The sequence below is a fragment of the Pogoniulus pusillus genome, chromosome 39 (assembly GCF_015220805.1).
Source record: "Pogoniulus pusillus isolate bPogPus1 chromosome 39, bPogPus1.pri, whole genome shotgun sequence".
Classification (NCBI taxonomy): Eukaryota; Metazoa; Chordata; class Aves; order Piciformes; family Lybiidae; genus Pogoniulus; species Pogoniulus pusillus.
This window is the reverse complement of record NC_087302.1, coordinates 3,291,225-3,396,431: the sequence shown is the minus strand read 5'-3', so window position 1 is coordinate 3,396,431 and position 105,207 is coordinate 3,291,225. Positions and strand designations below refer to the sequence as shown.

The 105,207-nt window shown below is 57.2% G+C and overlaps 4 protein-coding genes and 2 non-coding genes across 8 annotated transcripts; 4 read left to right on the top strand and 2 right to left on the bottom strand.

Annotated features, from left to right (window-relative positions):
• Window positions 1-9,869: 9,869 nt before the first annotated feature.
• On the bottom strand, window positions 9,870-42,774 carry MDM4 (MDM4 regulator of p53). Of its 2 annotated transcripts, none has more exons than XM_064173558.1 (11): window positions 42,597-42,774; window positions 30,996-31,102; window positions 26,604-26,678; window positions 24,234-24,367; window positions 23,308-23,357; window positions 18,432-18,493; window positions 17,546-17,645; window positions 16,788-16,948; window positions 15,507-15,641; window positions 13,151-13,231; window positions 9,870-11,951 (listed from the first exon to the last, which is right to left on the bottom strand). In XM_064173558.1, exons 2-11 carry the CDS (start codon window positions 31,068-31,070, stop codon window positions 11,397-11,399), a joined length of 1,428 nt encoding a protein of 475 aa, XP_064029628.1. In that variant the 5' UTR covers window positions 31,071-31,102; window positions 42,597-42,774; the 3' UTR covers window positions 9,870-11,396. The 2 variants fall into 2 exon arrangements, with proteins under 2 accessions (XP_064029628.1, XP_064029629.1); XM_064173559.1 differs by lacking the exon at window positions 42,597-42,774 and adding an exon at window positions 36,033-36,319.
• On the top strand, window positions 41,222-42,694 carry LOC135191344 (basic proline-rich protein-like). Its single transcript, XM_064173565.1, has one exon. It carries the CDS (start codon window positions 41,222-41,224, stop codon window positions 42,692-42,694), a length of 1,473 nt encoding a protein of 490 aa, XP_064029635.1.
• Window positions 42,775-44,072: 1,298 nt separating the features above from the next.
• On the top strand, window positions 44,073-44,145 carry TRNAK-UUU (transfer RNA lysine (anticodon UUU)). Its single transcript has one exon. It is a non-coding gene; the product is annotated as a tRNA-Lys (tRNA).
• A 179-nt stretch (window positions 44,146-44,324) lies between these two features.
• Window positions 44,325-44,397, bottom strand: TRNAK-UUU (transfer RNA lysine (anticodon UUU)). The gene has a single exon. It is a non-coding gene; the product is annotated as a tRNA-Lys (tRNA).
• Window positions 44,398-46,400: 2,003 nt separating this feature from the next.
• On the top strand, window positions 46,401-85,966 carry PIK3C2B (phosphatidylinositol-4-phosphate 3-kinase catalytic subunit type 2 beta). 2 transcript variants are annotated; one of them, XM_064173500.1, is made up of 33 exons: window positions 46,401-46,450; window positions 55,666-56,650; window positions 60,324-60,424; window positions 60,578-60,732; window positions 60,869-60,989; window positions 63,944-64,055; window positions 64,163-64,242; window positions 64,323-64,386; window positions 65,853-65,999; window positions 66,807-66,840; window positions 67,213-67,408; window positions 70,594-70,716; window positions 71,589-71,756; window positions 71,927-72,038; window positions 72,147-72,289; window positions 73,743-73,931; window positions 74,716-74,809; window positions 75,068-75,162; window positions 75,242-75,422; window positions 76,514-76,621; window positions 76,712-76,804; window positions 76,929-77,058; window positions 78,196-78,332; window positions 79,174-79,343; window positions 79,944-80,100; window positions 82,767-82,876; window positions 82,960-83,161; window positions 83,281-83,405; window positions 83,480-83,597; window positions 83,784-83,865; window positions 83,980-84,086; window positions 84,175-84,303; window positions 84,998-85,966. In XM_064173500.1, the coding sequence occupies exons 2-33, from the start codon at window positions 55,736-55,738 to the stop codon at window positions 85,184-85,186; spliced, it is 4,887 nt and encodes a 1,628-aa protein (XP_064029570.1). In that variant the 5' UTR covers window positions 46,401-46,450; window positions 55,666-55,735; the 3' UTR covers window positions 85,187-85,966. The 2 variants fall into 2 exon arrangements, with proteins under 2 accessions (XP_064029570.1, XP_064029571.1); XM_064173501.1 differs by lacking the exon at window positions 46,401-46,450 and adding an exon at window positions 54,213-54,227.
• A 1,153-nt stretch (window positions 85,967-87,119) lies between these two features.
• Window positions 87,120-97,072, top strand: PPP1R15B (protein phosphatase 1 regulatory subunit 15B). The gene is made up of 2 exons (XM_064173660.1): window positions 87,120-88,910; window positions 93,940-97,072. Exons 1-2 carry the CDS (start codon window positions 87,360-87,362, stop codon window positions 94,150-94,152), a joined length of 1,764 nt encoding a protein of 587 aa, XP_064029730.1. The 5' UTR covers window positions 87,120-87,359; the 3' UTR covers window positions 94,153-97,072.
• Window positions 97,073-105,207: the final 8,135 nt, after the last annotated feature.

The window sequence follows — 105,207 nt, the reverse complement described above, 5'->3', positions numbered from 1 at the left end:
ATGGAGCAAAGCTGGAGATGGGGAGATTCAGGCTGGATGTTAGGAAGAAGTTGTTCAGCATGAGGGTGCTGAGAGGCTGGAATGAGTTGCCCAGGGAGGTGATGGAAGCCTCATCCCTGGAGGTGTTTGAGGCCAGGCTGGCTGAGGCTGTGTGCAGCCTGCTCTAGTGTGAGGTGTCCCTGGGCATGGCAGGGGGGTTGGAACTGGCTGATCCTTGTGGCCCCTTCCATCCCTGACTGATTCTGTGATTCTATTTAATCCTGCTCATCCCAAGGCTATGCCCAGGCTGAGCCTCAACCAAACCTGCACCACCTGCCCCCTACCCCTGCAAAAATAAACCCAGCTCCAATTGCCAGACAAAGCAAGGACCAAGCCTCTTCCAGGCTGGAAATCAGCAGGTGTAGAGAACAAAGAAAACTCCTTTGGATTGCTGCTTTTGTGGCTGCTGCCTCCATGCTGGGCTGGGAGGTGAAGGTTCAGCTGCTGCCTGAGTTGCCTGCTCACATCCCGAAGGGATGCTGGCAAAGCAGAGATTAAAATGCAAGATAGAGCCAATTAATTTGCTTTCCTTTGAAAGCAGAAGGATCTGAGGAGCTCTGTCTGCTGCATTCAGCCACCCACAGCAGGGCTTGCTGGTTCTGCACCCAGTGGCCCCCAGGCTCCCCATTAAGGTTGGTGGCTAAATCCTCCCTGCTCACAACACCCCCAAAGCAGGAGCTGTGTCCCCTCTCTTGCTCTGAGCTGGGAGCAGTGCAGGTGCCTCAGACACTCAGCCACCAGCTTTGCCTGGGCACAAAGTGCTGCAGGAGTCATTCCCTGTGCCCAAGCCTGGATGGGGCACATGGAGCTGGAGCAGCTGTGGGGCAGGTCCAACCCAGCACTGGCCTCTGCCATCCAGGGGTATAAGGTCCTAACACAGAGTGGGTTTGGTTGACAAAGCCCTTCAAGCTCATCCAGTCCAACCATTGCCTAACCTTGCCAGGGCTGGGGCTAAGCCATGGCCCTCAGCACCACAGCTCTGCAGGGATGGGCATTCAACCCTGGGCAGCCTGTGCCAGGCTGTGACAACCCTTTCAGTCAGGAAGTTTCTTCTAACGTCCAACCTAAACCTGAGGCCATTTTCTCTTGTCCTATCACTTGAGATCTGGGAGCAGAGCCCAACCCCCACCTGGCTCCAGCCTCCTTTCAGGGAGCTGTAGAGAGCAATGAGCTCTGCCCTCAGCCTCCTCTTCTCCACACTGAACACCCTCAGCTCCCTCTCCCCAGCCCTGTCCTCCAGACCCTTCCCCAGCATCGTTGCCTTTCTCTGGACCTGCTCCAGCCCCTCAGTGCTCTTGGCCTGACATGAATTAGAGCAGCTGCAGATTTACCAGGGCTTGGGATGGGAGCTTGCAGCTTATCCTCTGCCTGGGGGCTGGATTCTGCACCTGGGGAGGCTTTGCTGGGTTTATTTTGGGGGTGCCAGGAAGGGAGGATGAGGTACAGCAAGATCTGATTGCATCTCCAGCTCCCTTTGAGGAGGGGGAGCAGAGCCTGGGTGCTGAGGCAGATTGGGCTCACCCTGTTGGGGTCTCAGCCCAGAGAGTGAGGATGTGGAAAGGGGCAGAGCTGCTTCAGAAAGGGGAGGGGGGGAAGCAACCTCTGCTTCAGGGTGCTCTGGACTAGAGGGATCCTTCATCTGCCCCTCACCAAAAGGCATGGCAAGAGCCAGGGCAACCCAAAAGAGAAAGAAGAGGTCGTTTGGGTGTTTGAAGCAGCAGAGCTAACCAAGCACTGAAGCAGCAGCAGCAGCAGCAGCAGGGAGCAGTCTCCACTGCCCAGCACCAGGCAGGGATGCAGCTCTCCAAAAGATGCTCTTGGCAAGAGGCTCAAAGCTTTGACTGTCACCAGCACCTGACATCCCTGCTGGCTGCTTCCAGCTGAGCTCAGGGGCTGCTGGAGGGCCTGGTGGGGCAGGATCAGTGAGCAGGGGGTGACCTTCAGCACCTCTCAGTCTTCCCTCTCCAACCATCTGGGATGCTGAGGGCTGGGTGGGGAAAAGCTTCTCCGATCAGGCCTCACCTGCCAGGCACTGGTTCCTACCCCATAAAGCACTCTCCTTGGGCTGCTCAGCAAGTTTGAGTTCTCCCTTTTCTGGAGGCTTTTTTTGTTACCTCATGTCTGCTTCACCTGCCCTCTACCCCTGCTCCTCCTCCTCCTCCTCTTCCTCAGCGCAAACAGCATCGTGGATCTCATATGCAACTGAGCTTCTCCTGACACAGCCAAGTGAGAACATTGTGTGCCAGGCTCTATTTTAAGCACCTAATAAACCTGACTTTTGGAGTGGCTCCATCACTGTGTCCCTTCTTTCTCTGAGCCCTTGCACCCACCCAGGCCCACCCCTCCCACCCTCCTCGCCAAGCTGTGCCCTTCTCAGCACCCATCCCGGGGCGTGCTGGGGCTGCCTGCCTGCACCAAGGGTTGTCAGGCTCCTGGAGGAGAGTGACAGGAAGGGATTTAGGAGGTCAGTTAGAGAATCCAAGCAAACTTCTCCTCCTTTTCCTCCTTCTCCTCCTCCTCCTCCTTCTCCTCCTCCTCCTCAACCACTAGACCTCCCTGGGTGATGCCAGCCCTGCCATCCCCATGCATGATGCCAGCAGGCTGAAGCAGGTGGAGCCTTCCAAGCCTTGAGGAAACTCTGCCAATCTCCAGGGGAAGCAGCTCCACCTTCTAAATGCTTCAGCACTTCTCCCCCTCCTTCCTTCACCACTCATTTACAAGTGGGGAAACAGAGGCAGGGAATGACTCAGTGCTTTATGGTCTCCTGTGCCTTCCAAGCATGTGTTTGGGTCAGGAGATAAAAACTTTCTTTGCCCTTCCCATCCAAAAGTCACCAAAGAGAGGAAGATGGAGTCCAGGAGGAGAAATGATTGCAGCTCATTTGTTTCCCCATTGCCTTTCCCAGCCTCTCAGAGCTGCTGCAGCAGCTCCTGCCCCCTGCCAGAGCAGCCCAGCTGGCCCCAGGAAATTAATTCAGCTGCCTTCAAGTGGGCAATTGAGGCTAAAAATCAGGCTGATGGAAAGCAGCAGGGCAGGAGAGGTGGCACAAGGTCAGTGTGGCTAGAAAAGTGCTGACCACTGCCTGTTTTCACAGCTCTGCCTGGCTGCTCCCAGCTCTCCCTTTCCCTCTCTGCTGGACAGCATTTTGGGAAGCTCAGCTCCTTTCCATGCATTCCTCTTCCCTTGGCCAGACCATCTGCAGGGATCCTCTTGACTTTGGCATTTAAAGAGGACCAGGTTGGACAGGACCTTAAGGAACCTGCTCTAGTGGGAGATGTCCCTGCCCATGGCAGAGGATTGGAACTGGCTGAGCTTTGAGCTCCCTTCCAACCTAACCCATTCCATTATTGATGATCTGGAGCAGGGGATTGAGTCCAGCATCAGTGTGCAGATGGCACCAAGCTAGCAGCAGGTGTGGAGCTGTTGGATGGTAGCAGAGCCCTGCAGAGGGACCTGGCCAGGCTGCATGGGTGGGCAGAGGCCAAGGGGATGAGACTGAACAAGGCCAAGGGCAGGGTTCTGCACTTTGGCCACAACAACCCCAAGCAGCACTACAGGCTGGGGCCAGAGTGGCTGAGAGCAGGCAGGCAGAGAGGGAGCTGGGGGTGGTGGGAGAGAGGAGCTGCAGAGGAGGCAGCAGTGCCCAGGTGGGCAGCAGAGCCAATGGCATCCTGGGCTGGCTCAGGAGCAGTGTGGGCAGCAGGACAAGGGAGGTTCTTGTGCCCCTGTGCTCAGCACTGCTCAGGCCACACCTGCAGTGCTGTGTCCAGTTCTGGGCTCCTCCATTGCAGAGAGCTGTTGAGGTGCTGGAAGGTGTTTGGAGAAGGGCAGCAAGGCTGGGGAGGGGCCTGGAGCACAGCCCTGTGAGGAGAGGCTGAGGGAGCTGGGGGGGTGCAGCCTGCAGCAGAGGAGGCTCAGGGCAGAGCTCATTGCTGCCTGCAGCTGCCTGCAGGGAGGCTGTAGCCAGGTGGGGTTGGGCTCTGCTGCCAGGCAAGCAGCAACAGAAAAAGGGGACACAGCCTGAAGTTGTGCCAGGGCAGGTCTAGGCTGGATGTTGTTAGGAAGTTGTTGTCAGAGAGAGTGATTGGCACTGGAATGGGCTGCCCAGGGAGGTGGTGGAGTGGCTGTGGCTGGAGGTGTTGCAGCCAAGCCTGGCTGGGGCACTTAGTGCCATGGTGTGGTTGGCTGGGCAGGGCTGGGTGCTAGGTTGTGCTGGAGGAGCTTGGAGCTCTCTTCCAACCTGCTTCATTCTATGACTCCATGAACTGCTGTGCAGCTCCTGCCTGCTGCTTTACTTCCTCTTCATGCCCCTGCCTGCTTCCCTCTCACCTTTCTCTCTGAGTTTTGAGGTCACAGACTGAACTTCCCTGATTAAATCTCCAGCTGGCATTAAAGATTGATGAGCTCACTGAAGGTAAGCAACAAAAAGTTCATTACTCCTAATGGCCCAGGCCTTGCTCACGTGGAGGGGAAGATGCTCAGAGCAGGAATTACCCCCAGCAACCTTCCCAAGAAAATACTGAGCTGCAAAAATGAGCTGCTTGCATCATAAATATTCCAGTAGAGCTCTGAGAAAGCCTCATCTCTACTCATCCTGCACTCAGCTGCCCTTAAGGATGGGCACAACCCTGAGGAAGTCTCAATCTCTGCTCACTCTGCACTCAGCTGCTCTTGAGAATGGGCACAACCCTGAGGAAGTCTCATCTCTGCTCACTCTGCACTCAGCTGCCCTTAAGGATGGGCACAACCCTGAGAGTCTCATCTCTGCTCACTCTGCACTCAGCTGCCCTTAAGGATGGGCACAACCCTGAGAGTCTCATCTCTGCTCGCTCTGCACTCAGCTGCCCTTAGGGATGGGCACAACTCTGAGAGTCTCATCTCTGCTCACTCTGTACTCAGCTGCCCTTAAGGATGGGCACAACCCTGAGAGTCTCATCTCTGCTCACTCTGCACTCAGCTGCCCTTAGGGATGGGCACCAACCCTGCCTGCCCACCTCTTCCAGCCCAGAGCTGTGGTGGGAGTGATGCCCAGGACCAGAGCTGTCCCTTAACCCATTCCAAAGATCCCCCAGCAGGAAAGAGGAGCTGGAAAACCCTTCCAGAACCCTACATGGACCTATCCTGCTCCTCAGATCCTGCTGCTCTCAGGCTCAGCCTCCCAGGGGTGCAGCCAGGCTGGGCAGGGTGGGTGCTGATGTGGTTTACAGCTCCCTGCTGGTGTCTCCTGCTGCCCTGTGACAAGGAAGCACTGAAACCAGTGTGTGGTCTGTCCCCCACCCTGGTTAGCTTTCTGTTGGCCTTGCAGAAGTGCTGATGCCCACCTTGTAAATCTTTAATTGAGAGGAGAAGGGAACTGGGAGGCTTCACCAGGAGAGAGGACTCAGTTAATATTTAATCTGGGTGCAGTAATTACACAAACAAGGTTATGGGGAAGGGGGAGGGGAGGTGGGGTGGAGAAGATGGGGAGAAGACAGCTGAAAGTGGCACCTATGGAACATTAGATGCAGAGAAAGTCACTGAGGAGATGAATAAAATATCCCCCTGCAGCAAGAGGAGGACTCAGCAGCTCCTGCCTGCCTGCAGGCAGCTCAGCACGGTGTGGGGCAGCACTGGGATGCAGCTGGGGCAGGCACTGGCTTTCTGTCCTGGCATCCATGGTTTGCCCAAGGTTGAGCTTGGAATCCTGCAGAGGGGGTGAGCCAAAAAAACTGAAGAGCTTGGGAAACTCGAGGAGGTTGGCAGCTGAGGGTTAGCTCAGCCCTTTGCACAGCCTGGGGGAGCTGAGTGGGGCTGTGCCCAGAGAATCCCAGACAGGATTGGGTGGGGAAGGACCTCAGAAGTTCATCTGGTCCAGCAGGGATGTCCCCAGGTGGAGCAGCTTGCTCAGAGCCCCAGATCATGGAATCAAAGAATCAAGCAGGTTAGAAGAGATCTCCAAACTCCTCCAGCCCCAGGTGAACCTGAGCAGGATTATTTTCCCTGTGAGGGTGGCAGAGCCTGGCACAGGCTGCCCAGGGGGACTGTGGAGCCTCCCTCTCTGGAGAGATTCAAACCCACCTGGCTGTGTTCCTGTGTGATCTGCTCTGGGTGATGCTGCTCTGCAGGGGGGTTGGACTGGATCAGAGAATCACAGAATCAGGCAGGTTGGAAGAGAGCTCCAAGCTCAGCCAGCCCAACCTAGCACCCAGCCCTGCCCAACCAACCAGACCATGGCACTCAGTGCCCCAGCCAGGCTTGGCTGCAACACCTCCAGCCACAGCCACTCCACCACCTCCCTGGGCAGCCCATTCCAGTGCCAATCACTCTCTCTGACAACAACTTCCTCCTCACATCCAGCCTCAACCTGCCCTGGCACAGCCTGAGAAGGGACCTCCAAAGCATATCCAACCCAAGCCCTGCCAGAGCAGCAGCACCCAGAGCAGATCACACAGAACACAGCGAGGTGGGGGTTGGTTATTTCCAGAGGGAGACTCCACAGCCCCCCTGGGCAGCCTGTGCCAGGCTCTGCCACCCTCACAGGGGAAAAATTCCTCCTCATCTTTCCATGGAGCTTCCTCTGCCTCAGCTTCCACCACTGCCCCTTGTGCTGGCATTGGGCATCCCCCAGCAGAGCCTGGCCCCAGCCTCTGCCACTCACCTGCACATCTTTAGAGCCATTGCTGAGGTCACCTCTCAGCTGCTCTGCTCCAAGCTCCCAGCCCCAGCTCCCTCAGGCTCTGCTCCTAACAGAGCTGTTCCATTCCCTGCAGCATCTCTGTGGCTCTGTGCTGGACTCTCTCCAGCAGTTCTGTGTCCCTCTTGAACTCGGGGGCCCAGAACTGGACACAGCACTCCAGATGTGGCCTCAGCTGGGTCAGCCTGTTCAAGACAAGAAGTTGAGGCATAGGAGTTTCCGAGTGAACCTGAGGAGGATTTTTCTTGCCCTGTGAGGGTGCCAGAGCCTGGCACAGGCTGCCCAGGGGGGGCTGTGGAGTCTCCCTCTCTGGAGATATTCAATCCCCCACCTGGCTGTGTTCTGTGTGATCTGCTCTGGGTGCTGCTGCTCTGGCAGGGGTTGAACTGGATATGCTTTGAAGGTCCCTTCCAGCCCTGACACTCTGTGATTCCAGGGTTCTGTCACCTTCACAGTGAAAAAAAATCCTCCTCATGCAATTTCCTTTGCCTTTAAGGTCCCTTCCAACCCAACCTACTCCACGGATCTATGGCAGAGAAGCTGCCCTGAGGCACAGGGGAGCCAGCGCCGAGCACCAGAACCTGCCCCAGCATCTCCTCCTCTCCCTCTCCTCTTCCCTGGCTCAGATGATCAACAGCAAAGCGTTTATGGAGTTGGATTCTCAGCTAGGGAAGGTTCCTTTCATCATTTTAAAGACCTCCCTCCACGTTTTTACTGCTAGGCACCAGCAGAAGCCCCAAATTCTGCCGACAAGGGCCAGAGGCAAGGCAGAGATCTCAGGGACGAGGCAGAGTTTTGCTTCCTCCCAGCGGAGAAGCAAAGCAGGAGGGGCTGGGTGGCAGTGGGGGCTGCCACCCTCTCTGCTGATGGCAACCACATCACAGCAGCTGGCTGAGGCATCCTTCCTGGTGGTAGTGACTTGAAAGAGAACAAGGTCTGCAAAGCAGAACAACAAGAGCTGCAGCTTGTAAAGCTGTTCCCACGCTCACAGCTCTCTGCAAACATTTCCATGCCTCTTAAAAGCATCCCACTAAATCCTGCCGCTAAATCACCCCACCCCCACCTTCCTCCTCCTCCTCCTCCTCCTCCTCCTCCTCCTCCTCCTGGCTTCCCCTCAGCCAAGAGGATGCTGCAGGACAGGGCTGTGCTGGCGAGGTGCAAGTGTTCAGTGGCATCAAGGCTCTGCTCTGTGTTTGATGCCAGCAGCAGTGAGAAAGCAGCTAAGGGAAACTCAAACGCAGCCTTCCCCCACCCCCAGCCATGGCACTGCTGCTTCTTGCTGCAACCTGTTTGTGCCAGCTGTAAAGGTCAGGGTTGGCCAGCTGGAGGGGATGAGAGGTGCCAGGGATGCTGCTGGCATCCTGCTCCAGGCTGTGTGCATGGCTGATGGATGCCCTCTAGTGAGAGGCTTGCTTGGGAGCTCCAGCCCTGACAGCAGCTGGAGGAGGATTGAGTTGCCTCTTGGCACAGCCACTCAGCACCATCCCCTCTGCAGGCACAGCCACTCAGCACCATCCCCTCCGCAGGGACAGCCACTCAGCACCATCCCCTCCGCAGGGACAGCCACTCAGCACCATCCCCTCCGCAGGGACAGCCACTCAGCACCAGCCTCTCTGCAGGGACAGCCACTCAGCACCATCCCCTCTGCAGGGACAGCCACTCAGCACCATCCCCTCTGCAGGGACAGCCACTCAGCACCATCCCCTCCGCAGGGACAGCCACTCAGCACCAGCCTCTCTGCAGGGACAGCCACTCAGCATCATCCCCTCTGCAGGGACAGCCACTCAGCACCATCCCCTCTGCAGGGACAGCCACTCAGCATCATCCCCTCTGCAGGGACAGCCACTCAGCACCATCCCCTCTGCAGGCAGAGCCACTCAGCACCAGCCCCTCTGCAGGCAGAGCCACTCAGCACCAGCCCCTCTGCAGGGTCAGCTTCTCAGCAGCAGAGAGGACCTATGTGGCACACAGAAGGATGGAGCAGCCCCTGGCAGGCTGCATTATGGTTTTCATCACAGCAATAAATAGGGAGCAGAGGCAGAAAGTTGAAAGCTGCCTGTGGAAACACCCCCAGCAGCCTGCAGAAGCAATAAGCACTCTGGGGAGCTGCTCCAGAGCCTGTTGGTAATTCATGGTTCAATTCCAAAGCTTGGTAGCAGCTTTGTTGAGGCTACAGTGGCTGGCAGAGGAGGGACACTGAGAGCTGAAGGAAAGGTTGATGTGCTGTGTGAGTCAGGAGTCACAGAGTCGTGGAGAAAGAGACACTTAAAGTGGCTCTGGGGGAGGAAAAGTGACCTGAGCACCATCAGAGAGCTCACACACGAGTGGGTTGGTGCTACAGAGGGTCACAATGTGCTGCATGGCACCACACAGCTGTGAGCCCTGTGGTTTCCACACCGTTTAAAGGAAGCAGCTGCTGGTTTGGGGAGGGCTAAGTGGTACCAAAACTTGGCTGGAAAGCAGAAGGCTCTGGGTTAAATGAAACCTCCAGGTGGTGACACTGGTGCCAGGGAGGCTTCAGAGCAGGGGTTTTGAGGGGGCCCCTCTTGAATTGAGGGGCCCAGAACTGGACACAGTACTCAAGGTGTGGCCTTACCAGTGCTGAGTACAGGGGAAGAATAACCTCCCTTGTCCTACTGGCCACACTGCTCCTCATGCAGGCCAGGATGCCATTGGCTCTCTTGGCCACCTGGGCTGAGGAAGATGTGAACACACTCTAGGACATCACCTCAGAGCCTTTCAAACACCCAAGTTCCAGCTGAGTTTTTAACAGCAAGCATGGCCCAGCTCTGCAGAACAACCTAAATGCTTTGAGATCTGAAATTCAATCACAGGGCAAGGAAAGCAGTGGAGGACATCAAAACTAACACCAAGCACAGTGCACAGATTAATCAGCAGCAATCAGGGCTTTAGAGGAATGATCCTTTCCCTCCTCAGATCCTGTCTTTAAATCCACTGCACACACTGAAGTGTGAACCATCTTCTGCCTGGCCTGGCCTGATGAGATGAGGCAGGTAAGAGCTGTGAGAACATCCCCAAAGATGCACAGGAGTTGCTCTGATTCAATCCAGCTGCTGAGCTGATGTTGAGAAGGCACCAGCAAAGCTATGCAAGACAGCATGAGGGGGAAAAGGAAACCACTAGGAAAGGTAAAAGCTCCAACAACAAAGTCTTTTAACACCCAACAGGTTGCTTTTGCCATCTGCTGTGTGACCAGAGATAGCCACAGAGGAAAAGGTTGGCAGGAGCTGATTGGGGGTCTGGGAGCCAAAAGATCTTCACTTCATTGAACAAACCCACATTAAACAACAACAGCAACCACCCAGAAATCAGACAGCAGATTCCCTGCATCCCACTGCCCTCAGGAGAACTGATCCTTGGATCAGGCTTCTCTATTTGCCTTCCACTCAGTCTTTGTTTTCTCCCCCACCCCCCCCAACCCTCCTATCTCTCATCTCAAGATGCAGATTCCTCCCTTAGGAGGCATTGCACAGGGTTGAACTGGCAGGAGAAGACCACTCCAGCAGCCAAAAGTTCCTTTCCAAAAGGTTTCTTTTTTTTTCTCCTCTTCAAGGAGCAGTTGTCAGAACAGAGAATTCTGCTGGCAGCACCAAAGCTGAGAGCAGAAGACTCAGACAATTCCAAAGCTGCAGCAACAGAGAGCAACCTGCTGCTGGTCACTCCCTGCTCCCTCCAGGAGACACCCACCAGTGAATGCTGCTTCAGTTAACACAGAGGAGCCCTCACAGTGAATGCACAGCACCCCTGAATGCAGAGCACCCCTCAGAGTGAGTGCAGAGCACCCCTGAACGCAGAGCACCCCTCAGTGTGAGTGCAGAGCACCCCTCAGTGTGAGTGCAGAGCACCCCTCAGTGTGAATGCACAGCACCCCTGAATCCAGAGCACCCCTCAGTGTGAGCGCAGAGCACCCCTGAATGCAGACCACCCCTCAGTGTGAGTGCAGAGCACCCCTCACAGTGAATGCACAGCACCCCTGAATGCAGAGCACCCCTCAGAGTGAATGCACAGCACCCCTCAGAGTGAATGCACAGCACCCCTGAATGCAGAGCACCCCTGAGAGTGAATGCACAGCACCCCTCAGAGTGAATGCACAGCACCCCTGAATGCAGAGCATCCCTCACAGTGAGTGCAGAGCACCCCTCAGTGTGAGTGCAGAGCACCCCTCAGTGTGAGTGCAGAGCACCCCTGAATACACAGCACCCCTCAGTGAGTGCAGAGCACCCCTGAATGCACAGCACCCCTCAGAGTGAGTGCACAGCACCCCTCAGAGTGAATGCAGAGCACCCCTAAGAGTGAGTGCAGAGCACCCCTCAGTGTGAGTGCACAGCACCCTTCAGAGTGAGTGCACAGCACCCCTCAGAGTGAGTGCAGAGCACCCCTCAGTGTGAGTGCACAGCACCCTTCAGAGTGAATGCACAGCACCCCTCAGAGTGAGTGCAGAGCACCCCTCAGAGTGAGTGCACAGCACCCCTCAGAGTGAGTGCACAGCACCCTTCAGAGTGAGTGCACAGCACCCCTCAGAGTGAGTGCAGAGCATCCCTCCCTGGTCCTGGGACAGATCTGAACCTTCATTCCCTTTGGTATTCCCTGCCTGGGCTCTGCAGTCAGGGTCTGTGCGAGTGCAAGAAACAGCTGAGGTGCAGAGAGGCCTGGAGGGGCACAGCTACCCCATAAAGATCCTGATCACCAACTCGATCTCCTTCCTGCACACCGGGCACGGAGACCTCTTCTTCTTCAGCATCTTGGCACACCTGAAGCAGGCCACGAGGTGAGCAGTCCTGCCGTGGACAATGTTCCCATCCCTCGGTCTGTGCTGGCACAAGAAGCAAGGATTGAGTAACGTTTTGATGCTCTCTAAAGACTGCATCTCCTCCTCCTTTTTGTGCAGCAAGGCCTCCTCCTTGCTCTCACAGCCTCCTGCCAAGTCCAACGACTCCAGAGAGCTGCAGGCACCCACGCGGGATTTAGTCTCTACCACGTACAGGTCCTTGGGTTGGCCAACTGGAGCTGAAATCGTCCTTCTGCAGTCTGGGACATCAATGCCTTCATCGTCATCCTCCTCAGTTTTCTTTTGCATAGCATCAATGTCAGAGAGAGAAAGGGAATGAGGCAGCCTGGGACAGTCTGAGTACCAGTCCTTGCGCAGGGCCCAGCAGCGGTAGCAGTACCTTTTGCCTGGGGAGTTGAACTTCTTGCACTTGGTGCACTGCCAGCAGTCCTGGGGGCCAGAGAGAGGAGCACATGTGAGCTGTGGTGGTGTATCACACAGTGTCAGGGGCTGGAAGGGACCTGCAAAGCTCAGCCAGTCTAAGCCCCCTGCCAGAACAGCAGCACCCAGAGCAGGTCACACAGAACACAGCCAGGTGGGGGTTCAACATCTCCAGGGAAGGAGACTCCACAGCCCCCCTGGGCAGCCTGTGCCAGGCTCTGCCACCCTCACAGGCAAAAAATTCCTCCTCATGTTCCCATGGAACTTCCTCTGCCTCAGCTTCCACCACTGCCCCTTGTGCTGGCATTGGGCAACCCCCAGCAGAGCCTGGCCCCAGCCTCTGCCACTCACCTGCACATCTTTATAGCCATTGCTGAGGTCACCTCTCAGCTGCTCTGCTCCAAGCTCCCAGCCCCAGCTCCCTCAGGCTCTGCTCCTAACAGAGCTGTTCCATTCCCTGCAGCATCTCTCTGGCTCTGTGCTGGCATTGGGCATCCCCCAGCAGAGCCTTGTTAAGCTGCAACCTCCTGTGCTGCAGCTTCCATCCATTGCTGCTTGTCCTATCCTAGGCAGCAGTGAGCAGAGCTCTTAAGTGGATTTTCTTCTCATGTCAAAGGCAGTGACAGCTTCAGAGCTGCTCTGGACACTCTGCACTCAAAGGAACCTTGATCTTGGCACAGAAATTTCTACTAAAGAAGGGCTTGGTTTGGGGTTTTTAGTTTTTGGAGTGTGGGCAGCTCACCTCAGTGACTGCAAAGGACTTGCTTTAGATTCCTGAATCTAAAGGACTGGACTCCAAATTTCCTTTCAGAGGACAATGTGCAATTAACCTGATTAAGACATGCATGGATATTGTCAGTACTAACTTCACATTGTGCTGCCCATGCTGGATACTGAGGACTCCATCAGAGGGACTATTGACAAGGGCTTGTAATGAGAGGAGGAGGAATGGGTTTGAAGTGGCAGAGGGGAGATTGAAAGTGGATGTTAGGAAGAAGCTGTTGGCAGTGAGACACTGGCAGAGGTTGAGGGTGGTGAGACCCTGGCACAGGTCAGCTCTCTCCACCTGCTGCCCACATCTGCATTCTCTCACACTGCCAACAGAAGTGGCTGCAACCATGAAGTTCCAGGACTTTTCTCTAGCTGGCAGAGACACTTGGGTGCCTTTGGACCGGGTGGGTCAGAGCAGTGATGGGCTCAGGTCCTACCTCAGAAGCAGCTTCTGTGTCTGTGTCATCACTCAGGCACTGAGAATCCTCCAGGTCATGCCAACAGGCTTCCTCAGGCACCTGGGGAGAGTGGAAGCATTAGAGGGGCAGAAGAATGTTGACTGATGATGTGCCTGGCACTGGGCATCAAAAGTGAATGCCCAGATAACTGCCCCATGGCAATGAAGCCACCCCTGGAAGTGAATCAAAAGCCACTTTTGTGTCCTGTCTTCCAGTACTGTGGCAACTGCTGCTGGGCTGCCTGCAAGTTTTGTCTGCCTGTGGTCAGCTCAGACCTCTCTCTGCTGCACACAAGAACCACACAAACAACACAGACACATCTGAGGGCTCCTGCTCTTTTGCCAGGGAAGAAATCCTGACCTCAGCCTTATGGGCACAGAGTTGATTTGTTACCCCATGCCAAATCTTGCTGCCAGACTGCATCCAGAGCCAGGCCAGGCTGTCTTACAGTGACCTCCACCACAATGGGAAGTGAGATTTTCTTTACCCGTCACTAATTCATTCACAGGATCACAGAATGGGTTGGGTTGGAAAGGATCTTGAAGATTATCCAGCTCCAATCCCCCTGCCATGGGCAGGGACAGCTCCCACAAGCCCACACTGCTCAAGGCCTCATCCAACCTGGCTTTGGACACCTCCCTGGGCAACCTGTGTCAGTGCCTCACCACCCTCCTTGTCATATTCTGTGCTTCTGAGCTCCACAACCTCCCTGGGCAACCTGTGCCAGTGCCTCACCATCCTCCTTGTCATGTTCTGTGCTTCTGAGCTCCACAACTTCCCTGGGCAACCTGTGCCAGTGCCTCACCACCCTCCTTGTCATGTTCTGTGCTTCTGAGCTCTACAACTTCCCTGGGCAACCTGTGCCAGTGCCTCACCATCCTCCTTGTCATGTTCTGTGCTTCTGAGCTCTACAACTTCCCTGGGCAACCTGTGTCAGTGCCTCACCATCCTCCTTGTCATGTTCTGTGCTTCTGAGCTCTACAACTTCCCTGGGCAACCTGTGCCAGTGCCTCACCATCCTCCTTGTCATGTTCTGTGCTTCTGAGCTCTACAACTTCCCTGGGCAACCTGTGCCAGTGCCTCACCACCCTCCTTGTCATGTTCTGTGCTTCTGAGCTCTACAACCTCCCTGGGCAACCTGTGCCAGTGCCTCACCATCCTCCTTGTCAAGATTTTCTTCCTTATCTCCAGTCTAAATCTCCTCTCCTTAAGTCCTGCAGATGGTGGCTGTAGAAATACAGGACAGCTGCTGCTGGAATTTCAGTTGGTGTCAGGAGGGGGGACAGGCTCTGCTCACTGCTCCCTGGCACAGGACAAGCAGCAGTGGATGGAAGCTGCAGCACAGGAGGTTGCAGCTCAGCACAAGAGGCAACTTCTTGCCTGGAAGGGTCCCAGAGCCCTGGCACAGGCTGCCCAGAGAGGTTGTGGAGTTTCCTTGTGTGGAGCCTTTCCAGGCCTGTCTGGATGTGTTGCTGTGTGCCCTGAGCTGGATTGTGTGGTCCTGCTCTGGCAGGGGGGTTGGGCTCAATGATCTCTTTGGGTCCCTTCCCTGGTATCCTGTGAGCCTGTGAACAAGAGGACACAGCCTCAAGCTGTACCAGGGCAGGTTCAGGGTGGATGTTGGGAAGAAATCTTCATACAAAGAGACTGGATAACCAAATCTTACTTGCAAGACACATTTGTGGCAGTTAACCAGCATGAAGCTAAGCCCAGGTGCTTGGTGGGAGAAGAGGAGCAAGAGCATGGTTGGAGAGGAGAAGGCTCAGGGCAGAGCTCATTGCTGTCTGCAGCTACCTGAAGGGAGGTTGTGGCCAGGTGGGGTTGGGCTCTGCTGTCAGGCAGCCAGGGACAGAAGATGGGGACACAGCCTCAAGTTGTGCCAGGGCAGGTCCAGGGTGGATGTTAGGAGGAAGCTGCTGGCAGAGAGAGTGACTGGCATTGGAATGGGCTGCCCAGGGAGGTGATGGAGTGGCCGTGGCTGGAGGAGGCTGCATGAGGCACTCAGTGCCATGGGTTAGGTGATTAGAAGGCGTTAGGTGAGAGGTTGGACTCAATGACCTGAAAGGTCTTTTCCAACCTGTTTAATTCTGTGATTCTGTTGTGTCATTACTTTCATGCCTTCATTAGAGTCATTTCACCCCAAGCCCAGCAGCCTGACCTCACAGGGAAGCTCTCACCCCATGCACAGAATGCTGAGAGCCTTCCCACGACCCAGCTGTGGCTCTTGGAGAGTGGTCTCAGATCCAGCTCCTCCAGGAGAGCAAACTCCAGCAGGCCCAGCCTGTGGAACACTCTCACACACACACAAACCCCCTTTGGCTGCTTGGAAAGCTACCTTTTTGTCACCTTCTTTCACTTCCTCACAGTCAACAGCTTCCACCTTGACTGCAGCACTGCTCTGCTCTGCTGGGCACTCGTTGAGGAACCAAAGATCATCAGTAGTATCTGAAACAATGGCAGTGTCTATGTCCTGTTGGAAGAGAGATGGGAGAAAGCACTCAGCTCAGCAGCAGGACTTGCAGCACCCACAGTCATCACCTCTGCCTTCTCCTCACTCACTAACAGCCTTCTCCAGGCACCCCTGGGAGAGGGAAAGGAGCAGCTCCCACCAGGTCACCCCTCTGCCAAGCAGCTTGTTCCCCCTGCTCGCTGATCACTGTGCTGCAGCCACCTCGTAACAGCTTCCAAGGCAGCAAAGACACAGCTCCTGAACCACAACCAAGGCTCTGGAGTGCAGCAGGACCCCCAAGGGCTGAGCACAGCCTTTAGTGAGCAGCAGGTTTGGCTAAGAGCATCACAGGGCAACCAACCACCTGATGGGAAAGGCTGGGAGATTGAAGACATAAGGGAAGAGAGGCTGAAAATCTTGGAGTGGGGAGGTGGAAAGATGAAAAGACAAAAGGATGAGGAGGGAGAGAGAAAGGGAGGGAGAGAGAAAGGGAGGGAGAGAGAAAGGGAGGGAGAGAGAAAGGGAGGGAGAGAGAAAGGGAGGGAGAGAGAAAGGGAGGGAGAGAGAAAGTGAGGGAGAGAGAAAGGGAGGGAGAGAGAAAGGGAGGGAGAGAGAAAGGGAGGGAGAGAGAAAGGGAGGGAGAGAGAAAGGGAGGGAGAGAGAAAGGGAGGGAGAGAGAAAGGGAGGGAGAGAGAAAGGGAGGGAGAGAGAAAGGGAGGGAGAGAGAAAGGGAGGGAGAGAGAAAGGGAGGGAGAGAGAAAGGGAGGGAGAGAGAAAGGGAGGGAGAGAGAAAGGGAGGGAGAGAGAAAGGGAGGGAGAGAGAAAGGGAGGGAGAGAGAAAGGGAGGGAGAGAGAAAGGGAGGGAGAGAGAAAGGGAGGGAGAGAGAAAGGGAGGGAGAGAGAAAGGGAGGGAGAGAGAAAGGGAGGGAGAGAGAAAGGGAGGGAGAGAGAAAGGGAGGGAGAGAGAAAGGGAGGGAGAGAGAAAGGGAGGGAGAGAGAAAGGGAGGGAGAGAGAAAGGGAGGGAGAGAGAAAGGGAGGGAGAGAGAAAGGGAGGGAGAGAGAAAGGGAGGGAGGGAGAGAGAAAGGGGGAGAGGATTTGATTTGCTTGGAAAGGCAGAAGAGGAGAGGAAGAGAAGCCAGCACAGCTGTGCGAGGTGGCCACGCACCTGGTTGGTCTGGATGTCTGTGGATCCATTACTTCTGGACTTGTAATTGCTTCTGAGGTTGCCTAAAAACCACCAGGGCAGTCCAGCCACATCCCACTCCTCAAACACCAGGTCCAGCTTAGGCTTCTTGCTTTTAGAGAGGTTTTCTAGCAAGTCTTTGTCTGTAAGAGCCAAGCAGAGCCCAAGTCAGCGCTGGAGGGACCAGCAGAGGCAAAACCTGGCTCCAGCTGACTTGAGGAACCTTTCTTGCTCTGACAGCCACTTGCTGCTGAGGGAGCTGGGGGGGTGCAGCCTGGAGAGGAGAAGGCTCCAGGAGGACCTTAGAGCTGCCTGCCAGAGCCTGAAGGAATCCTGCAGGAAGGCTCCAGAGAGACCTTCCTTGAGGGTATCTGAGCCAGACCAAGGGGGAATAGTTTGAAACTGAGGCAGAGCAGGGTTAGACTGGAGCTGAGGAAGAAGCTCTCCAGTATGAGGGTGGTGAGAGTCTGGCACAGGCTGCCCAGGGAGGCTGTGGCTGCTTTCTGCCTGGCAATGTTCAAGGCCAGGCTGGAAGAGGCCTTGAGCAGCTGAGTCTGGTTGAGAGGTGTCCCTGGGCATGGCAGGAGGTTGGAGCAGATGAGCTCTGAGGTCCCTTCCAGCCTGAGCCATTCTGTGATTCTATGCTTCTGCTGATGCAGAGCTCAACTTGGCCCAGTGGGGAAGGGACAGAGGAGCTGAGCTTGTGGCCATTGTGTGAGCACAGGAGAGCTGCCACTCACCTTCACAACGCTCACAGTTTTGCTCTGAGGTAGACAAAGCAGCAGCAGTGCTCTCCCCCTCCATGATCCCAGCCATGGAACCTCCTTCTTGCTGGCTAAACTGCATGGAGGAAGGAAAAGAAACAACCCAGATGTTAGTCCAGCAGAGCTTACAGGGACAAGGGGATGTAGCACTTCCAGTCCCAGTCTCCAGCTGCAGTCCAAGAGCAAGAAGTTAGGAAGAGAAACAAAAAAGGTTCTGAGCAAAACCTGCAGCCTGTTAACCCTTGAAGGCCTCTAAGGCACCTGTGAGCAGCACAAACAACACACCTGCAACCTAGGAAAAACCTTAAGGCTGGCAGAAATCCAAACACTTCCCATTTCTGATGGCAGCAATGCTGTGAGATTCCTGACCCCCCTCCCCCTAAAAAACACCTCCCAGCTCAGGCAACCTCAACCCCCAAAAGCACCAAGTTGGAAGAAGGGCAAAGATTTTTCCTAGGTTTCAGGCTCCACCTGCAAGCTTCTGAAAACAAATCCTGCTCCAAGACAACAAAAATATCCTTTCAGAAAGCTTCAGGGCTTGGCAATTCCTACTGAGAGAGAATGAAGGGGTTGGGAGAGGGATGGGAAGGAAAAGAGAAGGAAAACTCCAGAGCAGGCTGGAGGAACTGAGGACCAGAAGTGCTACAGCCCAGACCAACGCGCTCAGAGACTGGTACTCTGTTAGGAGGAGGAGAACAGAGAAGGGTCACTCTGTCCCTGCTCTGTGGACTCCCAAGAACTTTACAGGAGGGTTGAGGACCTGGCAGCCAAGCAGCACAAAGTTCTGGCAGTCCACCATGCACAGGTACAGAGAAGGGGCACTCTGTACAAGAAAAGAAACCACCAGGCAGTGGGGGTTTACCTTCAGCTGGTCTTGGCTTGGCCTATCGACGCTCTGCTCCTTTGGGAGAGTCTCTGCAGCATCTAGATGGCAGGTAAAAGAAGAGAAAAAACCTTCCCTGGTAGTAACCATTCTCACAACACAGAGGGCTCTTCAGCAAGCAACCCACCAGCCAGGCTTGGCAGACCTCTAAGGTGTCCCTAGTTGGAGGCTTCCCCCTCACGGGAAAGGCAAGAAGGTGATGGAGAGGAGTGAATGCTGGGGGAGATTCCCATTGGAATCCAGAAGAGAAGCTGGCACTGTGCAGCATGCTTTAGAGGGAGGGGTGCCTGTCAGTGCCAGGTTGGGGTTGGAACTAGATGGGTCTTCAAGATCACTTCCAACTCAAAGCAATCTATGGGTCTGATCTGGAATCGCCTCCTGAGGGATGCAGCAGATTCCCCTGCGCTGCTCAGCTTGAAGGCTCAGCTGGACAGGCTGCTGGGACAGCTCAGGTCAGCTCCACCAGCACCTGGAAAGGTTGGACCAGATGTTCCTGCAGCTCCAAGCACAGCTGCAGGCTGGGTGGGGAATGGCTGAGAGCAGCCCTGAGGAACAGCCCCTGGGGGTCTGGGCTGATGAAAAGCTCCCCAGGAGCCTGCAGTGTGAGTGCAGCCCAGACACAACCCTGTGCTGGGCTGCAGCAAGAGCAGTGTGGGCACAGGGCAAGGGAGGGGATTCTGCCCCTTGGCTCTGCTCTCCTCAGACCCCACCTGCAGTCCTGGGGGCAGTTCTGCAGCCCCCAGCACAAGCAGGACATGGAAGTGTTGGAGCCAGTGCAGAGGAGGCCACCAAGATGCTGAGAGGGCTGCAGCAGCTCTGCTGTGAGCACAGGCTGAGAGCGTTGGGGCTGTGCAGGCTGGAGAGGAGAAGGCTTGGAGGAGACCTTGGAGTGGCCTTGCAGGATCTGAAGGGGGCTACAGGAGGGCTGGGGAGGGACTAATGACAAGGTCTGGGAATGAGAGGAGGAGGAGGAATGGGTTTGAAGGGGCAGAGGAGAGATTGAAAGTGGATGTTAGGAAGAAGTTGTTTGCAGTGAGGGTGGTGAGAGACTGGCACAGGTTGCCCAGGGAGGTTGTGGAGCACAGAAGCACAGAATGTGATCAAAGATCTTCTGTGCTCCACAACCTCCCTGGAGGTGTTCAAGGCCAGGTCAGATGAGTCCTTGAGCAACCTGTTCTAGTGGGAGGTGTCCCTGCCTATGGCAGAGAGATTGGAACTGGATGATCTTGAAGGTCTCTTCCAACCCAAAGCATTCTGTGATTCTGTGATCCATAAATCCCTCAGGACTCTCTTTCAGGAGACAGGAAAAGAAGCATTCCTGAAGGATATGAGCATGAAGAGCAAGGACTGGCCCAAAGAAAGGGAAATTCCCTGCCCAGCAAGCAGCTCCTTAGGTAACTGTGTCCACATCCACAACACAGCTGAACCCAGGTGATGATGTTGGCCCCAAGAGTCAATTAAAAGGGCATCCCAAAGAGCAAACCCAAGCAAGTTGAAAGAGATCTTCCTGCACACCAGGACTTGGCAGGGAACAGAAGATGCCAAGGATGGCTCCTGCCTGCTCCCCTTGCAATTCACCAAAGCAATTCCACACCAGGCAAGCCAGAACAGTCCTGACTGGCACCACAGGGCATGGCACTGGGGGGAAGACAACCAAAACTGCTGCTACAGGCTAAAAAGTGAACCACTTCTTGCCCACTTCATGGGGCATAAAATGTATCAAACCACAAGCCCACACATTCCCAGGGCTCTATCCCATATTCCCTGCCTTCTGTGCAGGAGTTCAGCTTTCCTTTCAGCTTTTCCATCACCCTGCAGCTCCTGCAGTCATTATTTAATGCCTGAAGGACAAGTGAAGCCAAGTGACTCATCCAGAACTGCAGAGGGCCTGGAAGAGGGGAGGATTTAACCCCTTCTAACACTGACAGTAAAGCAAAGCAGCCTCAAAGAGCCTGATGGAAAAGACATTTCACATCTTGGATGGTTTCCCTTTTGGAAGGCCACCACAGACTATCCAAAACATCCTTCAAGTGAGGTGTTCAGTTTGCCTGAGGGACACTGGAGAGTGCAAGGGGAGCCAAGTGAGGACACCAGCTGATAAAAAGCCCTCTGGAAGAGCTCAGGCTTGATTAGAAAGATGTCCTGCAGTCACTTTGACTTCTCTAAGTGTACTTAAAAGAAGTGCCTGAGACAATCTGCACAATGCTGTGCTGATAAGCACTGCCTGGGTTAATGAACACCAGCAGCTACCACACAACCTGACACATGTAGACCTCTCAAAGCCCTCTGGCTCTTCAGTCCTGTACCCAGGTCTGGGCAGTCCTAGATAGAAACTCAGGCTGGGGGGTTCTGAGGCTGAGAGCAGCCCTGAAGAGAAGGACTTGGGGGTGCTGGTGGGGGAGAAGCTGGAAAGGAGCCAGCAATGGGCACTGGCAGCACAGAAGGGCAGCACCAAGCTGGGCTACATCCAAAGCAGTGTGGATGGAGAGAGGGGATCCTGCCCCTCTGCTCTGATGAGGCCTCACCTGCAGGTCTGCAGCCAGCTCTGGAGCCCTCCACACAGGAAGGACATGGACCTGATGGACAGGGTCCAGAGGACATCAAAATGCTCAAGGGGATGCAGCAGCTCTGCTACAAGGACAGGCTGAGGGAGCTGAGGTTGCTCACCCTGGAGAAGAGAAGGCTCCAGGGAGACCTTAGAGCTGCCTTCCAGTCCCTGAAGGGGGCTACAGGAGGGCTGCAGAGGGACTGCTCCCAAAGGCCTGCAGGGACAGGACCAGGGCCAATGCTCTGAACTGAGAGCAGAGCAGACTGAGCTTGGATGTGAGGAACAAGTTCTGCACCAGGAGGGTGCTGGAGCATTGCAGCAGGTTGCTCAGGGAGATGGTTGAGACTCCATCCTTAGAGAGATAGCCAAGCTCAGGCTGAAGAAGGCTGTGAGCAAGCTGCTCTAGTGGAGGATGTCCCTGCTGAGTGCAGGGGCTTGGACTGGCTGAGCTTTGGAGGTCCCTTCCAACCTAAACCATTCTGGGATCCCTATGGATTTACTGAAGGTCTGCTCTGGTCTGCCAAGCTTGGTTGGTTTCCTAGGCACAGTCACAGACAAGCAGCCAGGGGTGGCAGGACCCAGAGATCAGCTCCTGGCAGGATCAGCACTTCCTGGGGCAGCCTGAAGGGCTTACACCAGGGCAGGCAGGTTGGAGCAGATGATCTCTAAGGTCCTTTCCAACCTAAGCCATTCAGGGACTCTGTGACTGGCCCAGCCACACACACACACACACAGCCATGGGCACACAGCTCATCCAAGGGCAGCAGAGGAGAGGGTGGCTGCCTGGGATCCTTTGCTCTCCATGGGCACTGCCATAGGGAAGAGGCCAGGGGAATCAGCAGCCAGGGGAACAGCACTCACACAGTTACTCTGCAGGCAGTGTCTTCAGAGGAGACTCCAATCAGGTAAAGAAAAGAGGAGGGGAACCTCAGAGGCACCCAAACATGGCTCAGAGCAGAGGACAAAGCACTTCGAGGTTGTGTCTTCTCAGTTTCTACCTTTGCAGAAGCTCTCATCTGGGTGTGCAAAAGGAGGCTAAGCCTTTAGGAGGAGCTAAGGCCTCAAGCTGCACCAGGGGAGGTTTAGGATGGAGATTAGGAGCAATTTCTCTCCTGCAAGTGCTCAGGGATTGGCACAGGCTGCCCAGGGAGGTGTTGAAGAAACCTGTGGCCATGGCAGCTGGGGTCATGGTTTGGTGGCCACAGTGGGGTTGGGTTGATGGTTGGACCTGATGATCTTAGAGGCCTTTTGCAACCTCAGTGACTCTGTGAACTACACAAGTCCAGCTCAAGAACCCACAGCTCTCCAGGTGCAGCTCCCTCATGGTTTGCTTCCAGCTCCACCAGGAGGGGATGGTTCTAATCAAATGAAGCTCCTCAGCTGGCCTAGGGGAAGTGGCTGAAGGGAGCCAGGAGCTGGGCTTGGTTTAAGGATAAATGTTAATATCTGTCTGAAGGACTCCCAGTGGAGATTGATTTGCTTTGGTTTGAGTTGCCTCATGAGCTGGGCATGCTAAGAGTGACCTTTAAAGGTTCAAGTGTTTGATTAAAGTCCAGACCTCTGTGACTGCAGCACTTTGGTGCCTGCTCTCAGGATTATGAGAGTGAGAAGCCACAGCATGGCATGAGGCTCTCTGGGGAGACCTCAGAGCAGCTTTCCAGTACCTGAAGGCATCCTACAGGAAGGCTGCAAAGAGACTTCTCATGAGGCTGTCTAAAGACAGGCCAAGGGAGAAGGGTTTGAAGCTGAAGGAGAGCAGGGTTAGACTGGAGCTGAGGCAGTTCTTCAGTAGGAGGGTGGTGAGAGTGGAACAGGCTGTGTCTGCCTCCTGCCTGGGGGTGTCCAAAGCCAGGCTGGATGAGGCCTTGAGCAGCTGAATCTGGTTAAGAGCTGTCCCTGCCCACGGCAGGGTGGTCAGAAATGATTTCTGAGGTCCCTGAGCCATTCCAGGCTTCTATGAAACTGAGAAATCAGTGATGCTCTGGATGGGGTCCTACAGCCACACACTGCTTTGTTCCTCCACAGCACTCAGCCCTGGCAGGCTGCCTCCAGCCACTCTGTGTCTGCTGCTCCAGGGTTTGGCCAGGGTTGGGTTACAGGCAGCCACAAGACTTAACACAATGAACTCATTTCAAATCACAGCTCCTGATGGTGGACAAAGACAGAGGAAATGCAGATGGCTCCAAAGAGATCTCAGCAGCAGTTTGATGCAGCTTCAGAACACAGTTCTCTTTCCTCAGGCTCAGTACTTACCTCCTTACATCAACACTACATTGAATAGACCTGCCCACACTGTGCCAAACCTACCTGTCAGGGCAGCAGAAGTCAGGTTCCTTTTCAACATGTCATAGACTGGGCTGTGGGAAAGAAAGCAGGAGGTGAGGACACTCAGAACGTCACAGCAGCAGCCTTTAATCAGGGACAGAACTCAGCAGAGTCACAGAATGGGTTGGGTTGGAAGAGATCTTAAAAGCTCAGCCAGTTCCAACCCCCCTGCCATGGGCAGGGACATCTCTCACCAGGACAGGTTGCTCAAGGCCTCATCCAACCTGGCCTGGAACACCTGGAAGCATCCACAACAGAATCAACCAGGTTGGAAAAGAGCTCTGAGATCATCCAGTCCAACCTAGCACTAAGCCTTCTAATGAACTAACCCCTGGCACTAAGTGCCTCAGGCAGCCTCCTCTTCAACACCTCCAGGCATGGGGACTCCACCACCTCCCTGAGCAGCCCATTCCAGTGCCAATCACTCTCTCACAACAACTTCCTAACAACATCCAGCCTAGACCTGCCCTGGCACACCTTGAGGCTGTGTCCCCTTCTTCTGGCCCTGGCTGCCTGGCAGCAGAGCCCAACCCCACCTGGCTACAGCCTCCCTGCAGGCAGCAATGAGCTCTGCCCTGAGCCTCCTCTGCTGCAGGCTGCACCCCCCCAGCTCCCTCAGCCTCTCCTCACAGGGCTGTGCTCCAGGCCCCTCCCCAGCCTTGCTGCCCTTCTCCAAACACCTTCCAGCACCTCAACAGCTCTCTGCAATGGAGGAGCCCAGACCTGGACACAGCACTCCAGGGGTGGCCTGAGCAGTGCTGAGCACAGGGGCACAAGAACCTCCCTTGTCCTGCTGCCCACACTGCTCCTGAGCCAGCCCAGGATGCCATTGGCTCCAGGATGCCAAAGCCTCCTGTCTCAGCCCCCTCTACACAACAGAAGACACAACGGAGGAGATTTTGCCCTACCTTGGATCTTTGACAGAGAAGCTCTCCAGCCCCAGCAGATCTCCCAGCTGATCTCCTCCACAGTGGACCATGTGCTGCTGCCTTTTGTCATACAGCTGCCTCACCATGATGTACTGGCCTAGGTAATGCATGACCTGAGGAGACACAACCAGAGAATCAGTCACAGGGGCTGGAAGGGACCTCCACAGCTCAGCCAGTCCAAGCCCTGCCAGAGCAGCAGCACCCAGAGCAGGTCACACAGGAACACAGCCAGGTGGGGTTTGAACATCTCCAGGGAAGGAGACTCCACAGCCCCCCTGGGCAGCCTGTGCCAGGCTCTGCCACCCTCACAGGCAAAAAATTCCTCCTCATGTTCCCATGGAGCTTCCTCTGCCTCAGCTTCCACCACTGCCCCTTGTGCTGGCATTGGGCATCCCCCAGCAGAGCCTGGCCCCAGCCTCTGCCACTCACCTTTGCATCTTTATCAGCACTGCTGAGGTCACCTCTCAGCTGCTCTGCTCCAAGCTCCCAGCCCCAGCTCCCTCAGGCTCTGCTCCTAACAGAGCTGTTCCATTCCCTGCAGCATCTCTGTGGCTCTGTGCTGGACTCTCTCCAGCAGTTCTGTGTCTCCCTTAAACTGAGGGGCCCAGAACTGATCACAGTTCTGCAGATGTGGCCTCACTAGGACAGAATACAGGGGCAGGAGAACCTCTCTTGACCACAGCCTTTCTAACCCACCCCAGGATGGCACTGGCCCTGCTGGCCACCAGAGCACATTGCTGGCTCATGCTCACCCTCCTATCAACTACAACCCCCAAGCATTAGCCACACCTGCACCAAGCACACCAAGCACACCTGCACCAAGCACCCTGGACACTGCCTTCTCTTCATGGCTTTTGTCCCCTGCTGCCCCTGTGCAGTGGGAGATAAGCAGCAGCTGCTTTTGAGCCACCTCTGCAACTTGGTGGGTGCCTCCCAGGCAAGAGTTGTGGCCTCACCCTCCCTGTCTGTGCTCCACAACCACCCTGGCCAACCTGTGCCAGTGCCTCCTCACCCTCCCTGTCTGTGCTCCACAACCTTCCTGGCCAACCTGTGCCAGAGTCTCCTCACCCTCCCTCTCTGTGCTCCACAACCTCCTTGGCCAACCTGTGCCAGTGCCTCCTCATCCTCCCTCTCTGTGCTCCACAACCTCCTTGGCCAACCTGTGCCAGTGCCTCCCCATCCTCCCTCTCTGTGCTCCACAACCTCCCTGGCCAACCTGTGCCAGAGTCTCCTTACCCTCCCTGGCCAACCTGTGCCAGTCCTCCTCCTCCTCCCTGTCTGTGATCCACAACCTCCCCGGCCAACCTGTGCCAGTGCCTCCTCACCCTCCCTGTCAAGAATCCCTTCCTAATCTCCACTTCCAATCTGCCTTCCTCAACCTTCAATCCATTGCCTCTCATCATATCCCAGGAGCCAGTCTGCAGGGTGCAGGAACAAGAGCAGCAGCTCCACAAAGCAGGCTGGAAAGGAAACATCCTCTTCAAGCTGGAGGACACTGCCAGCTAGAGTCAGGAATCCAAAGTGCAAGAGGAGGAAGCAAAGTGCATTGAACACAGCAAAACGCAGGTTCCACCTCCCATTACCCACCCAAAGGAGTCCCTTGGAAGGGCAGGGTCACCAAAACGTGGCTAAGAGTAGTCCACTCACTATGGCCAAACCAGGATGGTGATGTCTACATGCAGCCAGCAATGGAAACTGAGCTCTCTCCATTCCAACCATGCAAAGCTGGTTTCATGGAACCATGGAATGGTTTAGGTTGGAAGGGAGCTCAAAGCTCAGCTGGTTCCAACCCTTCTGCCATAGGCAGGGACAGCTCCCACTAGAACAGGTTGCTCAAGGACTCATCCAGCCTGGTCCTGAACACCTCCAGGGAGGTTGTGGAGCACAGAAGCACCCAATGTGATCAAAGATCACATTGGGTGCTTCTGTGCTCCACAACCTCCCTGGGAAACCTGTGCCAGAGTCTCACCACCCTCAACCTGTGCCAGAGTCTCACCACCCTCAACCTGTGCCAATCTCTCACCACCCTCACTGTAAACAACTTCTTCTCAATCTCCCCTCTCCTGCTGTTCAGGACCAGGCTGGATGACTCCCTGAGCAACCTGTTCTAGTGGGAGGTGTCCCTGCCATAGGCAGGGAAGTTAGAACTGGATGATGAGCTTTGAGCTCCCTCTTCCAACCTAAACCATTCTATGATATCCCAACAGCTCCAGGGCAACCTACCCCCAGTTTGAAGAGCTTCAGAGGCTACAAAAAGGAGTAGGCAGCTTTGTCCTTATCCCATCAAGTGCCCTCTCCTCAAAGCAGCCAGGGACAGGCACAGCTTCAGTGCCCAAGAACTTAGCTCACCTCTTTCAGAGTGAAGGTTTCACCTTGGGCACCTGCAGCTTGCAAAATCTTCAGCAGTGGCTGTTTGGGTCGCAGCTGAAACACAAAGCACAAGAGGTCAGAGAGCCATGGGGGCACAGAATGGGTTGGGGTGGAAGAGATCTTCAAGACCATTCAGTCCCAACCCCCAACTGCCATAGGCAGGGACACTTCTCACCAGCACAAGTTGCTCCAGGGCCTCATCCAACCTGGCCTGGAACACTTCCAGGGTGGGGGAAATCCACAACAGAATCAACCAGGTTGGAAAAGAGCTCTGAAATCATCAAGTCCAACCTAGCACTAAGCCTTCTAATGAACTAACCCCTGGCACTGAGTGCCTCAAGCAGCCTCCTCTTCAACACCTCCAGGCATGGGGACTCCACCACCTCCCTGGGCAGCCCATTCCAGTGCCAATCACTCTCTCTGACAACAACTTCCTAACAACATCCAGCCTAGACCTGTCCTGGCACAGCTTGAGGCTGTGTCCCCTTCTTCTGGCCCTGGCTGCCTGGCAGCAGAGCCCAACCCCACCTGCCCACTGCCCTGCCACTGCCCTGCCACTCAACCTGGGAGGCCAGGCTGGAATCTCAGAGCCTTGCTGTGGAATCACAGAATCAAGCAGGTTGGGCTCTGCTGCCAGGCAGCCAGCAACAGAAGAAGGGGACACAGCCTCAAGCTGTGCCAGGGCAGGTTGAGGCTGGCTGTGAGGAGGAAGTTGTTGTCAGAGAGAGTGATTGGCATTGGAATGGGCTGCCCAGGGAGGTGGTGGAGTGGCTGTGGCTGGAGGTGTTGCAGCCAAGCCTGGCTGGGGCACTTAGTGCCATGGTCTGGTTGGTTGGGCAGGGCTGGGTGCTAGGTTGGGCTGGAGGAGCTTGGAGCTCTCAGCCAACCTGCTTGATTCTATGACTCTGCCCCTTGCTGTCTGAGCCTGTGCCAGAGCAGCAGAGCAAAGATATTGTCCACACTTGTTCAGCAACTCAGAGGGGCAGGGAGGAGCTTCCTGCCACGTTTAACAAAGAGGAGGCATCCCAGAGGCATTCCCGAGTGCATTGGCATCCTCCTAGGAATTGCTCCCATTCCTGTGGAGTAGCTGCAGTGTAGGGGGAGGGGAGAGAAGCAGCTATTTAAAACTCGGGTTGCTGTTTTATATAGCATCATCTGCCTCATCTGCTGCTCAGAGCTGCTTCAGGCTGTGGGTGAAACCTAAACTCAGGGCTGGTGGAGCAGCTGGCACTGCTCCCAGGCTGCTTTCTAGTTTCTGTCAGTCAAGAGTTTTGGCTGAGAGACTCAAATAAAAGCAGGTTCTGATCCTTGGTGTTCTATTAACCACACCTCAGCCTTCAGTGCAGCTTGAAGTGCTTTGTGCCTGGCTCAGGATCCTGATGTCCTGCCTGGGAATCTGTGCAGAGCAGAGCAGACTCTGTTTATCCCCTGGAAATTCAGGCTGGCTGCTCTGGAAGCAGAGGCACTGCCCCTAAGGGCATGACTCAGGCTGTCTGCTTTGAATCACTTGCCTGGGGACTCCACTGTTGTGCTCAGCACTGCTCAGGCCACCCCTTGAATGCTGTGTCCAGTTCTGGGCTCCTCCACTGCAGAGAGATGTTGAGGAGCTGGAAGGTGTTTGGAGAAGGGCAGCAAGGCTGGGGAAGGGCCTGGAGCACAGCCCTGTGAGGAGAGGCTGAGGGAGCTGGGGGGGTGCAGCCTGCAGCAGAGGAGGCTCAGGGCAGAGCTCATTGCTGCCTGCAGCTGCCTGCAGGGAGGCTGTAGCCAGGTGGGGTTGGGCTCTGCTGCCAGGCAATTGGGAAGCAAGGATATGGTGGGAAGCAAGAACAGGATGGGAAGCTGGAACAGAGTTGGAAGCTAGAACAGGATTGGCAGCAAGGACAGGGTGAGAAGTAAGGCCAGGGTTGGAAGCCAGCAACAGAAGAAGGGGACACAGCCTCAAGCTGTGCCAGGGCAGGTCTAGGCTGGATGTGAGGAGGAAGTTCCTGGCAGAGAGAGTGATTGGCACTGGAATGGGCTGCCCAGGGAGGTGGTGGAGTGGCTGTGGCTGGAGGTGTTGAAGCCAAGCCTGGCTGGGGCACTTAGTGCCATGGTCTGGTTAGTTGGGCAGGGCTGGGTGCTAGGCTGGGCTGGCTGAGCTTGGAGCTCTCTTCCAACCTGCTTGATTCAATGAACTCCAGCCCAGCTTCAAACCTTCTCCTCAGCCTTTTTTTTTTCCCCCTTCATCAAAAGCTCAGCACAGCTCCAGGACATGCTTGCATCAGCAGCTGGCTTTAAGAAGATGATTTTCTCTCTCTGCATCCTTTCATCTAATGACCACTCTCCATAATAGGATTTTGAAGCAACTTGTCCAGCTCCTCCTTGATTAAAGAAGCAACCAACTTAGCTTGATCACTTTTAAATGGGGAAGCCTTAGCTCCACCACTCAGCATTCCATGAAGTGTTTACTGCAGGCTGCCTGGGCCACCCACTGTTGACAATCAATATTTTGCTGCTAATATCAGAGCCTATTTATTATTGTTGCTGCTGTTTGTTTCATGCAGAGTGGATGGAATAAACAAGCAGCTCCCTCAAGCCTCCTCAGGACTTGGCTACAGTTCAAAGCTTCTAAATGAAGCTCTTTCAACTTGCTAGGGACTTTAATTCCACTCCTGTCACAGCTTCTTCATCTTCTGGAGATGGTTTCTCTGTTGTGGAGGTGTTTCCTTGGTGGGGTTGTGGAGGTGTTTCCTTGGTGGGGTTGTGGAGGTGCTTGCTTGGTGGGGCTCTGGAGGTGCTTCCTTGGTGGGGCTCTGGAGGTGCTTCCTTGGTGGGGCTCTGGAGGTGCTACCTTGGTGGAGCTCTGGAGGTGCTTCCTTGTTGGTCTTCTGGAGGTGCTACCTTGGTGGGGCTCTGGAGGTGCCTCCTTGGTGGTCTTCTGGAGGTGCTACCTTGGTGGGGCTCTGGAGGTGCCTCCTTGGTGGTCTTCTGGAGGTGCCACCTTGGTGGGGCTCTGGAGGTGCCTCCTTGGTGGTCTTCTGGAGGTGCCTCCTTGGTGGGGCTCTGGAGGTGCTTCCTTGGTGGGGCTCTGGAGGTGCTTCCTTGGTGGGGCTCTGGAGGTGCTTCCTTGGTGGGGCTCTGGAGGTGCTTCCTTGGTGGGGCTCTGGAGGTGCTTTTTTGTCATGGAGATTTTTTTTGTTGTTGTTGGCTTTGGAGTTTTGTTTTTTTCTTCTTTCATCACAAATTGGTTCTGGAAGCTTTGATGTGATTGCCTTGGAGAGACTGTGCTGTAATCAGGACACTGCTCCATCACTAAGTGGACCTGATGGTGCAGGTCCAGAGGAAAGTGGAGAGGAGCCAGCAGTGGGCACTGGCAGCACAGAAGGGCAGCACCAAGCTGGGCTGCATCCAAAGCAGTGTGGCTGGAGATGGAGAGAGGGGATCCTGCCCCTCTGCTCTGATGAGGCCTCACCTGCAGGTCTGCAGCCAGCTCTGGAGCCCTCCACACAGGAAGGACATGGACCTGATGGACAGGGTCCAGAGGACATCAAAATGCTCAGGGGGATGCAGCAGCTCTGCTACAAGGACAGGCTGAGGGAGCTGAGGTTGCTCAGCCTGGAGAAGAGAAGGCTCCAGGCAGACCTTAGAGCTGCCTTCCAGTCCCTGAAGGGAGCTACAGGAGGGCTGCAGAGGGACTGCTCCCAAAGGCCTGCAGGGACAGGACCAGGGCCAATGCTCTGAACTGAGAGCAGAGCAGATTGAACTTGGATGTGAGGAACAAGTTCTGCACCAGGAGGGTGCTGGAGCACTGCAGCAGGTTGCTCAGCGAGGTGGCTGAGGCTCCATCCCTGCAGAGATAGCCAAGCTCAGGCTGAAGAAGGCTGTGAGCAAGCTGCTCTAGTGGAGGATGTCCCTGCTGAGTGCAGGGGCTTGGACTGGCTGAGCTTTGGAGGTCCCTTCCAATCCACCCCACCCCTCTCTGGGATTCTATTTGATGTCCCAGACCAGATTTGTGCTGCTGCTGTTTGCCATTGGCCTTCTGGGCTGCCAGTGCCTATCACTGGTTCATGGCCAACTTCTCACCCACCAGCACCACCAAGTCCTTCTCTGCATGGCTGCTCTCAACCTCATCACCCCCTGGCTGGACTGGCAGCAAGGATTGCTCTTTGCCCTTCCTTTACAGCCAGTTTGAACTGCTTTATCCCTTCCTTCCCCTTTAAAATGCTCATAAATCACTGATCTGATAGGTGAAAGCCTCAGGATGAAAGCCCTGCTCAATTAGGCTAAATTCTTTTTGACTCAAATGTACTCAGGAGAGCTTTGATTTGATGGAAGAAATCACAGTTTTGAAGAGGAGAAAAAGCAGCAGGGACAAGTGGGAGAGATAATTACCTGGTTCCCTTGTCCAAGAGTGAGTCTGCAGGCACTGTCTGCTGCTGGATGCTGGGCTGAGCTTGGAGATGTCATCGTGGCAGTGATGAGCTGTTCACAGCACAAAGCTAGAAACAAGGAGGGTTATGAGCAGTTAAGAGGAGAAATCTGCTCTTGGCTTCAACCACTTCCACTTCTTTTAGTTTGAAGAAGAGGAGGCTGAAGGGAGACCTCATTGCTCTCTACAGCTCTCAGGCTTCCAAAGCCTGGAGAGGTGAAATGTCCCAGACTTAGAGAATGGTTGGAGTTGGAAGGGACCTTAAAGATCTTAAAGTCTACAACTACCTGAAGGGACAGTGTGGAGAGGCTGCAGCTGGGCTCCTCTCACCAGGAATGAGAGACAGAATGAGGGGGAATGGCCTCAAGCTGAGGCTGGGGAGGTTTGGACTGGACATTAGGGAAAAGCTTTTCCTGGAGAGAGTGGTCAGGGATTGGAATGAGCTGCCCAGGGAGGTGCTGGAGTCAGCCAGCCTGGCTGTGTTTCAGGGTGGTTTGGATGTGGTGCTTAGGGAGATGGTTTAAGGTGAACCTTGCAGAGTAGGGTTCTAGGTTGGACTTGGTGATCCTGAGAGGCAAGCTGAAGGGTTCTGTGGTTCTGTGATAAGGAGGTGATGCTGAGGACAGGACTCAGATGTCAGCCCTGAGCCTGCTGCAGTGAGTCCACAGACACAGCAGGAGTTCCCATGCCTGGAGGTGTTTAAGAGGAGGCTGCATGAGGCACTTAGTGCCATGGTTTGGTTGATTAGAAGGTGTTGGGTGCTAGGTTGGGCTGGATGATCTCAAAGGTGTTTTCCATCTTGGTTGACTCTGATTCTCCAGTATGAGGGTGGTGAGACTCTGGAACAGGCTGACCAGGGAGGCTGTGGCTGCCTCCTGCCCCAGAGTGTTCCAAGGCCAGGTTAGATGAGTCCTTGAGCAGCTGAGTCTAGCTGAGAGGTGTCCCTGCCCATGGGGGGGAGGTTGGAGCTCTGAAGTCCCTTCCTATCTAAGCCACTCTACAGTGAAATCTTCCAAGTCTGAGGTGGGGAAGTAGAAGCTGAGTCACAAAACCACCACGAGAGAATCACAGAATCATCCAGGCTGGAAAAGCCTCTCAGGATCACCAAGTCCAACTTAGAACCCTCCTCTGCAAAGATTTCACCTTAAGAAACCTTCCTAAAGCAGCAAACCCCTGACTGCCCCAAAGGCACAGCCAGAGCTGATGGAACAGCAGCTGGTGAAGGTGCTCAGCAGAGCCAGGAGCTGAAAAGCTTGCTTAAAAGCTGCTGCAACCTTCTAAAGACCCAAAACTGCACAGTTTGATGAGCAGGACTGGGTTGAGCAGGTGAAAACTACCCCTTCCTGGAAAGGAACAAAAGGGGAAACCCTGCAGCTATTTGAATGTCAACCCCAAAGGGTTTCAGTATCCACCCAAAGAGCACAGCCTGGATGCCAGGTTGATGTGCAGTGACTCACAGCACAACCCACCTCAAGCTGCCCCAGACAGCAGGCTTGAAAACCTCTCATTACAAAGAAAGGAAGGTGTTAATTAGCCACTGAAAGGAAAATTAACTTGAGCTGGATGAAGGAATTCAAATCTTGAGCTCTTTTGGCTCAGCACTCCGAGAAAAGGCAGCTCAGGGCAGACCACCTCAATCTCTACAGCTCCCTGGAAGGAGGCTGGAGTGAGAGAGGTCTCTTGGAGGCTGGAGTGAGGGTTTGGTCACTTGGAGGCTGCAGGGAGGGAGGGTTTGGTCTCAAGGAGGCTGCAGTGAGGGTTTGGTCTCTTGGACGCTGGAGTGAGGAAGGGTTTGGTCTCTGGAAGGAGGCTGCAGTGAGGGTTTGGTCTCTGGAAGGAGGCTGCAGGGAGGGAGGGTTTGGTCTCTGGAAGGAGGCTGCAGGGAGGGAGGGTTTGGTCTCTTGGAGGCTGCAGTGAGGGAGCGTTTGGTCTCTTCCAGCTAACAAGCACCAAGAGGAGAGGAAATGGCCTCAAGTTGTGGCAGGGAAGGCTTAGGTTGGATAACAGGGAAAGTTTCTTCACTTAACAAAGTGGTTAAGCCCTGGAACAGGCTGCCCAGGGAAGTGGTGGGACCACTGTGCTCAGGTAGGACCCCTGTGCTCAGAGGCATTCAAAGAATGTGGTGCTGAGGGGGCACAGATTGCCAAGGACCCTCAATGGGCATCCTGTCCAACCCCCCTGCAGTCAGCAAGGACACCTCCAACTAGATCAGGCTGCCCAGGGCCACAGCAAGTCTGATCTTGGATGTCTCCAGGGAGGGTTTAGTGGTGAACTTGGCAGTGTGGGGTTAATGCTTTGGGATTCAGTCTTGGAAGGGATTTTTTTTACCCCAACCTTATTGATTCTATGACCTCTAAAAAGAGTTCTGTGCTCCTAACCTCAGCTACAATAAACCTCCACACTGCAGTGTGGATCTGATTGTGCTGCAGGCAAGAGGGACATGGAGCTGCTGGAGGGGGTCCAGAGGATGGCATGAAGATGATCAGAGGGATGGAGAACCTCTGTTATGGGGACAGGTTGGGAGCATTGGGGCTGTAAAGCTCCAAGAGAAGGCTCCAAGAGTACCTGGAGGCTCCTCAGAGTACCTGAAAAGGGCTACAAGAGAGCTGGGGAGGGACTTTGGACAAAGAGGAGCACCTGAAAGGGGCTACAAGAGAGCTGGGGAGGGACTTTGGACAAAGAGGAGCACCTGAAAGGGGCTACAAGAGAGCTGGGGAGGGACTTTGGACAAAAAGGAGCACCTGAAAGGGGCTACAAGAGAGCTGGGGAGGGACTTTGGACAAAGAGGAGCACCTGAAAGGGGCTACAAGAGAGCTGGGGAGGGACTGTGGACAAAGAGGAGCACCTGAAAGGGGCTACAAGAGAGCTGGGGAGGGACTGTGGACAAAGAGGAGCACCTGAAAGGGGCTACAAGAGAGCTGGGGAGGGACTGTGGACAAAGAGGAGCACCTGAAAGGGACTACAAGAGGGCTGGGGAGGGACTTTGGACAAAGACATGGAGTGATAGGATGAGAAGGAGAGGATTGAAGCTGGAAGAGAGGAGATTTAGACTGGAGATGAGGAAGCAGGTAGGGATAGGACTGGGGGGGATGGAACACAGCTGGAAATGGGGAGATTCAGACTGCATGTTAGGAAGAAGTTCTTCAGCATGAGGGTGCTGAGAGGCTGGAAGGGGTTGCCCAGGGAGGTGGTGAAAGCTTCATCCCTGGAGATGTTTAAGGCCAGGCTGGCTGAGGCTGTGTGCAGCCTGCTCTAGGGTAGGGTGTCCCTGGGCATGGCAGGGGGGTTGGAACTGGCTGCTCCTTGTGGTCCCTTCCAACCCTGACTGCTCTACAAGGAATTCTTTGCAGTGAGGGTGGTGGGACACTGCCACAGGCTGCTCAGGGAAGCTGTCCCCTCTCTAGTGGTGTTCAAGGCCAGGCTGGATGAGCCCTTGAGCAACCTGAGCTGGTGTGAGGTGTCTCTGCCCACGAGAGAGGGGTTGGAACTGGCTGATCTTTGAAGTCCCTTCCAACTCATCCCATTCTCTGAATGCCTCTGACAAAAACACCCAACCCCTATTAACTGCCAAGAGCAGAGCAGGAGATGAACTAAAGTCTGCCTCTTGCATCTGCCTACAGAGATGCAACTCTGGGCAAGCATTTTTTTTGTTGTTGTTGTGTGAAATCTGGCAGAAGTCCCAACCTGTAACCCACACAGTGGTTAAAATTAAGACCTGAAGCTCCAAAAAAACCCAACCCAAAACCCACAATCGAACATAACAAAGCAGCAAACAGACAGCAAAATTCCAAGCAATGTCTTAAATCCTTTCACTTATCTTCCAGATAAGACTCAACGACTCTGTTAGGACTTCCCAGCAGTCAGAATGAAGACTCAAAGACTCTGTTAGGACTCCCAGCAGTCAGAATGAAGACTCAAAGACTCTGTTAGGACTTCCCAGCAGTCAGAGTGAACATCAAACCAAGTAACCAGAGCTATGCACCAAACATTTCAGATGCAGACAACCCAAAGCTGAACCTCAGGGAAGGCAAAAAAAAACCCCCCAGGCTGAGTTTGAGCATCAATTCAAGTTACTACTAACACAGCATCAGAGGGGTTGGAAAGGACCTTTGGAGATCATCCAGTCCAAGCCTCTGCCAAGGGTAAGATCACCCAGGGCAGATCATGCAGGGACATGTCCAGGCAGGTTTGGAAGCTCTCCAGAATAGGAGACTCCACAACTTCTCTGAGCAGCCTGCTCCAGGGCTCCAGCACCCTCACACCAAAGAATTTTCTCCTCCCTGTTGAGGTGCAACCTCCTGGGCCCAGCTTGCACCCATTGCTCCTTGTCACAGAACCAACCAGGTTGGAAAAGACCTCTAAGACCATGGAGTCCAACCCTATCATCTAACCCTTCTAATTAACTAACCCATGGCACTAAGTATCTCAGTGCCTCCTATCGCTGGGCACCATCAAACAGAGCCTGGCACCTTCACCTTAACACCCACCCCTCAGATAGTTACAGGCACTGAGAACATCCCCTCACAGCCTTCTCCTCTCCAAATTAAGCAGCCTCATTTTCCCCTTGCTGATGCCTTAAGCAGCCTCATTTTCCCCTTGCTGATGCCTCAAGCAGCCTCACTTTCCCCTTGCTGATGCCTTAAGCAGCCTCATTTTCCCCTTGCTGATCCCTCAAGCAGCCTCATTTTCCCCTTGCTGATGCCTCAAGCAGCCTCACTTTCCCCTTGCTGATGCCTTAAGCAGCCTCATTTTCCCCTTGCTGATGCCTCAAGCAGCCTCAGTTTCCCCTTGCTGATGCCTCAAGCAGCCTCACTTTCCCCTTGCTGATGCCTTAAGCAGCCTCACTTTCCCCTTGCTGATGCCTCAAGCAGCCTCAGTCTCCCCTTGCCAATGCCAAGCCCCAGTTTCCCCTCCGTGATGCCAGGCACGCTGCCCACGGGCCCCTTTCCACCCCCGAAGCTGAGCTGTGCTTTGCAGCAGCTGCAGACAAACTCACCCACCTTGGACTTCTCTGCTCTAGCAGCAGGACTCGACCAGCTGCCTCCCAAGCTCTTGCCAAGAGGCTGTTGTGCAGCAGGCTCGGGGTGGGGGTGAAACCTCCCCCTGGGGCTGTGCCCTGCCTGGCTGAGCTCCTGGTCCTGCTGCTGGTGCTCTGAGTGGCTCGTTCAAAAACTGCTCCCGGGCTCCAGCTGAGCTGAGTCAGGCAGGGGAGTAGCTGAGCACATCCCAGGCTGATAAAGAGCCTGAGCTGGTGTGAAAAACAGCCCCAGTGGGAGCAAGCCCTGGATGGCCTCTCCACCCTGCATTCCTGGGAAGGGACTCTGCCACCTCTGCCAACCCAGGAGCATTTTAACCGTTTCAGCTCTGCTCTGCTCAGAGCCAGGCAAGGAGGGCAATGCCTTGCCCCCAGTCTCGACAGAAAGTTGTACTTCTGTTGGCAATATCAACTTCCTTTAACCAGCAACGAGCCCCAGGCTGCCAGGATGCCATCCCCCCCCAAGCATGCCAGCTCTCAAACACCTCCAGGGTGCAGGCACCCTCCAGTATCTAAAGGCAACCAAGAGTCCTGCCAAGACAAAAATCTCCCTCAGCCTCCCAGAAACACAACTGTGGAAGTTCCCAGAGCAGCTCCTTGCTCAGCCATTCCCCTCTGGCTCTCTTTTCCCCACCTGTTCATAGGATGAAGCAGGTTGGAAGAGAACTCCAAGCTCCTCCAGCCCAACCTAGCACCCAGCCCTGCCCAACCAACCAGACCATGACACTAAGTGCCCCACTCAGGCTTTGCTTAAACACCTGCCACGGGCAGTCTGGGCTGCATCCAAAGCAGCGTGGGCAGAGATGGAGAGAGAGGAGCCTGCCCCTCTGCTTTGCTCTGCTCTGGGGAGACCTCAGCTGCAAAGCTGGGGCCAGCTGTGGAGCCCCCAACACACAGTATGGACCTGGAGCTGATGGAGAGAGCTCAGAGGAGGCCCTGAAGATCATAGAATCAGAGAATGAAGCAGGCTGGAAGAGAGCTCCAAGCTCAGCCAGCCCAACCTAGCACCCAGCCCTGCCCAACCAACCACACCATGGCACTAAGTGCCCCAGCCAGGCTTGGCTGCAACACCTCCAGCCACAGCCACTCCACCACCTCCCTGGGCAGCCCATTCCAGTGCCAATCACTCTCTCCTAACATCCAGCCTAGACCTGCCCTGGCACAGCTTCAGGCTGTGTCCCCTTCTTCTGTCCCTAAGTGCCTGGCAGCAGAGCCCAACCCCACCTGGCCACAGCCTCCGGTCAGGCAGCTGCAGGCAGTAATGAGCTCTGCCCTGAGCCTCCTCCATGCTGAGTTTCTTTACCTCAGAATCCTGGAAGGGTCTCAACTACCTTGCAGCCAGCTGAAAAGGAAGCTCCAGACAATTTGCTGCTGCTTCAGAGCTCCACGTGCAAAGAAAATGAGACTGGAAGAAGAGAGCAAGGACTGGGAGGAAGCCATGAATCATAAGAGAGTCATGAACTGGTTGGGGTTTTTCCACTTGATCACTCTATATGGTCATGCACACCACAGGAACAAGTCATCTGCTCATTTTTTTTTGGGGGGGGGGACACACAGGACTAAAAGCTTCTTCTGAAGAGACCTAGACCCCACTTTTGGATGCTTGAGGGCAGACCTGAACAGGCCCAGGCAAAGCATGAGCGTAGGGAGCATGGACTGCTTGTGATAGTGGAGGCTGACAAGTTGGAGCTGAACTTCTCACTCAAGGGCAGGTTTTGGTTTAAAGTCTCCTCTCAAGGAAGAAGATTAAAAACAAGCAGCAGCTTCTAACTGCTGTGCCAAGTGAAAACCCAGCAGGGAGCATAAAACAGATGTCTGCTGTGTCTGTGGACTCAGTGCAGCAGGCTCAGGGCTGACATCTGAGTCCTGTCCTCAGCATCACCTCCTTATCACAGAACCCTCCAGCTTGCCTCTCAGGATCACCAAGTCCAACCTAGAACCCTACTCTGCAAGGTTCACCTTAAACCATCTCCCTAAGCACCACTTCCAAACCACCCTGAAACACAGCCAGGCTGGCTGACTCCAGCACCTCCCTGGGCAGCTCATTCCAGTCCCTGACCACTCTCTCCAGGAAAAGCTTTTCCCTAATGTCCAGTCCAAACCTCCCCAGCCTCAGCTTGAGGCCATTCCCCCTCATTCTGCCTCTCATTCCTGGTGAGAGGAGCCCAGCTGCAGCCTCTCCACAGTGTCCCTTCAGGTAGTTGTAGACTTTAAGATCTTTAAGGTCCCTTCCAACTCAAGCCATTCTCTAAGTCTGGGACATTTCACCTCTCAAGGCTTTGGAAGCCTGAGAGCTGTAGAGAGCAATGAGGTCTCCCTTCAGCCTCTTCTTCTTCAAACTAAAAGAAGTGGAATGGGCTGAAGCAAAGAGCAGTTTTCTCCTCTTAACTGCTCATAACCACAGAACCCTCCAGCTTGCCTCTCAGGATCACCAAGTCCAACCTAGAACCCTACTCTACAAGACTCACCTTAAACCATCTCCCTAAGCACCACATCCAAACCACCCTGAAACACAGCCAGGCTGGCTGGCTCCAGCACCTCCCTGGGCAGCTCATTCCACTCCCTGACCACTCTCTCCAGGGAAAAAAACCTTTCCCTATATCCACTATAAACCTGGAATTTGCTTTATTAAAGCAAAATGAATCCCCACACCTGCAGTCTCAGGTGGAATCTCTTGGAGAGGAGCAGGCTTTAAACAAGCTTTAAAGGGAAGGCTTTAAACAAGCCCTAATCTGACAGCTGAGAGCTAATCAGGTCTGTTCCTTATCAGTGTGAAGCCCTGGGAGCATTCACACCTGCCAGCACCTCCTGCCCAGCCACCTCCTCACCTGGCTTGTGCCACATACACCACCCTGGCAACAGGAAGCTGCATCCCCAGCTCCAGCAATGCCAGCTGCACCTTTTCTCTGGGCCACACACTTCACCTGGTTGGCATCACTGAGCTGCCAACAAGCTCACACAGGTCCTCTGGGAGCTGCAGGATGCCAGCCAAGGCAGCAGCAAAGCTCCAACCTCCCAGCAAGTGCTGCCTTGCCACGGTGCTACTCTGAGACCTTGCCAGAGTGGAGTGGTCATTTAGAAGCTCCTGGCTGGGAGGTGGCAGCAAGAAGAGAGGAAATTGGACTGGGAGTGATAGGGTTTGACACATTTCCCACTTTACAGGCTGCCTGACATGCAGTTTTTTGCTGTCCTGCACTCAGTGGAGTGCTCTAATTGGCTGCTCTGGCATCGATTTGGCATTGAAGCAGTGGGGGGGAAAAAAGAAATAGGCTCTGCTAGGAAAAGTGTCCAGAGAAAAGCCCAAAGTCAGAGAATCACAGCATGGTTTGGGTGGGAAGGGACCTGCAAAGGTCAGCCAGTCTGAGCCCTCCTAGGGCAGGTTGCTCAGAGCCTTCTCCAGCCTGACCCTGAGCATCTGGCTAAGCTGTCAGCCCATGGCTTGGATGGCAACACTCTGTGCTGGGTTAGGAACTGGCTGGAAGGCCAGACCCAGAGAGTGGTGGTGAATGGTGCCACATCCAGCTGGCAGCTGGCACTAGTGGTGTCCCTCAGGGATCTGTGCTGGGCTCCAACCTCTTTAACATCTTCATAGATGAGCTGGATGAGGGCATGGAGTCAGTCATCAGCAAGTGTGCAGATGACACCAAGCTGGGGGCAGATGTGGCTGGGTTGGAGGGCAGAAGGGCTCTGCAGCAGGACCTTGACCCCCTGGACAGATGGGCAGAGTCTAAGGGGATGGCTTCAATAGCTCCAAGTGCAGGGTGCTGCACTTTGGCCACAGCAACCCCATGCAGAGATACAGGCTGGGGTCAGAGTGGCTGAGAGCAGCCAGACAGAGAGGGATCTGGGGGTGCTGATTGATACCCACCTGAACATGAGCCAGCAGTGTGCCCAGGTGGCCAAGAGAGCCAGTGGCATCCTGGCCTGCATCAGGAATGGTGTGGCCAGCAGGAGCAGGGAGGTCATTCTGCCCCTGGACTCTGCACTGCTCAGACCACACCTTGAGTGCTGTGTTCAGTTCTGGGCCCCCCAGTTTAGGAGGGACATTGAGATGCTTGAGCGTGTCCAGAGAAGGGCAACGAGGCTGGGGAGAGGCCTTGAGCACAGCCCTACGAGGAGAGGCTGAGGGAGCTGAGATTGGTTAGCCTGGAGAAGAGGAGGCTCAGGGCAGACCTCATTGCTGTCTACAACTACCTGAGGGGAGGTTGTGGCCAGGAGGAGGTTGCTCTCTTCTCTCAGGTGGCCAGCACCAGAACGAGAGGACACAGCCTCAGGCTGTGCCAGGGGAGATTTAGGCTGGAGGTGAGGAGAAAGTTCTTCCCTGAGAGAGTCATTGGACACTGGAATGGGCTGCCCGGGGAGGTGGTGGAGTCGCCGTCCCTGGAGCTGTTCAAGGCAGGACTGGACGTGGCACTTGGTGCCATGGTCTGGCCTTGAGCTCTGTGCTAAAGGGTTGGGCTTGATGATCTGTGAGGTCTCTTCCAACCCTGATGATACTGTGAAATACTGTGAAATCTCTAGGGTGCTGGAGGCCCTGAGATGATGCTACTGAAGCATGGCTCATGCTTTTGACACTTGGTTTAGTCCTCTTTATTCCTGCCCATAAAGACAGCCTGAAAGCATTTCTGCTTGGAAGTTCAGACACAGGCTGCTGCTCTGGCTGCCCAACGCACACCACCCCCTGCTCAGCACCGGTGAGACCACAGCTTGAGTACTGCCTTCAGTTTTGGGTTCCTCGCTCCAAGAAGGACATTGAGAGGCTGGAGCAGGACCAGAGAAGGGCAACGAAGCTGGGGAAGGGTCTGCAGAAGAGGGCTGGGGAGGAGCAGCTGCGGGAGCTGGGGGTGCTCAGCCTGAAAAGGAGGCTGAGGGCAGAGCTCATCGCTCTCGGCAGCTCCCTGAAAGGAGGCTGCAGCCAGGTGGGGGTTGGGGCTCTGCTCCCACCGAACAAGCGGCGGGACAAGACGAAATGACCTCAGGTCGCAGCAGGGGAGGTTTAGGTTGGGTATCAGAAGAAACTTCTTGGCTGGAAGAGTTCTCAAGCACTGGCCCAGGCTGCCCAGGGTTAAATCCTCACCTCCGGAGGCGTTTCAAAGCCGCAGAGGGCCGCGGCTTAGCCCCAGCCCGGGCGGACTTAGAGAGTGGTTGGACTGGATGAGCCCAAAGGGCTTTGCCAGCCACGGCTCTACGAGCCTGTCCCCTCCCGGTGCCGTGGGTGTGGGTGCCGCTCTCCCAAGCACCCACTCCCCTGGGCACAGGTCTCGGCTTTCTGCGCCCCCGCTCAGCCCTGCACCCCCGGATCTTCACCGCACCTCGCCCCGAAGCTTCACTGCCGCCTTCCCCCGGTCCCCGCCGCCCTCCCTGCTCCCCCAGCTCAGCCTGCCGGGTCCCAGCTCACCCTGCCGGGTCCTGCAGCACCGCCGAGCCCCCAGCTCACCCTGCCGGGTCCCAGCTCACCCTGCTGGGTCCCGCAGCACTCCCGAGCCCCCAGCTCACCCTGCCGGGTCCCAGCTCACCCTGCCGGGTCCTGCAGCACCCCCGAGCTCCCAGCTCACCCTGCCGGGTCCCGCAGCACCCCCGAGCCCCCAGCTCACCCTGCCGGGTCCTGCAGCACCCCCGAGCCTCCAGCTCAGCCTGCCGGGTCCCGCAGCACCCCCGAGCCCCCAGCTCACCCTGCCGGGTCCCGCAGCACCCCCGAGCCCCCAGCTCCCCCTGCCGGGTCCCAGCTCACCCTGCCGGGTCCCGCAGCACCCCCGAGCCCCCAGCTCACCCTGCCGGGTCCCGCAGCACCCCCGAGCCCCCAGCTCACCCTGCCGGGTCCCAGCTCACCCTGCCGGGTCCCAGCTCACCCTGCCGGGTCCCGCAGCACCCCCGAGCCTCCAGCTCAGCCTGCCGGGTCCTGCAGCACCGCCGAGCCCCCAGCTCACCCTGCCGGGTCCCAGCTCACCCTGCTGGGTCCCGCAGCACTCCCGAGCCCCCAGCTCACCCTGCCGGGTCCCAGCTCACCCTGCCGGGTCCTGCAGCACCCCCGAGCTCCCAGCTCACCCTGCCGGGTCCCGCAGCACCCCCGAGCCCCCAGCTCACCCTGCCGGGTCCTGCAGCACCCCCGAGCCTCCAGCTCAGCCTGCCGGGTCCCGCAGCACCCCCGAGCCCCCAGCTCACCCTGCCGGGTCCCGCAGCACCCCCGAGCCCCCAGCTCACCCTGCCGGGTCCCAGCTCACCCTGCCGGGTCCCGCAGCACCCCCGAGCCCCCCGCTCACCCTGCCGGGTCCCGCAGCACCCCCGAGCCCCCAGCTCACCCTGCCGGGTCCCAGCTCACCCTGCCGGGTCCCAGCTCACCCTGCCGGGTCCCGCAGCACCCCCGAGCCCCCAGCTCACCCTGCCGGGTCCCAGCTCACCCTGCCGGGTCCCAGCTCACCCTGCCGGGTCCCGCAGCACCCCCGAGCCCCCAGCTCACCCTGCCGGGTCCCGCTGCACCCCCGAGCCCCCAGCTCACCCTGCCGGGTCCCGCAGCACCCCCGAGCCTCACCCTACAGCTGCTCCATGGGCCCCGCGGGTCGCCCTGCAGGCCGGGGGCGGGGGACGCGACCCCCTAGCTCCCCCGAGGGCTGCTCTCCACCATCTTAGCGGGGGTCCGGGCCGCCGCTTCCCCTCGCAGGCAACATGGCTGCGGGGGTGGCTTCCGCGGAGGCGCCGCGACTGGCGGAGCTGCACCATAGAGCGCCACGGAAGCGGCTGCTAGAGAGGACGAGAGCCCCGGAGCGGCGAGCGCGTCCGCCCCAGCCGCAGTGGAGGACCGAGCTGCAGGAAGGAGCGCGTAACCCCCGCGCCCGCCCGCTCCGAACCCCCCAGCTCCGTGCAACCCCTGCGAGCTCAGTGCAGAGTGTGCGGTCCGGTGCAACCCCTGCGAGCTCTGTGCAGAGTGTCCGGTCCTGTGCAACCCCTGCGAGCTCAGCGCAGAGTGTCCGGTCCTGTGCAACCCCTACACGCTCTGTGCAGAGTGTCCGGTCCGGTGCAACCCCTACGCGCTCTGTGCAGAGTGTCCGGTCCTGTGCAACCCCTGCGAGCTCAGTGCAGAGTGCCCGGTCCTGTGCAACCCCTGCGAGCTCAGTGCAGAGTGTCCGGTCCATTGCAACCCCTGCGAGCTCAGTGCAGAGTGTCCGGTCCAGTGCAACCCCTGCGAGCTCTGTGCAGTGTCCGGTCCAGTGCAACCCCTGCGATCTCTGTGCAGAGTGTCCGGTGCAGTGCAACCCCTGCGAGCTCAGTGCAGAGTGTCCGGTCCATTGCAACCCCTGCGAGCTCAGTGCAGAGTGTCCGGTCCATTGCAACCCCTGCGAGCTCTGTGCAGAGTGTCCGGTGCAGTGCAACCCCTGCGAGCTCAGTGCAGAGTGCCCGGACCGGTGCAACCCCTGCGAGCTCAGCGCAGAGTGCCCGGACCGGTGCAACCCCTACGAGCTCAGTTCAGAGTGCCCGGTCCAGTGCAACCCCTACGCGCTCAGCGCAAAGTGTGCAGTCTGGTGCAAACCCTGCGATCTCTGTGCAGAGTGTCCGGTCCGGTGCAACCCCTACGAGCTCAGTGCAGAGTGCCCGGTCCAGTGCAAACCCTACACACTCAGCGCAGAGTGCGCGGTCCGGTGCAACCCCTACGCACTCAGTGCAGAGTGCGCGGTCCAGTGGAAACTCCCCAGCCCAATGCAACCCCTACGAGCTCAGCGCAAAGTGCGCGGTCCGATGCAACCCGCTGCGGGCTCGGTGAAAATCCTCCCAGCCGGGTGCAAACCCTTACAGACCCGATGCAAACTCTCCACGCCGGAACTGCGCAATAAGGTACAGATCTGCGCCCCTCTCCGTCAGCCCTCCCGTAGGTCCGTGTCGTCAGCCCAGCTGTGCCCCCGGTTCCATAGAAGGACCCCTCCTTATCTCCATCGGCTGGGTAAAAGCCCCCAGCGTCCCCACCAACGCAGAGGTGCGCTCAAAATGACAGCCTGGGAAACGCTGAGCAAGAGCCCGGATAGCTCAGTCGGTAGAGCATCAGACTTTTAATCTGAGGGTCCAGGGTTCAAGTCCCTGTTCGGGCGGTTGAGTTTTTTCTTTCTTTTCCTCTCCTATTTTTTTTCTTTCTCTTCTTTATTTCCCTGCCAATGTTGTCCAGGAGCACAGCAGAGACCTCCCGACGGGAGAAATCGCTCCCGCGTGGGTGTGCAACGGGAGAAGGAAAAAAAATAAAGGCGGGAGAGAGGGAAAACAAAAAGCGGTTCGCCCGAACAGGGACTTGAACCCTGGACCCTCAGATTAAAAGTCTGATGCTCTACCGACTGAGCTATCCGGGCTCTGGTTTCGGTGGTGGCACTGCCTCCTCATCACTCTACCCGCCCACTGCGCTGCTGTTTGTATTTTTCTGTCTGTCCCACACTGCTTGCATTCCGCTCTCTGCACCTCACTACCCTCACCCTCCTACTTGCCCTCTCTTCCCCCTAACCTCCCGCTGCCCACTCCTTTCTGCACCCCCCTGCTTGTACCTCCCTCTCTGCAACCCACTGCCCTCTTCCCCCTACCCTCCTGATGCCCACTCCTTTCTGCACCCCCCTGCTTGTATCTCCCTCTCTGCAACCCACTGCCCTCTGCCCCCTACCCTCCTGATGCCCACTCCTTTCTGCACCCCCCTGCTTGTACCTCCCTCTCTGCAACCCACTGCCCTCAACTTCCTACCTGCCCCCTCTCCTTTCTATTCTCCTGCCTGTACCCTCCTACCTGATCCTTTCTGCCTGCACCTCATTGTCCTCCACTTCCCCACAGCCACTCAGTGGCCATTGCCCAGTCTGGGATATTGAGGAATTGATTCTGTGTGGAATGGGGGTCAGGAGAGTCCTGCAGAGGAAGGACCCGCAGCAGGTACCCTTTGGGGGTACCTCTGCCTCTTCTCCCCCACAGCAATGCAAAATGCAACTGGGAAAGTAGTACTGTAGAACCCTGGGATGTTTCAAAGGGAGTTAAGCGAGAGGCAAAGAGGAGGAGGACAGGGAATGTTCCATCCCTGGATAAAGGTTACAGGGAAGGGTGTTTCATTAGTGAGATTTCTCCTGCAGCCCCCCTTGCAGCCCATCCCCAGCCTGTGTGTGATGACTCCCATCAGCCGGTGGATGCAGCCCATGGGATCCTGCAGGAGAAGGTGGTGCCAACTGGGATCGTTTTCCCATCAGAGTCTGGTGGGTGATGGGACCTGAGGGTGCCCAACCACACCGGGAGACCCCACCCCAAGTCCTTACATCCCCCTGCACAGTGTGGTGAGCCCTGCAACAACCTCCATCCTTTCATCTCCTCTGGGATCTCCAGGGAGGTCAGGGTAACAAACCCAAACCACAGGCTGTGACCCGCAGCCCTCTCCGTGTGGCTTGTGGCTCCCCAGTGTGGCACTGGGATTGCAGAGGTGGGTGTTACCCGCCGGAGAGAGCCTGCCAGGACCAGCTGCCAGGAGAACTAAATCACAGCCCCTGCTGCGATGGCCCCAGCACATCTGTCACCCACCCTGTCCTTGTGCTGCTGCCCCTGCTCTCCCCCAAGCCTCAGGGCTGGCTGCTACAGGCAGGAGCTGGTCCCTACCAAGCTGGAGGGGGATGGTCTGGAGACCAGTATGAACGCTCCAGCCCCAGTGGGGTAGCTCTAGGGTGTCTCAGCACTGTCCTGCACCTCCCCGGAGGGCTACAGAGGAGCACCTGCAGTAGCCCAGTGGGAAGCAGCAGGAGATGGGTGCTGATGGGGACCTCAGGGGTGACCCCCAGGTGGGGGTGCAGCGTTTTGGGGAAGTGGAGGGGGCTGACAAAAGGAGTAGAAGGAGCTCATTGCCCACCCATCATCGAGTGGGGCAGTGTCTCCGAATGATAAAAGAGATGAGGGAAGCATCCTGGGGAATCCGGGCAGGAAAAGTGGCATCATCCCGTGGACACGGAGGGAGATGCTGTGGGACCATTCTGGGACCACGAGGAGAAGCTTAGAAGCATCCCGGAGTTTCCCAGCGGCATCCCAGGACCGTGGAAGAAGAAGCTGGGAGCATCCCTACGCCACGAAATGGGAAGCGGGGAGTCACCGGGAACCCACCGGGATCCGTCCTCGCCTCGTCCTCCCCCCCGCCCCCCCCCCCCCCCCCCCTCCCATCCCCGAGCATCCTCCCGCTTCCCCGGGCTCCGTGCAATGCGAAAGGCCGCCGGGAGATGGCCCCGCTCCGCGCTGAGCTCCTCCATTGTCCGCCGTCGCCGTGCTCCCTCCCTTCCTCCGTCCCTCCTCCATCCCTCCTCCTCCTCCTCCCGCCGCCGCCGCGGCGCGGCCCCGCCGCCGCCGCCGCCCGCCCGGCCCCCGCCCGGCCCCGCCGCAGCCCGCTCGGAGCAGGTAGGGCTAAGCCCCCCGGGAGGGGGTGGGTGGGAATGGTTTGGGTTTGGGAGGTGGGATGGGGTAAGCAGGTTGGGTCTGCAATAAGCAGCTCGTTTCGGGGCGGGGGGGGTGGGGGGGTTGTGGTTTTCCCTTCCCTTAAAAAATAAGGAGTCGATCCTAGATCCAGAAAGAATTCCAGCGCCTGGGAAATGTGGGAGCTCCACTCGGGGCGGGGGGGCGGGGGGGTGTATGTGTGTGGGGAGGGGGTGCGGCGAATTTTTTTCAGCCCAGTCTGGTGGTTTTCCACCCCCACCCCCCCAAAAAAAACCTCCCGGGGGGAAGAGGAAGGGGGGCGGAGAGGGATCCCAGCTGCTGCACCACCACCCCCCCCTCCCAGGGCTGGGAATGGGCTTGGGAAATGCACTCTAGGGGCTGAGGATTGGGGAGCTGCGGGGTGGGGGTGCGGGGGGCAGGGAAAGTTGGGCGATTTTTGTGCGCGGAACAATGAAACGGGGAGCGTCGCGGTGCAAAGTTGCGAAGTGAAGTGGTGAGGGTGGGGGTGCTGCTCCTTCCCAGCATCTCAGACACCCCCCCCGCCCCGCTACCCTCTCCCGGAGCTGAGATAGGGATGGAGATAGGGACTGGGATAGGGATGGGAACGGAGACAGGGATGAAGACAGAGAGAGGGATAGGGATGAAGACAGAGAGAAGGATGGGGATGAAGACAGAGAGAGGGATGGGCATGAAGACAGAGAGAAGGATGGGCATGAAGACAGAGAGAAGGATGGGGATGAAGACAGAGAGAAGGATGGGCATGAAGACAGAGAGAAGGATGGGGATGAAGACAGAGAGAAGGATGGGGATGAAGACAGAGAGAAGGATGGGCATGAAGACAGAGAGAGGGATGGGCATGAAGACAGAGAGAAGGATGGGCATGAGGACAGGGATGGAGACAGAAATGGGTACAGGGACGAGGATAAACGTAGGGATGGATACAAGGGGGGATGTCCTTGATAGGGGGACAGGGATAGGGATGGGAACAGGAAGAGGGATGAAGGTAGGGCTAGGCACGGCGACAAGGATAGGGGTGGTGGTGACAAGGATAGGGACGGTGGTGGCAAGGATGGGAGCAGGAACAGGCCAGCGCTTGTGCAGCTGAGAAGGGGCAGCTTGTCCCACCAAAGGCAGGGCGCAGGCGTGGGCTCAGTGTCCAGTGCATGGGGCCAGGAAGGAGCTGTGGGGGTGCTGGATGCGCTGCGGTGCTCCTGCAGCACAGTGCTGTGGCTCCTGAGCCTGCAGAAAGGCTCCTGGGTGTGCTTCAGCAGCGAGCTCCGGAGGCACAGGAGCTGTTACCCCGAGCAGAGCAGCTCTGTTGACTCGGCCACAGCTGTGTCTGGGAGGCCAAGCACGAGTGTCGCTGCTCGCAGGCTGTGGGCTGGGGTGAGCTACCACCAGCAGTGCTCAGAACAATCCATTTCTTCTCCTGCCGAAGCAGGAGGGATGAGTTAGTGGAGAGCTGTGGGACAGAGGGAAACCTGCCTGGCAAATGGGGCAACCCAGCTCTCCCGGGCTAACCGCCCCGACCGGGTACCTGCCCCACCTCACCTCCTAAACACAGTGGAATGAGGCTGGGGAGGAGATGCACGCTGCTGCCAGGAGCTGCAGGGAGCTGCCTTTCCAGCCCAGCAGCCATGCAGCCTTCCTTGCATGCTGCTATGCAAGTAGCTCTGTGTGTGTGTGTGAGCATTGCCTGGATGCGTGCTGAGGATGGGGGTGAAGCTGAGGCACAGTGAGGATGGGGGTGAAGCTGAGGCACAGTGAGGATGGGAGTGAAGCTGAGGCACACTGAAGATGGGACTGAAGCTTGATGCACACTGAGGATGGGGGTGAAGCTTCATGCACAGTGAAGATGGGGGTGAAGCTTCATGCACAGTGAGGATGGGACTGAAGCTTGATGCACACTGAGGATGGGGATGAAGGTGATGTATACTGAGGATGGGGGTGAAGCTTGATGCACACTGAGGATAGGGGTGAAGCTGAGGCACACTGAGGATGGGAGTGAAGCTTGATGCACACTGAGGATGGGTAGAATGGGGGTGAAGCTAATCCACACTGATGATGGAGGTGGAGCTGATGCACACTGGGGATGAGGGTGAAGCTAATCCACACTGAGGATGGGAGTGAAGCTGATGCACGGTGAAGATGGGAGTGAAGCTTGATGCACACTGAGGATGGGGATGAAGGTGATGTATACTGAGGATGAGGATGAAGCTTGATGCACACTGAGGATGAGGGTGAAGCTAATCCACGCTGAGGATGGGGGTGAAGCTTGATGCACACTGAGGATGGGGATGAAGGTGATGTATACTGAGGATGAGGATGAAGCCTGATGCACACTGAGGATGAGGGTGAAGCTAATCCACGCTGAGGATGGGGGTGCAGGGCAGGAAGGTGTGTGTGAGGTCGAGGTGCTGCTGATGTTGGGGGTGCTGTGGTCCTGAGCTGTATGGAGAAGGATCGCAGAGGCTGTAGTAGCAGCAGCATCCACAGCCCTGTCTCAGGGAGGTGTTTCCTTGCCTGTGGGATGCTCACGTGTCCGTGGTGCTTCCTTGGACTGTGGCTCTCTCTCACCACGTCTAAACCCCGTGGGCAGAGCAGCTGAAGGAGTCAGTCCCACCTAACGGGGTGCTGTGGGCAGAAGGGTGCACCCCGGGTGCTGCATGGCCTCTGTGCACCCTCTCCTCGGTTCAGCTGTAGGAGCAGCTGGGTCTGGGGGATCCCCGTGGCAGCAGGGAACAGCCCTGTGCAGTGTGTGGCGTGGGGACAGCTGCAGTCACAGCAGGATCCGTCGGGTACATTGAGAAGAGTGTGGCCAGGAGGTCAAGGGAGGATCTCCTCCCCCCTCTGCTCTGCCCTACTGAGGCCACAGCTGGAGTACTGGGGTCCAGTCCTGGGATCCTTGGTTTGAGAGAGGCAGGGAGCACTGGGGAGAGTCCAGCAGAGGCTCCAGAGAGGCTGAGGGGTCCTGGAGCAGCTCTGTGAGAGCCCTGAGGCTGTGGAGCCTGGAGAAGAGCAGCTCCAGAGGGGATCTGATCAAGAGCTAAAGGGTGAGGGGAAAGAGGATAGGGCCAGACTCTTGTCAGTGGTGCCCACAGACAGGGCAAGGGGCAGAGGGCACAAACTGGAACCCAGAAGGTTTCACTGGAGTTTAAGGTGTGAGGATGCTGGAGGCCTGCAGCAGGCTGCCCAGAGAGGTTGTGGAGTCTCCTCTGGAGAGCTTCCAACCCCACCTGGGCACTGTGCTCCTGGGCAAGCTGCTGTGGGTGCCCTGCTTGAGCAGGGAGGTTGGACTGGATGATCTCCAGAGGTCCCTTCCAACCCCCACCATGCTGGGATCCTGTCCTTTGGGGCTCACCCTGGGTGCAGAGGGCACAGAGGGCAGCTCACTGCCACTCTCCAGCCCATCCATGCCAGCAGGACTTTACTCCTGGGTGCTGGAGCAGTGAGGAGCACCGAGGCTGGAGAGATGCCACGCTCCACAATGCCTGACTGGGTGTGTGTGGGGGAGCCTCCAGCTCCTCCTTGCCGAGCTGAGCTCCCCTGCTGCTGTGCCAGGGTGCAGCTGGGTGCCAGTGCCACAGGCAGACACCTCAGGCTGGCTGCTCGCCGCAGGGGAAGCTGAGATTTGCATAGGAGCCGAGCAGCAGAGCTGCTGTGCCGGGGGAGAACCTGACTGCCAGCACCCCCCTGGGGGGCTGAGCACCCTAAAAACCTCACCCTGGGGCTTGGGGCTGGGTGCTGGAGCAGACAGGGTTGAGTAATTCAGAAAGTTCAACCGTGGGGGGAGTGGAGGAAGTGTTTTGGCCCCATCATCAGGGTGCTTTGGCCCTGCTGGGTTCTCTTGGCCCTGCTGTGTTCTCTTGGCCCTGCTGGGTTCTCTTAGCCCTGTTGGGGTCTTTTGTCTCCCTTGTCAGAGCTGTTGTGGGGCCCAGAGCTTCCATGTGGGAACGCTGGAAGGGCTGCAGCGGTGTGGGTGGCTTTGCTGAAGGGTCCTACCCTCCCTCCTCGGATCCTTTGTGGCTGCTGGGTGAGGTTCAGCATATTTTGTGCAGCCCAGCATGTGGCTGTCACTGCAAAGGGGGGCTCTGACAGCCCCCCCACCCATGCAGCCCCCTGCCCCACACCTAGCTAGGGCCACCCCATTGTCCCCTCTGCTGTCCCCAAGGCAGACTCAGCTCTCAGCGCTAAGGGTGGTGTCTCTGCAGGGTTGCTGCCCTTGGCCAGGGGCTTTCCCAGCCCAAAGCCAAGCCATCAGCCCAGGGCAGGATTTCCTCCTGAGGGTGGAAATACGTAGGAAAATGATGGAAGAGCCTTTGGCATCAGCCAGCTTCACATCCTGCCTCCTCCAGAGAGCCTGGACCGAGCTGGGCTGCGTTCTGCTATTAATAGGAGCTGGATCAGCTTGGAGAGGAAGAAAATCCTCCAGGTTTAAGGCAACAGGTTGGGAGTGGCACAGGCTGCTGCCAGGTGTTTGCTCAGCTCTGGGTGGTGGCAGGGGCAGCAGCTGCCTGGTGGTGCTTTATTTCTTCACCTTATGAACTGCAGCCTGCAGGTCTCCATGGTGCAGTGCAGACGTGGCCCAGCCAGGGGAAGCTTCAGGCACCTTCGTGCCCAGCTTGGGGTGAGGGTGGCTGCTGAAGGGTGAAGTGGAGCTGGAACCCAGTGCAGGGACTCTGCTTGTGGGGCTGCATCCCAAGGAGTGGGAATCAGCTCTAGGTCCTCCCCCTCTTCTTCCCTCTCTCCCTCCTTCCCTCCCTCCTCCTGACTGGAACAGGAATCAGCTCTAGGTACTCCCTCCTTTCCTCTCTCCTTCCTTTCCTCTCTCCTTCCTTTCCTCTCTCCCTCCTTCTCTCCCTCTCTCCCTCCTCCTGACTGGAATAGGAATCCACACTAGGTCCTCCTTCCCTCCTTCCCTCTCTCCCTCCTTCCCTCCCTCCCTCCCTCCTCCTGACTGGAGTAGGAATCAGCTCTAGGTCCTCTCTCCTTTCCTCTCTCCCTCCTTCCCTCCCTCCCTCCCTCCCTCTCTCACTCCTCCTGACTGGAATAGGAATCAGCTCTAGGTTCTTCCTCCTTCCCTCTCTCCTTCTCTCTCTCCTTCCTTCCTTCCTTCCTTCCTTCCTTCCTTCCTTCCTTCCTTCCTTCCTTCCTTCCTTCCTTCCTTCCTTCCTTCCTTCCTTCCTTCCTTCCTTCCTCCCCTCCCTCCCTCCCTCCCTCTCTCCTTTCCTTCCTTCCTTCCTTCCTTCCTTCCTTCCTTCCTTCCTTCCTTCCTTCCTTCCTTCCTTCCTTCCTTCCTTCCTTCCTTCCTTCCTTCCTTCCTTCCTTCCTTCCTTCCTTCCTTCCCTCCCTCCCTCCCTCCCTCCCTCCCTCCCTCCCTCCCTTCGCCTGCCGGGGCAGACGCTGGGCATGCAGCATCCCACCCTGTTGAGCAGGAACAGCAGGACGGATGGATGGACTCGCAGCCCCAGAGGTGAAGGCTGCTGCTTTATCCTCCTCCTGGCAGCTCCTCCCTCCCCTGGATTATAAATGGGTGTGAATTGTCTCCCCTGATAGGCATAACCTCCATCCCCAGCTCCCACACCCCAGGGAAGTGCCCCTCCAGGGCTTGCTTTGCTTCCTGGCCCTCAGATGTTTGATGTCATCCCAGATGCTTTAGGACGTTTCTAGCTGCTCCCAACGCAGCTGCCTGCGAGGGGGAAGGGAGAGGTGGGTGAGTGGATGGATGGATGGATGGATGGATGGATGGATGGATGGAGCTAGGGGGATGTACAGTGAGCCCCCACCCTCCGTGGCAGTTGTGCCCCAGGCTGCCATCGCCAGGCACGGGGAGCTGGAGCTGCCTGCAGCGTTTGCTCCACCACAGGATCCCATGGGATGATTTTCTGCTCCGTTTCCCTCGTCCCTCCCAGCACTGAGCAGGTGCTGCTCAGCTGCTGGGGTGGCTGCAGGCAGTGCTGAGCCCACCCCCAAGTTCCTCCCCCTCCCCTGGTTCCTAAGGTCGTTGCATGAGGATTGGGATTGTCCCCCCTTGTCCCAGCAGTGCTTGGTGTGGGCACAGGGACAGCCCTCTGGGGGCCTCAAGCATCCTCTGCCCCAAAGCCCTGCAAAAGGACTGTCCCCAAGAGCCACAACAGAGCAGGAGCAGTTGTTTGTGGAGGGATTTTGAGGGGGGGTTACAGAGCCCCTGAGTCCTTGCTGGGGACGACCTGAGGGCTGCTGTCAGGCTGGGCTGGGCTGCTCCTGGGTGGGTCCAACTCTTGTGGCCTTGGAGAAATAAACTCTGTGGCATCTGCCAGCATCAAGGCGTGAAAGCCTCACCCTGAGCCTCCCTTTCCTTCCCTTCCCACCCAAGGAGAGTGCCCCAAAGGCATGCAGAGCCCAAGTGATGTTGGCCAGGCTGGCAGGCAGGGTGCTGACACTGGGACCTGCACCATGCTGCAAGCAGCAGATGCTCTGAAATCACATTTAAAGGTGCAAGAGGTCTCCAAAAGAGGCTTTGGAGGTGGTTTTACTGCCCAGTGATCTCATGGCAGGGGAGCTGGAACTAGATGATCTTTAAGGTCTTTTCCAACCTAAACTATTCTGATTCTCTCCCCTTCTCCATTCCTATCTTTATCCCCTTTCCCATCCCTATCCTAAACCCCATGCTCTTCCTCATTGCCATTCCCAACCCCGTCCCCATCCTCTTTCCCCATCCCTATCCCCTTTCACATCACCACTCCCTTCCACATCCCCATCCCCATCGCTATCCCCATCCCTATCCCTATCCCCTTCCCCATCCCTGTCTTTAAGGATCTTTAAGTTCCCTTCCAACCCGAACCATTCTATGACTCTCTTCCCTTCTCCATCCCTATCTCCATCCCCTTTCCTATCCCTATCCCCTTTCCCATCCCTACCCCAAACCCCATGTTCTCCCTCACTGCCATTGCCATTCCCATCCCCATCTCTATCCTCTTTCCTATCACCTCTTCCTTTCCCATCCCTATCCTCTTTCCTATCACCTCTTCCTTTCCCATCCCTATCCCCTTTCCTATCACCTCTTCCTTTCCCATCCCCATCCTCTTTCCTATCACCTCTTCCTTTCCCATCCCTATCCCCTTTCCTATCACCTCTTCCTTTCCCATCCCCATCCTCTTTCCTATCACCTCTCCCTTCCCCATCCCTATCCCCTTTCCTATCACCTCTTCCTTTCCCATCCCCATCCTCTTTCCTATCACCTCTCCCTTCCCCATCCCTATCCTCTTTCCTATCACCTCTTCCTTTCCCATCCCTATCCTCTTTCCTATCACCTCTCCCTTCTCCATCCCTATCCCCATCTCCTGGCTGTTCCAGCAGTCCCTGCTCAGCTCCTGGTGGAGGCAGGACCACTTTTGCCGGGGGCTGTCCCCGTGTGGGTCCAGCTGCATCCCAGTGGCGCAGGCAGGAGCCTCAACTGGAGCAAGCTCACAACATCAGCAAGATGCTGAAGCCTCTCTTGGAGCCAAGCTTGGGTTTGTGGCTTTGTCAGCCACAAAAGGAAAAGAAAATCAGTCTGAGTTTGTTGCTTTTGGGTTCGAAGCTCATTTCCTTTGTTCAGCTTCCAGGAGCCCAGAGCTGCCAGCTTTTGGGGTTTCTGTTTTTCCAGGAAAAGCCCACAGCTCCCAGCAGGGACCAGAGTGCTGGGGCAGGGAAGGTTTCCAGCCTGGCTTTCCACACCACAATGCCATTTTTTCCCAGTTAGAAAGCACAAAGCAGCTGGGTGAGTGAGGTGCCCGAGCAGGCAGGGGCTGGGAGCTGGGCTGCTGAGGGGGGTTGGAGCTGCCTGGCTTGCAGGAAATGTGTTTGCAGCAGGAGAAGCCTGGGCTGGGCTAATTGGGAGGACTGGGCTAATTGGGAGCCATCTGGTCTCCCGGGGTCAGTCTAGAGGGGGGATGTGTATGAGAGAGCTGCTGTGAGTGGCAATCAACAACAGGACTGGGAGGGGACAGTGGGAACCAGCCTGGTGACAATGGTGATGCTCCAATGGGTGTGCTGGAGGAGGCTGGTGGCTGGCAGAGACCTTTGAGGTCATCAAATCCAATCACTCACCCAGAGCTCACAACCCCACACAATACCAATCCCAAACAGTGTCCCTCAGCACCCAGGATGTAAACACCTCAGTAGTTTTTACCTGAGACCACAGAGAGAAGACCTCTGAGGTCATAGAAGCAGTCAGGGTTGGAAGAAACCACAAGCAACAGCCAGTTCCAACCCCCCTGCCATGCCCAGGGACACCCTACCCTAGAGCAGGCTGCACACAGCCTCAGCCAGCCTGGCCTCAAACACCTCCAGCCATGGGGCCTCAACCACCTCCCTGGGCAACCCAGTCCAGGCTCTCAGCACTCTCATAATGAAGAGTTTCCTCACCTCCAGTCTGAATCTCCCCTTTTCCAGCTTTGCTCCATTCTCCCCACTCCTATCACTCCCTGACAGCCTAAAAAAGTCCCTCCCCAGCTTTCTTGTAGCCCCCTTCAGATACTACAGGCTTCCTTAGTACAGGATCACAGGCTCACAGGATGCCAGAGATTGGAAAGGACCCAAAGAGCTCATCCAGTCCAACCCCCTGCCACAGCAGGACCACACAATGCAGCTCAGGGCACACAGGAACACATCCAGACAGGCCTGGAAAGGCTCCACACAAGGACACTCCACAACCTCTCTGGGCAGCCTGTGCCAGGGCTCTGGGACCCTTCCAGGCAAGAAGTTGCCTCTTGTGTTGAGCTGGAACCTCCTGTGCTGCAGCTTCCATCCATTGCTGCTTGTCCTATGCCAGGGAGCAGTGAGCAGAGCCTGTCCCCCCTGCTGACCCCCAGCCCTCAGAGAGTTACAGACATTGATTCAATCCCCTTTGAGTCTCCTCCTCTCCAGACTAAGCAGCCCCAGGGCCCTCAGCCTCCCCTCACCAGGCACTGCTCCACTCCCCTCCTCATCCTCATAGCCTTCCCTTGGACCCTCTCCAGCAGATCCCTGTCCCTCTTCACCTGGGGAGCCCAAACCTGAAGGCAGTGCTCAGGATGAGGTCTCAGCAGGGCAGAGCAGAGGCAGAGGAGAACCTGCTCACTGCCCCCCAGGATCCCACTGGCCCTGTTGGCCAGCAGGGCAGGGCACATTCCTGTGCCACAGACACTGGCCCTGACCCTTGCTGTCCCCTCTGGCAGGTGCCGGGCGGCTCTCAGCATGCCTTGCTCCTGAGCCCTGCGCACGGCAGCGCCGCTGGCCCCGGCAGCGATGTCCTCCACCCGCGGCGATGGGGAGCACTGGAAGTCGCTGGAGTCGGTGGGCATCAGCCGCAAGGAGCTGGCCCTGGCAGAGGCCCTGCAGATGGAGTACGATGCCCTCTCCCGCCTGCGGCAGGACAAGGAGGAGAGCAGAGCCAAGCAGCAAGGGGACCAAGCCCTCATCTCCTGGGATGAGCCCGCCGAGAGGAACGGCTGCGCCGGCATCAAAGCCGCCCGCGGGCTCTCTGGCTCCGACCCCACGCTCAGCTGCAACGTCTCGGTGCTGCCCGAGCCTCCCCCCACGCCTGGACCCACTCCTGGTCCCAGCCCGCCCCAGCTGGACCCCCAACCCTGGCTAAAGGGACCCCTGGCTGGGGACTACCTGTACATCTTCGAGGGGTCAGGAGGGGACTTGCTGGAGGAACCCCTCAACGGCACCTCCTCGCCCCACGACGGCGGAGGCAGCTCCCCGAAGAAGCTCTCGCCGCCGCCGCTGCCCCCCCGGCACCCTCTTTGGAGCTCTCCTGAGGGAAGCCAGCGCTCAGGGAAGGGATCTCCCCCATCCTCCAAAGGACCCCAGCCCAGGGACATCAACATGTTCTCAGCAGCCCAGGAGCGGGCTCAGGGCAAGCTGCTCGGGCGCCGCATCTCCGAGGAGGATCCCTACGGCATCGGCGGCTACGGCGGCATCAACGACGCCATCACCTGCCTCAACCTCAAGTCCACCTACGAGTCCCAGGTGCTGAGGGAAGCTTCCCGGGGCTGGAAAGAGGGCAGGAGCATCTTCGAGAAGGAATCGAGTGGCAAACCGGTGGCAAGGAGCAAGACCATGCCCCCCCAGGTGCCCCCGCGGACCTACGCCTCCCGCTTCGGCAGCCGCAAGAATCTGGCACCCAACAAGAACCGCAGGATCTCTGTCGACCCGGTGAGATGGGGGCAGGGCTGGGGAGGAGCAGCTGAGGGGGCTGGGAGTGTTCAGCCTGGGAAGGAGACCTTCTGGCTCTCGACAGCTCCTTGGGAAGGAGGCTGGAGCCAGGCGGGGGTTGGGCTCTTCCTCCTAGGAACGAGTGATAGGATGGATGCAGAGAGCAGCCAGGCAGAGAGGGAGCTGGGGGTGGTGGGAGAGAGGAGCTGCAGAGGAGGCAGCAGTGTGCCCAGGTGGGCAGCAGAGCCAATGGCATCCTGGGCTGGCTCAGGAGCAGTGTGGGCAGCAGGACAAGGGAGGTTCTTGTGCCCCTGTGCTCAGCACTGCTCAGGCCACCCCTGCAGTGTTGTGTCCAGTTCTGGCCTCCTCCATTGCAGAGAGATGCTGAGGTGCTGGAAGGTGTTTGGAGAAGGGCAGCAAGGCTGAGGAGGGGCCTGGAGCACAGCCCTGTGAGGAGAGGCTGAGGGAGCTGGGGGGGTGCAGCCTGCAGCAGAGGAGGCTCAGGGCAGAGCTGATTGCTGCCTGCAGCTGCCTGCAGGGAGGCTGTAGCCAGGTGGGGTTGGGCTCTGCTGCCAGGCAAGCAGCAACAGAAGGGGACAGAGGCTGAAGCTGTGCCAGGGCAGGTCTAGGCTGGATGTTGTTAGGAAGTTGTTGTCAGAGAGAGTGATTGGCACTGGAATGGGCTGCCCAGGGAGGTGGTGGAGTGGCTGTGGCTGGAGGTGTTGCAGCCAAGCCTGGCTGGGGCACTTAGTGCCATGGTGTGGTTGGTTGGGCAGGGCTGGGTGCTAGGTTGGGCTGGCTGAGCTTGGAGCTCCTTTCCAACCTGCCTGATTCTATGGTTCTCTGATGAGAGGACAGTGACCAGTGACAGGACAAGGGGCAATGGTGGAAGTTGAGACATAGGTTCCATCTGAACCTTAGGAAGATTATTTTCCCTGTGAGGGTGACAGAGCCTGGCACAGGCTGCCCAGGGGGGTTGTGGAGCCTCCCACTCTGGAGAGATTCAAAACCCACCTGGATGTGTTCCTGTGTGATCTGCTCTGGGTGATCCTTCTCTGGTAATGGGGCTGGACCAGATGAGCTTTTGAGGTCCCTTCCAGCCCCTGATATTGATTCTATGAGAGGAGATGGCCTCAAGTTGCACTACAGATAGTTTCCTCCTGAAGCACCTCCAGGGATAGTTTCCCCCTGAAGCACCTCCAGGGATGGTTTCCTTCTGAAGCACCTCCAGGGATGGTTTCCTCCTGAAGCACCTCCAGGGGTGGTTTCCTTCTGAAGCACCTCCAGGGATGGTTTCCTTCTGAAGCACCTCCAGGGATAGTTTCCCCCTGAAGCACCTCCAGGGATGGTTTCCTCCTGAAGCACCTCCAGGGATGGTTTCCTTCTGAAGCACCTCCAGGGATAGTTTCCCCCTGAAGCACCTCCAGGGATGGTTTCCTCCTGAAGCACCTCCAGGGATGGTTTCCTCCTGAAGCACCTCCAGGGGTGGTTTCCTTCTGAAGCACCTCCAGGGATGGTTTCCTCCTGAAGCACCTCCAGGGGTGGTTTCCCCCTGAAGCACCTCCAGGGATGGTTTCCCCCTGAAGCACCTCCAGGGATAGTTTCCTCCCGAAGCACCTCCAGGGATGGTTTCCTTCTGAAGCACCTCCAGGGGTGGTTTTCTTTACTTCTCCATCAGCAACAAGTCCTAGTTCTGAGTTAAAAAGTGCCCACACCTGATGCTTGGGGACGTGGCTGAGTGGTGGACCTGGTGGAGCAGGGTTAATGGCTGGATGATCTTGAGGGTCTTTTCCACCCTCAATGATTGTGATTCTAAGAGGATGAGATAAATCCTGGGGGAGATCTCCTTCCCTGTGGGCTGTCCCTCCCCTCTCTGAGGAGTGAAGGAGCACTGGTGGGGGTTGGGTGAAGTCCCTCTGGGCTTCCTCGCTGCCAGAAAGGGATTGTGAAGGGGCATTAAAATGGCCTTTAGCGGCTGCTGTGTTCTCTCTGCCTTTCTCTGCCTCCCAGGAGCTGCTGGCTGGGTCAATTGCTCTGACAGTGGCACCATTGTTCACTGCCAAAGAGCCATGGAGGCCCCAGGGACCCCCACGTGTTGGGGGGAGCCTGGCACGGTGATGCCGCCTGCCCGCAGCGGGTGAGCAGCGCATGGGGCTGGGCATGGGCAGGGCTGTGCTGGTGGCCTCAGGGTTGTCCTTGCCCGTCCTGAAGTGGTCTTACTTCCATCTGTGCCCATCCCTCCTCTCACTGGGGAATCTGCCTGCTGGGGAGGGGGGGTGTTGGAAACAGGCTGGGGGGCAGCAAGACCTTGTCTCTCCATATGGCTGTAGGGAAGGTGTTGGGTTGGATGTGGTCCTGCCCTGGCAGGGGAGTTGGACCTGAAGACCTCCAGAGGTCCCTTCCAACCCCTAACATCCTGTGATCATGGAATGGTTTGGGTTGGAAGGGATCCTAAAAGTGGTGGAGGTCTCATCCCTTGAGGCATTCAAGCTCAGGGCTCTTAGCAACCTGATCTAGTTGGGGCTGTCCCTGCCCACTGCCTTGGAGGTCCCTTCCAGCCCAACCTGTTCCATGGTTGTGATTACTGGAAGTCACTGACATGTTTCCAGAGATGCAGCCTGCATTGGGAGTGAAGCTCTGAGACAGTGGAAGTGGCTGGAGAAGTCAGAGTGGGAATTTAGGTTGGAGATCAGGAGAGATTTCTTTCCTGCAAGAGCGATCAGGGATTGGAGCAGGCTGCCCAGGGAAGTGGTGGAGTCCCCATCCCTGGAGGTGTTCATGAATCACAAACTCATTGAGGCTGGAAAAGACCTCTGAGATCATCAAGTCCAGCCTGTGAGCTAACACCAGGACATCAGCTAAGCCATGCCACCAAGTGCCACATCCAATCTTCTCTTAAAGACCTCCAGGGATGGGGACTCCACCACCTCCCTGGGCAAAAAGAACTGTGGCCATGACACTTGGGGTCCTGGTTTAGTGGTGGTGTTGGGTTGGACCTGATGGTTTTAGAGGCCTTTTGCAACCTTCACACAGGCTCACAGGATGCTAAGGGTTGGAAGGGACCTCCATAGATCATCCAGTCCAACCCTTGCCAGAACAGGACCATCCCAGTCTAGCTCAGGGCACACAGGAACACCTCCAGACAGGCCTGGAAAGGCTCCACACAAGGAGACTCCACAACCTCTCTGGGCAGCCTGTGCCAGGGCTCTGGGACCCTTCCAGGCAAGAAGTTCTTCCTCATGTTGAGCTGGAACCTCCTGTGCTGTAGTCCTATCCTGGGGTGCAACTGAGCTGAGTTTGTCCCCTGCCTCTTGACCCCCAACCCTCAGATGTGTATAGATCTCCTCTAAGCCTTCTCTTCTCCAGACCAAACAGCCCCAGCTCCCTCAGCCTCTCCTCATCAGGCAGGCTCCAGCCCCTTCATCATCTTCTTAGCCCTCCCTTGGACTCTTCCCAGTCGATCCCTGTCCCTCCTGAACTGGAGAGCCCAAACCTGAGCGCAGTATTCCAGGTGAGGTCTCAGCAGGGCAGAGTAGAGGAGAAGGAACCTGAGTGACTCCACCATTCTGTGAGAGGAGAGGTTGATTTCCACAGGCTGACAATGGCCTTGCTGGGTGGGTGGTGGGCAGGGGGCACTGCAGCTGGCTGCTGGGCTGATGCTTTGCTCCCCTAGGTTGCCCCCCGGCCCCATTCCATCACCAATGGCTATGAGCTCTTTGAAGTCTCGGAGGAGCGGGACGAGGAGGTGGCTGCCTTCTGCCACATGCTGGATGTGTGAGTAGCTGCCCAGGGCTGGAGCATCCCACTAGAAAATGCTCCAAAGCTGCTGGTTTGGGATTTATTTTAGGGAGGGGGAGGGGTGGGGAAGCTGTGGAACAAACCCCCCCAAAGCAAAGCAGCATCCCTGACCCATCCCTGTCCCTGCAGGCTGCGGTCTGGCTACAGCACCAAGGATTATTCCCTCACCGGCTTGGTGTGGAGCTCTGTCAACCTCAGCCCTGAGCAGCTGGGCCACGGTGTCAGCCTGAAGGTGACAGTGGTGTGTGACAGCCTGCGGGAGCCTCTCACCTTCACCTGTGACTGTGAGTGTCCTGCACAGCCCTCTGCTGCTTGCAGCAGGCGGGGGAGGGATGCTGCGCTCCGGCGAGCCCTGGGGGAAACCTCAGCGTGGAGCATCAGCATCCCTGGAGCCCACAGCCTTGCTGCTTCCCCCTGCAGGCTCCTCCACCGTGGACCTGCTCATCTACCAGGCGCTGTGCTACACTCACGACGAGCTGCACACCGTCGACGTGGAGGACTTCGTGCTCAAGATCTGTGGCTTGGAGGAGTTCCTGCAGAAGTGAGTGTGGTGCTGGGGCTGTGGCAGGGGGTGACACACCTCAGTCACCCACCCCCCCAGGGCTCCCTCTGCTCAGCTGTGGCTCCAGATGGCTTTTCATAGAATTGTTTTCATAGAATCAAGCAGGTTGGAAGAGAGCTCCAAGCTCATCCAGTCCAACCTATCCCCCAGCCCTAGCCAGTCAACCAGACCATGGCACTGAGTGCCTCATCCAGGCTTTTCCTGAACACCTCCAGGGATGGGGACTCCACCACCTCCCTGGGCAGCCCATTCCAATGCCAATCACTCTCTCTGACAACAACTTCCTCCTCACATCCAGCCTAGACCTCCCCTGGCACAGCTTGAGACTGTGTCCCCTTGTTCTATTGCTGGTTGCCTGGCAGCAGAGCCCAACCCCACCTGGCTACAGCCTCCCTTCAGGTAGTTGTAGACAGCAATGAGCTCTGCCCTGAGCCTCCTCTTCTCCAGGCCAAACAACTACAACTCCCTCAGCCTCTCCTCTCCTCATAGGTGTGATGGAGTGCTTGGGACTGGAGCATCTCTGTGAGGAGGAGAGATTGAAAGCCAAGGAGTTGATTGGCTTGGAGAAGAGCAGCGTGAGAGGGGATCTGATCAGTACTCAGCTGGGCATGAGGATGGGGCTGGGCTCTTCTCAGTGGTGGCCACTGATAGGACAAGGGGCAATGGGCACAAACTGGAACCCAGGAGCTTTCTCTTGAACTTAAGGAGAAACTCTTCAGTGTGAGGGTGCTGGAGGCCTGGAGCAGGCTGCCCAGAGAGGTTGTGGAGCCTCCTCCTTTGGAGAGATTCCAACCCCACCTGGCCACTGTGATCCTGGGCAAGCTTCTGTGACTGCCCTGATTTAGCAAAGGGGGTTGGAATGGAGTCTTGGGTGCAGTTCTGGAGCCTCCAGCACAAGCAGGACATGGAAGTGTTGGAGCCAGTCCAGAGGAGGCCACCAAGATGCTGAGAGGGCTGCAGCAGCTCTACTCTGAGGACAGGCTGAGAGAGTTGGGGCTCTGCAGCCTGGAGAAGAGAAGGCTTGGAGGAGACCTTGGAGTGGCCTTGCAGGATCTGAAGTGGGCTCCAGGAGGGCTGGGGAGAGACTATTGAGAAGGTCTGGGAATGCGAGGAGGAGGAGGAATGGGTTTGAAGTGGCAGAGGGGAGATGGAAAATGGATGATAGGAAGAAGTTGTTTGCAGTGAGGGTGGTGAGAGACTGGCACAGGTTGAGGGTGGTGAGACCCAGGTACAGGTTTCCCAGGGAGGTTGTGGAGCACAGAAGCACAGAATGTGATCAAAGATCACAGCACCCTGGGAATGGAGCAGGATGGTGCCCAGCAGTGGTTTCCCAGGAGCTGTATCTCCCGGGGCCCTCAAAGGAAAGCCCTGGGACAGAAAGCCCTTTTGTCACCCAGCTTTTCTCTCTGCTGCTTCCTGTGGCTCAGGAGATGCTGCAAGTGCCAAAACCCTCCCCGTGGAGCAGGCCAAGCCCTTGAGCTCTGCAAACCAGCCTGAGCTGCTGCCTGCTCGCTTTGGAGTGGCAGGACCAGGCAGGGGTGTGCAGGATGAGTCCTCACCACCTCCTCCCCCTCCTGACCACTGCTGACTCCTCTCACTGCTGACCACACAGCACCTGGGCTCCATGTCTCTATCCCCTGCAATCTCCTGAGGGTGCCTTTCCCAGCCCCCATCCTGCTGCCACATCCTGCCCAGAGCCTTCTGCACCCCCTGGGCACCGTGCCCATGGCTCTGCCAGGCTGAATTGCCCTGCAGCTGGCAAAGAAAGTGGGTCTGGAGGACAAGTTCTGCAGGGCCCTCTGTGAGAGAGCTTCCCATGCTGGCAGGGGCATGGTGAGACCAGGCTGGCACCCCCTGCTCCAGGGCTCAGTGGTCCTGCCATGACCTGGAGCATCCTCAGCTCCATGCTTTGCTTCCCACGTCTCGGTGGGCAGGTCCTGGCAGGATGGACTCCTCCACACCCACTCCTGGCTCTGTCATGCCAGTTGGGCTGGGCACAGCTTTTAGGAGGGTGCAGGGGAAGGAGGGACAACAATGGCTTATTCTTTGGGTTTCCTTGCACCACTCCTTGGGTTTCCTTGCACCATTCTTTGTGCTTCCTTGCACCACTCCTTGGGTTTCCTTGCACCATTCTTTGTGCTTCCTTGCACCACTCTTTGGGTTTCCTTGCACCATTCTTTGTGCTTCCTTGCACCACTCTTTGGGTTTCTTTGCACAATTTTTGGGTTTCCTTGCACCACTCTTTGGGTTTCCTTGCACCATTCTTTGTGCTTCCTTGCACCACTCTTTGTGCTTCCTTGCACCATTCTTTGTGCTTCCTTGCACCACTCTTTGGGTTTCTTTGCACAATTCTTTGGGTTTCCTTGCACCACTCCTTGGGTTTCCTTGCAGCATTCCTTGAGTTTCCTTGCACCACTCCTTGGGTTTCCTTGCAGCATTCCTTGAGTTTCCTTGCAGCATTCCTTGGGTTTCCTTGCAGCATTCCTTGGGCTTCCTTGCACCATTCCTTGAGTTTCCTTGCACCACTCCTTGGGTTTCCTTGCAGCATTCCTTGGGTTTCCTTGCACCATTCCTTGAGTTTCCTTGCACCACTCCTTGGGTTTCCTTGCAGCATTCCTTGAGTTTCCTTGCAGCATTCCTTGGGTTTCCTTGCACCACTCCTTGGGCTTCCTTGCACCATTCCTTGGGTTTCCTTGCACCACTCCTTGGGCTTCCTTGCAGCATTCCTTGGGTTTCCTTGCACCACTCCTTGGGTCTGCTTGCAGACCTGACCTGGTGTCACCAATGTCCCTTTGCAGGCGAGGTGGCAGTGGCCAAGCCCCAGCCTGGCCGCAAGGTGCGGGGATGGCACAGCCTGGGTTGAGTTTTGGGGCCCCTCCTGGGCTGGTCCGGGGCAGGGCTGTGGGCTGAGCTCTGGCTCTCTGTCCCTGCAGCAAGCACGCCCTGGGCAGCCACGAGTACATCCAGCACTGCAGGAAGTTCGACATCGACATCCGACTGCAGCTGATGAAGAGGAAGGGAGTGCACAGCGACCTGGCCCGCACGGTGGGTGCCAGGCTGTGGGGGGCAGCACAGGGGTGCCCAGGTCACCTCCCTGCTGCAGGAGCGCCTGTGTGTGGCTGAGCTAGGGCACAGCATCTCTCCATCTGCAGGCAAATGATGACCAGAGCCCTTCCACCCTCAACCACTACATCCACCTGCAGGAGAGACCTATCAAACAGACCATCAGCAGGTAGAGAGGGCACGGCAGGGCTGACCCCACCTGCCAGGTGCCCACCTGGCTGGGGCTGAGCTCTGCTCTCTGTCCCCCAGGCAGGCCTTGAGTCTCCTCTTTGACACCTTCCACAACGAGGTGGATGCTTTCCTGGCAGCTGAGGTGAGCAGCAGGGCTGAGGGATGTGTTGTTGGGGTCACCTTGCCTCATTTAGGAGGTTCCATCTGAACCTGAGGAGGACTTTTTTTGCCCTGTGAGGGTGACAGAGCACTGGCACAGGCTGCCCAGGGGGGCTGTGGAGTCTCCCTCTCTGGAGAGAGTCAAGATCTGTCTGGATGTGTTCCTGTGTGATCTGCTCTGGCAGTGGGGCTGCACCAGCAGATCTTTTGAGGTCCCCTTCCAGCCCCTGACATTCTGTGGTTCTGTGATTTGATACTGCTTCTTTCACCCTTGGCTGAGGCTCTGAGCAGCCTGCTCTAGCTGAAGATGTCCCTGCTCACTGCAGGGGGATTGGATTAGATGACCTTGAAAGGTGCCTTCAAAGCCAAACCAGTTTGTGACTGAATGAGGCTGTTCCTCATCTAAGGCTCCTTGTCATCATCTCATGGCCATCCCCAGCAAGGGCAGGTCCTCATTCCTCACACAGAATCACAAAACCACAGAACATTAAAGGCTGGAAGGGACCTCCAGAGATCATTGAGTCCTGCCAGAGCAGGATCCCCTAGGGTAGGCTGCACAGAAATGCATCCAGGCAGGTTTTGAAGGTCTCCTCCAGCTGAGCCCCTTGCTCTGCTGCAGCCCAGAGCCTGCAGATGCTCCTTGGCCATCTCAAGGCATCTGTTGACAAGGGTTGGGGTTGCTGTGTTCTGTGGTGACAGAATCCCAGCATGCTGGACTTGGAAGGGACCTCTGCAGATCATCCAGTCCAACCCCTTGCTCAAGCAGAGCACCCACAGCAGCTTGCCCAGGGTCACAGTGGCCAGGATGGGCTTGGAAGCTCTGCAGAGAAAGGAGACTCCACAACCTCTCTGGGCAGCCTGCTCTAGAGCTCTACCACCCTCAAAGTGAAGAAGTTCCTCCTCATGCTTAGATGGAGCTTCCCACATTCAAATTCGTGCCCATTGCCCCTTGCCCTGTCACTGGGCACCCCTGACATGAGTCTGACCCCATTCTCTTGCCCCCTCTACCCTTTACCTGTGCTCAAGATGGGGTTGGAAGCTCTGCAGGGAGGGAGACTCCACTACCTCTCTGGGCAGCCTGCTCCAGGCCTCCAGCAGCCTCCAAATGAAGTTTTCCTTCCTGTTCAGCTGGAACCTCCTGGGTTCCAGTTTGTGCCCCCTGCCCTTTGTCCTGTCTCTGGGTGCCACTGAGAAGAGCCCAGCCCCACCATCCTCTTGCCCTCCACCCCTTATCTCCTGCTGAGCATTGACCAGATCCCTTCTGAGATGATCCCATGACTTCTTTTTGTCCTGGTGCACCAGAGGAGGGGAAGAACCACAGCAGCAGAGCAAACTGAGGCACTGTGCATGTTGTGTGACCTGCGGGGAGCAGCTCCTGCCCCCTTTGGCTGCCTAAAGCAGTCCCTTGTGCCAATCCCCTTCCCCCTCCACACCTCCTCTGCCCTGCAGGCAGACTTCCCCCTGAAGGCAGAACGAGTGATCCAGTCTGTCATGGCCATCTGCAACGCTCTGGCTGCTGTGGAGTCCCAGGAGATCACAGCAGCCCTTAACCAGATGCCTCCCTGCCCATCCCGCATGCAGCCCAAAATCCAGAAGGTAAGGGATGGGGAGGGGGAGGGGAGCACAGAATGGTTGAGGTTGAAAGATGCCTCAAAGCCTCAGCCAGTTCCGAGCCCCTGCCATAGGCAGGGACACCTCCCACTAGAACAAATCACTCAAGGACTCATCCAGCCTCATCCTGAACACCTCCAGGGAGGTTGTGGAGCACAGAAGCACCCAATGTGATCTTTGATCACATTGGGTGCTTCTGTGCTCCACAACCTCCCTGGGCAACCTGTGCCAGGGTCTCACCACCCCCAACCTGTGCCAGGGTCTCTTCCTTGTCTCCCAATCTAAATCCTTCTAGCTTCAATCCTTTCTGGCCCATCCTATCACAGTAAGTCCCTCCCCAGCTCTCTTATAACCCCTTTCAAGTACTCTAAGATCTCCCTGGAGAACAGCTCCAGCTCTCCCAGCCCATCCCTATAGCAGAGATTCTCCATCCCCTCTGCTCAGAAGGCTCCCAGGATTGGGGTGGAGGAGCTTGGCCAGGAGGTGCAGAGGAGGGAGCACAGTTTCACATTGGGCTTCTTTCCCTCCTTGTTCCTATGGAAGCACGTGGAAAATTCCTCAGGAGCAGGCAGCAGCTCCAACAGCTGAGGGGACCCAGGCTGGTTACGTAAAGCAGCCTTGGTTTGGCTGCCAGCAGCACGGAGCTGCTCCTGGTGTTGCTTTTTCAGCGTGGGGCTGCTCCTGATGTTGGTTTTTTTGGGGTCTTCTCTTTGTTGTTTTTGGTTTTCTGGGATGGTTGAGGGTTTTATTAGGTGTTTTTTTTACTTGTTTGTTTCCTTTTATCCTCAACAGGATCCAAATGTTCTGGCCAAGAGGGAAAATCGAGGTATTTGCTGTTCTTCTCCTCTTCCTCCTTCCCTTCTGGGCTCAAGTTCTTGGTGCTTTTCATCTTCAACCTCCCCTCCTCCTCCTCCCCACCTTCAATTCTGAAGGCCAAAAAAAAAAAACCACCCCAAGCCAAACCCAAGTGTTTGAAACCCTTTCTGGTTAAGAGCAGAGGGTTTCTGTAGTTCATGGCTCTCCTTTCTCCTCATCAGCTCAGCAAAACCAGAAGCTGAGTTTCTCCCTCTCCCCCGCAGCGCCCCAGAGCACAACCACGACCCAGCCCTGGGCTTCCTCCAGCATCCCAACCTTGGTGGGGAGGCAGTGTGGGGGGGTAGCAGCCAACCCCCAATTCACCTCTGCTCCTCCCTTCCAGAGAGGATGGTGGAGAGCCTGACAGCTGCCATCCTCAACCTGGTGGAGCTCTACTGCAGCACCTTCAACGCCGACTTCCAGCCGGCCGTGCCGGGCAGCCGGGAGCAGGGCGCGGTGCAGGAGGCTCGGCTGCTCTCCTGCCCCCTCTCCTTCACCATCTATGCCACCCACCGCATCCCCATCACCTGGGCTGCCAGGTAAGGGCAGCTGCCTGCACCCTGCTCACCACTGCCTGTCCATCCTGAGGCTCAGATCCTTCTTACACACCCCAGAGCAAAGATGTCTCTACCCTGGGAGGGGGTTGAGGAGTGTGTCCCTGGGCTGGAAGAGAAGGTTGCAGGGGGACCTTAGAGCTGCTTTCAAGTACCCTTCTGGTTCACTGCCAGCCAGGTCAGGGAGCAAAGGGACAGCAAACAGCCTCACACACAGGTTTTCTTCCCCAAAGCCCCTGGATTCAGCTCTGCTGATGGTCCCAGGGAGGCTGCCACAGCATTAGGGGTGCCCCACGCACCACCTCCTTTCTTTAGCAGGGACATGCAGCAGCCTGCAGAAGAGAAGGCTCCAGGGAGACCTTAGAGCTGCCTTCAAGTACCTGGAGGGGTCCTGCAGGAAGGCTGCAGAGAGACTTTTCCTGAGGGTGTCTAGAGGCAGACCAAGGGGGAATGGCTTGGAGCTGAGGCAGAGCAGGGTTAGAGTGGAGCTGAGGAAGGACTTCTTCAGTAGGAGAAGGAGACTCTGGAACAGGCTGTCCAGGGAGGCTACCTAGGGATGCTCAAGGCCAGGTTGGATGAGGCCTTGAGCAACTTGAGCTAGAGGAAGGTGTCCCCTGCCCATGGTGGGCATGTTAGAGGAGATGACCTCTGAGGGCCCTTCCAACTTGAGCCATTCTGTGTTATTCAGCAGATGTGGAGATCATAAGAGCTGACCCACCCCAAGCCTCCTAAATGGCACTGTTGCAGGTCAGGTTGTCTGGGGCTGTGAGCAGCCTGCCCTAGCTGACTGCAGGGAGGTTGGACTGGATGAACTTGGAAGATCCCTTCCCACCCAGACCAGCCTGGCATCCTGCCACCCCCATGCCTATGTGGGTGCTGCACCTCCACAGGCCACGAGGGCTGCCTGCAGCCAGTGGATGTTGGATCCAGCTGAGACAGACTCTTCCCAAATGCTCCCATCCCAACCCCATGAATCACTGAGTCATAGAATCATTGAATCATGGAATCATTGAGTCATGGAATCATTGAGTCATGGAATCATTGAGTCCTAGAATCATTGAGTCATGGAATCATTGAGTCACTGAGTCATTGAATCATTGAGTCATGGAATCATTGAGTCATTGGGTCATTGAGTCACTGAGTCATTGAATCATTGCATCATTGAATCACAGAATCATTGAGTCATAGAATCATTGAGTCATTGAATCATTGAATCATTGAATCATTGAGTCACTGAATCATAGAATCATAGAATCATTCAATCATTAAATCATTGAATCATTGAGTCATAGAATCATTGAATCATTGAGTCATGGAATCATTGAGTCATAGAATCACTGAGTCATAGAATCATTGAATCACTGAGTCATAGAATCATTGAGTCATTGGATCATTGAGTCCTAGAATCATTGAGTCATGGAATCATTGAGTCATGGAATCATTGAGTCATAGAATCATTGAGTCATAGAATCATTGAATCATTGAGTCATTGAATCATTGAGTCATGGAATCATTGAGTCATAGAATCATTGCATCATTGAATCATTGCATCATTGAATCAAAGAATCATTGAGTGATTGAATCAAATCATTAAATCATTGAATCATTGAGTCACTAAATCATAGAATCATAAAATCATTGAATCATAGAATCACAGAATCATAAAACCATTGAATCAGTCAGGGTTGGAAGGGACCACAAAGATCATCCAGTTCCAACTCCCCACCATAGGCAGGGACACCTCCCACTAGAAGAGGTCACTCAAAGCCTCATCCACCCTGCTGCTGAACACCTCCAGGGAGGTTGTGGAGCACAGAAGCACCCAATGTGATCTTTGATCACATTGGGTGCTTCTGTGCTCCACAACCTCCCTGGGCAACCTGTGCCAGTGTCTCACCACCCTCACTGCAAACAGCTTGCCAACACCCAGTTTGAATTCCCAGCTTTCTCGAGTCCCTGCAGGGCTGCAGCATCACCGCTGAGCTCTCCGCAGCCCCCGGGGATGTGACAGATGGCCCCGATGCAGCAGGGTCCAGGCAGCCCTCACCCCACAGCGGCAGCCTCGCTCCTTTGTTGGACTCCTCGGTGCCCGTACCCGCTTTTGGCCCCTCGGGTTGAGAGGAAGGAGGAGGAGGAGGAGGGGGAGAGTGAGGTCCGGACGGGCTGTAGGAACCCACCGTGGGGAGGGTGTAGGAGACAGCAGCGCTGGCAGCAGCCGCCCTGCCGGGGACCCCTCGCCTTTGTCCTGTCCTTAATGTATTCCCCTTGGTGACTGGTTGGGAACAAAGGGGATAGCCTGGGAAATGCCAGCAGCCCCTGACCTCCGGCGCCCCGCAGCCCTCCCCGGATTGTCGCTCGGCACCTGCCACATGGCAGGGTCCCCTCCCTCCCCCACCCCCCCGTGTGTGACGGTATGCACGGTGGCATATGGCGATGGGGGCTTCCAGCTCTCTGTGCCCCACACCCCCCTGCTGCAGTCCCTTTCCCAAGCTCAGCCTGGAGAGTTGGAGCTGGGGGGAGGATGCTCTTGGTGGAGGAGCGGAGCCTTTGCCCCTCCTCGCATAGAGGAGCGGAGCCTTTGCCCCTCCTCACTCAGCTGAGTGGAGCCTTCACCCTCCTCACTCAGAGGAGCGGAGCCTTCACCCTCCTCACTCAGCTGAGTGGAGTCTTCGCCCTCCTCACTCAGAGGAGCGGAGCCTTCACCCTCCTCACTCAGCTGAGTGGAGCCTTCACCCTCCTCACTCAGAGGAGCAGAGCCTTCACCCTCCTCACTCAGAGGAGCAGAGCCTTCACCCTCCTCACTCAGCTGAGTGGAGTCTTCGCCCTCCTCACTCAGAGGAGCGGAGCCTTTGCCCCTCCTCACTCAGAGGAGCAGAGCCTTCACCCTCCTCACTCAGAGGAGCAGATCCTTCACCCTCCTCACTCAGAGGAGCAGAGCCTTCACCCTCCTCACGCAGAGGAGTGGAGCCTTCACCCTCCTTACTCAGTGGAGCAGAGCCTTCATCCTCCTCACTCAGAGGAGTGGAGCCTTCGCCCTCCTCATGCAGAGCAGTGAGCCTTCGCCCTCCTCGCATCACTGGAGCAGGGTGAACCCCCACACTGGGTGCCAGGCAAAGCTCACTCCCCGCCTGCCTGCCCCGAGCTCATGGCTCCCTTTGTTCCTTCTGCAGCTATGAAGACTTCTACCTCTCCTGTTCCCTCAGCCACGGTGGGAAGGAGCTGTGCAGCCCCCTCCTCACCAGGAAGGCTCACGTCTACAAATACCTCTTCCACCTCATCATCTGGGACCAGCAGTAAGGCAGCATCCCGGCTGTAGGGTGGGCAGAGGGGTCCTGGTGCCGTACCCAGCCACGCTGCCTTCCTCCTCCCCTGCTCCAGCAGCTCCTCTCCATGCCTCTCCCTGATGCTTGGGTGTTGGAAGCTCTTGTCTCATCCTCCCGGGAATAGCACTGGTCCCAGTGCCAGCCCTGCCCTCCCAGGACCTGCCTGTTTTGCACCTCAGGAATGGGAACTACTCCAAAAATAGCCCTGGGAGCAGGCAAGGGAGGCTGTGCCCAGCCCTGGCCACGCCTGGCATTGGCAGTGGCCCCCGGGGAGGTGTATGTGTGTTGGGGGTGGGGGTGGGGAATAATTTTAGGGGCAGGATAATTTTAGATGGTGCTGGTGCCCCCCAAGGACAGGCACAGAGCAGCTAGCAGGACAGCGGGGACCAGAGTTGTGGGGCAACCCCCTGCCCGTGCCCCCCCAGGGCAGGGATGTAGCTGCCATCCTGGGCTCCCCGGGAGCATTGGAGAGGAGCTTCAGCCCCGGGGTCCCACGCAGCGCCCCCCAGGCCGTGGGAGGAGGTCAGTGTGTGTGGTGGGGACCTTCCGTGGCGGTCACCTTCCTGCGACAGACAGCGGCAGGGCTCCCCGGTGCCAGCAGAGAGCCAGGGCACAGAAGCAGCTACCTCTCCCCAAACCCGTCTACCCCTCACGGAGTGGCTGCCCACGATGTGGCACCTCCATCCCACGCTGGGGTGGCACGTGGTGTGCCCAGCGGCGGCAGCAAAGCTGGGGGCTCACAGGGCAGCTTTGGCATCCCAAGGCAAGCAGCTGGCCGGTGCCGCGGGGGGCTGGCAGTGCCCATCCCTGGCACGGCTGAGCTCTGCCTTGCTCTCTTGCAGGATCTGCTTCCCTGTGCAGGTGAACCGACTGCCACGGGAGACCCTGCTCAGCGTCACGCTCTTCGCCGTGCCCGTGCCCCCCCCGGGCAGCTCCTCCGACGCCAACAAGCTGCGGCGGGTCCCCGAGGCCCTGGGCTGGGTCACCACCCCCCTCTTCAACTTCAGGCAGTAGGTGCCACCGCCGCGGGCAGGGCATTCCCTGGGGTGGGATGGGAGAGTCGCCAGGACCGTGGGGTGGGTCCCCAGCATTGTGGTTTAGCATCACTGTGGCGATGCCACCCTCCTGCCTTGCCAGAGCAGACCCCGGTGCCAGGCTCTCAGCCCTGCTTCTCCTCCAGGGTCCTGACTTGCGGGCGAAAGCTCCTGGGCTTGTGGCCAGCGACCCAGGACAACTCCAGAGCCAGGTCGAGTGCCCCCAACTTCAACCAGCCTGACAGCGTCATCCTGCAGGTACGTCCTGGCAGTGGGGGCGGGGCGGGGGGAGGGGGGGGTACCAAGGGAACATCCTCACCCCTGAGCCCCGCTGTGACCCTCACTCACCCTCTGCTGCTGCCGCAGATCGACTTCCCCAGCTCTGCCTTCGAGGTGAAGTTCACCAGCCCCCAGCCCGCCGAGTTCAGCCCCAGGTACGAGTTCAGCAGCCTGGGGGAGGAGGACCAGAGCAAGCTGCGGGAGGCCATGCAGAAGAAATCACTTTACTGGTAAGGACCTCAGGCTGGGGGCTGGCATCAGCCTGCCAGGGGCATCCTTATGATAGACCCCTGGCACTGCCCCGGCGTGCACAGGAGGTATCTGAGGGTCTGAGCCTGCCTCTGGCTGCTGGGGGTGAGGTTAGAGTCTGGCGTCTGGCAGAGCTGCTGCTTGTTTTCTGTCCTCCTGTGCTCTGTCCTGCTCTGGGGAGGGTCTCTCCAGCCATGTCGCCCCCCAAGCAGGGACAGCTGCCCAGCGCCCTGGCCAGCCTGGCATGAGTAAGCTGGCTGGAATCCTCCGGTGCTGGCTATAAATGGGAGGATCAAATGTCAGCAGCTGTGCCAGGATCTGCTCTGCGCAGGAGGTGCTGACGCTCCTCCAAAAATGCCTGGAGTGCCTGGGCAGTGTGGAGGGTCCTTGGGCAGGGGACAGGCAGGGGACAACTCAGTCACCCCTGGGGCTGGCTGATGGGGTCCTGCCTGCCTCCTGGGGTTGGGGTGCAGGGTGGGGATGGAGAGAGGGGTCCCAGCAATTCTGCAGCAGCCTGGGTCCTGCCTGCCTCCTGGGGTTGGGGTGCAGGGTGGGGATGGAGGGAGGGGTCCCAGCAATTCTGCAGCAGCCTGGGTCCTGCCTGGATCCTGGGGTTGGGGTGCAGGGTGGGGATGGAGAGAGGGGTCCCAGCAATTCTGCAGCAGCCTAGGTCCTGGCTGTCCCCTGGGTTTGGGATGCAGAGAGGGGTCCCAGAGTCCTGCAGCAGCCTGGATCCTGGGGTTGGGGTGCAGGGTGGGGATGGAGGGAGGGGTCCCAGCATCCTGCAGCAGCCTGGGTCCTGCCTGGATCCTGGGGTTGGGGTGCAGGGTGGGGATGGAGAGAAGGGTCCCAGCATCCTGCAGCAGCCTGGGTCCTGCCTGCTTCCTGGGGTTGGGGTGCAGTGAGGGGATGCAGAAAGGGGTCCCAGCATTCTGCAGTAGCCTGGGTCCTGGCCATTCCCTGGGGTTGGGGTGCAGGGTGGGGATGGAGGGATCCCAGCATCCTGCATCATCCTGGGTCCTGGGGTTGGGGTGCAGGGTGGGGATGGAGGGGTCCCAGCATCCTGCATCATCCTGGGTCCTGGGGTGCAGGGTGGGGATGGAGGGGTCCCAGCATCCTGCAGCAGCCTGAGCCCTGGCTGTACCCTGAGGATGGGCTGCAGTGTGGGGATGGGGTTTGGGGGCAGCCCGCAGCGTGCTGCAGGACCACACAGACCTGTCTGCTGGACTGGCCTCACTCAGGGTGACTCAGGCAGGATCCCGCCCCCCATCAGCTCCTCTTTCACCTGGGCGGTGCCATGGGAGGGCAGCGGGGAGGGCTCGGAGGGGTCTAGCAGCATGCCCTGCATGATGGGGGTGGAGAGATGCCACCCGTGAGCCTCATTCCATCCATGTCGCTCCCTCCCTTGCCCCGCGTGTCCTCCCCACACCGCAGGCTGACGGACGCTGACCGCAGGCGGCTGTGGGAGAAGCGTTACCATTGCCATGCGGCGCCCGGTGCCCTGCCCATGCTGCTGGCCAGTGCCCCCAGCTGGGAATGGGCCTGCCTGCCCGACATCTACGCCCTGCTCGGCCAGTGGACCTACATGAGCCACCAAGATGCCCTGGGGCTCCTGCATGCCACGTAAGCTGCCAGTGGTGGACTGTGGGTGCCATGGGGATTGCATGCCCTGGCACTGCAGGTGCCATGGGGATGTAAGCTGTGGCATTGCAGGTGCCATGGGGATGCAAGCTCTGGCACTGCAGATGCCATAGAGATGCAAACTCTGGCACTGCAGGTGCCATAGGGATGCAAGCTGTGGCATTGCAGGTGCCATGGGGATGCAAACTCTGGCACTGCAGGTGCCATAGGGATGCAAGCTGTGGCACTGCAGGTGCTATGGGGATGCAAACTCTGGCACTGCAGGTGCCATGGGGATGCAAGCTGTGGCATTGCAGGTGCCATGGGGATGCAAGCTGTGGCACTGCTGCCATAGGGATACAAGCTCTGGCACTGCAGGTGCATTGGGGATGCAAGCTCTGGCACTGCAGGTGCCATGGGGATGCAAGCTCTGGCATTGCAGGTGCCATGGGGATGCAAGCTCTGGCACTGCAGGTGCTATGGGGATGCACACTCTGGCATTGCAGGTGCCATGGGTATGCAAGCTGTGGCACTGCTGCCATAGGGATGCAAGCTCTGGCACTGCAGGTGCTATGGGGATGCAAGCTCTGGCACTGCAGGTGCAATGGGGATGCGCACTCTGGCATTGCAGGTGCCATGGGCATGCAAGCTGTGGCACTGCAGGTGCCATGGGCATGCAAGCTGTGGCACTGCTGCCAGTGCACACCAGAAGAGGGGCAGTGATGGCAATGGGGCGGGGGGGGTGAACCTGAAGTTGCTGTCCCCGCAATGCTTGTGCTGGCCACAGGTTCCCAGACCAGGAGGTGAGGAGCTCAGCTGTGCGCTGGATTGACTCCATCTCTGACACTGAGCTGCTGGACTACCTGCCCCAGCTGGTCCAGGTGTGTGCTGGGACTGGGAGGTGGCATGGGCTGCGTGCCAGGACCGAGGTATGGCATGGAGTGCATACCAGGACCGAGGTATGGCAGAGTGCCTACCAGGTCTGGGAGATGGCATGAGGTGCATGCCAAGACTGAGATGTGGCATGGAACACGTGCCAGAACTTGCCTGGGATGTGGCATGGGGTGCGTGCCAGGACTGAGATGTGACCCTGGGGTTCATGCCAGTCCTGCTGTGTGCCACAACTGCCCTCTCTCCAGGCGCTGAAGTACGAGTGCTACCTGGACAGCCCCCTGGTGCGCTTCCTGATGAAGAGAGCCATCTGCGACCTGAAGGTCACCCACTACTTCTTCTGGTGGGTTCAAGGGGGTGAGGAGCACGGGAGGGAGGTTGCCCAGAGCTGCCTTAACCCTGCGTGCCCCTGCTCGGAGCAGGCTGCTGAAGGATGGCCTCAAAGACTCCCAGTTCAGCATCCGGTACCAGTACCTGCTGGCAGCTCTGCTGTGCTGCTGCGGCAAAGGCCTGCGGGAGGAGTTCGACCGCCAGTGCCTGCTGGTCAGCACCTTGGCCAGGCTGGCACAGCAGGTGCGGGACGCTGCGCCCTCGGCGCGCCAGGTGGGTGCCAGGCTGCTGGGGTGGGGAGTGCTGGGCTGCGTCTCAGACCTTCATCCTGTGCCCATCCCTGTCCCATGCCCACCTTGCCCTATGCCCACCTTGTCCTATGCCCACCCTGCCCTATGCCTACCCTGTCCCATGCCTACCTTGTCCTATGCCCACCTTATCCCATGTCTACCCCTTCCTATGCCCACCCTGTCCTGTGCCTACCATGTTCTATGCCCACCCTAACCCATGCCCACCCTGTCCTATGCCCACCCTGCCCTATGCCTGCCCTGTCCCATGCCTACCTTGTCCTGTGCCCACCCTATCCCATGTCTACCCCCTCCTATGCCCACCCTGTCCCGTGCCTACCATGTCCTATGCCCACCCTAACCCATGCCCACCTTGTCCTATGCCCACCCTGTCCTATACTCACCCTATCCCATGTCTACCCTCTCCTATGCCCACCCTGTCCTATGCCCACCTCATCCCATGCCCACCTTCTCCTACACCCACCCCATCCCATGCCCACTCCATCTCATGCCCACCCTGTCCTATGCCCACCCCATCCCATGCCCACCTCCTATGTCCACCCTATCCCATGCCCACCTTCTCCTACACTCACCCCATCCCATGTCCATTCCATCTCATGCCCACCTTGTCCTATGCCCACCTCATCCCATGCCCACCTTGCCCTATGCCCACCACATCCCATGCCCACCTTGTTCTATGCCCACCTCATCCCATGCCCACCTTCTCCTACACCCACCCCATCCCATGCCCACTCCATCTCATGCCCACCCTGTCCTATGCCCACCCCATCCCATGCCCACCTCCTATGTCCACCCTATCCCATGCCCACCTTCTCCTACACTCACCCCATCCCATGCCCACTCCATCTCATGCCCACCTTGTCCTATGCCCACCTCATCCCATGCCCACCTTGCCCTATGCCCACCACATCCCATGCCCACCTTGCCCTATGCCCACTGCATCCCATGCCCGCCTTGCCCTATGCCCACCACATCCCATGCCCACCTTGCCCTATGCTCACCGCATCCCATGCCCACCTTGTCCTATGCCCACCGCATCCCATGCCCACCCCGCAGGGCATCCTCCGCGAGGGGCTGGAGGACGTCAAGCAGTTCTTCAAGGCCCACGGGTCCTGCCGGCTGCCGCTCAGCCCCAGCCTGCTGGTGAAGGGCATCGTGCCCCGGGTGAGTGCCAGAGCCGGGGGTGTCGGGGGATGCCCCTCTGCCCGCACCCAGCTTGCCCTGACAAGGCTGCCCCTTTCCTCCCCGTGCCAGGACTGCTCTTATTTCAACTCCAACGCCGTGCCCCTGAAGCTCTCCTTCCAGAACGTCGATCCCCTCGGGGAGAACATCAGAGTCATCTTCAAGGTGAGCCCAGCCCTGTCCTGCCAGCCCTGCCGGGACCCTTCCAGCGCCGCTGCCGCGCCCTCCCCTCCCCCTTTCCCCGGGGGCTGGCGCTGGGGCTCTGATGGCTCTCGCCCTCGGCTGCCAGTGCGGCGACGACCTGCGGCAGGACATGCTGACCCTGCAGATGATCCGCATCATGAACAAGATCTGGGTGCAGGAGGGGCTGGACATGCGCATGGTCATCTTCCGCTGCTTCTCCACCGGCCGCGGGAGAGGTAACCCAGCCCCGAGGGGCCCCCGGGGGCGGCAGACCCCAGGTCACCACAGTCATGGGCTGGTGACAGCACTCTTGGGCTGGTGACTGCAGAGTCAGCTTCGTGATCCTTGTCCTTTGATGCTGAGAGGGCTGCAGCAGCTCTGCTACAAGGACAGGCTGAGAGAGTTGGAGCTCTGCAGCCTGGAGAAGGCTTCCAGGAGACCTTGGAGCGGCCTTCCAGGATCTGAAGGGGGCTGCAGGAGGGCTGGGGAGGGACTATTGACAAGGTCTGGGAATGAGAGGAGGAGGAGGAGGAGGAATGGGTTTGAAGTGGCAGAGGGGAGATTGAAAGTGGATGTTAGGAAGAAGTTGTTTGCAGTGAAGGTGGTGAGAGACTGGCAGAGGTTGAGGGTGGTGAGAGACTGGCAGAGGTTGAGGGTGGTGAGACCCTGACACAGGTTGAGGGTGGTGAGACACTGGCACAGGTTGCCCAGGGAGTTCCTGGAGACTCTGCTAGAGGAGGAGCTGCTGTGGGCAGCTGAGATCCACCTTCAGGTCTGGTCCCACCAGGAGTGTGGCTTTGCAGGCTGTCACTCAGTGGTGGGGGCTGGGTTGGTGGCTACTCTGGAGAAGGTCCAGGAGAGGGCTATGAGGATGATGAGGGGACTGCAGCACTGCCTGGTGAGGAGAGGCTGAGGGCCCTGGGGCTGCTTAGTCTAAAGAGAAGACTCAGAGGGGATTGAATCAATGTCTGTAACTCTCTGAGGGCTGGGGGTCAGGAGGGGGGGACAGGCTCTGCTCACTGCTCCCTGGCATAGGACAAGCAGCAGTGGATGGAAGCTGCAGCACAGGAGGTTGCAGCTCAGCACAAGAGGCAACTTCTTGCCTGGAAGGGTCCCAGAGCCCTGGCACAGGCTGCCCAGAGAGGTTGTGGAGTGTCCTTGTGTGGAGCCTTTCCAGGCCTGTCTGGATGTGTTCCTGTGTGCCCTGAGCTGGATTGTGTGGTCCTGCTCTGGCAGGGGAGGTTGGACTGGATGAGCTCTTTGGGTCCCTTCCAACCCCTGACATCCTCTGATCCTGTGAACGTGGGGCAGGGGTCTCAGTGTGTGTCCCAGCATGGGATGGATGGGCCTCACTTTGCTGTTTCTTCTGCTAGGGATGGTGGAGATGATCCCCAACGCCGAGACCCTGCGCAAGATCCAGGTGGAGCATGGTGTGACAGGGTCCTTCAAAGACCGACCCCTGGCTGACTGGCTGCAGAAACACAACCCTGAGGAGGATGAGTATGAGAAGGTGAGTATGAGAGCTGTTGGAACTCCAGCACTGAGATCCCAGCCTCACCTTCAAAGGATGTCAGGGGTCGGAAAGGATATGGAACTGTTGGAACCAGTGCAGAGGAGGCCACCAAGATGCTGAGAGGGCTGCAGCAGCTTTGTTATGAGGACAGACTGAGAGAGTTGGGGCTGTGCAGCCTGGAGAAGGCTTGGATGAGACCTTGGAGTGGCCTTCCAGCATCTGAAGGGGGCTCCAGGAGGGCTGGGGAGGGACAATTGACAAGGGCTTGTCATAAGAGGAGGAGGAGGAGGAATGGGTTTGAAGTGGCAGAGGGGAGATTGAAAGTGGATGTTAGGAAGAAGTTGTCTGCAGTGAAGGTGGTGAGAGACTGGCAGAGGTTGAGGGTGGTGAGAGACTGGCACAGGTTTCCCAGGGAGGTTGTGGAGCACAGAAGCACAGGTTGAGGGTGGTGAGAGACTGGCAGAGGTTGAGGGTGGTGAGACACTGACACAGGTTTCCCAGGGAGGTTGTGGAGCACAGAAGCACCCAATGTGATCAAAGATCACATTGGGTGCTTCTGTGCTCCACAACCTCCCTGGAGGTGTTCAGGACCAGCTTGGCTGAGTCCTTGAGCAACCTGTTCTAGTGGGAACTGTCTTTGCCTATGGCAGGGGGGTTGGAACTGGCTGAGCTTTGAGCTCCCTTCCAACCCCAACCATTCAATGAGGAACAGCCAGGCAACGTCCCCACTCCTCACATCCTCCATTCCAAGGATAAGACTCTTTGCTTCCTCCCAACACCTCCAACCTTTCTCCACACCTGTTTTGCTCCTTCCTTCCCTTTTTTGTTTTCCCCTCAGGCTGTGGAAAACTTCATCTACTCCTGTGCTGGCTGCTGTGTGGCCACCTACGTGCTGGGCATCTGCGACCGGCACAACGACAACATCATGCTGAAGACCACAGGGCACATGTTCCACATCGACTTTGGCAGGTTCCTGGGCCATGCCCAGATGTTTGGCAACATCAAGAGGTGAAAAGCACTTCCAGCACCTCCTTGCCCCTTTGTTTTGGTCTCATACATCTTGTGGACTTCACAGGGTGGCATCTCCTGCTGGTGGGTGCTCACAGCACCTCCTTGCCCCCTTGGTTTGGCCTTATGCATCTTGGGGACTTCACAGGGTGGCATCTCCCACTGGTGGGTGCTCACGGCACCTCCTTGCCCCCTTGGTTTGGCCTCATGCATCTTGGGGACTTCACAGGGTGGCATCTCCTGCTGGTGGGTGCTCACAGCACCTCCTTGCCCCCTTGGTTTGGCCTCATGCATCTTGGGGACTTCACAGAGTGGCATCTCCCACTGGTGGGTGCTCATAGCACCTCCTTGCCCCTTTGGCTTGGCCTCATCCCTCTTGGGGACCTCACAGGGTGGCATCTCCCACTGGTGGGTGCTCATAGCACCTCCTTGCCCCTTTGGCTTGACCTCATCCCTCTTGGGGACCTCACAGGGTGGCATCTCCCACTGGTGGGTGCTCACAGCACCTCCTTGCCCCTTTGGCTTGGCCTCATCCCTCTTGGGGACCTCAGAGGGTGGCCTGTGCTGCTGCTGGGTGCTGACTTTCTGCCCCTGCCGCAGGGACCGGGCTCCTTTCGTCTTCACCTCGGACATGGCCTATGTCATCAACGGTGGGGACAAGCCCTCCAGCCGCTTCCACGACTTCGTGGACCTCTGCTGCCAGGCTTACAACCTGATCCGCAAGCACACCCACCTCTTCCTCAACCTGCTGGGGCTGGTAAGGGCTGGCACTCTGCACCCCTGCCAGGCACAGCACAAGGCTCTTCCTCCCCCTCCCCCCACTCTCCCCACTGCCTGCCCTCCTGGAATGCAGTAAGGAACTTCTCCAAGACCAAGGGCAAGGTCCTGCAGCTGGGTGGAGGCAATGCCAAGCACAAATCCAGGCTGGGCAGTGCCAGGCTGGAGAGCAGCCCTGAGGAGAGGGACTTGGGGGTGCTGCTGGAGGAGAAGCTCAGCAGGAGCCAGCAGTGTGCACTTGCAGCCCAGAAAGCCAAGCAGAGCCTGGGCTGCAGCAGCAGCAGTGTGGTCAGCAGGGCCAGGGAGGGGATTCTCCCCCTCTGCTCTGCTCTGCTGAGAGCCCACCTGGAGTCCTGCATCCAGCTCTGGAGCCCCTGGGACAAGAGGGCTGTGGAGATGCTGGAGAGTGTCCAGAGCAGGGCCAGGAGGATGCTCAGAGGCTGCAGCAGCTCTGCTGTGAGCACAGACTGGAAGAGTTGGGGCTGTGCAGGCTGGAGCAGAGGAGGCTCCCAGGGGACCTTCTTGTGGCCTGCCAGGATCTGAAGGGGGCTCCAAAAAAGCTGGGGAGGGACTTTTGAGGCTGTGAGGGAGTGGCAGGAGTGGGGGGGATGGAGCAAAGGTGGAGGTGGGGAGAGTGAGGCTGGAGGTGAGGAGGAAGTTGTTGAGCAGCAGAGTGGTGAGAGGCTGGAATGGGTTGCCCAGGGAGGTGGTTGAGGCCCCATGGCTGGAGGTGTTTGAGGCCAGGCTGGCTGAGGCTGTGTGCAGCCTGCTCTAGGGTAGGGTGTCCCTGGGCATGGCAGGGGGGTTAGGACTGGCTGCTCCTTGTACTCCCTTCCAACCCTGCCTGATTCTGTGATTCTATGATTCAGTTAAAAATTGCCCAAACCAGCTGAGATGGCTCAGAGGTAGGATAAAGCTGTGTTGACAGCAAAGCTCAGTTTACAGCTGTAGATACAGAACACATTTACAGATGTATTTACACCTGGATGTGTTCCTGTGTGGTCTGCACTGGATGAGCTTTCCAGCTCCCTCCCAGCCCCTGACATTCTGTGATTCTGTAGTTACAACTCTAGATGATGGAGAAATAATAACAAATCCAAACTCCCCTCCTGGACAACCAAAAGAAGCCCAGAAGAGGCTCAGTCCCTCCCTCTCTCTCCCAGATGGAAAGCAGACAGCAAAGTTTTATTGCAGAGTTACAGGATCACAGAATATCTTAGATTGGAAACAACCTTCAAGATCCTTGAGTGCTGTGTCCAGTTCTAGGCTCCTCCATTGCAGAGAGATGTTGAGGTGCTGGAAGGTGTTTGGAGAAGGGCAGCAAGGCTGGGGAGGGGCCTGGAGCACAGCCCTGTGAGGAGAGGCTGAGGGAGCTGGGGGGGTGCAGCCTGCAGCAGAGGAGGCTCAGGGCAGAGCTCATTGCTGCCTGCAGCTGCCTGCAGGGAGGCTGTAGCCAGGTGGGGTTGGGCTCTGCTGCCAGGCAGCCAGGGACAGAAGAAGGGGACACAGCCTGAAGCTGTGCCAGGGCAGGTTCAGGCTGGGTGTTAGGAGGAAGTTGTTGTCAGAGAGAGTGATTGGCACTGGAATGGGCTGCCCAGGGAGGTAGTGGAGTGGCTGTGGCTGGAGGTGTTGAAGCCAAGCCTGGCTGGGGCACTTAGTGCCATGGTCTGGTGGACTGGCTAGGGCTGGGTGCTAGGTTGGACTGGATGAGCTTGGAGCTTCTTTCCAACCTGCTTGGTTGTGTGATCATGGAGTCCAATCATTAGTTTCACACTGACAAGTCCTTGACCAAACCAAATATCCAATCACTGTGAATTGCTATGGCTGGAAAGGACCACCAGGATCATTCAGTCCAACCTGCATCCCAGCATCCTTCATCACCAGACCATAGCCTCAAGCACCACATCCCCTCCAGGGATGGGGACTCCACCAGCTCCCTGGGCAGCCTGTGCCAGTGCCTGACCACCTGCTCAGGAAAGAACTTCCTCCCAACAGCCAACCTAAACCTCCCCTGATGCAACTTGAGGCCATTTCCTCTTCTATCATTAGCAATTTTGGAGTAGAGACCAGCTCCAGCCTCTCTACAGCCTCCTGTTAGGTAGTTGTAGAGGGCAATAAGGTCCCCTCTCAGCCTCCTCTTCTCCAGACTAAACCCCCCCAGCTCCTTCAGCTGCTCCTCACAGGTCCTGTTTGTCAGAGCTCTCCCCAGCCTCGTCGCCCTTCTCTGCACCCATCCCAGCACCTCAATGTCCCTCCTGTACTGCAGTGACCCAAACTGGACACAGCACTCGAGGTGTGGTCTCATGGATGCTGAGCACAGGGGCATGAGCACCTCCCTACTCCTGCTGGTCACACCATTGCTGATACAGGCCAGGATGCTGTTGGCACTGCTGGCTCATCTTCAGCTGCTGTCCACCAGCACCCCCATCTCTGTTAGCAGATGAGATTAAAGAGAGAGGTGAAGAGAAAGCAAAAGAGGGGCAGAATTGTTCCCACTTTGGCTTTCCATCCCTTCTTAGCCGAGCAGTGAATGATAAAGAGACTTTAGCATCAGTTGCTTTTTGCCACCAAGGATCCATCTTCTCCCGTTAAAATATCCCAATGAGCCTCAAAGCAGCACTCCTCACCCCCTGCCTCCCCTCCCAGATGCTCTCCTGTGGCATCCCCGAGCTCTCCGACCTGGAGGACCTCAAGTATGTCTACGATGCCCTGAGGCCACAGGACTCCGATGCCGATGCCACCACCTACTTCACCAGGTAGAGGCTGTGAGTGGGTGGCAGGGCAGGAGAGGATGGAGCCTTTGGAGCCTCCAGCTGAGCCAGCAGCCGCCTCCTTGCAGGTTGATTGAATCCAGCCTGGGCAGCGTGGCCACCAAGCTCAACTTCTTCATCCACAACCTGGCCCAGATGAAGTTCACGGGCTCAGATGCCCGCCCCACCCTGTCCTTTGCCCCCCGCACTCACACCATCAAGACATCCGGCCGGATCCGCGACGTCTTCCTCTGCCGCCACGAGAGGGTCTTCAACCCCAGCAAGGGCTACGTGAGTGGGGACGGGAGGAGGAGCACAACTCGGACACTTCCATCCCTGTGCTTCCCTCCCCATGGGCTCGGAGCACCTCAGGGTCCCCGCTCCCTGTGCTCACCCCCATCTCTTTGCAGACCTACGTGGTAAAGGTGCAGCGGGAGAGCCCGGGCGAGGTGACCTTCGTGCAGCGCACCTTCGAGGAGTTCCAGGAGCTGCACAACAAGCTGCGCCTCCTCTTCCCCTCCTCGCTGCTGCCCAGGTACCCACCTTGGACCCCCTAGGGCCCCTCCTTGGACCCCCTTTGGGCTTTGCTGAGTGCTTCTGTCCCCACAGCTTCCCCAGCAGGTTCGTCATCGGGCGGTCGCGGGGCGAAGCGGTGGCCGAGCGGCGGAAGGAGGAGCTGAACGGCTACATCTGGCACCTCATCCACGCTGCCCCCGAGGTGGCAGAGGTGTGGAGCTGGGGGGGGTGGTGGTGGGGGTGGGGGTGTATGTCCCAGAAGGTGCTGCCTTCTGAGAGGTGGGGGGATGATGCCAGGGGCACCAGTGAGGAGGGATGTAAGCGTTAGTGCATGCACCACGCACCGGTGGGGCACAGTCACCACCATCACCGCTAATGTCACCTTCTGGCCCCGCAGTGTGACCTCATCTACACCTTCTTCCATCCCCTGCCACGGGATGAGAAGGCAGCTGGCACCAACACAACCCCAAAGGCAGCAGGTAAGGGAGGCGGGTGGCAGTGCCAGCAGCTGGCTGGCACCACTCATGGCAATGCCAAGCAGGGGTTGGGGGGGCTGCTGTCCTACCCATGCTCCTCCTTGACCTCCTCTCCAGATGCCACGTGGGCACGGCCCCTCGGGAAGGTGGGTGGGGAGGTGAAGCTCTCCATCTCCTACAAGAACAACAAACTCTTCATCATGGTGATGCACATCCGTGGGCTGGTAGGTACACCTGCAACCGTGGGCAGCAGGGTTGGGTCCACCCCACCACTAGGCTCACGGTGGGCATCTCAATTTACCCCCTCCCCAGCCACCGCTGCAGGATGGCAATGACCCTGACCCCTACGTCAAGACCTATCTGCTGCCCGACCCCCAAAAGACAACCAAGAGGAAAACCAAAGTGGCTCGAAAAACCTGCAACCCTACCTACAATGAGATGGTACTGGAGAGGGCAGGGCATGGGGACAGGGATGGGATGGGTGGAGATGGAGATGGAGATGGGATGGAGATGGGGTGGGGATAGGGATAGGGATGGGATGGAGATGGGGATGGGATGAAGATGGGGATGGGATGGAGATGGAGTGGGGATGGAGATAGGGATGGGATGGAGATGGAGTGGGGAAGAAGATGGGGATGGGGATAGGAATAGGAATGGGGATAGGGATGGAGTGGCAATGGGATAGAGATGGGGTGGGGATGGAGATGGAATAGGGATGAGATGGAGATGGTGTGGAGATGGAGATGAGGATGGGATGGGGATGGGGATAGGATGGGGCAGGGATGAGGATGGGGATGGGAATGGGGATAGGGATGGAGTGGGGATGGAGATGGGGATGAGGATGGGGATGGGGATGGGGATGGGAATGAGGATAGGGATGGAGTGGGGATGGGGATGGGATGGAGATGGTATGGGGATGGGGATAAGGATGGGATGGAGATGAGATGGGATGGGTTGGGTTGGAGATTGGGAAGGGGATGCGGATGGGAATGGAGATGGGATGGAGATGGGGATGGGATTGAATGGAGATGGGGATTTGATGGAGATGGGATGGAATGGGATAGGATGGGACAGGATTGGATGGGATGGGGATGGTGGGGAGGCTCTGTGTCTGAGGGGCTGCCCTGCCCCGTAGCTGGTCTACGATGGGATCCCCAAGGGGGACCTGCAGCAGCGAGAGCTGCGCCTGAGCGTGCTGAGCGAGGAAGGCTTCTGGGAGAACATCCTCCTGGGGGAGGTTGGCATCCGCCTGCGGGACCTTGACCTGGCACAGGAGAAGATGGGCTGGTTTGCTCTGGGATCCCGTGGCCACGGCACCCTCTGAGGTCCCACCAGCCGGGCTAGGGACTTATGGCACTGCTGCCACAGCTCTGCCCGCCCCGGGGTGTGCCCGTAGGGACCGGGCACTGCTGGGTGCTGCTGTAGTTTACCTTGTGTCAAGGGAGCAACGTGGGGAGGGAGGGGCAGGGAGGACCGTGGGGTGCTTCAGGGAGGGGATTTCTTCCTTTGGGATAGCTGTATTTTAATGTTTGTTCATAACGAGTAGCGTGCGGCCGGGCACCGGGGCAGAGAGGAGGAGGACAGGCATCGTGGAGCTTCACTGAGGGTACCGTGCCCACAGAGCCCTCCCACTCAGGACACCTCCAGCCAGGAGCTGCCTGCCCGGAGCTGGGGAATTCGCTCCCAAAGGAGAGCGGTGGTGACAAGGGCTGTGCGATGTGCCCGTCCTGTGCGGCTGAGCCCCTCAATGCCAGGGGAAGGGAGCCGCCGGGCACCCTTCCCAGCCCCGTGCCCTGCAGGACATCGTCTCCTCGTCTGCCAGCTCGGGGATGCCCGCGCCGGGGTGCGGGCTTGGTGCCTGTGGTGCTTCGTTTACAGCGAGAGCTCCGTAAACGGACGAAATGTTTCTCAGGATCGAGAATAATGAACTTAACCTTTATATTAAAAGTTTAAACTATTGTATCGAGCCGGAGGGGGAGGCCTGAGGCGGGCAGCGGCCCCCAGCCCCGCCCGCCCTTGGGGCTGCTGGAGCCAGCGCTCGCCTGCGGTCAGGACCCTCCAGCCTGTAACACGATGGGCGTGGAAATAAAGGAGGTGAAACGCAGGGGATGGAGCCTGGGTCCTGCCTGCGCCTCTGCCTGCACACACCTCTGCCCGAACGTCTGCCCCTTCACCTGCTCACACCTGCGCCTCTGCCTGCATCACTTGCACCTCTGCCCAGCTCTCTGCATCGCCTGCACCTCTGCCCGAGCCTTTGCCTGCATCACCTGCACCTCTGCCCAACTCTCTGCATCACCTGCACCTCTGCCCGAGCCTCTGTATCACCTGCACCTCTGCCTGAGCTTCTGCCTGCATCACCTGCACCTCTGCCCGAGCCTCTGCCTGCATCACCTGCACCTCTGCCCAACTCTCTGTCTCACCTGCACCTCTGCCCATCTCTCTGTATCACCTGCACCTCTGCCTGAGCCTCTGCCTGCATCACCTGCACCTCTGCCCATCTCTCTGTCTCACCTGCACCTCTGCCCGAGCCTCTGCCTGCATCACCTGCACCTCTGCCCAACTCTCTGTCTCACCTGCACCTCTGCTCGAGCCTCTGCCTGCATCGCCTGCACCTCTGCCCAACTCTCTGTCTCACCTGCATCTCTGTCCAACTCTCTGTCTCACCTGCACCTCTGCCCATCTCTCTGCCCGCATCACCTGCACCTCTGCCTAAGTCTCTGTCTCACCTGCACCTCTGCCCAACTCTTTTCCTGCACTTCTGCCCACTGCAGGCCCCAAGAGGCTGAGGTCCCAAAGGCTCAGGGAGATGCTTCCCTCTGTCCCCAGGCACCATCCCTTGATGCCCTCCATCTCTTCTCACTCCATCCCCCGCCCCACTCCAGGTCTGACTGAACACAAAGACGGACGGATACGAACGGGGGTGAGCCATGGACAGCCAGGGGCAGCAGCCCCAGCCGGCCCTTGGCCGCCCGATCCCGGCTCATTGCAGCCTAACCCCGTACCTGCCCCCGCCGCTCCCCGCCGCTCCCCGCCGCCGCCACAGGGGGCGCTACAGCGCGGCGCTGGCCGCCCCCTGGCTGATGCAATCCCTACGACTGGAAGGGGCGGAGCCTCCGCCCTGCGGCCCTCCCCATCACGGGCGTGGTTACAGCCCCTGCCCAATCAGCGCTCGAAGCGCTCTCTTACGTCAAAGGGCTGGGCAAGCCCCTGCGCCTTGCGTGCGCTCCGCCCCGCCCCCCGCCCCGCCCCCGGGGCTGACGCCGCTGCGGGCGGGTTGAGGCGGCCGCGCTCGGCCCCGCGCCGCCATTTTGTGCCGCCGCCCGCAGCAGGATGGAGTCGATCGCCCGAGCGAAGCCGCCCGCTGCCAGCCGCACCCTCTGCCCCGCTGCCGCACCACGGAGCGCCGCTCCGCACCTCCGACCGCACCGCTGGGAACGCTGAAGAGTCTCCTTTGCCCTCCGCAACCGCCGCAGCCGCCGCCGCCACCACCGCCGCTTATGGAGCCGAGCGGCCGGGAACGCGGCGCCGCCGGCTTGGGGTGGGCCCGGCTGGGTTTCGCCGCTGCCTGGCCTAAGCTTGCCGGGCCCAGCGCGGCCCCTGCCGGTGCCTCGTCCCAGGCGAGCCCGCCGTTCTCCTTGCTGCGGATGGTGTCGCAGCTCCTCTCCCCGCTGCCCGCTTTGCTGCAGCGGCTGCTGCCCGGCCCCGCTCTCAGCAGTGCCCTCTGCCCCGCCACCGGGCCCGCCAAGGGTCCCCCCCAGACGCCGCCGCCGCCTTTGCTGCTGCTCTCCCAGTCTGCCGCCTCGCTGGACTGGGCCGAAGAGACACTGCCGTGGTCGGAGGAGACCCTAGGGAAGGGGCGAGAAGCGGGCACGGAGTCTCCGCCGCGCCTCTGGAGCAGCGGGCTGGTGCGGAGCAGCCTGGCGTCCATCCCCGCCTCGCCTCTCTACGTGCTGAGCCCGGAGCAGAGCCAGAGCTTCGGCAAGAGCCATCTGCCGCAGCCGCTGCGAGCCGAGGGCCCCGCGGAGGCCTGGCGGGGAGGGCTGCCGGAGGTTGAGTTTCTCCGCAGCAAGCGTTTGGCTTTCCTCCAGCAGTGGCATTTGGCGAGCGGTGGCCTGGCCGTGCCGGAGCCGGACCACGGCTATCACAGCCTGGAGGAGGAGCAGCAGCAGCAGCAGCACAGGGGCGTTTGTCGAGGAGAAACACGGAGAGAGCAGCGCTGCGATGCCGGCGAGGCGAAGCGGCCCGAGGAGCCGAACGACGCCGGGAGAGAAGCTGGAGGTGGTCCCTTGGAGCACGGGGAGGGGATGCAGAGTTCGGCTGAGGAGGGAGCGCTTGAGGGGGAAGCTTTGACAGAAGAGGAGGATGAGGACTCCGAAATAGAGCCAAACCTTCCCCTTTCGGCCAGACCTGCCTGCGCCAATAAACTAATAGACTATATCATTGGGGGAGTTTCGAGTGGGGAGGAGGAGAGTGCGGATGATGAGGAAGATTGGGATGACGATGATGGCTTCGACAGCGAAGGGCTCCCCTCGGATTCAGACGGAGGTAGCCAGGACGGGGAAAGACTTCATCTCTGGAATTCCTTCTACAGTTTGGATCCCTACAACCCTCAGAACTTCACAGCCACCATTCAGACGTCATCCAGCGATCCAGGGAAGGATATGTCGGATGTAGAAGAAGAAGAGGAGGAGGAGGAGGAGGAGGAGGAAGATTCGTCGTGGGTAGACGAATCCTCGGGCTCTTCTCAGTCCATCTCTGAAGAGGAGGACGAGTGGGACTGTAGCAGCGTGGATGAAGCAGAAAGCTTGAAACTTTGGAACTCATTCTGTACCTCAGACGATCCTTACAACCCTTTAAACTTCAAGGCAGCCTTTCAAACGGCAGAGAAAAAGGGAAAGGCAACGGAGAGGCCGAATTTGGTCGCTTCCGAGCGGGGCCACCTCACTGTCTGCCGGCTCCAGCTGGAAAAACACAACTCTGGGCTCACCGACTTGGTACAGCTTGGCCTTTGTTCTGGGGAGAAATGTGCCAGCACCAAGAGGAAAAAGGTACAGAATCCCTTTCTATTGTTGTGTGTTTTGGGGGGGGACGGTAAAAAAAAAAACCCAAATACAAACAGCAAAGCCAAAGCGAGCACCAAACGCGGGTTGCATTCAGCGCATGAATGGGGAGTGAGGTCATTTGGTGCCTCGATGAGCTCCTGGGCTGATGATCTGCCTGGGGTATGGCTCATCCTTTACACGTGAGGGTGAATGTCACCCTTCGGAAGCACAAGGGAGGGGATTTCTTTGTAGGGCCGAAGTGAAAAGTTCCTTTTCAAGATGTGGTTTTCGTTCCCTGGTTGTCTGACGTCATTTTCGGCACGGGATGAAGAGAGAAACCAGCTGAGAACTGGGAAGTGAGGGTTTCCCCTCGGGAAAAATCCCAGTTTCTGTTATCAGTGGAGTATTTTCGGACCTTTGAGTGCGTTTAGGGTAATGGAGACTTAAACGCAAACGAAACAGCTCTAAGGGCTTGTGCTGAAGCTTCCGTGAATTAGAAACAGCTGTTGGAGTAGGGAGAAGTCTTCTGCTGTGGGTTAACCCCATGCAGAGATACAGGCTGGGGTCGGAGTGGCTGAGAGCAGCCAGACAGAGAGGGATCTGGGGGTGCTGATTGATACCTGCCTGAACATGAGCCAGCAGTGTGCCCAGGTGGCCAAGAGAGCCAGTGGCATCCTGGCCTGCATCAGGAATGGTGTGGCCAGCAGGAGCAGGGAGGTCATTCTGCCCCTGGACTCTGCACTGCTTAGACCACACCTTGAGTGCTGTGTTCAGTTCTGGGCCCCCCAGTTTAGGAGGGACATTGAGATGCTTGAGCGTGTCCAGAGAAGGGCAACGAGGCTGGGGAGAGGCCTTGAGCACAGCCCTACGAGGAGAGGCTGAGGGAGCTGGGATTGGTTAGCCTGGAGAAGAGGAGGCTCAGGGCAGACCTTATTGCTGTCTGCAACTACCTGAGGGGAGGTTGTGGCCAGGAGGAGGTTGCTCTCTTCTCTCAGGTGGCCAGCACCAGAAGGAGAGGACACAGCCTCAGGCTGCACCAGGGGAGATTTAGGCTGGAGGTGAGGAGAAAGTTCTTCCCTGAGAGAGTCATTGGCCACTGGAATGGGCTGCCCGGGGAGGTGGTGGAGTCGCCGTCCCTGGAGCTGTTCAAGGCAGGACTGGACGTGGCACTTGGTGCCATGGTCTGGCCTTGAGCTCTGTGGTAAAGGGTTGGACTTGATGATTGTGAGGTCTCTTCCAACCTTGGTGATACTGGGATAAACAGCTGTTGGAGTAGGAAGAAGTCTTCTGTTGTGGGTGAACACGGAGCCAGCCACTGGTGGCAATGCTCCCACTGTCCTTTTAAGAGGCTGCTACCGTTCTGTAGTCCTTGAATGAAAGGATATCCTCTGGAACTGGGCTTTGGAGCTCAGATGTTGCCTGTTGGGGAGAAGTTTGGGCATTAAGACTTGGAGTCCGTGTGGTAAATTAAAATAAATCCATCCTGGTATAAGGTTTGGGGTGCCACAAGCATCCCAGAGGGTTTGGCTGCTGCGAGCTTCCAACACAAGGAGGATGTGGAAGTGTTGGAGCCAGACCAGAGAAGGCCACCAAGATGCTGAGAGGGTTGCAGTAGCTCTGCTGTGAGCACAGGCTAAGAGAGTTGGGGCTGTGCAGCCTGGAGAGGAGAAGGCTTGGAGGAGACCTTGGAGTGGCCTTGCAGGATCTGAAGTGGGCTCCAGGAGGGCTGAGGAGGGACTATTGACAAGGTCTGGGAATGACAGGATAAGGAGGAATGGGTTTGAAAGTGTCAGAGGGGAGATCGAAAGTGGACGTTAGGAAAGAAGTTGTTTGCAGTGAGGGTGGTGAGAGACTGGCACAGGTTGCCCAGGGAGGTTGTGGATGCTCCCTCCCTGGAGGTGTTCAAGGCCAGGTTGGATGAGGCCTTGAGCGACCTGTTCTAGTGGGAGGTGTCCCTGCCTATGGTGGGAGGTTGGGACTGGCTGAGCTTTGAGGTCTCTTCCGACCTAAACCATTTCATGAGCCAGCAGTGCCCTCGGGCAGCCCAGCAAGCAGCTGTGTGCTGGGCAGCAGCCAGAGGCGTGTGGGCAGCAGGGCAGGAGAGGAGGTTCTGCCCCTTGTCTCTGCCCTGCTCAGGCCTCCCCTCCAGTCCTGTCCCCAGCATAAGAAGGACACAGAGCTGCAGGAGTGAGGCCAGAGGAGGCCACAAAGATGCTCCAAGGGCTGGAGGAGCTGTGCTGTGAGCACAGGCTGAGGGAGCTGGGGGGGTGCAGCCTGCAGAGGAGAAGACTCCAGGGGGACCTTAGAGCTCCTCGGCTTTTCCTGGGGATGTCTAAAGACAGGCCAAAGGAGAATGGTTTGAAGCTGAGGGAGAGCAGGGTTAGACTGCAGCTGAGGAAGAAATTCTTCAGTAGGAGGGTGGTGAGAGACTGGCACAGGCCACCTAAGGAGGTTGTGGCTGCCTCCTCCCTGAGGGGTGGTCAAGAGCAGGCTGGATGAGGCCTTGAACAGCTGAGTCTAGCTGAGAGGTGTCCCTGCCCATGGCAGATGATAATCTCTGAAGTCCCTTCCAACCTGAACCACTCTGGAGTTTTTCAGGCATCCCATCTGAGTCTTGCCTGATACCTCAGGTATTTATGAGCACCAGGCTGTGCCAGCAAGTGCCAGGGCAGCAATACACTGGGTGCCAAGTGATGAGAACAGACAACTTGAGTGATGCTTGGTTTAGCAGTAGGGTTTCTTTTACCAGAGAGATTTATTTCCTCTTTCAGATTGGAGGTGATTTCATTCCTCCTTTTATGCTTTTACAAACCTCCTGGTTCACACAAGATAAACTGCTCTATTTTTAAGCTAAATGGGAAACTCTCAAAGCTAAACAACTCCTCCAAGTCCTTTGCATCCCAGAACCTGTGGCTGAGGCACTGCTGAGCCCTGTTGTCACTTCATGCTGCTGTGGCCTCGATTTTGGTTGCTTCTGAGAGGGCTTCTCGGTAGTGATTCTTGGAGTGATGCTTTGTTTGCCTCTGTCTGGTCTCTTGGCATGGTGAAAGAAGGATGATCTGGGTGCAATACTCATCCTGACGTTGCAGAATGCAGTAATTGTGCCCATGGGTGGCTCAGACTGATGTAAAAGAGGTGTAAGGTAGAACTCGCAGAGGGACAGGCTGATGTAAGAGCTTTCTGCTGCTGGAAAGCGGCTGAGGAGAGCTGTCTGCAAGCAGCAGTGACCAGAGCTTCCCAGGGACCCTTGGAGTCTTCATCCTGCTCGGGGCTGGTGTCCTGCATGCAGCCAGCAGCAGTGGTCGTGTTTGTAAAGACACAAAACTGGGATTGTTTTGTTTCACTGACACTGGAGCAGCTTTTGTGAGGAGAGGCTCAGCCTTGGGGCTCTTGAGACTGGAGAAGAGCAGCCCCAGAGGGGATCTGAGCAATGTTCAGCCAGAGATAAAGGACGGGGCTGGGTTCTTATCAGTGGTGCCCAGTGACAGGACAAGGTGCAGTGGGCACAAACTGGGAGCCAGGAGATTCCACATGAACAGGAGGAGAAACTTGTTTGGTGTGAGGATGCTGGAGGCCTGGAGCAGGCTGCCCAGAGAGGTTGTGGAGTCTCCTCCTCTGCAAAGCTTCCAACCCCACCCATGCCACTGTGCTCCTGGGCAAACTGCTGTGGGTGCCCTGCTGGATGATCTCCAGAGGTCCATTCCAACCCCACCACGCTGGGATTCTGGAATGCTAAGTGCCATGACTTTGATTTCATTGCCTTGCATGCACTTTACTCTGGAATGTGATAGCAGCTGGCGTTGGAATTTGTTCCAGTCACGCAGGGCTGAGTGTTGCTTCCTGAGCTGCAGCTCAACCTGATTTCTTCTCCTGGTGCTGCAGCCCAGGGCTGCCTCATGTGATCTCTCACTCTCCAGAGCAATGATTCTTGCTTCTTTTTTTGTTCTGCAAGCTCCAGCAGTCAGAGCTGTTGGCCAGTGGCATGTTTGCAGCCTTAAGTGAGTGTCCTGGCACGTCCTGCTGAGTAATCTGCCTGGCCTGGCTGCCTGTCAGGTTGTAATCCAGGGCTGGTGGCAGGGACCTGTTGCTTCAGAGGGGACATTGTGTGACCTACGTCAGCCTGTTGAAGCCTCCCAGGTCAGAGTTGGGGAAACTCTTGCAAGGGGGAAGTCAGCAGCTGGTGGCTTCCAAAGCCTGTGAGGTGGAATATCACAGAGTTACAGAATGCTTTGAGTTGGAAGGGACTTGGAAGATCATGAAGTCTACAACTACCTGGGCTCTTCTCACAGGGAATTGGAGGCAGAACAAAGAGTAATGGCCCCAAGCTGAGGCTGGGGAGGTTTAGATTGGACATTAGGAAAGAATTTTTCACAGAGAGAGTGGTCAGGGACTGGAATGAGCTGCCCAGAGAGGTGGTGGAGTCACCCAGCCTGGATGTGCTTAAGGGTGGTTTGGATGTGGTGCTCCAAATCTTTTAGACTAGGGTTCCTTGGTGATCCTGAGAGGCTTTGCCAACCTGGATGGTTCTGTGATCATCCAGTTCCATCACCTCTGCCACGGGCAGGGACACCTTCTACTGGAGCAGCTTGCTCAAGGCCTCATCCAACCTGGCTTTTAACACTTCCAGGTGTGCAACCTCCACAGTTTCTCTGGGCAGCCTGTTGCAGTGCCTCACCACTGGGCAAGAACTATGTCCAGTCTAAACTCAGCTTCTTCCAGTCTGAAGCCAGCATCTCTCATCCTATTGCTCCATGCCTGTATCAAAAGTCTCTCCCCAGCTCTCCTGTAGCTCTTCTCCTGTCTTTAATGTTTGCTCTAAGGTCTCCTTGGAGCCTTCTCTCCTCCAGGCTAAGCAATCTTAACCCTCAGCCTGTCAGCCCTCTGCCCTGGCTGTTGCAGAGCTCTACTATGAACCTGCTTTGCTGTTTTAGACATAGAGTAACTTGTGTTTAAACCAAATAACCAGATGCAAATAAAAGATGAATCTCCTGACTGTTCAACTTGGGTTTTACTGAAGGACTTTTGCCTTTTGCAGGTCACCTTCCATGAACAAGTGACTGAGTATTACATAAGCAGCGAGGAGGACAGAAAAGGACCCTGGGAAGAGCTTGCAAGAGACAGCTGCAGGTTCCAGAAACGAATCCAAGAGACAGAAGAAGCCATAGGGTACTGCTTCACCACAGAGCATAGGCAAAGAGTATTTCACAGACTCCAAGAATCCTCCTCCAACAGGGTTGATCTCTTCTAGCACCTTAAAAAGATGTGGTGGTAGTGGTGACCCTAAGCACTCATGAATAAGAAGTGGCAGCTGCATGTGCTCCTTTGAAATGGGGAGAGGGGTGGGATTGGAGCTCTTCCTTCCCATTCCTACTTTGATATTCAAGGAATATCCTTGGGTCTCCCATCCTGATATCCAGACCAAACCTCTATTTGAGTACCTTGAAGGGTTCAGGTGGTATCATTGCATTCCTTTTGAGTACCACTTGAGGAACAGACTGCTTTAGGTGAAACCCATTCCAAACAATGCCTTTGTCTGCCTTGTGTGGAGAAGTGGTGACTTCAGTTGGATTTTTTTGCACTTTGAGGGGGGGGGGGGAAGAGAAAAGGAAAAAAAAAAAACAAAACTATTTTGAAGGAAATATTTAATGGGGTTCAGAACCCATTTAATGGATTCAGAACCCATTTAATGGGGCTCAGAACCCATTTAATGGGTTCAGAACCTATTTAATGGATTCAGAACCTATTTAATGGGGTTCAGAACCCATTTAATGGGCTCAGAACCCATTTAATGGGGCTCAGAACCCATTTAATGGGGTTCAGAACCTATTTAATGGATTCAGAACCCATTTAATGGGGCTCAGAACCCATTTAATGGGGCTCAGAACCCAGGTATTGGCAGTTTTGATTTAAAGTTTCTCTGGGTGGGTTGGTTGGGTTTGGGTTTTTTTTGCTTCTGGTGCTTCTCCATTTTTTTCTCTTGTACAGATGTCTCATAAGCTTGGGTAAAACAACCAAACAGCTTCACTTTGCCTGGGCACAAGAGATAGTTCAGTCCTTTCCTTTTTAAGATCCCCAGTTTTGACACCCAGTGTGATGTTGGGAGTGTTTCTGGACCTCATTTGATGCCTTTCAGTCTCTCACAGTGAGGGTTCAGGGCAGCTCTGGTGCACTCCCAAGCCCTTTGGCTTCTCTTTATTTAAATCCCCAGAACCATTCCAAAGGGTCTTGGCTCTTTGTGCACCAAACCTCTGTTTTTCAGTGGCTTCATCCTGATGAAGAATTAAAACTTCCAGGTACTTCCCAAGGCTGTGGTTGATAGTTTGAGGTTAGGTAGCCACATGTGGGGACCTAACTCTTAGTTCTTTAGTTAGAGTCACTCAACCATTGTGGATTTTGGATTGAAGTGAAGGACTCTTCCTCTTTCTGTATCCAATGTTGCTTGTTCTGAGCAGAATTCTCTTTCCAAGGCTACAAATCACCCCTGTCCTTTACCAGGAGCCAGTATTAATACCTCTGTGTCTGCACTTTTAGTTCATCCAGTACCAAAACCAACATTTCACATTTAGGGGCTGAGACTTGAGGTCCTCTGCAGAAGGCAAACACTCCTGATCTGTGTTCCTGATTTCAGGTGATGATGTTTCAGTCACAGTGAGCGAGCAGCTCTGTGTTTCTGGATGGGGAGGAGGTTGTGTGGTTGTCATCCAAGCAGGTATGAGGTCATGGGATGGACTAAACACCCAAACATCTTCTGTTTGCACAAACGTTGTGGAAATAAATGATTTACCCTTGCAATTAATCCCTTTGGTGGGAGAAACCTAAAACCACTTCAGATTTGTTACCTCTTTAATGACTTGAAATGGAGAGCAGGGAGAGAGCTTCACAGAGCTGGGCTGAGTTCTTTACCCAGGGGCATCTTAATTGTGCCTCTAAAAACTGAAGAGGGTTTTTTTTAAGTGATTTATTTTTGCTTCTTGATGTTCTTTTGAATTTCCAAATCACCTTCCTGCTCCAAGTAGGACATTCAGAGAGCTGAGAACACCACAGCAGAGTTGTCATCTAAACTGAAACCCACAACTCAGCAACCTCCCAGGCTGCCTGCTTAGGAAGCTCTTTTTTCACCTAAACCAGTTGGAGTTGTTGCTATTTTTTCATCCCCCATGGCATAAAAAAAAGAAGATTGGATTCCTGCAAACAGTGATTTCAGTTGTGAAATGATTTTAGTGACACCCTCAAAGCCTTCTGAAGTGACTTTTGGACTCTTAAAGAGGTTTTATTGTGGCTGTGTTGGGTTAAAAAAAAAGGTTTTGCTTCATTTCTCCTCTTGTTCAGGAGGAGAAATGTTAAATTGCAAGGGGAAAGTTGTTGATTTCTGCTCCAAGTGTGGCTGTTAAATGTTTTCTTTGCTACAACACACACCACTGGGTTTGTTTTTTTTTCCATGCCTCTCAGTTTCTTTTTATCTTGAGACAACTTTTGTGGTGCTTCAGTTTTTGGACAACTCAACGCTTGGGTTTCCTGCTGCTTTTGGAAGGGTGGTGTGAAGTGAACCACCTGGCAAACCTTGAGCCACTCTTTTGTTTGCAGAGGCTTGGAAAAGGCTCCAGCTGGAAAATGAGCTTTAGAATTTGACAAATTGGATGTAAAGTAGGTGAAAAATTGCTACTTTCAAGGTGCTCCTAACGCTGGGGGGAAGGAAATGATTCATTGGGTTTTTATTTCCACCCCTGCAGTGTATCAGGCACTGTTTGACCCTGACCCATACCTGCTTGGCTAAGCTTTCCCCCTCCTCCCTCAACCCTCATGGTTTTAAGTAAGGTGATTAAGGGAACTAACACTAAATTAACACCAATCCCCGAGCTGAGGTGGGGTTGTCACCATTGCCCCTTCACACACAGCCCCTGGATGTGTGCTCAGTGCTTGGCTTGAGCCCAAAATGAACACTTTTGGTGAACTTTAAATCAAAACTGTTTTAACTCTTCAGATTTTATTTTTGTATGATTTAGAGGCAGTTAGAAACCCTTCAGCAGTGGCTTTCTACAGATTCTCCTTGATTTGTGTGGAGTTTGTTGGGGTTTTTTATCTAAAAGTTCTATTTCTGTACATAATAATAATAAAAAAACCTATTCAGAACTAATCTGTAAATTGTAATAAAGAGATTTGCAAGATAAGAGGCAAGTTTGGGGCTTCTTTGAAGGAATAGGACAGGTGCTGGTGCAGGAGCCAGGATGGGGTTTGCTGCTGGAGAGTCCCCAGCCTGGCTTGGAGCTGCTGGAGGGCCCCATCAGGTATGGGCTCGGAGCTGCTGCTGGGGCCCCAACAGGTATGGGCTTGGAGCTGCTGTTAGGGCCCCATCAGGTATGGGCTTGGAGCTGCTGCAGGGCCCCATCAGGTATGGGCTCGGAGCTGCTGCAGGGCCCCATCAGGTATGGCTCGGAGCTGCTGCAGGGCCCCATCAGGTATGGCTCGGAGCTGCTGCAGGGTCCCATCAGGTATGGGCTTGGAGCTGCTGCAGGGTCCCATCAGGTATGGGCTTGGAGCTGCTGCAGGGTCCCATCAGGTATGGGCTTGGAGCTCTTGCAGGGTCCCATCAGGTATGGGCTTGGAGCTGCTGCAGGGTCCCATCAGGTATGGGCTTGGAGCTGCTGCAGGGTCCCATCAGGTATGGGCTTGGAGCTGCTGCTGGGGCCCCATCAGGTATGGCTTGGAGCTGCTGCAGGGCCCCATCAGGTATGGCTCAGAGCTGCTGCAGGGCCCCATCAGGTATGGACTTGGAGCTGCTGTTAGGGTCCCATCAGGTGTGGCTCGGAGCTGCTGCAGGGCCCCATCAGGTATGGCTCGGAGCTGCTGTTAGGGTCCCATCAGGTATGGCTCAGAGCTGCTGCAGGATCCACAGCCTGCCCTGCTGCTGCTGGAGAGCCCCCGGCAGAGCTCGGCGCTGCTGCTGGAGGGCCCCCGGCCAGGTTCGGAACTGCTGCTGGAGAGTCCCCCAGCCTGGCTCGAAGCTGCTGCTGGGGCCCCATCAGGTGTGGCTCGGAGCTGCTGCTGGGGCCCCATCAGGTGTGGCTCGGAGCTGCTGCTGGGGCCCCATCAGGTGTGGCTCGGAGCTGCTGCTGGGGCCCCATCAGGTGTGGCTCGGAGCTGCTGCTGGGGCCCCATCAGGTGTGGCTCGGAGCTGCTGCAGGGCCCCATCAGGTGTGGCTCGGAGCTGCTGCTGGGGCCCCATCAGGTGTGGCTCGGAGCTGCTGCTGGGGCCCCATCAGGTGTGGCTCGGAGCTGCTGCTGGGGCCCCATCAGGTGTGGCTCGGAGCTGCTGCTGGGGCCCCATCAGGTGTGGCTCGGAGCTGCTGCTGGGGCCCCATCAGGTGTGGCTCGGAGCTGCTGCTGGGGCCCCATCAGGTGTGGCTCGGAGCTGCTGCAGGGCCCCATCAGGTATGGCTCAGAGCTGCTGCTGGGATCCGCAGCCTGCCTTGCCGCTGCTGGAGAGCCCCCGGCCAAGCTCGGCGCTGCTGCCGGAGGGTCCCTGGCCGGGTTCGGAACTGCTGCTGGAGGGTGCCCAGCCTGGCTTGGAACTGCTGTCGGAGGGCACCATCAGGTGTGGCTTGGAGCTCCTGCTAGGGTCCCATCAGATAAGACTTGGAGCTGCTGGAGAGTACCCAGCCTGGCTCGGAGCTGCTGCTGGGGCCCCATCAGTTATGGCTCGGAGCTGCTGCTGGAGGGTGCCCGGCCGGGCTTGCAGCTGCTGGAGAGCCCCCGGCCAGGCTCGGAGCTGCTGCTGGAGGGCACCATCAGGTATGGCTTGGAGCTGCTGCAGGGCCCCCATCAGGTATGGTTCAGAGCTGCTCCAAGGGCCCCCATCAGGTATGGCTTGGAGCTGCTGCAGGATCCCATCAGGTATGGCTCAGAGCTGCTGCAGGGTCCCATCAGGTATGGCTTGGAGCTGTTGTTAGGGTCCCATCAGGTATGGCTCAGAGCTGCTGCTGCAGGGCCCTCAGCCTGGCTCAGTGCTCCTGCTAGGGCCCATCAGGTATGGCTTGGAGCTTAGGATGGAGGAGAGGTTGGAGTAGATGATCTCTTTGAAGGAACTGATGGCAGATGGTAGGTGCTTGTGCAGGAGCAGGATCTGGTTTGCTCCTGGAGGATCCAAACCTGGCTTGGATCTCCTGGAGGGCACCATCAGGTATGGCTTTGAGCTTCAGGAGGGTGGGGAGGTTGGAGCAGATCACCTCTAAGGTCACTTCAAAGCCAAACCAATCTGTGACTCTATGAAGCTCTTCTTCATCTAAGGTCCCTTCTCAGCTACTCCTGGCCATCCTCATCTCCTCACACCCATGGTGACAGCTCCAGCTGAGACCCTCTCTCTGATACGTGTCCCACTGGAGCCTGCAGATGCTCCTTGGCTTCTAAACTCAGTCTGATGTCTGTCTTGTTCCTTCTGGCAGCTGATTGAGAATTGTTGTGGTTGGAGATGATCCAGTCCAACCATTCTCTGGTTCAGCAAGGCTGGGGCTAAGCCCTGGCCCTCAGCACCACATCCCTGCAGCTTTGAAACCCCTCCAGGGATGGGCATTCAGCCACTTCCTTGGCAGCCTGTGCCAGGCTGTGAGAACACTTTCAAGTGGAGAAGTTTCTTCTTACATCCAACCTAAACCTCCCCTGGTGCAGCTTCAGGTCATTTCCTCTTGTCCTATCACTTCTTCCCTGGCAAAAGAGCCCAATCCCCACCTGGGTCCAGCCTCCTCTTTGGGAGCTGTAGAGAGCAGTGAGGTCTGCCCTCAGCCTCCCATCTCTCCAGGCTGACCACCTCCAGCTCCCTCAGCTGCTCCTCTCCAGCCCTCTGCTCCAGACCTGTCCCCAGCTTCATTGCCCTTCTCTGGACCCTCTCCAGCCCCTCAGTACATCTTGTGTGAGATGTGACAGAGCAAAGCCATAGAATCAATCATGGAATCAACCAAGTTGGAAGTCAGCTCATCCAGTCCCAGGAAAGATCCAGCTTGGAAAGTTGGCCTGGAAAGGTTTGTGCCATGCCTCTTGGTGCCCAGGAGCAGCTGTTCCATCCTGCTGCCACCTTCCAGCCTGCCATCAGCTGCTCCTGGCCCCGTGGGAAACTGCAGCCAGCTTCCTTCCCTTGGAGAGGAGGCACCTCCTGAGCCAGGGAGCAGAGCTGCCCCTGCAGCCCTCTGGTACACAGCAAACCAGCAGCGGGCAGCTGGGACACGGTCCCGGGGACTTGGTGCTGGGAAACAACAAAGATCCAGCCAGGACCTTTGGATCCAGCTCCTCTCCCCCTCCTCATGCATCCTGCTGCTCCTTCTGGGCTTGCTGCTTGAGGGTGCTGAGTAGCAGCAGATACCCAGCCAGGACCTTTGGATCCAGCTCCTCTCCCCCTCCTGATGCACCCTGCTGCTTCCTCTGGGCTTGCTGCTTGAGGGTGCTGAGTAGCAGCAGATACCCAGCCAGGACCTTTGGATCCAGCACCTCTCCCTCTTTTCATGCATCCTGCTTCTTGAGGATGCTGAGAAGCAACCAGGACCCAGCCAGGACCTTTGGATCCAGCTCCTCTCCCCCTCCTCATGCACCCTGCTGCTTTCTTTGGGCTTGCTGCTTGAGGGTGCTGAGAAGCAGCAGATACCCAGCCAGGACCTTTGGATCCAGAATCCTTCCCTCTCGTCATGCATCCTGCTGCTTTCTTTGGGCTTGCTGCTTGAGGGTGCTGAGCTCATTTAGGCCAGCCCTGAGGTTAAGGCTTCTGGCAGAGAGGAAAGCAGGAGCATGCTGAAAGCCTTTCCCTTCTGGAGCTGGAGGGATGCTGGGCTGGCACCTTGCCATGCCTGCTGCCACGCTGGCAGGTGGCAGCTATGGCAACAAGGCCTGCAAGGCCTTGGAGTTCTGGGGGTGGCTGTGGGAGCTGTGGGTTGCTGTGCACTTAGGATGGGTGATAAAAGGTCATTAACCATCTGCTGGCAAGCTGGGGGTCTGGGCAGGCCAGCAGGAGCCAAGGGGCAGCACCCAGCAGCAGTGCCCTGGCATCCTCTGTCACATTAGAAGCAGTGTCCAACCAGACACAAAGGTCATGAAGCAGTTAAAGCTTTCAGCTCCTTCTTCTTTTCCCTTTCTTTTTCGGTGCTTGGCAACTCTGTGGCACTTAGAGAATGAAGCAGGTTGGCAGAGAGCTCCAAGCTCAGCCAGCCCAACCTAGCACCCAGCCCTGCCCAACCAACCACACCATGGCACTAAGTGCCCCAGCCAGGCTTGGCTGCAACACCTCCAGCCACAGCCACTCCACCACCTCCCTGGGCAGCCCATTCCAGTGCCAATCACTCTCTCTGACAACAACTTCCTCTAACATCCAGCCTAGACCTGCCCTGGCACAGCTTCAGGCTCTGTCCCCTTCTTCTGGCCCTGGCTGCCTGGCAGCAGAGCCCAACCCCACCTGGCTACAGCCTCCCTGCAGGCAGCTGCAGGCAGCAATGAGCTCTGCCCTGAGCCTCCTCTGCTGCAGGCTGCACCCCCCCAGCTCCCTCAGCCTCTCCTCACAGGGCTGTGCTCCAGGCCCCTCCCCAGCCTTGCTGCCCTTCTCCAAACACCTTCCAGCACCTCAACATCTCTCTGCAATGGAGGAGCCCAGAACTGGACACAGCACTGCAGGGGTGGCCTGAGCAGTGCTGAGCACAGGGGCACAAGAACCTCCCTTGTCCTGCTGCCCACACTGCTCCTGAGCCAGCCCAGGATGCCATTGGCTCTGCTGCCCACCTGGGCACTGCTGCCTCCTCTGCAGCTCCTCTCTACCACCACCCCCAGCTCCCTCTCTGCCTGGCTGCTCTCAGCCACTCTGGCCCCAGCCTGTAGTGCTGCTTGGGGTTGTTGTGCTATTTGAAGTGATTCTGCTCAAGCTGAGAGAGCCAAGAGGCTCTTCCTGCTTGCCTCGGTGCCACTAGGCATGGGGGGTGGGAGGGAGTGGGTGATGGGCATCACTTTCAGGCTGCCAGGTAGGTGAGCAGTTGGGGGCTGGAGCAAAGAGAAGCTGGCAGCTGAAGTTCTGGGGCCAGGCTGTGGCCTTTGGACAGGTGGGGAAGGGGCACAGCAGGCATGTTGGGGGGCAGCAGGTCGGGCTGGGTGGCACAGCAGGCATGTCGGGGGGCAGCAGGTCGGGCTGGGTGGCACAGCAGGCATGTTGAGGGGCAGCAGGTCGGGCTGGGTGGCCCAGCAGGCATGTTGGGGGGCAGCAGGTCGGGCTGGGTGGCACAGCAGTCATCATATTGAGGGGCAGCAGGTCGGGCTGGGTGGCACAGCAGGCATCATATTGAGGGGCAGCAGGTCGGACTGGGTGGCACAGCAGGCATCATATTGAGGGGCAGCAGGTCGGGCTGGGTGGCACAGCAGGCATGTTGAGGGGCAGCAGGTCGGACTGGGTGGCACAGCAGGCATCATATTGAGGGGCAGCAGGTCAGGCTGGGTGGCACAGCAGGCATGTCGGGGGACAGTAGGTCAGGCTGGGTGGCACAGCAGGCATGTTGGGGGGCAGCAGGTCAGGCTGGGTGGCACAGCAGGCATGTTGGGGGCAGCAGGTCGGGCTGGGTGGCACAGCAGGCATCATATTGAGGGGCAGCAGGTCAGACTGGGTGGCACAGCAGGCATGTTGGGGGGCAGCAGGTCAGACTGGGTGGCACAGCAGGCATGTTGAGGGGCAGCAGGTCAGGCTGGGTGGCACAGCAGGCATCATATTGAGGGGCAGCAGGTCAGGCTGGGTGGCACAGCAGGCATGTTGAGGGGCAGCAGGTCGGGCTGGGTGGCACAGCCCTTGGCAGCCTCTCTCTGCCGCTGCCCTCCCGCTGGCTGCAGGAGCTTTTGGCCAGGAGATGGTGCCAGAAGCGTGCGGCAGCAGAGCACCCACAGCCAGCACCGCTGCTGCTGCCACCAGCCTGTCCCCCTGGCCCAGCCTCCTCCCACCCACCTGTCCCTGGTGACCCGAAGCTGCTGTGCCACCTGGCGTGGGGCAAGGGAGCAGAACAGGCAGGCTCTGTTCTGCCCAGGAACGCTCAGGTTTGGGCACATTCCGCAGGGCTGAGCCACCAGCGGCTCCTCACAGCAGAGCTCCTCACAGCAAAGCTCCTCACAGCAGAGCTCCTCACAGCAGAGCTCCTCACAGCAGAGCTCCTCACAGCAAAGCTCCTCACAGCAGAGCTCCTCACAGCAGAGCTCCTCACAGCAGAGCTCCTCAGCCTTGTTTCACAGCATCACAGTGTCAGGGGCTGCAAGGGACCTCCACAGCTCATCTGGTGCAGTCCAAGCCCTGCCAGAGCAGCAGCACCCAGAGCAGATCACACAGAACACAGCCAGGTGGGGTTTGAATGTCTCCAGAGAGGGAGACTCCACAGCCCCCCTGGGCAGCCTGTGCCAGGCTTTGTCAACCCTCACAGGCAAAAAACTCCTCCTCATGTTTCCATGGAGCTTCCTCTGCCTCAGCTTCCACCACTGCCCTTGTGCTGGCATTGGGCATCCCCCAGCAGAGCCTGGCCCCAGCCTCTGCCACTCACCTGCACATCTTTAGAGCCATTGCTGAGGTCACCTCTCAGCTGCTCTGCTCCAAGCTCCCAGCCCCAGCTCCCTCAGGCTCTGCTCCTAACAGAGCTGTTCCATTCCCTGCAGCATCTCTGTGGCTCTGTGCTGGACTCTCTCCAGCAGTTCTGTGTCCCTCTTGAACTGGGGGCCCAGAACTGGACACAATATTCTAGATGCAGCCTCAGCAGGGCAGAGCAGAGGAGCAGGAGAACCTCTCTGGACCTCCTACCCACAGCCCTTCTAACCCACCCCAGGGTGGCACTGGCCCTGCTGGCCACCAGAGCACATTGAATCATGGAATCAGTCACTGTTTGCTCTGCTCCATGGGGGAGGGCACCCCCACGGGCTGGGTGTCCTCTCTGACCACACAGAGCCACCCCAGTGGCTGTGTCACCTCATGGCCCTGCCCTTTGTCCCCTGTGTTTTGTTTCCTGTGCCTATTGTTCTCCCTCTGGTCCCACCACAGTCTAGAAGCAAAACTTAAGGGTGGAGGAGGAGGAGAAGAAGGAGGAGGAGGAGGGAGTGGCTGCTCTGTGATGCCCACAGTGCTGGGGTTGCTCCTGGCACACTCTCAAGCCAAATCTTTCTGGCCAAGCAAGCAGCTCATGCACAAAGGTGAGCTGGTGGCCCTGGGCTGGTGGCCCTGGGCTTGCCACTGTCTGTTGGGGCTGTTTCTTGCTACTGCAAAGACAGCTGCTGGGCTTCTCCATCTCATGCCAGTGCCCAGTCCCAGCACAAATCCACCTGCCCACTGGTGGACTTCAGCTCCCAGGATGGGCCTGTGGGAGGCTGGTGGCTTCTCCATCTTCCTATGTGATGGAATCACAGAGTGGCTCAGGCTGCAAGGGACTTCAGAGATCATCTCCTTCAACCTCCCTGCCATGCTCAGGGACACCTCTCACAGGGTCACAGGCTCACAGATGTCAGGGGTTGGAAGGGACCCAAAGAGCTCATCCAGTCCAACCCCCCCTGCCAGAGCAGCACCATCCAGTCTAGCTCAGGGCACACAGAACACATCCAGACAGGCCTTGGAAGGCTCCACACAAGGAGACTCCACAACCTCTCTGCCAGCCTGTGCCAGGGCTCTGGGACCCTTCCAGGCAAGGAGTTGCCTCTTGTGCTGAGCTGCAACCTCCTGTGCTGCAGCTTCCATCCACTGCTGCTTGTCCTATGCCAGGGAGCTTTCAGGAGGGTCTTGAAGCAAAGGCAAGCAGAAAACCCTGCTGGTGCTTCCCCTTTGAGTTGCCACTGGATTAAGAGAGAAAGAATGAAGCTGGGGAGGGGGGGGATGGGGAAACCCTCTCTTGTGGAAAGCACTAAAAGCTGATTTATGTACCTGGCAGGAGAGAGCCTGGAGCTGCTCAGCATTCTTGGCTGAAGGTCCTACAGAGCCCTCCAACAACTTCAGTGTTCTTTACCCCTGGGGGCTGCAGCAGCTCCTTCTCCTTTTTGATCTCTGATGAGTTGGCTCAAGGGAGGGCAACCCTGAGAATAGCTTTAGTCAGGGAGATGCATCCCTGCCTGGGGGCTGCTAGAGGAGGAGATCTTCTGGGATCAGAGGAGCTTATCTGGCATCGACCCTGATCCTGCAGCCCCCTGGGGCAGGGGTGAGAATAACTCTGTGGTAACTGGGGAGGGTTTGAAGTGAGCTGGAAGGTGAGGACCATGCATGGTGAGCTCCTAACCCTGCAACTGCAGGGTGGGCTTGTTTGGAGGGCTGGAGAACCTTCCCTATGGGGACAGG

Excerpts from the sequence above, each read along its gene's own strand:
- MDM4 (XM_064173558.1), bottom strand. The coding sequence starts at position 31,070 with ATGACATCTCCAAGCTCAGCCCAGCATCCAGCAGCAGACAGTGCCTGC. Across the intron at positions 18,494-23,307 it reads GACTTCTGCTGCCCTGACAG|ATGCTGCAGAGACTCTCCCA; the intron begins GTAGGTTTGGCA and ends CCTGCCATCTAG. Across the intron at positions 16,949-17,545 it reads AAACTGTGAGCGTTGTGAAG|ACAAAGACTTGCTAGAAAAC; the intron begins GTGAGTGGCAGC and ends TGGCTCTTACAG.
- LOC135191344 (XM_064173565.1), top strand. The coding sequence starts at position 41,222 with ATGAGCCCAAAGGGCTTTGCCAGCCACGGCTCTACGAGCCTGTCCCCT.
- PIK3C2B (XM_064173500.1), top strand. The coding sequence starts at position 55,736 with ATGTCCTCCACCCGCGGCGATGGGGAGCACTGGAAGTCGCTGGAGTCG. Across the intron at positions 64,056-64,162 it reads ACAGCGACCTGGCCCGCACG|GCAAATGATGACCAGAGCCC; the intron begins GTGGGTGCCAGG and ends CTCCATCTGCAG. Across the intron at positions 70,717-71,588 it reads CTCATCATCTGGGACCAGCA|GATCTGCTTCCCTGTGCAGG; the intron begins GTAAGGCAGCAT and ends GCTCTCTTGCAG.
- PPP1R15B (XM_064173660.1), top strand. The coding sequence starts at position 87,360 with ATGGAGCCGAGCGGCCGGGAACGCGGCGCCGCCGGCTTGGGGTGGGCC. Across the intron at positions 88,911-93,939 it reads CCAGCACCAAGAGGAAAAAG|GTCACCTTCCATGAACAAGT; the intron begins GTACAGAATCCC and ends TGCCTTTTGCAG.